Source organism: Lissotriton vulgaris, chromosome 3_1 (genome assembly GCF_964263255.1).
Source record: "Lissotriton vulgaris chromosome 3_1, aLisVul1.2, whole genome shotgun sequence".
Lineage (NCBI taxonomy): Eukaryota > Metazoa > Chordata > Amphibia > Caudata > Salamandridae > Lissotriton > Lissotriton vulgaris.
Genome location: NC_141689.1, coordinates 103,736,699 through 103,880,877, shown reverse-complemented (window position 1 = coordinate 103,880,877; position 144,179 = coordinate 103,736,699). Strand labels below are relative to the sequence as shown.

At 46.2% G+C, this 144,179-nt stretch overlaps 2 protein-coding genes across 3 annotated transcripts; both read right to left on the bottom strand.

The window, feature by feature from the left end:
* Positions 1-39,653: 39,653 nt before the first annotated feature.
* LOC147726037 (N-acetyltransferase 8B-like) lies at positions 39,654-65,308 on the bottom strand. The gene is made up of 2 exons (XM_086960151.1): positions 65,269-65,308; positions 39,654-42,293 (listed from the first exon to the last, which is right to left on the bottom strand). The coding sequence occupies exon 2, from the start codon at positions 42,274-42,276 to the stop codon at positions 41,605-41,607; it is 672 nt and encodes a 223-aa protein (XP_086816277.1). The 5' UTR covers positions 42,277-42,293; positions 65,269-65,308; the 3' UTR covers positions 39,654-41,604.
* Positions 65,309-78,114: 12,806 nt separating this feature from the next.
* LOC147726036 (putative N-acetyltransferase camello) lies at positions 78,115-115,130 on the bottom strand. Of its 2 annotated transcripts, none has more exons than XM_086960149.1 (2): positions 114,939-115,130; positions 78,115-83,386 (listed from the first exon to the last, which is right to left on the bottom strand). In XM_086960149.1, exon 2 carries the CDS (start codon positions 83,357-83,359, stop codon positions 82,688-82,690), a length of 672 nt encoding a protein of 223 aa, XP_086816275.1. In that variant the 5' UTR covers positions 83,360-83,386; positions 114,939-115,130; the 3' UTR covers positions 78,115-82,687. The 2 variants fall into 2 exon arrangements, with proteins under 2 accessions (XP_086816275.1, XP_086816276.1); XM_086960150.1 differs by lacking the exon at positions 114,939-115,130 and adding an exon at positions 114,509-114,641.
* Positions 115,131-144,179: the final 29,049 nt, after the last annotated feature.

Here is a 144,179-nt window from a genome sequence, read left to right as displayed (position 1 = left end):
AGGCCTGAGACAGAACAGGATGAAATGGAAGCACTAAACAAGTGGGGCCAAAATATATCCGAGGGTAAGCATGATAGACAGAATTGTATATCAAGCATGTACAAGAAAATAAGAAAAGCAGTAATAGAAATACACGAAAAAGAAAAAGAAAAGGCCTCCTCCGAGGAGGAGGAAGAACCTCAAGAGCCAGACAAGACTACAGATACGATAGCGTATGTAGGTAAGGGAACTTACCTTAGGAAAGGCATCCGTCCAGAAAGCAAGAGAGTTTTTCTCTCTGGCATATCAAAACCGAATTCTCCTGAACATCAGTTCCAAGATACTGATAAAATGCTTCGAGAACGAATGGGGTACCATGTACTCAATTCTATGGATGAACAAGAACTAGCCCGGTCAGCAGTACTATGGGCAGACAATCCTAATATATATAATGATGACACAGTAGCACAGACTTTTCTGAACCTATCACCAGACGAGCAGAAATTAGCAGGTACCTATATGATTCAGCACCTCCTCAGTTTATTCAGAAAACAACATTCTGATCCAGGTCCCTTACACGATACATTAGAAGCACTACTCATGGACAGATGGAGAGGTCCAAGTACCCAGTTAATACAAATAATTCTAGAACAACGACATAGATTCAACACCTTTTTAAGTTCACAATATGTTCCCGCTCCGCCCCCAGAAAGAAAAATGTACCATATGGAGCGTCTGCATGGCATTGAAAGTCAGAATCCCTTACGAGAAGTACATCCAGTTATGGGTACCGACAATAACCTGAAACGTGTGTATGTACACACACCTCTGACCAAGTTAGAACTATTGGAAATGAAAAAGTTAGTACCCTGTCACGATAAAGACCCTGCAGGTTTTCACAGAGAACTTAAAGACATGTTACTGATGGGAGATTACACGTATGAAGATATTATGAAAATGTTGAAGGTACTGCTGCCCACCGGCATCTACGAGAAACTTAAGGAACGAGAATGGGAGGTGGGAGACAAAAAGATTGTATGGACAGAAATAGAAGACGAGGAAAAACTTCGTACCCCAGGGCTAGGCCTTGGGGAGAAAACTAAAGCATTACCAGGTTTAATAGTACAGGTTCTGCCAAGATTACTGACAACTAGAAAGGAAGACTGGGATGCAATCTTAGCCTGTAAACAGAAACACGACGAAGATACTAGTGACTTCTATTCGAGATTCGAGAAATGTTTCATTATAAATAGTGGTCTTAAACCAAGTAGCGAGTCGTACCCGCATCTTTTTGTATCAAAGTTAGTAGAGAATTCCCTGATAGCAGTTAAGAACCGTGTATATAAAGTTGAAAGTACATGGCAAGCAAATACGCCATCACAGATGTTACAAATGTTACAGTATCATCAGAACAGAATCAGAGAAGAACAGGATCATGAACAGAAACGTATGAAAGACACGAAAATGAAAATGTTAGTGGCCCAGTCGGTTCCAGCCGACGGCCAGAGAAAGGGTACGGCCCAGACAGGAAATGCAGCAGCTCCCGTTAAAGGGACATGCAACTATTGCAAGCAGCCAGGTCACTACGTACATGAATGCCCAGTTCTGAAACACAATATAGCAACAGGTAAAACTAAGGAAAGACCGCATCCGCCTAGACAAGACCAGACCCAGCAACAGACTTCACAGAATATACAGCCCATGCAGAATTCACAGCCTATGCATGCTCCGCCACATACGAGACAACACGCAGCGGTATCACAGCCACAGCCACAGCCACAGCCCATTGCCGCGACTCAGCAAGTTTCACAACAGATGTACCAGTATGCCCAATCTGATTACCCCGATTACCCAAGATACACATGAAACAGCCTAGAGAGGGAGTTTGGCTTGCCTCTTATTGAGATTCCTGTAGATCAAGAGGGTCCTTATGTACACAGTCGAGTATTGGGAAAAGATAGAAAGTTTTTAATTGACACAGGGGCAAGCCGTACAACAATCAGCCATGACGAAGTCCCAGGGGCACCCCTCTCAGGCTCACAGAATGTTTCCCTTGGTTTTTCAGGACAACCTATTGTAAATGAGGTATCAGAACCAGTCCCCCTGGCTGTGGGTCCATTATCACGTGTTACAGACTTGTTACTCACGAAGTCATGTCCAGAAAACTTGTTAGGAATAAAGACACTGAAGGCTCTAGGAGCAGTGATATGTTGTTCTCCGGAAGGAGTTAGACTCTTTTTGCGAGATTTCAAGGGTCACTATGTATTACGAGAGTTTGATGTCAGATTGAAAAATGTACCGAAACACCTGTGGGCACAAGGCCCAACCGATGTAGGCTGCATGCACATTACACCATACCGTGTTACACTCAAACAAGGAGTTGTTTTACCCCGAATCAGACAATACAAGTTACCACCCGATGCTGTAGTGGCTTTACTGAAAATCATTGAAGAGCTTATTGCCCAAGGACTGGTCGTAGAGACCGACTCCAATATCTGTAATTCCCCTATCATTCCGATTCTTAAACGTACTGATCCCAATGCACCGCCAGTATATCGGCTGGTGATTGATTTACGAGAACTGAATAAATGTATCATTCCACAGTACCCTGTGGTTCCCGACATCTCTTCCCTATTGACTGCCATTGATTCAGAAGCAACGTTCTTCACTGTAATTGACCTCAAGAACGCCTTCTTCAGTGTGCCTATTGATCCAGAGAGCCAATACCTTTTCGGATTCAGTTTAAATGGACGAAGTTTCAAATTTTCACGCGCACCTCAAGGATTCACAGAAAGCCCCAGCATCTATAGTCAAGCACTGAAAAGACAACTAGATTGTATTCAAATGCCAGTTAACACCGCCTTACTGCAATACGTCGATGATCTGCTGATCACCGCACGAAGTGAGCCCGAATGTGAACAAGCATCACTGACAGTATTACATTTTCTGGCCGACAAGGGACACAAGGTGTCTCCTTCGAAGCTACAATTCTGTGTTCAGCAAGTTGTGTACTTGGGTCACTTGCTGTCCAAAGTGGGGAGACAGCTCACTCCTGACCGTATCCAGTTAATTGTAAATATGCCACAACCCCAGACACAAAAGGAAGTGCGGGCCTTTATAGGCCTCACCTCGTACTGCAGACAATGGATTCCTCAGTATGCATTTCTAGCGAAACCACTCATTCAGTTGACAACACAGGAGGCAGCGACTTCGACTGCCCTTCCTTGGACTCAGGAACATACACAGGCCTTTGAGGAATTAAAGAAAGCTTTATGTCAAGCACCAGTTTTAGCAACACCATGTTACAGTAAACCTTTTACACTTTTTGTTACAGAACGTGATGGTACAGCATTGTCTGTCCTCACTCAAGATCAAGCAGGTTCACATAAGCCTTGCGCTTATTTTTCAAGTACATTGGATTCAGTAGCCCAGGCACTACCTGCGTGCTTGAAGTCAGTAGCAGCAACCGCACTAGCAATCAGACAGAGCGACTCAATTGTTTTAGGACATTCATTAACAGTACAAGTTCCACATTCTGTAGAGGTTCTTTTAAACAGAACTCAGACTCAACACTTGACTATAGCACGACTGACAGGTTATGAATTAACACTATTTCAGCCACACATAGAAATCAGATGCTGTAACATCCTGAACCCCGCAACATTGTTACCTTCAATTATGACAGATCCAGCCCCGCATGATTGTATAGAGATCATTAATGCAGTAACAAAGCCCCGACGAGACTTAACAGATGTTCCATTGACAAATTCAGACCTGACACTTTATGTGGATGGTTCATGTATGAGAACAAGTACAGGAGAATTAGTGGCCGCGTATGCCGTGACCACTGAAACTGAAGTTGAAGAAACATATCGTATTGATACACTGTCTGCTCAAGCGGCAGAGCTCATCGCCCTGACCCGAGCCTGTATACTAGCCAAGAACAGAAATGTTAACATATACACTGATTCCCGTTATGCGTTCGGAGTCGTACACGACTTCGGAGTGTTATGGCAAGAACGAGGTTTCTTGACCTCTCACGGTGCCAAGATCCAACACGGTCCCCTCATTCAAGCACTGTTAGAAGCAATACATCTGCCTTCAGGCATATCCGTCATGAAGTGTAAAGCACATACTAAAGTTACAGATTCTGTTTCCCAGGGTAACGACCTGGCAGACCAGACAGCAAAACATACAGCATTGACTCACACTCAGACAACTGATATGACAAAGACAATAGTACCGACACATTGTATGACAGTTAGGGATCCCACACTAGATGTAATCGATATTCAGACACATGCTACTACAGATGAAATAAAGAAATGGACTGAACTAGGAGGGATCCAGACAGATCAAGGATGGATGACGAAGGGAAAATGTACATGGTTTCTCCCCGACTCTATGGTTCAAGTCATAATCAATACAGCACATAGTCCAGCACATCTAGGAGAGAAAGCTATGTTAGACAGTTTACAGAATCTCTGGTACAACAAACACGAGCAGCAGCAAAACAGAAAGTGCGTACTTGCATGATCTGTTGTCAGTTCAATCCAGGTAAAAGCGTCCCTGTAGAGCAAGGTGGATTTCATCCTCCCGATCACCCTTTTGAAGTCCTCCAGATGGATTATATCCAGATGGACCGTTGTCGAGGATTCAAATACGTCTCTATGGTTCAAGTCATAATCAATACAGCACATAGTCCAGCACATCTAGGAGAGAAAGCTATGTTAGACAGTTTACAGAATCTCTGGTACAACAAACACGAGCAGCAGCAAAACAGAAAGTGCGTACTTGCATGATCTGTTGTCAGTTCAATCCAGGTAAAAGCGTCCCTGTAGAGCAAGGTGGATTTCATCCTCCCGATCACCCTTTTGAAGTCCTCCAGATGGATTATATCCAGATGGACCGTTGTCGAGGATTCAAATACGTCCTCGTAGTTGTTTGTACACTTTCCCGTTGGACCGAAGCATATCCAGTCCCAGATTACACTGCTCCGACCACTGCCAGGCAGCTGGTTCGAGAATTCTTCCCACGATACGGTTTGCCTCGTGTCGTGTACTCAGACAACGGACAGCCATTCTCATCCGAACTCATGAAACAGGTTTCCCTGCTGCTAGGATATCAGTGGAGATTCCATTGTGTCCGACATCCCGAAGCCGCTGGCCTTGTAGAGAGGCATAACCAGACATTGAAGACCCGTCTTGCTAAAGTTTGTAAAGAGAAAGGGGTCGACTGGATAGTCGCCCTGCCCGTTGCACTGTTCTACATGAGAATGGTCGCCCATTCGAGATCAGGACTATCCCCGTATGAAGTGGTTTTTGGCAGACCACCGAATATGTGGGGGACGCCCATGCCTAAGAAAATTACCGATGTTGATTGTAATATGCTGACAGATTACCTTGCCTCCTTGATGTCTGCACTCCAATCATGTCGTTCACAGGTTGCCGCAGCCTTTCCTGACAACACTGATGTAAAGCCGCATGATGTCCGTCCCGGCGACATGGTGCTAATTAGGAACTTCGACAGGAAAAGTCCGCTGGAGCCCCGCTGGAAAGAACCGAAGACCGTCCTTCTTACAACGCGGACCGCTATCAAAGTGGAAGGACGAAAGGGGTGGATCCATACGAGTCATATAAAAAAATATAACGAACTGCTGCCAGAGACAGACTCGTCCACCCCCTCCAAAGACTTCCTTGACACTAAAGACTTTAAAGTTACGAAACAAGAGAAAACTCCCCAAGAAGAGTATCGCCTGAAACTCCGATCTAGCAAGTCAGACAGTTTAATTGTTTAAGTCCTCCCCTAGGTGAATCGGTTAAATAGTTTCTGACATGTATCCCCTAGATAGAGAGAGAGAGAGAGACAACTCAAGAAACATGCATATTGTAAATCACTACGTAGTCACTGTATAGTGACATTATTGATTATGTTTTTTCTAAGTCTTCTGATTATTGTTGCTAGTATATTGCTTCCCATATACTACCCTATTTTCAAGCGTGAACAATCTGCTTATAATGTCACTGCCGAACATTCTTTTAGTGAATTACCTCCCCACGAACTATCTTACAGACTTGCGCTGCGCAACAACACATTCATTAGTATGTTACATCACTCCCATCAGACTAACAATGCTACAAACTGCTGGATATGTGGCCGACTCCCTCCCTATCAGAAATACAAGGGAGTTCTGCCCCTCTTTCCGTACCCGTTCACTCACAATGGCTCCTGTGGTGCATGGTTTAGAATAATTAATTCCTTAGATCCTAATATTGCTGTTTTTAAAGGGAGCTGGGTTTGGGGAAACTTGAACTTAGTTCTGCTTAATGCCTGTTATCCTGACAAGAAGGGACTTCCCATTAGAATAGGAACTGATCTAGAAAATGAAGTATATGGATTAGGTAATTATATAATTAACCTTATGATTCTTACTGTCGAATCCGAAGCTGCACCAGTTCTCCCTGCTATGTCAGTATTACCAGTCACTGGTGAATTATGTGTCAGTAAAAAGGGTTCAGTACACTTAGGTCATAGTAAATGTACTGCTGTGGTCGAATTCAGTGACCAAGGCAAATCTTCCTTTAGAGCTACTCGTCATTCCTACTTTGTTTGTGGTCATACCGCATACATACGCTTACCTCCAGATTGGGATGGTACCTGTTACATTGCATTCCTTCTGCCACCTGTTTTCCTAGCCCCTCCTGACTATCACAGAAATACAAATCTAGTAAAGAATAGACTCCGAAGAGATCTCCCGATTGTCGACTATACTGAAACGGCATGGGAGCAATACACAGACTTCAATAAAGGATTCTTTTTCTTCACAGGCCCTGTCCAAAATAGTAAACTAATCCGCAGATTAACTAGAACACTTGAAGCTGTAGTGAATGAAACTGCCTCCGCCCTGGGTAACTTAACAGAGGAGCAGTCCGCCATGCGGGTTGTTGTCCTTCAGAATCGTCTTGTTATTGACGTCATCTTGGCCGACAGAGGCGGAGCTTGTAAGGTCATCGGGTCAAGTTGCTGTGTTTTCATCCCAGAAAACGCGCCAACAGTATACCAAGCTATTACACGTCTTCATAAAATTGCAAATCTGATACATCAGAATCCAGGCACCTGGACTTGGTCCGGTTGGTTCTGGACAACGTTAACCGCTTGGGGATGGAAGATCCTATCCTTCCTAGGCATTGCCCTTGTCATAGTATTCAGTTGCTGCCTGTGCCTACAGTGTGGGCCAGCGATATGTGGACTGTGTGCCACATCGTGCATTGAACATTCCAGTTTTCACTTAAAACGCGAAAAGAAGAAAGAAGAGCAAATAATGTTACAAGAACAGACTGATCGGTTCATGAGGATCGATATATCATGAAGGGTCCGTAGGGAACAAGGAGGGAATGAGGAAATATAAATTTTTTGGTCAAGAAATGTTCCCTAGCGTGTACCCCACCGTCTCCATGTGTCAGTTTAAAGTACATGTAACTTCCCTCCTGTGCCAGCTATGAAGACGCAAATACATTTGCGTCCAACGTTAACATATCCTCTTTCAAACCCACCCTGAATGGGTTGAATATTCTGTTCCTAAGTATGCCATGCCAACGTCTTTTTTGTGGTGTACTTTACACGTTTTTCAGCTCTGGCAAAGTAGGCCCTGAATTCTGCCATCGAGCCTTTTCTCTGCCTTCTGACTCTGAAAGCCTCAGCCCAGGCTGTCTCTGTACCCGTGACCTCTGCCTTACTCCCTGTGCGGCTAACGGCGCTTAGCTCAGCCTGCTGCCTGCCAAGACTGTATTCAACCTTCGAATTATCTGTTCCGCTCCTCGAAAATGCATTCCTGCCTACTAGTTTAAGTAAACATTCCCCCAGCTGCAGAGCAAAGGGCCCGGCCTCACTGTCTCCGTGCAAGTAATTCATAGCCTCTGTTACCATGGTAGGCCCATGCCCCTCACATCTCATGCAGACACTTAGACGCTTATACACGCACTCACAGTCAGTATAGAATAGCTTCTGCCCCAGAGACCTTTCCCTCTAGATAGTATGGTTCCCAAACATCAGATATCAGATATGATAGAGGTACGAGTTGATCTGACATGCCAGACTTCTGTCTCTTTCCGCCAGTGTAAATGTCAAGTCCCCTGCACCCTCCGGTTTCACGTCAATCATACGTCATGCAGCTGCGCGCGCATCTAGGCCTCAGATTTCTGCTGACATTACAAGATTCTGCTTTGTTGCCACCCACTTGTGACACCTACCTGTGACGTTTCTAGCACACACCTCTGTGTTCACGCCCAGTTCACGCCTTCTAATTACGTATTGCTAACACGTGGATGCTGTTATCATGCTGTTATCTTGTTTCTCTCAGCTGTTACGCCTCCTGTATTGGTTTCTATAATGCAACTCAAGTATATAAGCTATGTATTGTCAATAAAATATTGCTCTATCCCTTCCTGCACCCCAGTGGTGGCAGGAACAAGATATCCGGTCTTGACCATTCCTTTTTAAGGAATAAAACCCCTAAGAACTCTAACACCACGGACTCTGCCTCTTTCTTTCCGATTGAGTTATTATTGATTAAGTACTTACCTGCATAGAAATTAGGACGGTAAATCAAATATTTACCACAGTTGGATGGTAGCTGTGATGGCTATCGGAGTGGTGTCTGCTGCTAGAAGGATATCGTCTACACATTGTATCAACGCCACCCCGTCTGGCAATTGTACGGCGTCCAACTGTCTTTTGAGCGCCTGGCTATAGATGCTCGGGCTCTCTGTGTACCCCTGGGGTGCTCTACAAAATCTATATAAGCGGGATCTTAGGGTAAATCTAAAAAGGTAGCGGCTGTCTTGGTGAATAGGTATGGAGAAGAAGGCGTTTTTAAGATCGATGACAGTGAAAGTGGTAGCAGTGGACGGAATTAGGGTCAGGATGGTGGTGATGTCAGAAACTACTGGGCACTGTGGCACTACGATTTTGTTTATCTCCCGCAGGTGGATGATAAAGCTTTAGCCTTTCCCATCTCCCTCTACCTGTCTCTTTATGATCGGCAAAATAGGACTGTTACAAACATTGCTCACTACCTCTTCTACCACCCCTGCCTCTACCAGTGAGTGTATGATTTCTGTCAGTGCTTTCTCACCCTCTGGCGATATCTTGTACTGCGGTACTTTGGGTAGAGTTGCGTCTTGTCACGTGTACTGGGTCAATCATCGTTCGTCCTACGTCTGATTCAGCCTTAGCCCACAGATGTGATGGTAGTGTCTAGTAGGGATGTGTCTGTCTCAGAAATGGGATACATGTGTTGGGAAGGATTATCTCTCGGGTGTTGGTGGTTGTCATATAAGATGACCCGTACCCCGTCCGGTGAACATCTGATAGTTACATGGAAATGTTTCAACAGATCGAGACCCATAATGGCGTCTAGGGAGTTGGAGGAGAGAAGGAATGTTGTGTCTAATATTGTTTTCAAGATTAAAAGGGATCGGTCTGGACAAAGAGTTGGTGGAGGGAGTACCGTCAAATCCTATTGAAGTCACATGTGAGCCAGGCAAGGTTGCACTTGGAATCAGTCATTTGGATAGTGCACTACGTGTTGCTCCTGTGTCTACCAAAAATGGCGACTTTGTGCCCAGGACCTTTGCGGTAACATAAGGTGCTTGCTGATCAACATAGAGCTCGACTGGATCCCTCCTTTGCCCTTGGCTGTCCTACGCAAAGTCGTATGTGTTGTCGTAATCTGACTGTTGGTACTGATTCTGTCTGGGATGATCAAATGCGTTCGCTCTTCCTGGCCTTTCCTCGCTAACTTGATTCGTGTACCCTCTCCAAAGTCCTCTTCCTTTCTGTCCGCTTACTATTTCCCTCGCACCTCTGCCCCTACCGATTCCTAGCAGAATCGGGCATTGGGATTTCCAGTGTCCATGCTCCTTACAAAACATGCATTGATCCTGTCCTAAGTCTTGACGTCCTGTATATGGCGTTGATGAACTACTTCTGGGCGGCTGTGTATTCTGCTGGTATCCTCCCTTATGTTGCTCCCTTCCTGTATTCATCCCTTGACGCTGCACTATCAATACCCTTTCCTTCAAGTCCTTCTTCTTCTTTTCTGTAGCCCTATCAATTTCATTTTTCTGGTGTTCATAGTACTGGGCCATCTGGAGGATGGCCGCTGGTTTAGAGGCTGCCCAGCTGTTTTCGCTGGTCTGCAGCTTCTGCGATACTTCCGGCAGCAGTCCCTTAACATAATTCTGTACAAACAAGTGGTGTCCGGTTGCGGTGGACATGTCTTGTCCGCTGTAATCAGAGAACACTGTTTCGAATCTGGAGAAATACTCCGAGACATCCTCTTGTGGTTTCTGGCGGCACACGGTTACAATGGACCAGTCGATCTTTTTCTCTGGGATCATAGTTTTTACTTTCTGAACTATCTTGTCGGGGAGGTCTAATAAAGCTTTTACCGGTTTCTGACCAGGATTTCGCTGCTTGTCTAGAACACCGAGTTGTTCTCAGGTATGGCCGAGCAGCTCTGTGTGATCTATTTTCCTAATTTGTTTCCACACATCTGCTGGCAGACATAGCTCAAAGAATAAGTCGATGTTGGCGAGTGTCATGATGGTTGATCCCAGACCGTTACCTAATTCTGTGTAAAATGCGGTGGGATTCTTACGTAAATCAGGCAAAGATTTACAGAACGTTAGAATGTCCTGTCTGTCCCATAGCTGATATACCCAATTGTAGACTACCCTTCCTTTAGCATCCTAATGGTTTATATCATCATTATTCCCTTGTCCTCTAGGGGGGACCAAATAAGGGGCAGCCTCTTTTATTGGCATCATGTTATCTGGTTTTTCTATCGGGGGCCCTGTCATTATAGATGTCCTATCCTTAACTACCCGTCCTTGTTCTATGAGATGGCGGAATGCCTCTAGTGTGTACGAGAAGAGATCCGCCACATCACAGTCATTTTCATCTCCCGTATCTACCTTCCTATAAAGAGCCATTAGTCGTTCGGGCCCCACATTCTTGTACTTTTCTTCGTAAGCAGTGAGAGTGTGATAGCAGAGACGTATAATGAAGTGTCGCTTGTGGTTTTCGACATAGGAGTTGCATATGTCGGTTATGTACTCTTCGGTCTCTTTCCTATCTACGAGTTTTTTAAATATTTTATTGATGCCTGTTCGTTCATTTTTACTGAATTGTGGGATCCTCGGCAACCCTTTCTCTTTTGATTCAACTCCTACTGACGCGTCTTTTGATGAGGCATTAGGCACAAGAGACTCGGTTGTGCAGAGTCTATAGGGACCAAGGCAATTGTGCTGCCTTCGACTATGCTTTGGGATTCCTGACGTTGTACTACAGGATGAGTGGGGGCATAAGGAGGTGGCATGTAGATGATCGGAGGACCTAATAACAAATCGTCATCTACTTTTTGTTTAGTTGGTAACTCGGGGTAAAGATTTGAGGGCGTTCTAACGGCATTGACCTGAAATCTTTGACTCTTGTTCCTTTCTATCAGTTTCTCTTTATTTTATGTCTTCTTCTAACTTTTTACATGCTTGGTGAGCTGATGTTCGCATCTCTCTATCTAATCTAGCTTTGTTTCTTTTCTTTCATTGGGTTGCCTCTTTCTGCACAAACTGTCAAGCATGGCTGGCGTAGTTTTCTTTTTGTGAAGAGCTATTTCTAGCATTTCTATTTTATCGGGTTCGAAAGATCCAGTCAGTGGCCACTGATTTTCCCGGTCCTTCCTAGTGTGTTTATGCCATAGTTTACTATAAGCTACAGTAGCTAATCTATATTTTACGTACATGTCCTTTTTAGGGGTGCCGGATGACTGACCTGTAATAAACGGTCCGGTCCAAAACAATTACCAAACAATCTAGAGAAAACGGGCACAACGTATTAACGGTCAACGTGAATATCTCAAACAATCAATTTAGGCAAAAAGCCTGCACTACCTGTCCTTCGCTGTCTGCAAAGAGAGAGAATATTCTTATTCTCTATTGTATGCAAGCAGGGAATGTCTCAAATAACTTCAAAGAGGAATACTAGTATTCGATCAAACTATTTAATAAATCAATCAATTAAATAAATTAAAGTCGATTTTTCACGACCTTACCCGGACTGTATGAACAGTTCTTAGTCTTGACTTCCAGTGCCCGTTTGTCCTCTTCCTCCAACAATAAGTGCAGCGTTCCTGTAAGGTCTCAGTCAGGACCGCAGGTCACTCAAGAGAGGTCCGTTCGGAACCGGTGAAGTTCAGTTGATCGACAGCCAGATGTGGGTCTCTTTCAGGCAGGTGCACTCCAATTATTTAGTCGTTCACTCCTTCATTAGGACCTCTCTACCGGACCTACGTGTCGCTGATGGGCCTCGATGTTTGTGCACCAATTGTGAAAAGCAGCGAATCTCCTAAGACCACCAATGCTGCCCGGTGCAAAACACCTCTGATTCACCTTACGATTATCTATCAAAATAACAAGGCAGGCGCTGGAAACTGGAAGGCAAGAAACAGGTTTATTACTCCAGAGGAGAACACATCATTTCAGACACCGGGATGTCATCGGGAGGTGCTCCAACTGCATCTCCGTGGTTCGGTCTTTTATACACATTGCACCAGTTTATTAGCATGGTTAAACATCCTTGGACTCCCTGCCTCAGGCGGGTTCTCACACAAACCCAGCAGCAATCGTCCCCCCACCCAGATCTAACAGATGATTGTTATCTTGCAGCTGGACATTCCGACAGGATCTAAAAACACGTGGGATCGGTCAGATCTAAGGGTTCGTGTCATTGATTAAATCAGGCCCCTTTGTCAGTGGAACAAGCCCTGCAGTGTGTGGGTAATAAACCATGTCTGCAGGGGTCGGTTAGTGCCTGGGACCAGATCGAGTAGCCAGGTGCGGTGAGGGAGGTTATCAAAAAGGGCTTGCATGTGCATGGATGATGAAAGGGCAAACGGGTTTGGTGCGGGAAGTGATTCCGGGGCTTTCTCATGATGACAATGTTTTACAACCCCAGTACGTTTGTTCAAGCTTGGTGAGAGCGCTGGGGGATGATAGCGAGGTTGGGGTGACACATAGGTGACCAGCAGAGTACGAAATGGCCGCGGTGTCTAAATTGGTTGCAGCTTACGTGCACGCAGAGGCTCTCGCTAAGCAAGATGGCACAGGCAATGTTCATGTTTGTAGTTTTACTTTCCACACACTGTTTCCACGATCCTAAGGGATCAGGGTTGTCATGTTCGATAGTTGCCAGAACTATTCTGTCCTTGGTAAGAGGGGTTTCTACTGGCACTGTGAGCTGGCTGGTATACAGGCTAACATACCCAGTAGGGTTGTCTAGAATCAGTCTGACACCAATCCTACAGTGTATGTTATCTGAACACGCAAATCCTATATAGGTTTATAGCAGGGGTCTCCAACCTTTTCTGTAGTGAGAGCTAATTCTGCTCAAGGAAAGTCCTGCCGAGCTACTAGCATATTTTATCACTGTAAAATGCTGATGATATGTATTAACATTACATTATGACCACCCTAAGAAAGCTTTATCAGGAGTCACTGTAGGAGAGTAGGGTCTGCTTTCCTGTGGTCACCCCACTTTTTACTTTTTGCTTCACTGTTTTTCGACTTAATGTGGCTGTGGGCCTGCTAATCAGACCCACAGCCCAGCTGTTCTCTCTCTAAATTCACTACAATGCACTTTAGGTGCATTACCAATTGGATACTGGATCACCCTGTGAGCCCCTGTACAGTGTACCATAGGTACCCAGGGCATAGGTGCATCCAAGGCCTACCAGGGGCTGCAGCATATCTTTTGCCACCTCTGGCTGGCCATTCAAATTGACACAACTGGCTGATCACTCATCTGGGACAAGGTGGTGTAATCACCCCTTGCTTAGATATAGTATACCTATATCTAACCTTATATCTGGACACATATACACCTATAAGTCACTCCTATGGCAGGCCTTAACAATCCTGGAGGCAGAGTGCTTGATGTCCTTATAGCTGTTCTGGGATATTGCCATACCCTATACTCTTAAGTGCATTATGAACCTCGCGGTTAAATGCTAACTATGGTTTGGCTTTATCAAAACATGTCGAGTAAGGTGTCATACGATTTGGAATACTACCCTCTCGCCAGTTCTGGTGACGGGGGTAGCATTCCACCCTTCTAGAGGGAGAAGACATGTTGTTCTAACTATTCCCGGTTGAAGTTAACCAGAGCCTCAGCATCACAAAATGGATGCTGCTGCCACAGACACAAGTCTGACCTCCTGCTGCTGGGAGTCCTTCCAGCTAGGGAGGCTTGGACAATAGGTTTACTGCCTTGGGAGTTGCTAGCACCACCCTAGACAGGATTTTGTGTATTGGGACAGGGAGGGCTGAAAGGATTGAGACACTGCCTGGGGCACACAAGGTGTCCCATGCATAGGCCAGTTCAAACCGGTGCTGGGGCTTCCCTGCCCCAGCTCTGGTGCTAAACTGGACAAAGGGAAAGGGGTGTAACCACCCCCTTCCCTGGTCCCACCCATAGGAGGGACCTAGAGGTAATCCAGCCCCTAAGACTAGTATATAGTTAGGAGCTGAGTCAATAGGACTTTAGATTATCCTGACAAACTCTGAAACGAAACTCTGGACCTTCATCACTCTACTTTGGAAGAAGACGACTGAAGAATCTCCCTCGTGGTCAAGGAGTGACCACCCTGCACAAGCAGGCACCATCCAGCGATCGATGACTTGCTTTGCCGCCGCCGCCTCCCGCCAGAGCCGGAGCCAAGAGCCTAACAAGAACCAGATTCCCAGACATCCAACAACCCGATCCACAATCCCTGCAAAGCTGAGACCTGTGGAGGTGACGTGAGACGTGGGACAGGCCATCTTGAAAAGTCTGCGACCTGCTAACTGTGCAGCCCCCGAGGTCCCCTCGAAGCTGTGCGTTTGGGATTGTGAAGCCCCTGCCCCAAGCAGCATCTGCACCGAAGATCAGCCCTGCACACTCCACGAGTTCTGCGTGGGGCCCTTTTGCATTTTCCTGCTCGACGCGCCTTCCCGGTCACTTGCCCGTTGGCTAGTGGCCATCTTGGCGACGAATCTTTGATTTTCCACTGCTGGTCTGGTTCCTCCAGACTGGCCCTTGCTTCCCTTAAAAGAAGCAGCCCCTCAGACCTTGCTGGTCTGAGTAAGAAGCCGACATCGTATCCTGCGTGGGTTGCCTTTGCTAAAGCTTGTTGACTCCAATCTTGAAGCCGACACCGCCGACAGCGAGAGCCTTTGTGGGACAGTCCGTGCCTGACTCGTGGTCATCGTCGACGCCTCCTGGTCCACGTGGCTGAAGAGACAAGCTTCCAATCAGCACCTGATCGCATCCCGACATCACCTGGTTCCTTCCTGGTTCCATCCTGGTCACTGGCTAGTGACCCAGACTCTGTCCCCTCTGCTTTCAGGTCCTCTACATCTTCGATCCACCCTTGGATCCACCCGGACTCTTCTCTTCTGGCCGCCTGCAGCATTGATTCTCCACGGCTCCATAGATCTTCACGACGAAACCTGACACACTTTGGGACCTATGCATCCGCTTCCTGTGGGTTAGGTAACGCAAGTACTACGGTGCTCCTGTAAAGGTTTACACTCCTAGTGTCCTAGTTTCCAGTGGTTAAGTTCTAGTCCAGTCGGAAGACTCCTAAATCTTTAACTTTGTAACTTTTACGCACCCATTGACTTCAATGGATGCACACGTGTGACTTTAGACTCTGCACACGCATCCCATGGGCCTCCTGCTCCCTAACTGTTGTTAGTCAAGTGTAGCCCCAGTGATTCCCAAGGCCCTATGCCTTACCATTGTTCATGACGTGGTACTTATACCACTTTCTTAGTATATGGTTTAGCGGGCTACCCGGCAGATCCATATTTTGTGCAACTTTTGTCTATTCTATTTAGTAACTTGTTTTGCGCCTGTGCTTCTGTGCTCAAGAGTTCAGGGGTTTGTTTGGAAATAAAATACATATATATTTTCAATATATATCCTGTGTGGTGTCCTTTCATTGGTATTAAAGGGATTACATATGGTAAAACAGCTGGCTTCACATGCCCTCTTGAGTTTAGCCTAAGACTGCTTTGTCCATGCTACCCCCAGGATATCTGGTCTATAAGGTTGACTTTAGAACCATCACCATAAGGGTTGTTTGGACTGGTGCAAGGTGCTCACTAGAATAGTGAACATCATATACCAGGCCAACTTCTCACAGTCACCACCCAAACATTCTAGATAAAGTTATAAGCAGAATGCTAGGAAAATGTCTATCAATATTGAATGCTTATAATCAAGTGCCACAAAGGGTACTACCACAGCAGTAAGTCTCCCAAACTCAAATTGAATTATCATTCAGCTAACAACTTTAAATGTGTTTTAGAATTGTAACATTTTGTCTTCATTAGCATATTTGTTTTTTAAAAATACACATATTTTTCTATCAAAACCACTTTCCACTTATCAAACTCAATTTTCCAAAAGAAAAAGCATAATTTTTTCTTTAAAAATCAAATCAGTTTTTATTGTTAGAAAATACACAGTCCCTAAACATCAGCTTTTTGTTTTCATTGAGTACCGCCATGTAAAAATGCCAGGGATGGACAAATTCTGCTTCAAATACCCAGGAATTGAAATTATAGGCCGCGCTTGCTCACCATATCACTATTAATGCATCTGTTATGCTAATAATGCCCACCATTAAACTGGGGCTACCACTGTGCCACAGCTGGATGCCCAACATATATCAGGTATGGACATTATTATGGGAGAAGCGGTTGCCACTCTGTCAGGAATGGCTAAAAGCAAGCCAGTAATGCTCTTCATATGTCAGTGAAGGCAGCAAGTATGTAATTACTAGACGTGTATGCCCAAAATAGTCAAGGATGTAATATTATGGCAATGGCACAATTATACCATAAAAGAGCACAATTGCGTCAGAGATAATACTCTTATGATGGGACCAGCATAAATATTTGGCAGCCCTTGACACTAGAAGTAGCTTTAACCCTTTCTATGCTGATGACGGAACCGCTCCGTCACCAGCTGCGGTGGCTCTGTGCTGATGACGGAGCAGTTCCGTCATGGCTCTGCCGCGCACGCCTGCGCAGAGCTGATTTCGCGCCTGCGCGGCGCGTTCTATTGAGCGGGCGGGGCCATGACGGAACCGCTCCGTCATGAGCACAGCCCAACCACGGCTGATGACGGAGCGGTTCCGGCATCAGCATGCGGCCGCCCCGCCCACTTAGCGCTGCGGCGGAATAGCCGCCGCAGCGATGTGGTTAAGGAACCAACACTTTCTTAGGGAAGGACATACTGTCACACACCCATACACAAGCATTTGCAATGCAATGGTCTCGGCATCATTAAAGGTAGAGCTATTAGCATTGCTCATGACATTTCTTTTTTTTTCTTTAAATCATAAATAAATGGCATTGTCATTTACATTGCCAATACACAGCACTCTGCACTCAACAGCACACACCACTCTGCACCTGCACTCACTGCTCTGCACACTCACTCTGCACTCACTACTCTGCACTCACTATTCTGCATTCTGCACACTCACTCTGCACTCACTACTCTGCACTCACTACTCTGCATTCTGTACACTCAGTCTGCACTCACTACTCCTCACTTTGCACTCACTACTCTGCACTCTGCACTCACTACTCTGCACTCTGCACTCACTATTCTGCACTTTGCACACTCACTCTGCACTCACTACTCTGCACTCTGCACTCACTACTCTGCACTCTGCACTCACTACTCTGCACTCACTACTCTGCACTCACTACTCACTACTCTGCACTCACTACTCTGCACTCACTACTCTGCACTCACTTCTCTGCATTCTGCACACTCACTACTCCTCACTTTGCACTCACTACTCCTCACTTTGCACTCACTAATCTGCACTTTGCACTCACTACTCTGCACTCTGCACTCACTACTCTGCACTCTGCACTCACTATTCTGCACTTTGCACACTCACTCTGCACTCACTACTCTGCACTCTGCACTCACTACTCTGCACTCACTACTCACTACTCTGCACTTACTACTCAGCACTCACTACTCTGCACTCACTACTCTGCACTTTGCACTCACTACTCTGCACTCACTACTCTGCACTCACTATTCTGCACTTTGCACACTCACTCTGCACTCACTACTCTGCACTCACTACTCTGCACTCACTACTCTGCACTCACTACTCTGCACTCACTACTCACTACTCTGCACTCACTACTCACTACTCTGCACTCACTACTCTGCACTGACTACTCACTACTCTGCACTCACTACTCTGCACTCACTACTCTGCACTCTGCACTCACTACTCTGCACTCACTACTCTGCACTCACTACTCTGCACTCACTACTTTGCACTCACTACTCTGCACTCACTACTCTGCACTCACTACTCTGCACTCACTACTCTGCACTCACTACTCACTACTCTGCACTCACTACTCTGCACTCACTACTCACTACTCTGCACTCACTACTCTGCACTCACTACTCACTACTCTGCACTCACTACTCTGCACTCACTACTCTGCACTCACTACTCACTACTCTGCACTCACTACTCACTACTCTGCACTCACTACTCACTACTCTGCACTCACTACTCTGCACTCACTACTCTGCATTCACTACTCACTACTCTGCACTCACTATTCTGCCCTCTGCACTCACTACTCTGCACTCACTACTCTGCACTCACTACTCACTATTCTGCACTCACTACTCTGCACTCTGCACTCACTACTCTGCACTCACTACTCTGCACTCACTACTCACTACTCTGCACTCACTACTCTGCACTCACTACTCTGCACTCACTACTCACTACTCTGCACTCACTACTCTGCACTCACTACTCTGCACTCACTACTCACTACTCTGCACTCACAACTCACTACTCTGCACTCACTACTCACTACTCTGCACTCACTACTCTGCACTCACTACTCTGCACTCACTACTCACTACTCTGCACTCACTACTCTGCACTCACTACTCTGCACTCACTACTCTGCACTCACTACTCTGCACTCACTACTCACTACTCTGCACTCACTACTCTGCACTCACTACTCTGCACTCACTACTCTGCACTCACTACTCTGCACTCACTACTCTGCACTCACTACTCTGCACTCACTACTCTGCACTCACTACTCACTACTCTGCACTCACTACTCTGCACTCTGCACTCACTACTCTGCACTCACTACTCTGCACTCACTACTCACTACTCTGCACTCACTACTCACTACTCTGCACTCACTACTCACTACTCTGCACTCACTACTCTGCCCTCTGCACTCACTACTCTGCACTCACTACTCTGCACTCACTACTCTGCACTCACTACTCTGCACTCACTACTCACTACTCTGCACTCTGCACTCACTACTCTGCACTCTGCACTCACTACTCTGCACTCACTACTCTGCACTCACTACTCTGCACTCACTACTCTGCACTCACTACTCTGCACTCACTACTCTGCACTCACTACTCTGCACTCACTACTCTGCACTCACTACTCACTACTCTGCACTCTGCACTCACTACTCTGCACTCTGCACTCACTACTCTGCACTCACTACTCACTACTCTGGACTCACTACTCTGCACTCACTACTCACCACTCACTACTCTGCACTCACTACTCTGCACTCACTACTCTGCACTCACTACTCTGCACTCACTACTCACTACTCTGCACTCACTACTCTGCACTCACTACTCTGCACTCACTACTCACTACTCTGCACTCACTACTCTGCACTCACTACTCACTACTCTGCTCTCACTACTCTGCACTCACTACTCACTACTCAGCACTCACTACTCTGCACTCACTACTCTGCACTCACTACTCACTACTCTGCACTCACTACTCTGCACTCACTACTGTGCACTCACTACTCTGCACTCACTACTCACTACTCTGCACTCACTACTCACTACTCACACTCACTACTCTGCACTCACTGCTCACTACTCTGCACTCACTACTCACTACTCTGCACTCACTACTCACTACTCTGCACTCACTACTCTGCACTCTGCACACTCACTCTGCACTCACAACTCTGCACTCACAACTCTGCACTCACAACTCTGCACTCTGCACACTCACTCTGCACTCACAACTCTGCACTCACAACTCTGCACTCACACTCTGCAAAGCGCGTCCACATACCCTAAGCGGCTCGTGCAAAGGAGCAAGCCTGTAATAACCATAAACTCACCCTGCGTGCTACATTCGTGTTGCCTGTTCTATCCTGTGCAAGGGGAAATAAAGTTTGAAAATACAACAACTTGCTAACAATCACGCCCCCACCATCACGAGAAAACACACTAGAAAAATATAAAATAACTCTTACTGCCCCCGGAATTCCGCCGCGGCCGCCCCGGAAGTCAGGCAAGGTCGCCTGTGACGGGGGCGGAGCCGCGTCCGGACCGGAACACGTGTTGCGGGGCTCCCTTGACCAAGAGGGAGTCCCGGGAAAGGAGCTACCAAGAGCCGCAGCGTCAACTCTCCCTGCCCGTGCGGAGAGCGGAGTCCCCCAGATTGCCACAGTAAGTTAAAGGGGAGGGGGGAGAGGGGGGGGGGGGGCGGTGCACTTGTGTGTGTGCGCGCGTGTGTGTATGAGTGGGGGGGGGTTCTGTATGTATGTGCGTGCGTGTGCGCTTCTGTGTGTGTTTCTATGTATGCGTGTGTTGTGTGGGAGCTTCGCGCAGCGCTCGTACTTGTGCGCGTGCCACTTTAGAATCACCTGCGCGCGGCCAGGAGTGTCTCCTGGGAAGCACACTCGCCGACAAAAGTTCTCGCCGGAGACGCGCTTCCGCGCGGCTAGCCGAGACCTAAAAAATGAATATGATGCTTCTAATGTTCTCTGCTGGATGCATCCTCTCTTCCCTCAGCTCTTTGGTTGATCATGGTCCCATCTAACACATTTTCACTCTAGTTCTTGCAGTCAGTCTTTGCTGGGTCAGCCCTGGTTACTGCTCCCACTATTCTTTGATGTCACACACTGTGTGACTGATAGAGCAGGGTATATAACATGGCCAATCTCCTTCTTAGGTAGATTTAAAATGGATAAAGATGGTTCATGTGACAGACTTATAGGCCAACACCGTAGCCTTCACATGCTTCAACGCCCTCCGCATACTTTGCAAGACCTTTATATGGATCCCTCCTGAATCCAGGAAGACCATCACCCATGCCTTCATTGCCAGCAGACTGGGCTTCTGGAATGGCCTCTATGCCGGAATCAACAAATCTCTGCTCCACAAACTACAGACCGTCCAGACTGCTGCAGCTAGACTCGTCCTCCGCATCCCACGACAAGACCACATCACCCAGCACCTACAGGACCTCAACTGGCTCCCCTTAGAAAAAAGAGTGACCTTCAAGCTGCTCACACACACCTACAAAGCCCTCCACAACACCGGTCCCCAATACCTCAACAAAAGAATCTTCTATGCCTCCAAGAGAAACCTCAGCTCTGCTGACCAGGCCTTGGCCGAAATCACCCGCATCCACAGAGCCAGAACAGGAGGCAGATCCTTCTTCTACATCGCGGGCAAGACCTGGAACAAACTTCCCCTCAGCATCAGATGAAGTCCCACACTGAAAGCATTCAGGAAGAGCCTCAAGACCTGGCTTTTCGAATGACCGGAGCTGCCCAAATGCCCCCTCAGCGCTTTGAGACCCTCACGGGTAAGTAGTGCACTCTAAAAATCCCTGATTGATTGATTGATAGGCCAACAGAGTGTGTGTTTGAGTGTTATCAAGAGGTCCTGCCATTGGTTTGGCTGTCTGTAACTCTTACGGGTAATGAAAGAAGCAGTGCTGCCTTTTTTAATATACACAGAGTCCCTGAGATCAGATTGGTTTGGTTTCACCTCTGAGAGCTAATTTGAGGGTGCTGGTGAGCTACTGGTTGGAGACGCCTAGTTTATAGGAACGACACAACACTATACGTTTTCTTAAGGTTGTCACTGTTTGGTGAAGGGCTTGGTTTAGTCGAAGATCTCTTGCCCTTTAAATTCCAGACAGTCTGTCTGTCTATTGCAACCTCCCTGTCCGTCCTCCTCCCATTTCTTTTTTCTCTCCCAGCTGTTTGTTATTTGATCCTATGTTAGCGCCCCTGCTCCCTCATGACCCCACTACTCCGGGTCTCTGGCACTCTGTGGTTGGGGAGTATGATCTGTGCCCATAGCCCCCACTGGTACTACTGCACACAGAATCATTTGCACGCCTTTCGACGGCCTGGTGCAGTGACCTGTAATTTGGTTAATGCCACCCCCTCAGCAGAACAAAACAACATTGCAACACTGCATTAATTGAAATGTTTTATATCAAACGAATTTCAGAGGAAAAAGTAAGAGATATTGAATTTACCAGACCGAGCGGGTTCTTGCATTTTGTGGAATATAGGGGCATATTACCAAGCAATAGCGATGATTATCGCTATTGCTTGGTTAGAGACAAAATGTACCGCTGAGCTGCGGCGATTTTTATCGCAGATAAACCTTGGTATTACCAAGGTTTATCGCAAAAGCGATAAAAATCGGCCGCAATGCATGAATATCGCTGAAAAGTCAGCGATATTCATGCATTACCGAGCTAATGCTCTTAGCCATGTTATCCACCTCCCATTGGATAACATGGCTAAGAACTGCTCAGGGCAGGTGTTAGCTTTAGGAGATATTCGCGCTTAGCCCGAATATCTCCAAAAGTTGGTAATAGGAGATAGCGATGTTAGCGACTGTTTCCAGTCGCTAACATCTTGGCACGCCCACTTTGCATGTCATTAGTGATAAATATCACTGACATGCAAAGCGGGGCCCAAGATGGTCGCTATCTCCTACTAGCTGTTGCTAACTGGTGTTAGAGACAGCTTGGTAATAGGGAGATAATTTTATCTCCGCTTTCTTGGCTTTTAAAGCCAAAAAAGCGGCGATAAACCCCCTTGATAATATGCCCCACAGTCTTTTAAACAGCAGGCTGCCACTAGCAGCCTGAGTACATTTCTATTCTCCTTTAAAATGTCTTTACTTGCTCCGCTTAATTTACCATTGTGTTAGAGATCTTCTCTGAGGTTTTCAGCAGCTCCATAAATGGCTTGCATCTGGTCCCCGAGGGCTCATTTTCGACCTGAAAAAAGTGATGACTTGTAGCACTTTAAAAAAAAAAGTGTCGCAAAATATAACTCCTTGTAAACTTTTGGGCAACTTCGTTTGGACATTTACCAAAAGCGGTCTTCATGAATTCAACATAAGCATGGTTACCACCTGATGAATGTATCTGTACGTATTTATGAGGGATTTACCGGTGGGTGCTGCTTGCTATTCAGCCGAGGCATACTCCTGCATGGAGAGCATCTGCAAGTCGATGAGTGCACATTCCACCGGGACAAACTGGCCTTCTTTCTTACAGATCCTGTATATTAAACAACCATGAATTCCCTACGTGACATGCAGAGTAAACAAAGCTCATTATTTGCTTTTCTTGTTAACCATGACTAATGAATGTTTCACAAAATATTGACACCTCTTTTAGCCTACATCTGACCGCTGTGCTGTGAGCCAGCAACTGCAGTGCAGAATTGCACAGTATAGACACTCCCCCTCTTCATAATGTAAACAATGCAAGCCCAGCTCTTAACCTCAACAATCATGTCTCAAGTGCTAGCAACTGCAAATTCCCACAAGCAGCACTTCCAATCTCCCCCCCCTATACCCCTTCCACTTCTCCACCCGATACAGGTCTTAACCAACAATGTATCTTCACAAGCAGTCCCTCCCAGCTGTTCACGCCCAAAAAACTAAATACACATTACTCGCTCCTGGTGAATTTTAAACCAAAACGATTCTTCAAACCCAAAAAGTAAGCCCCAAACTGACAGCCTTCCTATAGAACGGAATTGTTTCCTCATCTCGACAACCAAAATTATCCCAGTTTCTCATCTAGTTTACAAGCCAAATCAGCCCTCGCTGTCAAACCATTATTGTTTTTCCAGTTTTATATAGCGAAAACTCGACCCGAAGGTGTAGTGCTTCACATGATCACCAGCTACATTACACTAGGTCATATTGGTTTCGTTTACACAGTGAATTGCACAGGATGTTAAGCCAACAATGAGACTCGAACCTGGTTTCCCAGTTCCGAAGTTGGTAACTAGCCCTAGCGCATTTCAAGTCAACAGCAATCTAAGGCCCGGAGAGATCACTGGATAATATAGCCAACTGATGCAGACTGTGCCGCACACTCAGCTGGCATATGAAAAGAAGTATTCAACTCCACATAATTCAACATAACGCCACACAATTAAGTGCCGCACAATTCTACAACACACAAATGAACACCACATAATTCAACTACACAGCACATTTGAACATCACATAATTCCACTCCACAGAATTCAACTCCACATCATTTCACTAAATGTGACATATTCACAGTCCAGCAAATTCAACTCCACAAATTTCCACTCCGCTCCATGCCACATAATTCCACTTCACATAATGCCATTCCGTGCAACATAATCCCATTAAAACTCCACGCAACACAATCCAGCTCCAGATAATTCCACTACACACAATTTATTTATTAATTTTAGGAGTTTTGTATAGCGCTGGCCAGACCCGAGGGTATCGGAGCGCTTCACAACAGATTTTAGAGCAGAAGTCATACAGAAACAAACAAGCATTTGCAATGCAATAGGTCTCGCATTAGGAAAGTGTAAGCTATTGGTATTGGAAGGGACACATTTTTTTAATAAGTGTTGACTTTGAAAATATATAAATTAATAGCATGATTATTCACAAAGCCAATAGCTTAGACTTTCCTAATGCGAATCCTATTGCCTATGGCAATGCTTGTTGGTAGCAAGCAAGGACAGTGCGGTGCTGAGTGATGATGTGGTTGGGCTTTGTGATGTGGTGGTGTCCCAGAGTGATGTGGGGGTGTCCCAGAGTGATGCGGGGGTGTCCCCGAGTGATGGGGTGGTGTCCCCGAGTGATGCGGTGGTGTCCCCGAGAGATGCAGTGGTGTCCCAGAGGGATGCGGTGGGGTCCCCGAGTGATGCGGTGGGGTACCCGAGTGATGCGGTGGTGTCCCCGAGTGACGTGGCGGTGTCCCTGAGTGACGTGGCGCTGTCCCCGAGTGATGTGGTGCTGTCCCCGAGTGATGTGGTGGTGTCCCCGAGTGATGCGGGTGTGTCCCCGAGTGATGCGGTGGTGTCCCCGAGTGATGCGGTGGTGTCCCCGAGTGATGTGGTGGTGTCCCCGAGGGATGCGGTGGGGTCCCCGAGTGATGCGGTGGGGTCCCCGAGTGATGCGGTGGGGTCCCCGAGTGATGCGGTGGGGTCCCCGAGTGATGCGGTGGGGTACCCGAGTGATGCGGCGGTGTCCCCGAGTGATGCGGCGGTGTCCCCGAGTGACGCGGCGGTGTCCCCGAGTGACGTGGCGGTGTCCCCGAGTGACGTGGTGGTGTCCCCGAGTGATGTGGTGGTGTCCTCGAGTGATGTGGTGGTGTTCCTGAGTGATGGAGGGTGGAGTTGGAGTGTGAAGTTGGAGGGTGGAGTTGGAGGTTGGAATTGGAGGTGTCCCCGAGTGATGTGGTGGTGTCCCGGATTATTGTGGTGGTGTCCCCGAGTGATGTAGTGGTGTCCCAGAGGGATGCGGTGGGGTCCCCGAGTGATGCGGTGGGGTACCCGAGTGATGCGGTGGTGTCCCCGAGTGACGTGGCGGTGTCCCTGAGTGACGTGGCGCTGTCCCCGAGTGATGTGGTGCTGTCCCCGAGTGATGTGGTGGTGTCCCCGAGTGATGCGGTGGTGTCCCCGAGTGATGTGGTGGTGTCCCCGAGAGATGCAGTGGTGTCCCCGAGGGATGCGGTGGGGTCCCCGAGTGATGCGGGTGTGTCCCCGAGTGATGCGGGTGTGTCCCCGAGTGATGCGGTGGTGTCCCCGAGTGATGCGGTGGTGTCCCCGAGTGATGTGGTGGTGTCCCCGAGGGATGCGGTGGGGTCCCCGAGTGATGCGGTGGGGTCCCCGAGTGATGCGGTGGGGTCCCCGAGTGATGCGGTGGGGTCCCCGAGTGATGCGGTGGGGTACCCGAGTGATGCGGCGGTGTCCCCGAGTGATGCGGCGGTGTCCCCGAGTGACGCGGCGGTGTCCCCGAGTGACGTGGCGGTGTCCCCGAGTGACGTGGTGGTGTCCCCGAGTGATGTGGTGGTGTCCTCGAGTGATGTGGTGGTGTTCCTGAGTGATGGAGGGTGGAGTTGGAGTGTGAAGTTGGAGGGTGGAGTTGGAGGTTGGAATTGGAGGTGTCCCCGAGTGATGTGGTGGTGTCCCGGATTATTGTGGTGGTGTCCCCGAGTGATGTAGTGGTGTCCCCGAGTGATGTGGTGGAGCCCCTGAGTGATGTGGTGGTGTTCCTGAGTGTTGGAGGGTGGAGTTGGAGGGTGGAATTGGAGTTGGAGGGTGAAGTTGGAGGGTGGAGTTGGAGTTGGAGGGTGGAGTTGGAGGGTGGAGTTGGAGGGTGGAGTAGGAGGGTGGAGGGGGGAGTTGGAGGTGTCCCCGAGTGATGTGGTGGTGTCCCCGAGTGATGTGGTGGTGTCCCTGAGTGATGTGGTGGTGTCCCTGAGTGATGTGGTGGTGTCCCCGAGTGATGTGGTGGTGTCCCCGAGTGATGTGGTGGTGTCCCTGAGTGATGTGGTGGTGTCCCTGAGTGATGTGGTGGTGTCCCCGAGTGATGTGGTGGTGTTCCTGATTCATGGAGGGTGAGGTTGGAGGGTGGAGTTGGAGGGTGGGGTTGGAGGGTGGAGTTGGTGGTGTCCCCGAGTGATGTGGTGGTGTCCCCGAGTGATGTGGTGGTGCCCCCGAGTGATGTTGTGGTGCCCCTGAGTGGTGCCCCTGAGTGATGTGGTGGTGTCCCTGAGTGATGTGGTGGTGTTCCTGAGTGTTGGAGGGTGGAGTTGGAGGGTGGAGGGTGATGTTAGAGTTGGAGGGTGACGTTCGAGTTGGAGTGTGGAGTTCAAGTTGGAGGGTGGAGTTCGAGTTGGAAGTTGGAGATGGTGGTGTCCCCGAGTGATGTAGTGGTGTCCCCGAGTGATGTGGTGGTGTCCCTGAGTGATGTGGTGGTGTTCCTGAGTGATGGAGGGGGGAGTTGGAGGGTGAGGGTGGAGCTGGAGGGTGGAGCTGGAGGGTGGAGCTGGAGGGTGGAGCTGGAGGGTGGAGTTGGAGGGTGGAGCTGGAGGGTGGAGCTGGAGGGTGGAGATAGAGGGTGGAGCTGGAGGGTGTAGCTGGAGGGTGTAGCTGGAGGGTGGAGTAGGAGGGTGGAGTAGGAGGGTGGAGCAGGAGGGTGGAGCAGGAGGGTGGAGCAGGAGGGTGGAGCAGGAGGGTGGAGCTGGAGGGTGGAGCTGGAGGGTGGAGCTGGAGGGTGGAGCTGGAGGGTGGAGTTGGAGGGTGGAGTTGGAGGGTGGAGTTGAAGTCTGGACTTGGAGTCGAGTCTGGAGTTGGAGGGTGGAGTTGGAGGGTGGAGTTGGAGGGTGGAGTTGGAGGGTGGAGTTGGAGGGTGGAGTTGCAGGGTGGAGTTGCAGGGTGGAGTTGCAGGGTGGAGTTGCAGGGTGGAGTTGCAGGGTGGAGTTGCAGGGTGGAGTTGCAGGGTGGAGTTGCAGTATGGAGTTGGAGTATGGAGTTGGAGTATGGAGTTGGAGTCTGGAGTTGGAGTCTGGAGTTGGAGTCTGGAGTTGGAGTCTGGAGTTGGAGTCTGGAGTTGGAGTCTGGAGTTGGAGTCTGGAGTTGGAGTCTGGAGTTGGAGTCTGGAGTTGGAGTCTGGAGTTGGAGTCTGGAGTTGGAGTCTGGAGTTGGAGTCTGGAGTTGGAGTCTGGAGTTGGAGTCTGGAGTTGGAGTCTGGCGTCTGGAGTTGGAGTCTGGAGTTGGAGTCTGGAGTTGGAGTCTGGAGTTGGAGTCTGGAGTTGGAGTCTGGAGTTGGAGTCTGGAGTTGGAGTCTGGAGTTGGAGGGTGGAGTTGGAGGGTGGAGTTGGAGTCTGGCGTCTGGAGTTGGAGTCTGGAGTTGGAGTCTGGAGTTGGAGTCTGGAGTTGGAGTCTGGAGTTGGAGTCTGGAGTTGGAGTCTGGAGTTGGAGTCTGGAGTTGGAGTCTGGAGTTGGAGTCTGGAGTTAGAGTTGGAGGGAGAGCAAGGAGTAACAAAGAGCATGGGTGCGAGAGCGAGAAAGAGATGTAGAGAGAGGGGTAGGAGGAGAAAAAAAATAACACGCGAGTGGTGCGCACGTAGAAAGTGAAACAAAATGAGTTAAAAACACCTGGCGACTGCTTATATTTTTCAATATTCAGCATTAAAAGGGAATGTAGGTTAGAGAGAGGGATGTTACGGGTAGAGTAAGGGAGAGCACGAGAATGAGAGAGAACTACAGGGGAGGAATGGAGATAAAGAGAGCAAAGAGTAACAGAAAGAGCGTGGGTGCGAGAGCGAGAAAGAGACTTGAGGAGAGGAGCTTGTAGTGAGGGGCAAAAGGCCCACTGGTGAGCTTTAGCTAATGCATGGCGAGTGTAGGGCTAAAAGAACAAGATAGTGGGGAGTGCATTCCTTTCAAGTCTGATGGGCGGGGAGCGGCAGCCTTTGAAGTCTGATGCGGGGGGCGGGGGAGCAAATGGTGAGGCACATGCACTGGCCATAATCCTCATTCCAAAGCCCTCTGCCATCAAAGGAAGGGTGGGAGGGAACGATAACGAAAGTAAGAGGAGGAGCAAGAAGTGAGGCCGAGCGCGCGCTGGCGAAAGCAGTCCAGATGCCAGCTTCGTGCTTGAATGCCTCACATGCACTGGCCATAAACCGCATTTTTAAAGCTCTTTGGTAGACTTTTCTTTTTCCCTTACTATAATCTCGTCAGCCAATGCGCAAGCGCATTGTCTCAGACGAGACCTAAAAAGGCAAAGGTATACATAAAAGTTCGACGGACTCCTTGAGTTTTGCATCCTTGAGGTAGAGAGGTCCTGAGATAGCATTGATGAGTGCACAATGTCCTGGGTTAAACCTCTTTCCAGGGGGAGGGAACGAGGAGGGGTTAGGGGAGCATGGATGAGCTAGATAGTGGGGGAACATTGTCAAGGGGTTTTAAAGTGCAGTAAGAGGTAGGATGTGGTGGAACATTGTCAGGTGCCAGCGGACTTCAGGTTTGTGCTTACACTCCACAACGCATAATTACACTACACATAAATCTACTCCATGCCACATAGCAACACTCCACATACATACACTTCACACCATGCCACATAATTCTGCTACCATAATTTCACTCAATGCCACACAACACAATTCAACTCCACACAGTTTCATTCCACGGCATAAAATTCAACACCTCGCCAAATAATTCCACTCCATGACACATAAGACCACTACACTTAATACCACTTACTTACTATCCACATAAATCCAATGCACACGCATGCATTGATCCATCATTTCTCATATTGGTTCACCTCAGGTCTTCCAGCACAGTTTCTTTACCATAACTTTTCTGAAAATACAAACTGTAGGAAGGGGGAGTCTCTAGTTGGCGCAGTGTAGCACTAGCGACAAGCAGGGACTCTCTCTTCCTCGTCAGGGCTGAGGGTTACCTTCGAGATAACCTCTGCTTACCCTCTAGGTAGTGTGGCTTAAGCAGTCTTAGGCTAATCTTTGGGGCACATAGGGTTAAACACTTGCAATATTACACCATCACAGCCAACCCACCACACAATGACACCAAACTGTATTCTGTAAAAATATATATCTTTATATAGATTTCAAGCAGGCTTGTAAATACAGTTGTCAAACTTTCGATAGCGGTTCCAGGTTACTTAAGTTTTGGGTTGCCACAGTTCTTTCCAGCAATAAGCGTTCTTTAGGGCCTTCTGCCCAATTCAACAAAGTTCTTGTGGAGCAGGCGGCTTTCAGGGGAGCTGTCCCACGTCGCGTTGCCTTCCCGGGGTCGCTGTTCGTTGCGGCTCTCAGCCGAGCAGTTCACGGGTCATCCGGGGCAGCGGTGTTCGGTGGCGGCAGGGTCCTTCCTTCGGCGTTCTCTCCAACCCGGGAGGCGGCGGCTGTTGTGGTGGCGGCCAGTGGCAGTACGGTCCCCAAGTGCAGGACGTACCCAGCCAAGGGCCGGTTGCAGCTGCGCGCTCACAGCTGGGCTGTCGGGCAGGATACCGACCAGAGGGGGTTTCTCACAGGGCGGTTGTCCGTCTTTGCAGATGGGCTGACGGCTCGAAGCACAGTCAGCTCGGGAGCTTGGACTGGACGGGTCCTCCTTCGCTTTGCTCTCGGTTCCCGGTGCAGGTGCGGTCACGGTGTTCAGGCCAGCGGCGGCTGGACCTCACTTTGCTCTCGCTGTTGCCTTGGGTCCCGGTCACGGTGTTCGGGAGGATATCGATGCCTTGGATTACGGGGAGCGTGGCAGGCTTGCCCAGCGCTCCCAGACCCCTCTGTCAGTACTGCAGCGATAAGCAGCACACACAGTCGCTTTCTTCAGGGTGTAGCGCCCACTAGTCCTGGGGCGCTGGTCAGGGGGCAAGTTCAGCAGCAAGCCCTTGGAGATCGTTTCAGCAGAGTTTGGCACAAAGTCTTGTCAAGCAAAAGTCTTCTCGCAGTCTTTCCTTTTTCCTCTCCTTCGGCAGCAAGCCACCAGACACAGGCAAGAGACAGCACTCTTCCTTGTCCTCCACGGTCCTTCTCGTCGGGCAGAGTTCCTTCTGTAGCCCAAACAGGATCTAACTTTCAAGGAGCAGGGCTCCTTCTTTTATACGGTATTTCTTTTGTTCTCGCAGGCCAGGGGGGCCTTTGCATAGCCACTTTCAGTCCTTGAGTACCCTGGTGGGCGTACTCCGGCTTCTGTTTTCAGTGTGAGGGGCAGGCGCATCAGACGCCCCACAGGAGGTGGAGCCAGCATTGTGCGGACAGGGGCAGCCAGAAGTACCTTGTTGATGGGGCTTCGCCCGTCCTGGGCCAGGTGTCGGCTGAGTCATCAGTCGCTCTCCAGGAGGGTGGAGCCAGCATTGTGGTGGCAGAGCACAGCTAGAGTTCGAGTCAAGAGGCACTCCTACCTCCCACTAAGGTGTAATCTGCGCATTCACCACCTGTCATCCCCCCCAGCCCTGTCACTCACACATCCCAGACAGTCAGATACACATACCAGCAGAGGCGGGCTGAAATGGTTAGGCAAGCAAATGCTAACTTTCTAAAAGTAGCTTTTGCAAACACAGGATACTAAAATAAACTTGACTACAAGAAATACTTTATCATCCTGAGTTCAGGCATACTAAACACGACTCTCTACCATGCTCCCTGAGCCTGCTGGGATTATAGGGTGTAATAATTCCAGCAGCTCAGTCTGGCCTAACGGAAGCAGGTAGCCTTCAATAGTGAAATACGATTTTGGTTGTAAGTCACTACTAGGACATGCCACACACATCAGGGCTTGTCCTACCTTACACCTACAATGCACCCTGCCCGCAGGCCTACCAGAGGGGTGACTAATATGCAGTCAAGGGAAGGTTCAGGGGCTGGCAAGTGGTTGCACTTGCCCAGCCGGCATGACAGTACGAGACTGCACGCGGGTTCTGCGGTGGCAGTCCCCAGACACATCTTACGGCTGCTTCTGTGGGGGGCGCAACCAGCGCTGCAGGCCCACTAGCAGTATTGGCATCTACAAGCCCTGGCACTCCTAGTGCACTTTACTAGGGACTAACAGTAAATCCAATGAACCAATCATGGACATCAATCGCATGTATATTTTACAGTAGGGAGCACTTGCACTGCGGCACGGGTCAGCCGTGGCGCAGTGCCCTGAGTATCGGAAAACCAGCAAAACATCGGAGGCACATCAGCAAAAAGTGGAAGGGAAACTCACGCCAAGGTGCCAGGTCTAACATGTGTCCCCTCCAGCTGAAATGTGGGGGGAACTACCCTTCCCCAGGGAGTTCCACATCACTAAGGCGGAAAAATCTGGACAGACCGTCAGCGTTGGCGTGATCTGTACCAGGGCGGTGTTCCACCGTAAAGTCCATACTCTGTAGAGAAATGGACCACCTCAACAGTTTCGGGTTCTCACCCCTCATTTGCATCAACCATCTGAGGGGCCTGTGGTCCGTCTGAACTCGGAAGTGAGACCCAAACAAGTAGGGTCTTAGCTTCTTCAGCGCCCAGACCACAGCAAATGCTTCACGCTCTATTGCACTCCACCTACTTTCCCGTGGAAGTAACCTCCTACTTATGAAGGCTACGGGTTGGTCAAAGCCCTCCTCAGTCATATGTGAAAGAACAGCCCCTACACCATGCTCTGAAGCGTCTGTTTGCACTATGAATTCCTTGGAGAAATCAGGAGCCAGGAGCACGGGCGCCGTGCACATGGCAGTCTTCAGGGTGTCAAAAGCCTTCTGACAGGTGTCAGTCCAAATCACATTCCTGGGCTGCTTCTTCGAAGTCAGCTCTGTCAAGGGGGTCACGATCGTGCCATAGCCCTTGACAAACCTCCTGTAATACCCAGTGAGCCCCAGGAAGGCTCTCACTGCAGTCTGGGTCTTGGGGGGTTCCCAAGCCAGGATGGTCTCAATTTTGGGTTGCAAGGGTGCTACCTTGCCACTCCCCACTTGGTGTCCCAAGTACACCACTGAACCCTGCCCAATCTGGCACTTGCTTGCCTTGATTGTGAGGCCTGCTCGGCGCAGGGCCATCAACACTTCCCAGAGGTGTCGCAGGTGTTCTGGCCAGGTGCCACTGAACACCGCGATGTCATCCAGGTAGGCGTCACTGAACTCATCCAGCCCAGCCAACACCTGGTTGACCAATCTCTGAAAGGTGGCAGGGGCATTCTTCATTCCAAATGGCATAACCCGGAACTGGAAATGCCCATCTGGTGTCGAGAATGCCGACCTCTCCTTTGCCCCATCGGTCAAGGCGATCTGCCAGTACCCAGACGTTAAATCAAACGTGCTGAGGAACCGGGCAGCCCCTAGCCGATCAATGAGCTCATCAGCTCTGGGGATGGGGTGCGCATCAGTCTTCGTGACTGAATTGAGTCCTCTGTAGTCCACACAGAACCGGAGTTCGGGTGTGGCTCCCGGCGCAGCAGCCTTCGGGACCAAGACCACGGGGCTGGACCAAGGACTGCTGGAAGACTCAATCACCCCAAGGGCAAGCATCTTGGAGACCTCCTCCTTGATGCAGGCCCGGACCCTGTCAGTCACTCTGTAAGCCTTATGCTTCACAGGTAAGCTGTCTCCAGTGTCCACATCATGGACGCACCAATCTGTGACACTCGGAACCAGGGAGAACAGATCTGGAAACTGCCCCAGCAACTGGCGACAGTCTTCCTGTTGTTCGGTGGTCAGGGTGGGTGAGAGGTTAACTCCATCCACTGACCCATCTTTTTCACAGGCCACCAAGAGGTCAGGAAGAGGCTCCGACTCCTCCTCCATTCCGTCATCGGTTGCCAACAACATGCCCACTTCGGACCTTCGTAAGTGGGGCTTGAGGCGGTTGACATGTAGGACCCTCAAAGGGTTCCTGGGCGTCTTCATGTCCACCAAGTATGTCACTGGGCTCTTGCGCTCCACAACCTCAAATGGGCCTGTCCACTTATCCTGAAGGGCACAGGGCTCCACTGGGGCCAGGACATACACCTCTTGTCCAGGCTGAAGCTCGACCAGAGTGGCATTATGGTCGTACCACCGCTTCATCTCCTCCTGGCTCGCTTCCAGATTTGCCTCGGCAAGTTGTCTGAAGCGCCTGGTTTGGTTTCTGAAGGCCAGCATGTAGCTATATACATTCTGGGGAGGTTTCCTGGGAGATTGCTCCCAGCCTTCCTTTACCAAACTCAGTGGTCCTCTCACGGGGTGACCGTACAGTAGCTCAAAGGGGCTGAACCCCAGGGACTTCTGTGGTACCTCGCGATATGCAAAGAGCAGGCATGGTAAGAGGACGTCCCACTTACGCCTCATCGGACCTTCTAGGCCCATGATCATGCCTTTCAGGGTTCGGTTGAATCTCTCAACCAACCCGTTACCTTGGGGATGGTAAGGCGTGGTGAACTTGTAAGTTACACCACACTCTTGCCAAAGGGACTTCATATACTTGGATATGAAGTTGGTCCCCCTGTCGCTCACCACCTCTAGAGGGAATCCTACTCGTGAGAAAATTCCCATCAGTACACGTCCCACCACGGGGGCCGTCACTGTCCTCAGAGGGATGGCTTCAGGGTACCGGGTGGCATGATCCACCAAGACCAGGATGAACCTGTTGCCCATGGCTGTCTTGGGGTCCAGAGGCCCAACGATGTCAATACCCACTCGCTGGAATGGCGTACCAACTACAGGGAAGGGTTGGAGGGGAGCCTTGTTCTTCCCTCCGGTCTTCCCACTTGCCTGGCAAGTCGGACAGGTTCTACAATGAGCATCTGAACTCTTGTGCATTTGGGGCCAGTAAAAGTGGGTGACAAGCCTGTCATAGGTCTTGTCCATCCCCAAATGTCCTGCTAAAGGCACATCGTGAGCCAGACCCAGTAGGAAGGCTCTGAACTTCTGGGGTACCACCAGCACACGGGCTGACCCAGGTTCAGCAGCCTTAGGCTCTGAATACAGGAGGTCGTTCTCCCAGTACACATAATGTGTTTTGGCCTGAACACCATTGGCCTGGTCTGCAGCCTGCTGCCGCATACCCATGAGAGAAGGGCATTCTTTCTGCTCCTTGCAGAATTCCTCCCTGGAGGGTCCTCCTTCTTGCTGCCAATGGGTCAGCTCAGGCAGGTCCCCCAGTTCAGCAATCTGTTCCCCTGTAGGCTCCAGGGCATCCCCCTCAGGGTCTGCTTCCTCCTGGACCGTGGGAACTTCAGGGGCCGGTTTCCCGCGCCCCCTGCGCCTTCTCCCTAAGGCCGGTTCCTGGGCCTCTCCTTCAGGCCCCAGGACCTCTTGATCACCCCTACTGGCTGCCATTGACCGGGTGGTCACGCACGCCCAGTCAGGCAGACCCACCATCCGTAGGTGAGTCGTCTTCTCCACCTTTTCCCAAGGGGAGTGCTCCAAGTCATTCCCTAGCAAACAGTCAACAGGCATGGTTTTCCTTACACAGACCTGCAGAGTACCAGAGACCCCCCCCCCACTCGAAGGGAACTTGAGCCATCGGACACTGACTCTCTGAATTATCAGCGTTGATAACCCTACAGTAGGCATGGGGTACAACCTGCTCTTGAGACACCAGGTGCTGCCTCACTGCAGTCACACTGGCTCCTGTGTCTCTAAGAGCCTCAGCTTCCTTACCATTGATGATCACTACCTGCCCATATTTCTTAGTGTTAGAGGGCAGGTAGTTTGTAGGGATCATCTCACTGTCTCCTAGCGAGACTAGGGTCATGTGAACGGGATCTCCACCCCCCGGGACCATCACTTCTTCTCCTAAGTGAACACTAGTCACTTGACGGGGCGGAGCACCAGTGAGTGCGGGTTTTCCAAACAGGCGACACTTGGGGTCACTGGATATGTGCCCAGGCTCGCCACATTTGAAACAATTGAAGGGCCCCTTTGGAACAGGCTTACCTGTCGGGCCCCATTCTGCTTTGGGGGTGGGGGAGGCTGAGAACCTTTCTGCTGGTCCCCTTGGGGATTACTTTGGGGGCCTTTTTGGAACCCTTTCTGTTTTCCCTTGTCCCCCCCACTCTTCTGCTGGGGACCCTGCCCACTCTTGGCGGAGTCTCCCACTGGACCCTTGTGGACCCTGGTGCTGAGCCAGCGGTCCGCCTCCTCAGCAAGCTTCCTTGGGTTGGACAGCTTGCTATCGATCAGGTGTTGGCGTAACTCAGGAAAACAGTGATCAGACAAGTGCTCCCATGCAATTAAATCAAAGAGACCTTGAAAATCATTCACTTGGCTACCCTTCACCCAACCATCCAGTGCTCTGCAAAAATAAGTCACATACTCCACATACGTATTCCCAGGCCGCTTAGTACATCCCCTAAACTTCTGTCTATACATTTTAGGGGTAAGCCCGTACCTGTTCATTAAAGCTTCTTTCATGTGGGAATAGGATCTCTGATTTTCAACGGGCAAATCTAGCAAGGTATCTCGCCCTTCGCTAAGGAACCTTCCCCACAACCCCGCTCCCCAATCCTTGTCAGGGACCCGGTGGGAGGACATGGCTACCTCGTATGCCCTAAACCATTGTCCTATGTCATCCCCCTTAAAGAACTCTTTAACTACATCTTTTGGAATGTGCACTCTTGACTCTACCTGCACTGGCGATGTGCTGCCACCAGAGGGAGGATGATCCAAGTTTCTCTCCTTTAGACTCATCTCCCTCATTTTCAATTCGTAATCCATTTGGTGCTTTCGCTCTTCCAGCGCCATTCTTTTGGTTTCAAGCTCCAGTTGGATTTTTAATTCTGCCAGCTTTCTTTCGTGATTCCTTGTTTCTTTCCTGTCTGCCAGCTCCTCTGGCGACAGGCCTTTACCAAAGCTGTGCACGCTGTCTTCCCTTTCGAGATCCACCAGATCCACAGGTGCATTCTGCTCCTCCGTTGTGTCTTGCTCCGCGAGGGCATCTTGATCCTCCGGGGCCTTTCTGGACTCTATCCAGGCTTTCAGGGCCTTGTAGAGCTGTGGCTTGTTCTTGCAACCAGTGTGTGGAACCTTGAGTTTCTTGCAAAAAAACTTCAGTTCCGTTCTGGAGTATTTATCCAGCTTTGTGGCGTCCCACTCCACCTCCAACATCTCAGAGGTCGTGGACTCCGCTCCATCCAGGCTCTTCGTGCCCGGCATGGTTTCCACACTCGGAATCTTCTTTCGGCAAGATTTCAAAAGCAAAGTCTGTGGCTAAGTAACTGGACTGTAATCACTGTGCAATGGTCAGCAGTTAAGGTATAGATACTGCAAGTGTAAATTCGAAAATCCTCACCGCTGCGTCCAATGTAGGAAGGGGGAGTCTCTAGTTGGCGCAGTGTAGCACTAGCGACAAGCAGGGACTCTCTCTTCCTCGTCAGGGCTGAGGGTTACCTTCCAGACAACCTCTGCTTACCCTCTAGGTAGTGTGGCTTAAGCAGTCTTAGGCTAATCTTTGGGGCACATAGGGTTAAACACTTGCAATATTACACCATCACAACCAACCCACCACACAATGACACCAAACTGTATTCTGTAAAAATATATATCTTTATATAGATTTCAAGCAGGCTTGTAAATACAGTTGTCAAACTTTCGATAGCGGTTCCAGGTTACTTAAGTTTTGGGTTGCCACAGTTCTTTCCAGCAATAAGCGTTCTTTAGGGCCTTCTGCCCAATTCAACAAAGTTCTTGTGGAGCAGGCGGCTTTCAGGGGAGCTGTCCCACGTCGCGTTGCCTTCCCGGGGTCGCTGTTCGTTGCGGCTCTCAGCCGAGCAGTTCACTGGTCATCCGGGGCAGCGGTGTTCGGTGGCGGCAGGGTCCTTCCTTCGGCGTTCTCTCCAACCCGGGAGGCGGCGGCTGTTGTGGTGGCGGCCAGTGGCAGTACGGTCCCCAAGTGCAGGACGTACCCAGCCAAGGGCCGGTTGCAGCTGCGCGCTCACAGCTGGGCTGTCGAGCAGGATACCGACCAGAGGGGGTTTCTCACAGGGCGGTTGTCCGTCTTTGCAGATGGGCTGACGGCTCGAAGCACAGTCAGCTCGGGAGCTTGGACCGGACGGGTCCTCCTTCGCTTTGCTCTCGGTTCCCGGTGCAGGTGCGGTCACGGTGTTCAGGCCAGCGGCGGCTGGACCTCACTTTGCTCTCGCTGTTGCCTTGGGTCCCGGTCACGGTGTTCGGGAGGATATCGATGCCTTGGATTACGGGGAGCGTGGCAGGATTGCCCAGTGCTCCCAGACCCCTCTGTCAGTACTGCAGCGATAAGCAGCACACACAGTCGCTTTCTTCAGGGTGTAGCGCCCACTAGTCCTGGGGCGCTGGTCAGGGGGCAAGTTCAGCAGCAAGCCCTTGGAGATCGTTTCAGCAGAGTTTGGCACAAAGTCTTGTCAAGCAAAAGTCTTCTCGCAGTCTTTCCTTTTTCCTCTCCTTCGGCAGCAAGGCACCAGACACAGGCAAGAGACAGCACTCTTCCTTGTCCTCCACGGTCCTTCTCGTCGGGCAGAGTTCCTTCTGTAGCCCAAACAGGATCTAACTTTCAAGGAGCAGGGCTCCTTCTTTTATACGGTATTTCTTTTGTTCTCGCAGGCCAGGGGGGCCTTTGCATAGCCACTTTCAGTCCTTGAGTACCCTGGTGGGCGTACTCCGGCTTCTGTTTTCAGTGTGAGGGGCAGGCGCATCAGACGCCCCACAGGAGGTGGAGCCAGCATTGTGCGGACAGGGGCAGCCAGAAGTACCTTGTTGATGGGGCTTCGCCCGTCCTGGGCCAGGTGTCGGCTGAGTCATCAGTCGCTCCCCAGGAGGGTGGAGCCAGCATTGTGGTGGCAGAGCACAGCTAGAGTTCGAGTCAAGAGGCACTCCTACCTCCCACTAAGGTGTAATCTGCGCATTCACCACCTGTCATCCCCCCAGCCCTGTCACTCACACATCCCAGACAGTCAGATACACATACCAGCAGAGGCGGGCTGAAATGGTTAGGCAAGCAAATGCTAACTTTCTAAAAGTAGCTTTTGCAAACACAGGTTACTAAAATAAACTTGACTACAAGAAATACTTTATCATCCTGAGTTCAGGCATACTAAACACGACTCTCTACCATGCTCCCTGAGCCTGCTGGGATTATAGGGTGTAATAATTCCAGCAGCTCAGTCTGGCCTAACGGAAGCAGGTAGCCTTCAATAGTGAAATACGATTTTGGTTGTAAGTCACTACTAGGACATGCCACACACATCAGGGCTTGTCTTACCTTACACCTACAATGCACCCTGCCCGCAGGCCTACCAGAGGGGTGACTAATATGCAGTCAAGGGAAGGTTCAGGGGCTGGCAAGTGGTTGCACTTGCCCAGCCGGCATGACAGTACGAGACTGCACGCAGGTTCTGCGGTGGCAGTCCCCAGACACATCTTACGGCTGCTTCTGTGGGGGGCGCAACCAGCGCTGCAGGCCCACTAGCAGTATTGGCATCTACAAGCCCTGGCACTCCTAGTGCACTTTACTAGGGACTAACAGTAAATCCAATGAACCAATCATGGACATCAATCGCATGTATATATTACAGTAGGGAGCCGTGGCGCAGTGCCCTGAGTATCGGAAAACCAGCAAAACATCGGAGGCACATCAGCAAAAAGTGGAAGGGAAACTCACGCCAAGGTGCCAGGTCTAACACAAACCGTAAACACACTCTCCACCTCTTCTTTCGATGTCTTCTGCGTACACAAGTGCAGCCTCTCTATGCTTCTATAACGTTTTCTCCCCGTCATTCTCTCTTTCTACTAGTCTATCTAGAGTTCATTCACCACTTCATACACAAACTACCCATCACTCTCAATCTTACTTTCTCTCTATTTTATAAAGCTTTCAGCCCTATCTATTACCGTACAACATATTTCTAATACACAAATACACTACACATCACACAATTGCACCCCACACAATTCCACAAATAACAATTTCAATTCAAACCACATAATTCCACTACAATCAACATACATTTACTCCACTACAAACAAAAAACATGAATAAAAATAATATAATTTACAATGCCAATAGCTCTAAAGTTCATACATGTGAGACCGATTGCATTGCAATTACTTGTTCTAATATGCAGTCTATAGCTCATATACAAACTCTTAGATTTTGTGAGTTAGTGTACATGCTGTAGGAAGGTCAGTTTCCGAAGACAGCACATGGACATGTACGTTGTTGCTGGCAATGTTCATAATAGGGTCCTTGTCATTGTTTCAGGGGGGTCTTCTATAGGCATGCTTTCCAGACCATCATCATGTACTACTAAGAACAGGAATGTTAGTACAGTGCTTTCCCAAAGGACATTGATTCTAGAGGTGTTCATATACACAGTGATCTTTGTTGCCACCTGAATTTTCCAAAATCAAAGCTCTGTCAGCTCTCAGTGAAGGAGGATGGCATCACGGTACTGCCTCTTGCTCTGGACTAAGACCCTGCTCATAGTTCAGCTGTGAACCTCCTGGCCAGTACACAGGAATATGCAATTGGCTGAATCCACATGACGCGATCCATGCTCCCAGAATGGGCATGGAAGAAACTCCAGGGACCTTGTGGAAGGTCAAACAGCCATACTGAGTAGCTTACCATGGCTCAAGAGGGTCATATCAGGAGCATCCAACGCAGAAAAGTACTTCAAGGTAGAACCTGCACTTTTTACTCCTGTGATACCAGAGGGCACCACAGCAGCACCTGTGCAGCAAAATCTAGTCATTTACGGTTTCTACTGAAAACAAATATTCCCTTCTGAAGCATTTTATCAGTTACAATTGGTTAGTACCTGGAAACCAAAAATCCTAAATAGCTTAGGTTAATTATTTTTCTAAAGCGCTCGATTATCTGCGGGTGTCTTGGCGCTAGCTTTAATTGCCGTGCAGAAGAACATGGGGAGAGGAAAGTAAGAGACTATATAGTATTGAAGAACCAGGTTTTCAGAGCTTTTCTGAACACTAAAAGTTTGGGGGTTTCCTTGATGTACAATGGCAGAGCATTCCAAGCTATAGTTTCCCCCAGCACATAACGTCTGCCTCCTCAAGCATCCTGCCTGAACCTGGGGACAACTGCAAATTTGGCTGAAGCCAAGCGTAAGGGTTGGCCTGAAGTGTACCATTTAAAACACTGTTGTAGAAAATCTGTGCCTAAGTCATGTAGTGCTTCTCTGTCTAATGAGGAGCCAATGCAGTTTATTTTTTTTTATAAATTAGGACGCAGAATGATATTTTGGAAACTTTAGTAGAAGTCAGACTACTGCGTTTTACAGTTTGTTCAGTAGATATTGGTGTGCGGTGAGAAACAGTCCAAGTGGAAGAGGTCACCGGATTGACTTGGTCGACATGGCTCAGTCTATAAATCGATTAAAACTCAGAGATTAAAGGTTTTACCAACCGGTATGGAAAGAGAGCCCATTTCCTGTGGCCACCAAGTTGGTGTCCAAAAAGAGGTTTGGGTCTCTAAACAGTTAAAGTTTGGCCATGCCAGAATTGAGTGTTAAGCCGTTCTTATTCATCCATGTATGTGTTGACTGCCTGTATGCGGTCACAAAATTTAGGCCCTGCACCAGTGTTGTTGGCCAGGGAGAGGACAATGTGGGTGTCGTCTGCGTAGGATGTAAGGGAGAAACCAAAGGATTTTATTAGGTCAGCCAGAGGTGTGAGATACACATTAAATAGCGTTTATAATGGCCACCTTACAAACATTTCCCTCAATTATTCTAAAATGTTATTAACTTCTATAACTGATGTTTTTATTCTCATGCTGCAAAAACTAGTTGAGAAGATGAGAATTTTAGCATGACTGGAAGGTGGTACAATCTACACAGTATAGTTATTCAATTAAATATATTTTAGACAATTTCAGTCCCTGAAATGAAAATGTTTTAGGACTCTTATTTTGTTGCTTTCAATTTACACATGCACATCATATCTATATTGTAACATTACAAAGTTAGTTAACCTTCCAAACAATGTTAAACGTTTATGCTCACTGACTTTGTGGAACCGGAGACCCTCAAACAGCTTGTGAGCTGCATGATACACCATGGCACTGTTCAGTATTATCTCTTTATACTCCTGCTTGCTGGCAAAGTCGATGACTGCCCTACACAAAGCTTTGCCAATTCCACACCCTCTGTAGATCTTCAGCACTGCCAGGCGCTTGAGAACTAGCCGTGACCGGCCATCTGAGGTCTCCGTCGGATATGCTCCAATCATACCACAGACTTTTCCACCTACCTCAGCGACCCAAAAACAGGCTCCTTTAGTCTGAATATAAGAAGCATGAATGTCTAACAGGTCCTCTTGCAATGACTGCTGGATGTACTGACGGATCAGAAAATTTAATAAGAGACGGTATGAGTACAGTGTAAGAACAACAAGACTGGCAGAAACAAGAATGGATTTGGACGATATGAAGAGCAGGGAGAAAAGACCAAACAGTTTTAGATGGGTCTGTGGACGCTTGAGAACATGGATGAAGGTAGCCGGAACCACTTCAGGTCTCACAAGGGTGAAAACATGACGCACTGCCTCATAGTCTCGGTGTTCATATTTGCGAATGCAGAAGTTGACCATGGTCATCTTCTCATATTATGATCCTAAAAAAAAAAAGAAAAAGAAAAGTAGCCTATAAATGACAATATATTAAATTCTCAAATAAATTTTAGAGTAAATTACATTTTATGTATTAAGCACAAAATTGCTATGATCTGCTGATATGCGAACTCTACCTTGGCAAGGTAACGTTTAGGAATTTGGTGCATAATATATAATGCAATGCAAGTTACTTTGTCAGTGTATTTAGTAACAGAAGTTTTCTTTCCGTCTCAAACTCCAACAAGACTGAAAGATAACTGCTGCTACTATGGACACTGAGCGAAAGCAAGTTGAATTACAATATGCACCAACTTGTAGGAACACTTATTTTTTGCCTTGCAAAAGTTCATTGGCCCACTAGTACGCAGAGAAACACGTGTCAGTGATTCCTAAAAACCTGTACTCATCAAGACTGAGTCAAGGTCATAAGTTGTGGTTCTTTGTTTTTTAACAATAAAGTAGCAAAATTAACATTATTTCTTTTGAAAGAGATTTAAAGCAGAATGCCATTTATGTTAACTCTAATCCACAATGTTTTCTTATACTCTGGAATTATGGGTCAAGTTCAGAAGTGTATTTTGCACCAGACACCACAAATACAAGACCAACAATTTATAAATATGGATAATTCCCATTTAATCGCCAACAAACTGGTGAGTCAAAAGTGTTAGATGACCTTAAGGTCCTCATGCTCCATTTCCTGGGAAACATCTTGGACCCTGATTCTGAAGTTCATTTGGAGCAGTGTGCGGCATCGAAGATACCAACCAACAGACCTGGAGCCATAACCCAGGCGCTGGTACCGTCATTGTAGACATTAGAGAATACTCACATAGAGAGGTGGTGATGAGAGCTGAGGCAACAATCTCATCCTTTTTCATGATTTGTGCTGAATGACCCAGAGGGGATACTGCATATGAAGTGACAGGTGAGACATATTTTCACACAGCCCCAGTCTGTTCAGGACTTCCTGGACAGCAAATAGGCAGCGGTTGGAGCCAGAGGTCTCCACATAGATGGAGCTTTTTGTGTCTTAATTTGGTTAATGAACTGTGTGATGAAAATGCTGTATTTAGCCAACAACATATGAGTGTTTGCATTTGATAATCTGTTGCATAGTATATTTGTTTTGGTCCACTCCATAACCCCAATCACCTCTCCCATTTATCTCCAAACTTCTCGAGTAGGGTTTGTGCCTCTGATTCAGTGCGGTTGTTCAGTTGATACAGTTTCAAATTATATTTGGGTAGAAACATGTTTTTATGCTTTTGTTTTATGTTGTGGTAAGTGTGCCGTATCTACCCAGTGCTATCCCTTTTCAAGTACCCCACTGCTCAACGTACACATGTATGTATGAGGTGTTCAATTCCATGGGTTGGTATCCCAATTCGCATGTTAGATAGTGGGATCACTGCCTCTACCGCCAGGCATTCGGGGAAGGACTAGAATATTCTACAATCACATAAACATAGGATTTCAGTTTTACATCTGCACTAGGTCATCTATTGTGTATTTTCACACCCTATGACACCAGACAGCATTACCATTACCGAAAGTCTAGTGTTGCTTGAGAGTCCTCCTGATATATTGGCTACATGTAGTTTAGAAGGCTACAGTCTGGGTTTTCCAGACCATAAGACATTTCTAATGTTAGTCAGGATATCATTCATCAATGTGGCATGGATCGGTTTGGGCTGCATTCCTTTAATAAGGTTGTATCTTGGTGCCTCAACCAAGAATTGGTATGCAGTTCCTGAGTGGGTCAAAAGGGATAGTGGTGAGAGAGGTGCCTATAGGATAATGTCAACCTATATCATGGAGTGGGTTTGGGGAACTAGGGCCCTCAGGCAGCCATTAGGTGTCATGCTTCATCATTGGGTCCGCTCCTCGTTGGGTCGGAGCTGCAATACCCGACGGGCACCCAATGAGGGACTCTTAAACTGAGATCTTTTGTTCCTGCCATTTGATGAGGTGTGGGTAAGGGGCCTAGGAAAGTGTAGATGTAGTGTAATGAATGTGTGAGCTAAAAACAGGTTGGGTAGTCCAAAGGCAATTTTAATAAGATGGCGCCCACCTGATTAAAAGAAGGAAGAGTGGTGGCTTATCTGAATGTAATGTTTCCAGATCATAGTGCTCTACTCTAATAGGATCAACATGTTTCTTGCCTAAATCGTCCTTTGGATCAAGCAGCAATTCATCAGACCATGTGTAAACTATCTACACACCGTGGTAGTAGTGGACCAACCTACCTACCTACCACGTGTAAAGGTTAAGTACCTAAAGCAATATCGAGGACAATCTAAAAGACAAAAAAACATACATTAACAAGGACATATTTAGTCAAGTATACTTTATAGCCATGCAGCTCTCTCTAGATAAAACTAAAAGTGGTGACCCAAAGGATGTGCACACGTGATCAAGTGACACCCGTGATGTCGTACACATGATTATAAAATAAATCGCTGTCGCTTCACAGAGGACAATTTGACTCACCAACAAGCTCTAATAGCCAGGCCTCAACAGTGTCCAGCGGAGCTGTGACACCTCTAGTTGCAATGTCCTAGAGGAAAGCATCATTAAGGTTGGCAACGTTAAATATCTGTAGGTATCCCCTGTAGCTCATATGCCCATAGCGGGTGGATATAGGAAGGATCCGGTACAGTTCTCAAATGCCTAGAGGGCCGCAATGTGATCATTAATGCAAAGTCCCGTTTGTCTTCAGCGCTGTGGTGTCATCTCCCACTAGTTGTGTCGTCCCGCCATCGCAAGTTCGTGATGTGGCATATAAGACGAGCACTATGGAGAAATGCCAATGCGCTTCACTGTGGCCGAACAGTCAAGATTGCATAACATGAAACCAGCGTGCTTCCAAAGCCGTAGGGAACTGTCGCGTTGGTCCCAGTAACATTACCAGCATGGTAATTCTGAAATTAAACGGATCTCCAACTTCCTCAGAAGGCAACTGCACTCACCTAGACTATCTGAGTTTTGACCTTGTAAGTCTTCGTAAGAATCACACCAATCAAAATCAAATAAATGTACACAAGACAATATTCAAACTCAAAACAATAAAGGTTTATTCAAACACAGAAGGTAAAAAGCAATTAGTTATGCAATTAGCAATAGATCTTTCAATAATACATCTAAATAATGTAAAAGGATCAACATAAAGTATCTCCAAAGAAGCTAAACAGCCAGAACCAAATATATTTAAGCAAAAGGACTGACAGTATGCTATATAAGCAAGTAAGCAACTGTCTGGCAATTACAAGGTCAGTAAAGAGTGCAGAGTCTGCACAGTGTCTAAATATAAATCAAATGACAGACTAGCAAAGTCTGGTAAATCTCCCGAAAACATCACATTTAATAGGGTTATAGACAGAAACGCCACAGACATCTAGTATCTTCTAGTAGTCTTTCAAGGTTGGACTAGCAAGATTACATGATACAGACCAATAAACATTCAAACAAATTAGATACATTTAGTAAGATGCAATTAGAAACACCTACTCTACTGCATATTAATGAATGAGGTGTGCATTGGATATAAAGGAAATGACATGACATACAGGGGCGGATTGGCAAGACGGACATTCGGGCATTGGCCGAAGGGCCGGTGCCTCAGTGCCCTCTGTGGGCCGTTTTTTTCCTCCCCTGTCCCAGTCTACAGAGAGTGGAGTAGGAAAGGGGCCTCTCCTTCACCCCTACCCTGCCAAGCAATCAAGCTGAGGCTGGGCTCGGGAGGGGTGATTGTTGGCAATAATCGGCCTCCCTGGGGGCCAGGTGTTTCTCAGGCCTTTGAGCCATTTTCACCTCGGCCCCCTGGCGCCCATGCAGCCCAGAAACTGTGTTAGTCTTAACACCTCGCCCACAGCCCTTCACATTCAGGGCATAGTGGGCGAGGAAGAATGGGTCTTGCTGTGGGGGCCTGGTGATGTTTGGATTTTATTTTGTTTTATTTATTTATTTATGCGATTTTATATAGCACAGACTTTACCCGAAGGTGTCAGAGCGCTTCACACTAGGAACAGCAATAATACATGAGGAGAAAATTATAAGTGGACAAATTACAAAAGCAAACGTTAAGTTACATGAATCAAAAGTGACGATAGTGAGCAACCAAAATACAAGAGGAGCAAACGATACATTACAGGAGGAAAAAGTGATATGTGTGCAGGTTACAAAAGCGTACAAAATACAAGTAGAGGTATAATACTGCAATTAATGGCAGACACTCCAGCACAAGAACAAACGTTACGTAGGCAATGGTAGCACTTGTGCAAGTATCTAAAGCAAACAAAAGTGAGAGGTAGCAAACAGTGTGTTACAAGAGAAAAGTGACGTGTGCAAGTTACAAAAGGGTACCATACACAGGTACAAGGGTAATACTACAGTAAATGGCAAATACTCAAACTGCCAGAACACACTGGGAAGGCACTTCCCATGCACCAGCTTCACCTCAGCCTCCCCCCTGGCTACCTGGCTACCTGGGATGACCCAGAAAGCTGTGTTTTGTGCTCCCCTGCCAAGACATTTTCCCAAGGCCTGGAGGGTTGATTAATTTACTAATTGCAGGGGCCTTGCCTCTGTTCATGTGCTCCTGAGCTGAAGGTCTGGGGAGGGCTAAGTAGGTTAGTAATAGCAGGGGCTTTGCTGCTTTTCAGGTGCTCCTGTGCTGGAGGGCTGGAATAATTTTGTGACAAAAAGGGGCCTTGCTATTTTTTTAAGTTGCTCAGCATGTAGGCCATTGTCACCTTGGCCCTGTGTCCTGTGCAAGAACAGTATCCTCCCACTTTCATTCCTTGTCTGTGCAAATGGTGTTTCATGAAAGGGCACGCCCCTTGAATGTGGGCCACGCCCCTTAAATATGGGCCACGCCTCTTGAATGTGGGCCACTTTTTTCATCAGTGCCCGGGCCGAATTGTAATCCCAATCGACCCTGATGACATATATATAATTCAAAAATACAATAGACAGTTCAGCTAATGATTAGTCCCAAAAATAGACTCAAGCAGAGGACATTGAAAGTTACAAAGACAAGAACATCCGGAGCATGGCTTCCTCAAGCGAACACACATTAGTACAATTTATTAATACACGACCTTCGGCTTAAGCTTCTATTTCACGGACATAGAAAAGCACACATCCATGTGGAATATTCTGTTCATATAATATAATAGAGCAATTTTCTAAAACTATGAATAGATATCAATGCAAGCTGTATTAGGCATAGTCATGCTAACTAAATCACGTCTAAATGAAGCATTATTTTCTAATTACTAAAAACGCACCTACAATTCCACACCTTTTCAAGTGTTCGCATCCAATCAATAGTTTACGACTGCTGGTTTGCAACAGCAATGGCTGTCACAAACCATTTTAGCTCTTTCCTACACAACGCATGTGAGACGTATTGTTTGCAATCCAGTGAGCTTACAACCCACCCACAGGATACAATTAGTTGTTTTAATTGTCACTCATTTGCTATCTTTTGATTGGTTTGTTTCCATAGGCTTCCCTTTGTTTTTTGTGTTAGCTTCTACCTGGAGCGTGGACCAACTACATTTGTTCTTCCTCCTCTTTTTGCAACACATTTTTTTGGAAGTGTTTCAGTATTATTTCTGGACATGCAATTTGCTTTCCAACTTTTAACACAGGCATACGACTTCCCAAGTATGTTGCTTTCACCTTATCTGCCGTCTCTCAAAACTCTACTAAGTAGGGTGGCCACCTTTCCCAGAGAAAAATACTAGCCATTTGATCACATTTAAATTTTCTGCAAATGCCCGGACCTGATACATAAATACAACTGTTTTTATTTCGAACACGGCTTTTCTGTCTTTGTTTACGTTTTATCAGTCAGGGGTTATTAACCCCTTCCACGAGGGGCTAATTCCCCCGCGGTGCTGGGGGATTGGGGCCGCGCTTGGCGCTCGTGACAAACTCAGCTCGTCATGCTGCACAGTGGAGCTGTGCTCATGACGAGCTCAGCTCGTCACGACTCCGCCCACTCAGTGGAACGCCCCGCACAGGAGGGGAATTAGCTAGGCCTGGGCGTTCCGCTGCGGTTATGACGAGCTCAGCTCGTCATGAGCACAGCTCCACTGTGCCTCATGACGAGCTCAGCTCGTCATGAGCGTCGAATGGGTTAAGACATCTCTACACAGAGTTCTGCCAAGTACCATGCATCAGACGTTAGATTAACGCATTTCAGTGTGGTGCTCCGCATCACCTCACTGAAATGCATTGTCACACATTATGGCCGTATTGCTTTATCTGTCACTCAAGCCGTTAGAGCTGCCTAAAACTGTTAAATAACCTGGAGTGGCAGCTGGCAGTGTTCCGTGGCGTGTGTGCACTGCTCCCGCAGACTTGAAGCCCGCCTGCCTTAGCCAGTAAGCTCAGCTGGCAGGTTGCTCCAATGTCTCATGAGAACTCAGATTGATTCCCACTGCATCGCTGCTCTCAGACTGACGTCACGTTGAGGTAATGTCCAATGGCTACTACTGACACTTGACAGCCCAGTCAGATTGTGTGATACAACAGTCTGGCGCAGTGGAGATGTCACATCATGCTGCCGGAGTTTGTTGGGGGGGGGTTGACTACAAGTTTTCAGCAATAATGGTGCTCACAGCTCTGCCTGCTCGCCCGGCTCTCGCCTCATGGCTCAGCTGTCAGCTGCTGTTTAAAAACAAGCATTTGCAATGCAATAGGTCTCGCATTTGTGAGAGTTTAAGCTATTGGTATTGTAAATGGCAACACCTTTTATGTATCTGTTTTGATAAGATATCAGCTACAGGTAAATCTGTAGTGGCCTTATTAACTGCTGTAATATTATGGAGTATTTATTAGGAATAATGCCCTCAATCTTCTTAGAGGGACAGCACTGGAAATAAATGGGACAGCATTCAAAGACGTATGAAGGCCTTAGTGTGTGTAACATTAAGCTTTCAATGCTCTACAGAACTGAAAGTGGCTGTCTAGCACTTGTACCTGGAGTGTTACACTTCCTCACTACAAAGCCGCTTGTACCCGGAAGAAAGTTCTGTCAAAATAAGCTAAAGAAAACAATCAGATTTTGAAATGAAGGTTGGGGGAAGGCTTGAAGCGACAGCGGCGTGGAAGAGGAGTAACGCTCAGCTTTCTGCTAGACTTTTGCAAGCAAAAGTACCGGCGAATTAAGTATGGCGACTTCACTAAATTAGTATTTGACGCCGACTGCAGTGACAGGGATCTTCTTTTGCTTGACGGCTGTGAGCAACAGTATCAGCCAATCTTTGAAAGTTACTACACTAGAGCCTCATAATTTGTTTGGAAGTATACCAAATCCACAAGTTCTTCAATAGCTTCTTCTTTTTTCTGGCAAATGACCAGGAAGATTTTACTTATCATCAGATTCAATCAGGACTAGACATTCCTTATGGAATGTTCATAAGGGTCACACAACAGTCTGTTCAGTTCAGTTCAAATTTCTTTATTCGGCACTTAGAAAGATACCATAAAAGTACATACAAAATTTCATTTAAAAAACATTTTAAAAAAACATTAAAATTTTTTTTTTAAAAGAGCTAAAGGACATTGCATTCATATCAAGAGATTTCTAATAATAGATTCTGGTTACGGGGCATTTCAGTTATTTGCTTCTCTTGTATTCCTTAGCCTCATCGCCACTTTAATAAAACTTATTGTACAAAGCAATGTATATGGATCTGAGGCTTCTTGTAAAAATAGTAAAGCTGCTTTCGCCTGTCTGATTTTGGTTCTTTTGAGGATCCCTACTAGAAATTTTCGTCTGGGGGCTGAATAAAAAGAACATAACAGAACAAAGTGAAGGGTACCCTGCGGAGACATACTGTCGCAGCCGCAGGTACCCTTCGACTCCACTAGTAGAGTAAATCCAGAGGGGACTGAGAGTAGGTGATGTAACATATTCAGTCTGAAACGGGTCATATAAAATCTGTCCTGTGCATTGTACATCACGGCAAGGTACGGTTCCATTTCAAAAGACTTTTTCAGCAGGCTGTACATATGGACTGTAGTTTTATTTTTTTCTGTGACAGCCCTATTTGTGGATCTCCATTCACCGTATAGTTTTTTGACCAGCGACTTGTTCTGGGCATTTAGGGTTTCCGGTGCGGTGAAAAAGTTTTTGCAACCGATTGCTTCCCGGGAGTCTTTTACGTACTTTATCCAGGGTGTATGGCCCCTTCTGCCCCAGTTCAGACACTCTTTGATGATTTGCCTGCTGAGGCCAGCCTCTGGGTTGGTCCAGATTTTAATCCAGGCTAAAAGCGGCCTGATCTTTATTCGGTCTTCTATATAGGGCTCTCCCAGTTCTTCATGTGTGATGTAGGATGGAGTACTTTGTGGCACTTTCAATAACCTTTTAAAAAACTTATTTTCCTCCATCTGAATCTGGTGCGAATGCTTGTTTATAAAACCCCACACTTCTGACCCATAGGTTGCTTTAGCACAGCATATGGACCTATACAGATTAAGTACTTGTTTCGGCGACCATCTGCCCAGTCTTCTTCCGTAGCCCATTATGGCCTCTGTTGATACCACCAGTTTTGCTGCTTGTTTTTCCAGCAGGGATCTAAAGTCTAATTGTTCATGAAATAGGAAGCCTAAATATGAAAAGGACTGGACCTGGCCGATTTTATGAGAGCCTATCTTATATACAAATTTCCTTTTAGCACTTGCTCCAACTGTCATCACGTAGGATTTTTCCAAATTGGCTGACAAGTCAAGTGTGGCCATAAAATCAACAAATCCATCTATCAACTTCTGGAGGCCCCGCGGTGTTCTAGCTAACAACACTGCGTCGTCCGCATAAAGTCAGACAGGCACTGGGCGATGACCTATTTGGGGAGAATCCACTCTCAGTTTGGATAATTCTTTGTCCGGATTGTTGATATATAAAGAGAATAAAAAAGGCGCTAAAATGCAGCCTTGCCGCACTCCACTTGTACATGAGAATGGTTCTGTCTTACTCCCATCTTGGTTGTCTCGGACCGTTGCTGATGTGTTCCAGTGTAAGGCCTTCAGGGTGTCCACTAGCCCTTGTTCCACCCCCAAGCTTATCATCAATGACCACAGTTTTTCTCGGTTTACGCGGTCGAAGGCCGCTGAAAGGTCCATAAACCCTAGATGAATTGCCCCCTTACTGGCGATGGTGTACTTAGCCGTCAAAAGGTATAAGTTCAGGCACTGATCGGTAGTTGATCTTCCCTCCCTGAACCCATATTGAACATCTGTGAGTATTTGGTTGTCCCCTGCCCAGTCTTGAAGGTGGTTTAAGATAGCACGACCCAACACCTTCGCTGTCACGTCAATAAGGGATATAGGACGATAACATTGGGGGTCATCCGATTCCCTTTTTTATAGATTGGCACAATTGTCGCGGAGGACCAAGAGCGGGGCAACCCTGCCACAGTTGCCTCGTTCAAGACCCTCGTGAGAATGGGAGCCCACAAAGCTATATTACTCAGATAGAGATCAGGGGGTATACCATCAGGTCCTAGTGCTTTATTTTTAGTTAGCCCTAGGATAGCCAGTTTTACTTCTGCCAGGGAAAAATCTAGTTGTGTGGTCAGATTTGACCTCTGTCCTTCATCCTGAGTTATTTTCCCTGTATGATTATACAGGCTCTGGAAATGGTTATGCCATTGTTCAGGTAAAATGGTATTCAGTATTTGTGGTCCACTAGGGTCCTGAAAGCATGGTTTATTTATAACTTTCCAGAACCCAGCCATGTCTCCTCTTTCTGCCGCGTCCCTTAAGTCCTCCCAAGCTTGTGTTTGAAGGTTTTCCTTGCGGGATTTCAGGGCCTTTTTATATTTCAGTCTACAATGAGCTATTCTCGAGTTATCCCTAGGGCGCTGTTTAAGGCTATGTTTAAGATCTTTATGTGCCTTTATACAGTCGTGATCAAACCAGCGGGATGTGGCGTCTATTTTACCTCTTTTTCGGGTCTTTAATAGGCCATCTACCAAATGTGCTATTTCTTCAAATGCACTGACCACCACCACTCCCTCATTGCTTTGATCAAGGCATATGTTTCAGGGCCTTTTTATATTTCAGTCTACAATGAGCTATTCTCGAGTTATCCCTAGGGCGCTGTTTAAGGCTATGTTTAAGATCTTTATGTGCCTTTATACAGTCGTGATCAAACCAGCGGGATGTGGCGTCTATTTTACCTCTTTTTCGGGTCTTTAATAGGCCATCTACCAAATGTGCTATTTCTTCAAATGCACTGACCACCACCACTCCCTCATTGCTTTGATCAAGGCATATGTTTATGGCATTTTGCCCTGCTGTTACGAGGTTCCTGTAGAATTTATCACCATCTATCTTAGCCCACCTGAGCCTCCTCCCCTGGTCTACCGCCTTTTCTATTACATCTGCTCTGCTTAATTGTTTCTTGCAGTCTAGGCATTTTAGTTTCATAATCAAGGGGTTATGGTCACTAAAGATGCTGGTCTCGATTGCCATGCTACCAATCCCATCCTTAAGTGCCGTGGACACCATTTTAAAATCTATATATGAATGGCAACCTCTGCCCTTAAAAGTTGGGTTGGGTTCCCCACTATTGCCCAGTTCTATCAGGTCCATTGTATGCACCAAGTTATGCTTTTGCATGATTTTATCCATTTCCCACCCGACTGTAGAGTGTATAAAGTGTGGTCCTTTTGCCACAGTGCACCCTGACCAGTCCTTGTTTAATGGTCTCAAATTCTCACATAGGTGACAATTGAAATCTCCTGTAAGGATGATGCACGAAGAACCTGTTACTTTATTTAATGTTAAGTGCGCGTCTAGGCAGGAATCTAGTTCTTTTATCACGCTTCCCCTACTAGTTGTACCCACTGCATTATACCAGTTTATCACTGTGATGTTGGTCCCTTTAGTATGGGAGCATATCGCCTGGATATTTTTTGAATCCCAGTTATAATTAGACCATACCCCTTGTATGCGGAGGTCTAAATATATTAATAGTCCTCCGGTTGCTCTCCCTGATACAGATCTTACAGCAGGGACTGAAAAACATTTAAAGCCCTCTATGGCATACTGATTGGGATCAACCACCCAGGATTCCTGCGGGCATATAATTTGGAATCCAGTAATATACTGTCTCCACTCCTGGCAATTAAATTTAGTTGCTAAGCCTGCTATATTCCAGGATATCATTCTGAGACCATCCTGAGTGACTGAGATATTTGCTCCATCCACTAATGAGCATGTTTTCCCTCCTTCCCGACTATTATATTGTCAATTGGTGCAATTGTATCTCGTGTCACACAACAGTCTATGTCATCGTCCTGAAGATGGTCTAATGGAGCATACACCAACAAGACCGAAACGTTGACAACCTCGTCTATTTCCTTATTGTTTGGTTTCTCTTTATGAAGAGTTTTTTGTTTTGTTCAGATTCACTGTTCTGTTTATGTATTTTTGTTTGGAATAGATGCTTGCATTAATGACTGAGGTATCAATAGCACAGAATATTTTTGTAAACCTGGTCATTTCTGTATTGCTTTAATCTTTTGTACCCTCTATATTTTTCAATATAAATTTGATTTATGAAGAAGTCAGACCAGTTTCATTTGTATCTTTAATAGATCTTTTGGGAAGAAATTGAAAACTGGATTGTAGATTGTTTAACTATGTTACCGGCTATAACCTTGATACATCATTGGATGAATGGTTCAACTGAGTCCGTCTAAATGAATCCCTTGTAGGCACATTTACCTGTAAATATTTTACCTTCCCAAGCCTCCAAGAGTCGATTGGGTTGCCCACTTTCTTTTCCTGGCTAAAAAACAACATCAACAGATTTCTTTTGTAGACCGGCAACCAGTGGACTTGAAAATGTGGCAGGTTTTCTACAGTTTTGACAAAATCCAGGCAGCAGTCAGCAAAACTGGGAAGCCAAAGGTAAACACTATCTCCACTTTCCAGGCAAACAGAAATAAAGAATCTTTCTTAGATGTCCCATGTTGAGGAAATATGTCATATGCACTATAAAGACACAAGAAGTCAGAGTAAGAACTGAGTTTAATACAAACCCATTGTTTCTTTTCAACAAATGGGGAAGCAGCACTTCTCTACAGTGTACCGTTACAACCCAAGATGCTCATAAATGGATTTCTTTTTGGAGCAATAATGCTAAATGTCACTTGCAGACTGAACATCTGCAGGATAGAATTGCCAAGCATACTGTCAGTTGATGAACTCTGCCATGAGGAAGGGCGGATCACCTGCAGTATTAGGCGAATAAAGAGTAACAAATATTGGCACCCATTTTATCCAGAGGGCGTCAATGGCACTGTATCAATCGAGTTGATGTGATGCCTCCCATATCACCTAATAGGCGCCAGTAGCAGTAACTTCATGTAAGATGCGTCAGTAAAAGCCGTTTCACATCTGGGAGAAACCAGAAGCTCTTGTGGAGTGCTCATGCTAAGTGGGTCACCTCCGAGGGTGTCGTGGCCATCACACCACTTAAAGGGTGTCCGTGCAAACCTTGACACCCACCTCATCTGATGGGTGTCAACGGCAGCTACTTTTATGTAATAATGCTCATGACAGCCACATCACCCAAGGACATAAACAAGTATGTAAGGAAGGCACTTACCCCTTTATCAAGTAAAATGTTGTCAGTGTCCTTCATAATGAATGGCGGCAACATCTGTAGAAGGTACCAGTGGTAACAGTGTAAAGTTGCCAATGGACAGGGTCGGATTGGTAAGGCGGGCACTCGGACAATGGCCGAGGGGCCAGTATGGAAGTTCCAGCTGTGGGCTGCTTTTTTGGCAGCCTGGGGAGCCGATTTAGGCTGTGTCTGGTGTGTTCAGATGTCACCATTGGCCCAGTGGGTGCCTGAGTGGCCTTTCTGGAGGCAGATGGGCGTCCATTACCTCCCTTTTATCAACAGGTAGAGGTGTCACTCCCTTTCTCTCACCTGGCCGGCCAATTAATGTGTGCCTACTGAGCATGGGCAGAGGGGGCCTGAGCAGAAGTGGACTCACTTGTTTTCAGGCGTTTATAAAACTTCGCCGAAGCAGTGTTTTGAGGAAAGGCAATATGCAAATGTTAGCCACTTTTTTATAGCGTGCACGGGCCGATTTCTAATTCAATTCAATTTCAATTCAGTGATTTATATAGCGCGCTACATACCCAGAGGGTCTCAAGGCGCTTGGAGAAAGGTGGGGAGTTACTTGTCGAATATCCAGGTTTTAAGTTGCTTTCTGAAAGCTAGGTGGTTCTGTGTGAGGCGAAGGTGAGTGGGAAGTGAGTTCCAGGTTTTAGCCGCCAGGTAGGAGAAGGATCTTCCTCCCATGGTGGATTTGTTGATGCGAGGTACAGCAGCAAGGGCTTGGTGGGAGGAGCGTAGCTGGCGGGGGGGGGGGGGGGGGGGAGGTGTAGAAGGAAAGTCGTGTGTTGAGTCATTCGGGTCCAAGTTCGTAAAGTGCTTTGTGTGCGCGGGTTAGAAGGCGGAATGTTATCCTCTTATTGATGGGGAGCCAGTGGAGGTTTTTCAGGTGACCAGAGATGTGATCTTTACGCGGAATGTCTAGAATGAGTCTGGCTGATGCGTTCTGGATGCGTTGGAGTTTTTTCTGAAGTTTTGCGGTGGTACCGGCGTATAGGGTGTTTCCGTAGTCCAGGCGGCTTGTAACTAGTGCGTGGGTGACCGTTTTTCTGGTTTCAGTGGGGATCCAACAAAATGTTTTTTTGAGCATGCGAAGAATGTTGAAGCAAGATGATGAAACGGCGTTGACTTGTCGAGTCATCGAGAGTGAGGAATCCAGGATGACGCCCAGGTTCCATGCGTGGTCCGTCGGGATGGGTGCTTTTCCAAGGGCCTCTGGCCACCAAGAGTCGTCCCAGGCGGAGGGGGAGGTACCTAAGATAAGGACTTCTGTTTTGTCTGAATTCAGTTTCAGACGGCTGTGCTTCATCCACTCGGCTACTTCTTTCATTCCTTCATGTAGGTTGGTTTTGGCGGTGTTAGGGTCTTTGGTGAGTGAGAGGATCAGTTGAGTGTCATCAGCGTAGGAGATGATGTTGAGGTTGTGTTGGCGTGCGATGGCCGCGAGGGTGCTCATGTATACGTTGAAGAGGGTGGGGCTGAGTGAAGATCCTTGTGGCACGCCACAAATGACTTCAGTGGCCTCTGACTTGAATGGTGGGAGGCGGACTCTCTGAGTTCTTCCGGTAAGGAACGAGGTGATCCATTCCAGTACTTTTCCCTGGATTCCGATGTTTTTGAGGCGTTGTATCAGGGTGTTATGACAGACTGTGTCGAAGGCTGCGGAGAGGTCGAGGAGGATGAGGGCGACTGTGTCTCTGTTGTCCAGTAGAGTTCGAATGTCGTCTGTTGCTGCGATGAGTGCTGTCTCAGTGCTGTGTTTGGCTCGGAAGCCGGACTGTGAGGAGTCGAGGGATTTGTTGGTTTCAAGGAAGGCAGCGAGCTGGTTGTTGACAGCTTTCTCGATGACTTTGGCCGGGAATGGAAGGAGTGATATGGGGCGGTAGTTTTTTAGTTCGGTGGGGTCAGCTGTGGGTTTTTTCAGAAGGGGGCTGAGTTCGGCGTGTTTCCAGCTATCTGGGAAGGTGGCGGAGGTGAGGGAGCAGTTGATGACATCTCGGAGGTGGGGTGCGATGATGGAATCTGCTTTGTTGAAGATGTGGTGAGGGCATGGGTCTGAGGGGGATCCTGAGTGGATGGAGTTCATCAGGCGGATGGTATCATCCGTGGAGATTGGGTTCCAGTCATTAAGGATGTTCAGGGGGGGTGAGGGTGTGTCAGAAGGAAGGGTGGGTTGGTCTCCGGGTTGGTTGTCGAAGCTGTTGTGGATGTCTGCGATTTTGTCATGGAAGAATGAAGCTAGGGAGTCGCAGAGGTCTTGAGAGGGAGTGATGTCGTTGGAGTTGGCCGTGGGGTTGGTGAATTCTTTGACGATGTTGAATAATTCTTTGCTGTTGTGGGCGTTGTTGTCAAGTCGGTCTTTGAAAGCGGCTTTCTTGGCAGTACGGATCAGTTGGTGGTGTATGCGGGTGGCGTCTTTGAAGGCGTCTCTGGTGCTGGTGTTTGGGTCTTTTTTCCAGGCCTTCTCAAGGGAGCGACATAGTTTCTTGGATTTCTTAAGATCATCGTTGAAGCAGGGGGCGTTTTTGTTGCCTTGTTTGATAAGACGTTTTTTCAGCGGTGCTAGGATGTCGGCGCTGTTGGTTAGCCATTGAGTGAGGCTAATGGCTGCTTGGTTGGCGTTCGATGAGTGGGCAGGGAGGTTTTGAAGAAGCGATGAGGAGATCTGGTCGAGGGTGATTTTGTTCCAGTTTCTTCGCAGAGTAGGTTGAGGATGGTTGTGGGTTGTGGTCTTTTTGTAGATAAAGTGAACGCAGCTGTGGTCCGTCCACTGGAGAGCTGTGGTGTGACTGAAGGAGATATGTTTGCTGGAGGTGAAGATAGGGTTGAGTGTGTGACCTGCGAGGTGAGTGGGGGTATTAACAAGTTGTTTGAGTCCGAGGTTGGCAAGATTTTCAAGAAGGGCGGTGGTGTTGCTGTCGTTACTTTTTTCCAGATGATAATTGAGGTCTCCCAATAGAATGTAGTCCTTGGAGGGGAGGGCGTGTGGGGTGATAAAGTCAGTGATGTCTTCACTGAATTGTGCTCGGGGTCCTGGTGGCCTGTAGAGGAGGGTGCCTCTGAGTGTGGTCTTGGGGTCAGTGTGGATCTGGAAGTGAAGGTGTTCGGCGCTAGCGAGGTTGACGTCTGAGCTGGTTGAGATTCGGATGGAATTCTTGTGAACAATAGCGATGCCTCCTCCTGTTTGCTTGATGCGGCCTTACGGATGATCTTGTAGCCGTCCGGGATGGCGATGGTGATGTCTGGGGCTGATGAGGCGTTCATCCATGTTTCTGTTAGGAAGGCGTCGTCCTAATCCAAATCCAACCCTGCCAATGGAGGCTTCTTTCCTAAAAAGTGGCAGCCATTCACTTGAGGGTTAGCGTTGGCAGCATCACCACTTGGGGCTGTCAGCATCACCCACTTCACCTGCGTGATGTTAGTTAGCTTCACTAAGAGAAGAAGGGTCAAGAACAAGCAACGCTTCACTTGTGAGATGCCACTAGTACCCATCACATCGGAGGTGGGTTAGTGGTAATTTAAAGAACTGAGTGGCCACCAGTGTTGGCAGTGACACAGATGTGTCACCCTAGGGTAGGGTAGTCAGTGGCATTCAAGCCACTAAAGGACGGACATATTTGGAATTAAACACTTGTTTTACATAACAGCTGAAATCGCAACAGCCTCACCTGAGGCAAATGCAGCTCCTAGCGCGTCAGAAGAACCTAAGCCCTCAATGGATGCCAGTGGCTCCCGTACTTGCCAGAGAGATGCAGATCGATCAAGGTCATCGAGGGTTGTAGGGATACCAACAATGCAGCACTGGAGGTCAGGGCAAAACACCAAAAGCCCTCATAATGCGCATCCCCACCAAAGTAACACAGGGCATACTGCCGACTATCCATTCCTTCCCCAGTCACAGTGACATGAAGAGGTCAACGCCCACCTTCCTTCTTTCTGTCTCCTGTCCTGCCACATCTCAACACAAAATGTCTTAAAGGATCACTTTGCTCGACAGGCCACACCAAATTGCTTAAGACTCACCCACGCCGCCATCTTCCCCTCCCAACCTGACCGCTTCTGATTCTGTGACTGCACTGACAGAGCGCATTCTTGAATCAGCCGCGCGCCCGTATCGGCGCACAACAAACCGGGCCGCAGACTGCGCATTGGGGTGTGATTAGTACAATCCATTCATTGCCATCTTGCAGTCAGGCAAACGTCACTGTGTAGAAAAACAAGCATTTGCAATGCAATAGGACTCGCATTTTCGTGGGACCTATTGCATTGAAAACAGTAGTTATCACAGACAATGGGAGGGGGAGGCATGGACAATGGTAGGAAGGGCGAGGATAGGAACGGACAACAGGAGTGCGGGTGGGGGGAAGGGAGAAGAAGGCACAGACAACGGGAGGGGGTGACAAGGCAGGACAACGGGAGGGGGTGAGAAGGCAGGACAACGGGAGGGTGGGAGTAGAGAAGGTAGGAGAACCGTATTAAAGAAAATTGTTCTCACAGTCTAAATAACACGTACTATGTAACACTCGAAATAAAGGGGCCAGTAGCCATGGGAGGATACAAATGACGACATGGCGGTAATAAGGTGGGACTAACAAGCCTATAAACCAAACTGAAGGCAGCATTTACTAAAGACAAAGGCACAAGCCAATGAAAAATATGGGCGGGCCTTCCATCACGTACTGAGCTACCACAGATCTTCCCTAGAGCAGCGCTTGCACGCTGATTCTAGGCTCAACTAAATCAATGACCCCGGTGCCATGGCGAATTCAGTTGCTGAGGGAGACGGAGTGACCGTTGCAGTGGCCAGATCACTGAATTGCTGCAGTGGCTCACAACCTGAGCCTGCCTCACAGACACTGACCACATGTTTCTTCAATGGGTCAGCCTTTAATATGTGGGTCAGCCTTTGATATGTGACTCAAGTCTGTCAGCCAGCAGGTCTGACCTGGACTGTTACCGGATAGGAGTAAGTGTCAGTACTATTTATTTATTTGCGGGTTTATAACGCGCTAGGATCACCTCCCGAAGGAGTATCTCCGCGCCTTTGGCATCCTTCCTACACACATACAGTGGGTGAAATCCTATCTAATAATTTTGGAATAGAAAGGTTTTTAATTGTTTCCTAAAAGGAAGAAATTCCTTACAGAGTCTTAAAGAAACTGGGAGGCTGTTCCACAGCGTTGGGCCCGCAATTGAGAGGGCTCTGCCGCCCTGTCTGGTCTTTTTTGCTCTTGGGACCTGCAACAGAGCTTGTTCACTGGATCTTAAAGAACATAAAGGTTTATAGGGGAGAAATTTATTCCTCAAATACCCAGGGCCTTTCTCCTGAAGACACTTGTGTATTATGCAGCAAGTCTTATACTTCACCCTTTGCTTGACAGGAAGCCAATGCAGGGTATTCAAGAGGGGTTTGGAGGGAGTACGGGGGGGCCGGTTTAGCACAAGGCGGGCCACAGTATTTTGGACTACCTGTAACCTGGCAATTACTCCCTCATTAGTTGATAGAAGCAGCCCATTACAGTAGTCCAAACGACTCAATACCAAGGCCTGCACTAACGTCCTTCTGGTAGAGTCAGGGAGTAAGGGGAATACTTTAACATTCCGATGACATGGAAACAGGAGCTCACCACTTGATTACTGTGTTGCTTCAGGGACAGCTCCTGATCCATACGCACACCGAGATTTTTTACCACCTGTTTAGGCTCAGGGACTGGTCCCAAATCTTGTGGCCACCAATCAGGGGACCACAGGAGTTTGGCCTCACCGAACAGCATCACTTCCGTTTTGGCAACATTACATTGCAGGAAGTTAGATGCCATCCAGTGGGCCACTGCCTTCATCCCCTGGGAGAAGGAGTTCCTGACCTCATCAGTAAAGTGTGTAAAAGGGAAGAGGAGTTGGGTGTCATCTGCATAAGACACAGGGATGAACCCATGGGACCTCATGATGTTCGCTAGGGGGGCCACGTAGATATTAAACAAGGTAGGGCTCAAACAAGAGCCCTGTGGCACCCCCTTCGAGATCTCCAACTCCTCTGACCGATAGGCACCCAGGGTGACAGTTTGGGTGCGGTCTGTCAGGAAACTCCTCAGCCACACTAGGGCCTCACCTTCCAGGCCGGTGGTAATAAGTCTGGTGGTCAAGATGTCGTGTGACACGGTGTCAAATGCCGCGGACAGATCCAACAGAACCAGGATAACAGAGTGACCTTTATCCTGGAACATGTGCAGATCGTCCGCGACTGACAACAAGGTGGTCTCGGTGCTGTGTCTCGGCCTGAAGCCTGACTGGGATGGATCCAGTCCATCTGTCTCCTCAACATAATTGGACAGGTGTCTATTAACAAATTTCTCAATCACTTTACCCATAAAGGGAAGAAGAGAAATGGGTCTCAGGTTAGTGAGTTCCGTCCAAGGAATGGTGGTATTTTTCCTCAGCGGTCTCACAAGTGTCCTTTTCCAGTCCCTCGGGACCTCTCCCGTACTTAATGACAAGTTAATTAACTGTTGTATTTCTGGGCCCAGAACTTCCGCCAACATGGGCATGATGCGTGCAGGGATGAGGTCCTCAGGGCTGCCACTTTTAATCTCAGTTATTAGAGCAGTGACTTCCTCTATGGAGATAGGGGGAAAATTCTTTAAATACCTAGCCTGTGGCTTGTGTTGTTTATTATTATGGGAAAGACTATTGGGATCGGCCGCCTCAGTATTCTTTGAGGTCATTATTTTAGCATAGATATCATCTATCTTCCTCTTAAAGAATTGAGAGATCCCGTCGCATAGGTCTTGAGATGCAACCTCAACCGTTTCACATGCCCCAGGCTTGGTAAAAGTTTGTAAGATCTTAAATAAAACTTTTGAATCTTTCCCTGCCTTGGTGAGCTGCATCGCGATGTGGTTTTTCCGAGCTGCCCTTATGGCCTTGTGATAAGACCTAAGGGCGGTTATGTGGTGTTGTTTATCCTCCAGTCTCCGAGACTGTCTCCAAACTTTTTCTAACTTTCTGGTTTTTTGTTTCATCAGTCTCAGATCCTCGGAATACCAAATTTCTTGTTTGACTGCCTGGCGGGGTTTATAAGTTTTCAGTGGGATAGTGTGGTTAATTGCTTTGCTAACTGCCTTTTCAAACCGATCGAGTTCATAGTTTATAGTTCCTCTATGATCATTGATCAAGGGGGCTTGATAGGCTTCACGAAAATTATCCGTTGTTAGTTTGTGCCAGGGTCTTCTTTTAGTGGGCAGGGGCAGCTGTGTGCGTGGCTTATCCATCGCGTCAGTATAAAATTTTAAGATAAAATGGTCAGTCCATTCGACCTGGGTGGGGGGCATACACGTGGTTCGGGGGAAGTTGGAAAAAACTAAGTCCAGAGTATGGCCAGCCTCATGTGTGGGTCCCTGATTAATCTTTTTAAGACCTAAATGTTCCATATCCATTAGGAGGGTTGTAGCTTCTGAGCATTTCTCTGAGTCGCTATGCATATTAAAATCTCCTACTAATAGGAAGTTCTGCTTATCTTCTATAAATGGCGCAAGAGCCTCCATGAGGAGAATGGAAAAATTTCCACTAGGACCTGGGGGTCGATACAGTACTGCACCCCTTCTAATTTCCCTAGATGCGGCGGTAAGTTTAAAAATCAGTAATTCCATCCGTGGGGTACTGATTTCCTCCAGAATGGTGATGTTTAGCTCCTCCTTATATACAATTGCTACTCCCCCTCATACTTTGATAGGGCGATCCATTCTAATTATCTTATATCCCATAGGGATCCCTAATGTAATGGCAGGAACTGAATGCGGCTTAAGCCACGTCTCTGTTAGGAAACATAAATCCGGTTGCTCTGTAGAAATCATGCCCCATACCTGTATAGCATGCTTCACCAGCGAGCGCACATTGCAAAGCAGATTTTTGCTCCCCAGAGGGGGATTAGTGCTCTTAACTGGGACATTACTATGTGAATCACATCGTCTTGTGGCGGGGTCCCGCTGATGACAATTGACCACTGCTTCAAGGCAGAACTGTGTATGACAGAAATAGCATGAAAAGGGTCCCTCCGGGTCGATTTGAGGGGCACCATCGCATATCTTGAATGAATGGTCCCTGATCCCTAATAATACCTGTGAGGAGTAGGTTAGGCGCCTATTACAGATATTCATCTTGTTGATAGGAGTAAAAAGACAATTAGTCTCCTGCCCCTGGCCCCGTCCTGTCGCGGATGGGCGCAGACGGGCTGGTCTTTGGCTCGTCTTAGGCGCAGGAGTAGGCGCCACCCTGCGCGCCAACGCTGCACGCTGGGGCCGACGAGGGGCTAAATAGCCTTTCAAAACCGGAGGTCTAGAGCGCTAACCGCTCGACTCTCTGTGTGGTCAGTCTCTGCCCCGCCCTCCACACACCGCGATTGGCTGCAGTGCTGCAGTGCCGGTTCAGGGGTCAGGAAGTAGAACACAATTCCTCAATGTGTGCAAGTAAGTGAGTTTTAAACAGAACGTGCCTCTAATTGTCTACCAAGGAGCAATATACATTTTAAAACAGTCAATAGGGGTTTGTGACAAAATATTACAAGTGCAAGGTAATTTTTTTAAAAAACGATTTTTTAAAAAATCTATGCATCATTTCTCAGCTCCAGGGGGCTGGGGTAGCTTACAGCCTCAGGGATGCGGGTTGGTGGTATCATGCATGGTGTACAGAACTAGTTCTAATGTCTCATACATAACTGCCGCCTTTTATGCGAGACTTCTTTTGTCATACGTGGGGTCTGACTGCTGCAGTTTTACTCGGTCTGATTCTGTTGTCAGTCACTGATATACCTGAACGGCAGCCGTCAGGCATGGACTGGTCTTGTTATCGTGCACATCACTGGAGCTTTAAAACTCCGAGCTCTTATTTTAATATGAAGAGTGGGCGTGCCACAGCTGGCCTGCTTCTGTTGTTCAGCTTGTTAGTGGCGCCTATGCATTGCATCTGTACCGCGACTGCTACTATTGCACTCACGGATTCGGTCATGCATGTTACTACTGTTACTAATGCGAAAACCTGAGCTTCCATTCTCATGCCTGGACTGGGCACGCCAATGCTAAATGTTGCTATATATAGACATCTTCACTGAGTCAGCCCGTAGGTGAATTTCCTTATTTTTGTACTGGCTGGAACATTAGAATGTCGTTAAGTAACCTGACTGCCAGGACCTACCTGTGGACGGACAGCTCTTAAAGCTCAAAAAAAGGACATTCCATAAAGAAATGGATACAACTGAAAATAACTCATCACAAAATAAAATGTGCGAATGTAGACACTCAGAGTTAGAGGTGACTAATCATATCGCCACCTGTGTGAAACAACTCACCTATGAACATGCTAAGGCTCAACAAGTAAAGTTCGCTGCAGCCCAGGCTCAACCGACCAACAATGAGGCTGGGGACCAGAATCACGTGACCCAGCACCATGTGTTACTGTTAATAATCGGTAACAAGTTACAGCCCAGAATACATTTTCAGCAAATACCGGAACTCTCAAGGATTGCGAGGCGCATGCATGAGTACTTGGCCCAGTATTGGTTTATTTCATTGTTAAATCAGAACTACTAGTCCCAGAATGCAAAGAAAAACCCGGATCGGATTACCTACTCGAACAGGGTGCTGCAAAAACGTGAGCAATAAACGTTCACTGAAGGGCGTAAATACATGCAATCTGGATTATGCAATATTTCATTTAATAAAACTGCAGAAGCACTCAGGTTGTCCAGAAATCTACGGACAAAGTAGTAAGAGAACACGCGTTTCCCCTTGCCAGCAAATATCGATGTAAGTGCAAAATACGGCTACACAGCATCTTCCTTGAAAATGACTTGAGGTATTACTAGATCACAATGGCAACGCGCTTGATGCATTTCTTTATCCCTTCTTAAATAAGACTACATTTACCAGAATGCATTAAAGAGCAGATGTAACAAAACAAAGTGTAGAGAGTTTTGCTGTTGAAACCATCGCCACTAACCTTGGGCTCTGTAGTAGCGTGCTATCCACCGCAAAGTATTTTACCACTTTCCGAGAAAGTCTGGCTGGCTCAAATTCAAATTGTTGCATTTCTAAAATACTACGCGCCGAGACATGTCACGCGACCTGCCCATCATGTGACCTGCCCAGGCGCTTACGATACAAAGTTGAAAATGATGCGTTGACGGCAGAATACTGGGGGGGGGGCGCTTTACATTAATAAAAAAATACTGAGCGCTATAAATTCTCGTGGCCTTAACTGCCTATTTATATTATTAGGCTGGGGCTGAGGCGGGGGCTTCCCCTTAGACTGCGAACGCCGCGCGCGTTTACCTCTCCGGAGTCTCCGCAGCAACTAAGGAAGTAGTGGAGGTCGGCCCCCTCAAGAAGGGGGGGGGGGGGGCGGGCTGGCCAGCGGAAGTGGAAACACAGTCACATCTGTCTCACTCGCGGTTCCGGCTGAGGGGATGCTAATCTTCCCTTGATGGAGCATTAACTCCCAAATGTCTGGGACACCAAGGAAAATGTAAACTTCTCTCAGCATGCCACTATATGAACGACCTTCAACCTAATGTGTTTTTAGTGTGACTGCCATCTATTGTTTTATTTTACCTTTTCTTCTTTCTCGTTTGTATGTGTAACGTGTAAATATGTAACATTCTCCTCGTGTAACGCACCAGCCCCTTCTCTTTCCCTCTGGGAATTGAGGGATTGCAGAAATGTGAAGTCTGGGCTCGAAGCCACACCTGGGAGGAGAGCAGTGAATCTCCCCGTGCATGACTCCCAGGCAGCGCCTGCTTTGCTACCTTGCATCCGCGTGCCCTGCAAAGAGAGGGCGCATTACTTAATGCACTATTTCCCAATGTAGCGGTAGAAACACTTTCAACTTCGCATTTCAGTCACTTCTAGATGTGAACAAAGGGCTCCGTTTCAGCAGTATAATAAAAAAAAAATGCCAACTGATGGCATGTGATTAAAAGCTCTGCAAAGCACCAGGCTCTCCTCAGCAGAAATACACACACAGCAGCAGGTTGTGACTGATGAGAAACAATGACAGCTCGTGCTTGAATGGCACGAAGATAAAACTATTTTGAGTAAAATAACGTACTTGCTCTGCTTTAGTCGGGATCACATCGATTTTTGTGCAGCCCTTCCTTGTGCGACTGCCACTTTTCATGTCCATGAGGAAGCACCGGCCTGAACCAGCCCCTTCCTGTTCCTCTGCTATTTGCTGCTAACATGCCCTAGGCTACATTCCAAGCACTGCCCTGCTGCGCGTTCGCAGAGTGTCAACCCTAGACTGCGGCAAGCCAACCAGTCTAAATTATGCAATCTGAAAACCAATTTGCGTGACACTTGAGCAATGGATATGGCTAATAATCGCTGGCATTACCATGTGTAGTAAAGAGCCACTACATATATGGGTTTCAAAGTACGACTTTATTCAGTCAAGTACAACAGGTGCTCCCAGCTGGGCGGCAGTCATGACTCATGAACATTCTAACACACACTCCGGGAAGCAGAGTGGGCTGTACCAAGAGGGGAGAGGAAAGAGGGGTGGATGGGGGAAGAGAGGGAGAGGTCACAACACACCTTCCCCCCTAAGGAAAACAGAAGAGAGAGAAAGGAGAGGCTCCGGACAGGAGAGGAAGAATACCAACGAAGGAAAGCATAGAGGGGTGGTGGGGGTGAAGGGAGGAGTGGATGAAGAGTGGGGAGGAGGCAGGTGGGAGAGAAGAGGAGGGAGGAGGAAAAAGAAAACCGGGGTAAATTACAGCAATCCCATAAACAACAAACTGTGAAACCAACACGAAAACTTCGGAGAGGAACTGCCAGGAAAAGTCTAGAACATTAGGTTCCTTTGGTCCACTTGGACCCGGGACGTGTCCTGACCTTTCTACCTAAGGGCGAACACCTTGATACAACAATAGGTGTAGCTGGTAGGGCCGATCCCTGGAAGTCCGCTTCTGCCACCCCGCCACCGCGCCTCTGTCAACAGCGGGATCAGTCTCCAGGCAGGGGTGGAAAGCAGGGAAAAGTGCAACTTACTTTTGTTTCCCTTGGTTCCTCTGAGTATGAACAAGCTGTACGGTTTCTTCCAACCTGTAATTAGGTGCTCCTCTACGAGACTTCATGTACCCCTCAGGTAGGTTGTCTAGGCAGTGACGCTGTTTTATTCCTTGGCAATAACTGGGGTCCAGACACACCCCACCTGATCCCTCTGACATGGTGGGACTCACTCTCAACGTCATCCTCGTAGGCTGGTCTGGTCCCTCTCCTACCCTCCTTGCCTTTGCCGTGGGCGGAGTCCAGACCTTTACGAACTCCGTTTCAAAACACTCCAGATCATTGTAATCCGTCTCGGCTGACCTCAGTCTGTCATCCTGCTCTCTTCCTTTACTCCCCTGGAAGGACTCCGTTGTATTTCCTGGGCCCCAGCATTCCCGCTTGCTAAGATAATTATCAAGTGGACCCTTCTTCCCTGACATGCCTCTTAGTGAGATACCTTTTATCATTTTCTGCATTTCCCCACTCTCACTTTCCATCTCTCCGCTGTGATGCCATAGAGAGTGTTTGGCTTCATCCTCATCCTTTTCCTCCAGCAAACTTAAATCCATTACTCTTTCTTGTCCTCCATAGTCCACAATTTCTTCCCTTGTTTCAGTACTGAACTCAACCAATGTGGTATTTCGCTTCCTCTCACTGCAACTAAAGTGGTTAATCCTACATTTCATTTTCCCTTGCTCCATGGTTGCATTTTCTATGCACTCTCCTTTACTCTCGAATTCACCGTTTTTCGCAACCTCACTTCCTCCACCTTTCCTCTCACATTTCTTTCGTATTTCTCTTTCGTCCACCCAGCTTTGGTACGTCTTTATTTTTATTTTTAGCTTGTCCTTTGCTACTTCTTTTCTACATCCTTTATTGCTTGCCGTGTGAGCGATCCATGTTTCACCCTCGGTTGTAACCATGTTGATCATTCTCCATATAACTGTTTTCTCTCGCCCCAGTCTGTGGAGATCAATATCTATTTCTAGTTCATATTTGTCTTCATTTTCCTTCATCATTTTGTTCCTGGACTCAGACGATGTGGTTCTTAGCCACGTCCCTTTGTGATTGAATTGGTTATCCTTGCATTCTATTCTTTGCCGTTCATTAGTTATAGTAATAATGCATTCTCCTTTTCTTTCGGATTCTTCTTTTTCCCCACCTATTCCTTCTCTGCCATTTCTCTCATGTTTCTCTACTTCTTTTCCATACTCTTTATTACCTGTTGCTTCTTCCATAACACACGTACCTTTTGATGTCGGCGCATGAGTCTTCAGTGCTTCACTATTAGATCCCTGCACGCTTTGGATAAGCGCCCGTTCACCCTCGTGTTCTTTTCTTCTTCCATCACCTTTTATTTTCAAACTCTTTAGAACACCCTTGTGCATTAAATCCATTATTTCGTTACCTACTACGTTGAAGTTCTCCCCGGTGTATGTTTTTTGGGATAAGTTGGCACCTTTAAATTCATCCCCACTTTTTTTGCTAGTTCTATATTCCATTCCCTCTTGTTTACCCACTTATAATGCCTTCCTGAAACCAAGACATTATCTGTCTTTACTCCTCCTAGGAAGATGGCACACTCCGGGTTTATTTTCCTAGTATTAACTTCCTCTTGGCTATCCATTATATCCTTGATCACTTCAACCCTTCGAGCCTTTACCCACGAGACTTGTTTTCCGTATTCATTCCATGCACCCAAGATGTCTTTATGTACATTTCTGTCTGACCCTTTCGTGAGTGTATTTCTCGTTTTGTGGTACTTTTCCCGTTCTTCAGTTCCTAGACTGTGAAATGCTGTTTCGGCCTTTTCCTCTGGTATGAGAGCTACATCCTCTTCCTTAACAACTGATATGTGCATCTCAACATATGTTTTCCTCTCACCCCCTTCTGCCGTGTTTCTTTTATACTCCTCCATAAACGGCACTGGTGGCGGAGAATTATACCTTAGGGCTCTCTCCATGTTATTTTTAAAACTCTATCTAGGAATTCACGTGAAGATATAATGTCCACCTCGAGCAGACAGGTAGCGGTGGGTGTGCACTATTGTAGAGTTCTCTGTCGCCCTGTTCAGATTGAAAGTAATGCACAGGCTGTGGGCGCTGGGGTTTTGAATATGAAAGACACGTTACCTACTTCACCTACTGTTGTCCTTCTAGATTTCCCCCCCTTGAAATCACAGAATATGTATTGCTTGCGCCGTCTGTAGGTTTTTGGCCCTTGTAAATTCTCTGTCACAGGACGTGCTGCCTCAAATCAGTATTGAATCTGCCACCGGGGTTCCTTGCACTATCCTCACACCTCTCAATGCACTGCTGCCGTCGGCTTCATATGAATACCACACACTGTGTTACGTGCCTCACTCCTCACAATGTTTCAAAGGCCAAACGCGACTGTGAGGTCCAACTAGAGTCCAGTGTCGATCCCTTCCCCCAAGGTTCCACACACGGTTGCTCTCCACGTTATACAGTTAATTACTAGAATGCCTTCGTAATCTTGTATTTCCAGTAAGGGTGGGGGGAAGAGACTAACTCACTCAGATTTTTTCTTCATAACACCTTTCTTTTCTCATCTCAATTTTTTCCACAAAGTCATACCTCAACTCTTTCAAGTGTGAGCGATCCAACCGACAGGCTCACTACTTGGAACAGATTCTTTCTGGGAACGCTTCTCGGAGGAGCGCCGTGCACACCGTCTCCTCAGCACAGCTCACGGCAGGGACCAGGTTTCAACCTTTCATCATTCCTCTTTTGAAATCCCTTGCCTTCTCTTCACCCAGAATCTCAGTTAGCCCTACGTGCCCACTCGGCTAGGAACTGCCACAGCTTGACCTACATGCCTCTACGCATGTCACCTCTCACCTCGTAATAGAGCCTTCTCCCACGACGGCTTGCCTCCTTCGTAAGTGGTACGGTAACCCACCGGATACTCCGCCACCTTCCACAGCTTAGACTACGTCTGCTACACACTCAGGGGCGTTTACAGTTGTCCTCTTTCTTTGTCCATGTCCTGCTTCGTGCTGCATGGGAGTGACGCAATGCCAGGAAGAATGGCGGCGATGTATCGGGCCAGTGTCTTTCCTCAGGTAAGGACTTTCGCGTTTTCCCGTGCTCACCATTCTTCTATGCCACTTACACCAATTTTGTCCTCCGCTCAGCCCAGCTCTTCTCATGCGCTTCAACAGCTCGCTTCACGAGCTTTCGCCGCGTACTTGGGTCACACTCCTTCCCGTTTTTTTTTTCACAGACTTTCACCATAACCTGAACCCCGCTCAGTTTCTATATTTAGTTTAAGCTGCTCTCCTCACGATATCTCGTCAATTACAATGCTCTTCCACGTACTCCTCTTCACCACCTCAATTTCAATGGGACGCCATATAGATCCTCACTTCCTATGCCTCCGTTTCTCATTTAACCGTCTTTCACCTACAGAGCTCTTTCGTCGACTCCATCACCAAGGCTTCTGTTTACACTTCAAAACGCGGTGGGAACGATTTACAGCAATTTCGTCTCCCGCTCCGCTCAGCTTTCCACATTAACTTCGGCTGCTCACCTGACAAACTTTCTCTCCGTTCACAGTTCATCCACTCGGGTCTTACTCCTCTTCAACTTCTCAAAATCCTTGGGACGCCCGACGCAGCTTATCAACTCATTTCATCCTCTTTTCTTTTTCCAGTCACTGGTTACACAAACCACATCTCCTGCAGACCTCAAGTCAGGAAGAAACGTTTTTCTTCTCCACACGGCACCAGTTCTTTCACTGAAAATTCACACCCGACTTCCAGAGGGTTTCCGGAATCGAGAATTTTACGTCCCCAGCAGAGAACACATCGGTGAGTACAGCCTGGTTTACCGGTCTGCTTTCCAGTGAACTTCCAATTCAATTGATGAGTCCATCACTTCAATTAACAACTCCGCCCAAGCCTCAAATTATCCAGGGGGGAGAAACACCAAGCTGACCCTGGCTCAGCTCCTCGTCCTCGTCGCCAGAAATGTAGTAAAGAGCCACTACATATATGGGTTTCAAAGTACGACTTTATTCAGTCAAGTACAACAGGTGCTCCCAGCTGGGCGGCAGTCATGACTCATGAACATTCTAACACACACTCCAGGAAGCAGAGTGGGCTGTACCAAGAGGGGAGAGGAAAGAGGGGTGGATGGGGGAAGAGAGGGAGAGGTCACAACACCATGCTTACCCTTACTGCCAAGGCTGACGACTTTTTACCGGGAGAACCGAGTTTGGGTCCCGGCGTCAGCCCATCAGCCTGTGATAGTGGGCACATCACTTCATCTCCCAGTGCCTGAAAAAAACAGAAGCAGCAGAGGTTGGCCTGAACCCTGCGCACACAAGGGCAGTCTGCAACTAGTTTATGCAGGAGTCCGCTCTGCTCTCTACCATTCCTATGTGACTCTTAGAGTATATACATGTGTATCCCCTCCCTAAGTAGATAGAGATTTCACTAGTATATGCCTAGAGTTTATCGATTTGTATCTCCTCCTTGTATGACTTTATCTCTTGTACATTTGCAATTTTTTTCTGTTTGTACCTTTCCACAACGCATGTAATCCTAAGTCCGTATGTTTTCAACTGGTTCTTATGTAAGTCAAAAATTTGCTAATTCTTTTTGTACCGTCAGTCCTTATGTTTGAAACTGGGTCCTATGTAAAGCGCTCTGACACCTTCGGGTAAAGTTCGCGCTATATAAAATCGCATAAATAAATAAATCGGGGCAGGGTGGGGAGCTACGGTGGTCCGGAGCATCAGGAGAGAGGAACTGAGCAATGAGCCGCAGGAGATGATGAGGAGACCAGCGACTTCAGAGATGGAGTACTAAAACGGAGGGGCCCAAGTTCCACAAGTGTTATAGCCCTGTTTACAGAAACTGCAGTCGAAGCAGTTGAAAAGACTGAGGGGCAGATCTGCAAGCCCCATGCACCACAGAGGCATCACGTTGCGTGACGCACCAGTGGCGCAGCCTGCTAAAGGATATTTACAAGCACAGGTAAAGTCACCCAGCGTGACTTAACCTGTGCTTGTAAATATCGCCCCTGTTCACACAACACTTTGCGTGTTAGGGGCGGGACATGGGTGTTGCTGTGGGTGTTCCCACGCAACACCCATGTCCACTGATGTATTTCCAGATTTACATGAAATCATAAACGTGGAAATGCGTCAGTTTGCTGCACCACCATATGGGTGGCGTAGCCAAGCGAAACGAGGAGAATTGTTTTCATTTCTCCTCGTTTTTTTCCTCTTTCAATGCGTGCTGCATTATACAGCACACATTGAAAGAGAAAAATGCCTGAAGTGATTGCTTTTGTGCAGGAAGGGGCCCCTTTCTTCACAAAAGCAATCTCCCCATGGCGCAGGCATCCTTGCCGACGCATGGCAGCTGTTTCTGCGCCAGCGCAGGGGAGAGCTCAGGAATGCAGCATATCATTGTAGATATGCCGCATTCCTGTGCTCTGAAAGTGCCGCAGCATGGTGCAGCCAAAGGGCTTGCGGTGCGGCACTGAGGCACTTTCTTGTAGATTTGCCCCTGAATGCTCATGTGGGGTGCACTTACACAAAGGGAAAAGCAAAGAAGCAATAAAATATGGGCGCCAACGCTGAACACCGACCCACAATGTAGCACGAGCAGGAAAGAAATTAAAAAGTAGTCCCCCAGACAACAGATAAACAACCAAAGCATAAATAAACAGTACTTGTTCCCTGCTCAGTGGGAGTAAACAAAATACAACAAGCATTTGCAATGCAATAGGTCTCGCATTAAACTATTGGCATTGTAAATGACAATGCCTTTTATTTGTCTGTTTTGATAATTAACACATAAATAAAAGGCACTGTCATTTACAATGCCAGTAGCTCAAATTCTTGTAAATGGGAGACCTATTTAATTTCCAAGAAGCAGCCTCCATTGTCTCAGGCTGCATCGAAAGTGAAAGTGCGCATGGGCACTGAATGTTGCAGGTAACCATGTCGTGCCTGCAGTAGGAGAAACTCATTAAAGAAAACACTGCTGTACCGAAATTACAATTGAAAAATAGAAAACGAATAATCACTTGATACAGATAGCGCAAATTCTTATTTCACGGACACTAAGCGATCTGGCGTTGCTTTTAGTTTATTAATGTTACAGCATTTTATTACATTCAAAGCTCTGCATTTGGTGCCGCGGATGATCACGGTCTCTCTAAAGCGCCTTGATTTTTAGAAAACACAATGATGTCTTTTTGAGGGTCCGCCCTTTGGCAGAATCAGAAATATAGAGCATGGCATGCCCCACTCCAGAGACGGCAGATGGACGCATTTAACCCACAACTACTGCACTCACAAATAGAAACAGATCTGCAAGGTCTGAGCAATCACCGAAGGAAACAGTGGCATGTGGAAAAAGGTAGGGCCGATGTCGACCTAGAACCTTTAAATATTGCCCGGGGTTAGCCGCCTCTCATACCATTCAAGATAATCAATCAAAGAGGCAGGCGCTGGAGACTGGAAGGCAGGAAACAGGAGTTTATTCCGACGGAGCAGAACACGTCAAATCAGACAACAGGGTATCTTCTCGAGGTGCTCTAGCCGCATCTCTGAGGCCTGGCCTCTTATACACTGGTTTATGATCTTTATTACAGTAACACATTCCTGTAAACACTTTGAAGTACGGAAAAGACATCCTCGGAATCCCCGCTTAACGCCCGTTCCCACACACATTTACAGTAGAAGTCCCCACCCCGGTCTCAACATGTGATGACTATCGCGCAGCTGGATATTCCGCCAGTTCCCGGAATGTGTGTGGCTGATCGGATCTCATGGGGTGGGGGCTTTGATCAGTTGTGGATCCTTTGATGAGAGAAGCTTCCTACTGTATGGGGGCAATAAACTACACCCGCAGGGCCAGGTGGTGGCCTAGGAACGAGTAGGACAATCGGGCACAGAGGAAAGGGGGGTTTATCAAAGGATACGAGATCATGAAAGGGATGGAGGGAGGTGTCTAGCTGGGAACGGGATGTGGCTCTGAGGCAGGGTTGCGCTGAAGGGAAGGTTTTGGCCCAAGCATGTGAGAGCGGGGGCTGTCAGCGTGCGGGGGATGCTTACGAGGTCAGGGGGAGAGACGCGCTGGCTAGCGGCAGTGGGCAGAGAGGCCATGGCATTTCAAAATGGCTGGCGCATACGAGCCTAAAAGGGACAAGATGGCGCCGATAATGTTGATGTCGCAAACTAGATTTTAACAGTTCTCCCTTTTCAACATATCTAGCCAGCTTGTTAGTCGATATCTATCCCCATTATATTCCTAACCTCGACATTGTACAATGCTTTCATGCGTTCCTTTTCAAAGTCCAGAGTCTTAGGGCAGATACAGTTTGCACATAGTGAACATAGAGGTGGCAAGCATTGGATACCCAGGCAGAATCCACATATTACGACAATCGGTATCCGTATGATCATAAATAACCTCCACCCCCAGCTCTTCACGGTAATCCAGAACCAACCCCCAAGCGACCATTCTTCTTGTTCCTGGTGAACGTCTGAGGAAAGTCTGTGGAGGTGCTCAATGGCTTTGTACACTGAGGGTGAATTGTCTGGTATATAGGTGCAACAGCTGGACCCAATGATGCGGCATGCTCCTCCGTGATCCGCTAGAACCACATCTAGGACAAGGAGGTTCTGAAGAGCCACCAAGCGGACCGCCTGAAGCTCGGCTGTATTGTTCGTGAGGATGCCAGCTGTAATGTTCATTGTTGTTTCAACTGCCTGGGTCAAATGCCGGATGGCACGGCTGTTCGCCATCGGGCCCCAGAGTGGAACAAGTCCCTTCATGGCGTCTAGGTTCTCCGGTAGAGTCAGCTTGCTCAATGTCCTTTGCTCGTTTTTGTCGGTGGTGGTTTGCTGGAGCCACATAGGTCGGAGGAAGAATGAAGGCTATGTAACAGGTAACCCCCCCCCAGCCTTTGGGGAGCCAGGTGTAAGCTTTTGTACCACACACAAAGAACATATTTGGAGAAGTGACAAAAGAGGGTGGATCAGTTGAGTCCAAAGTTCTGGTGATTCGGCAAGTGCTGTGGCCTACCAGCTGTGTCCCAAGGCCTTCGATGCATACAAGGCCCGAGACATTGACAACATATAGGGCCACAGTCAGGGTGGCAGCTGTTCGTTTCCAGAGCTAGGAGAAGGTGGGTCTGGCGGGGTTATTGAACACCTGCATTTCAATCCGTTCTTTGGCAGGGATGTCCAGATGAATAGAGTCGTTCGATGTCAGAGGGCAAAAGGGGGCAGCAGTTCTCCTTGTTTTGTTCTGCCAGACCCCATGATAGAAGTGTGCCATAGTTCTGCTGGTAGTGGTATGGTCCTTGTAGCTCTCTTGCAGGAGGATCAGCCAAGCAAGGCAGGAACCATGAACAGAGAAAGGCGAAGGAATGAAGGGGATAGAATGCCCAGTGGCGTGGGGTAGCAACCCGCAGATCCAGCAGTTGGTGGCATTGGCGGCAAGGTTGTGTTGGTGCAGCAACTGCACGAAGGAGTTGTTCCAAAACTCCTTACGTCTTTCTCGGAGTTGTGGTGAAAGAGAGACCAGGTAGTGTTCTTTCATTGTGATAGGCTGTGCGGTGGTTAGAAAAGTCTCGGGAGCTGGAGCGCTCTCTTCCATGATCCAGAGGGTGGTCAGGAGGAAGAGGCAAAAGAGAAGGGCAATAAATAGAGCAATAGTCTTTGAGCTGTGGATTCTGTCAGCCTTTGGGTTTCTGTAGCGGGTCTTCGGATGTCCGGTTGCTTCCATCATCTTCGTGTCGGGTACTTCCATCATCTTCATATCGGGCGCTTCCATCATCTTCAAGGGGCTCGGTAGCGGGCAGAACCACAGACTTCGTTTGGCTTTTCTCCTGGCAGCCTTTGTAGTGTTAGGCCACCGCTCTGAGAATTGTAACTTAGTCAGTGGTCTGCTTAGCCGAAGCTCCCTCCTTTCTTCGCAGGTTGTACCCTTCTCTGGATGGCACAGTGGGGTCGGGGAATTCTGTCAGTTCAAGTGTCTCTTTATCAGGGTAACAGCTCAGGGATGGTCGATCCTTGTTCAGGAGCTCTTCTTGGGTGGCTACGTCTTCGGTCATCGTCAGGGCTGAGGAGATCTTCTTACAGTGGTGTGCGTGCAGCCAATTTTTCTTCCCTTCCACTCGAAGAGCTGTTCGAATCCTAGTTCTCGCGGCAATACTGGTCTATTGATCTGTAAACATCACTGGTTAAGCATTAATCACCCCAGGAAATCTCTTGGTCTAGAGATTATCAAGATATCTCTGAGATATTTAATTCCAAACTAGAGCATAAACGTAACCACCTCTGGCAACCAGCCAGTGCCCCTGCTGTACAAGGTCTTTGCTCATACACAGTGGGGGCTTTGCCGCAGGGTTTGATATCCGGCCCGGCACTGTTCTTAACTCCTCTTCAGATGACCAAACCCAACCCACTTGCAAGAAGCCCAACTTCTGCTGCACACTGCCCATGGACATGTGCAAAGAGCACTGGCTGCAGAGCCATGCCCTACATTCAACCTTGCAGCCACCCAATCCTTTGGCTATGCACATTGGGAAGCTGGCTGCAGGACCATGCCTCCAGCCAGGCCTTGTGCGCAACTCCCCATGGCACGCAACCTTCAGCATTGTGCAGCAGTGAATTAGTCCTGCTCCCAACTCGTCGTAGGCAGACAAACCCCACTGTGCCCACCTTACCTCCCTTTTTTGCCTTTTCATTTTATTTCATCATTGGGGTTCCCGACTTCTGGGGAATGCAACATTATGTTCAGAGTTGCAGCCAGTCAATCAATCAGATGATTTGGTACCGCAGTACTGGCACCAGTACCATGGTACTGAAATGGCTGATGGGAGTAAAATCTCCCTCAGCCAATTAGAGGGTTTTAAAAAAACAAATATTCAATAATGATGAACACCCACAGGAGTCCTACGGAACCATCTGTTCGGATATACCTACGTTTTTGTGAGTGTTAACCCCTTCATACCTAAACTGAGCTGCTCTTTAAATGATCATTTTTCAAACAGCTGACCAATGTATACAAAATCACAAAAAGCTCACTGAGTTAATTTCACATTTTTTGCAAAAATGGTTTCATTCTGTTCAGCCGTTTGGAGAGCAAAGTATTGTCCGGGAGATAACATGGGAAATTCAACTATTGGGACCTGCTTCTCCTGCCTTCCCTTTTTCTAAAAACACCCACTTGACAAAACAGTGCAAAACTTTTTGGGAAAGTTCTGGTCAGATTAGTTAAATAGTGCAAAAGTTACCAGCAAAACAAAGAGCTCTCTTCCTATAGACACCCTGCCCTAAAAAAATTGTATTGGCTGGCTGCAACATGAAGAGAAAGTTACAGCCGCCATTTTAGGACGCGGGGACTTGGCCCCTGTGCCATACAAGACTATAAAAAATAGGTAATAAGGGCCACTGCAGTCAAAATATATATATGCTTTCTCAGAACTGTGGTACTAATAAAAAGAATCAGCATGATCACTCTAAGTTCATTTGAAGAACTGTGAACAGAGGGGGCAGAGCATTGGGGGGCTGCAAGACCATGGGGTTTGGCCAGCAAGTGGATCTCAGATGGATTAGGAGGGTTAGGAACAGGACGTGCCCACACTTTTAAAGAAACTAGAAATTCACTTGAAAAAACAATGGTTACAGTGATGTTCTAGTTAGGTAGGGTTATTATATCTTTTTAAAGAAAGACTGGGCTCCAGAACGGTACACAGTGGATGTACACGTACCCAGCATCGCCGGCCTGGATCTCGCGGAATTGAATGCCGCTTTGTCTAGGTAAGAGCGTGGGGGCTTGTTGATTAGTGAGGTTCTACTACAGTTTCTAGCAGCCTGATTAAATAATTAGGTATTTTCTTCATTTGCAGATGGTGGAAAATGGTTGCTGTTAAACTTTTCGTGAATTATACTGGATGCTTTATTTGGGAGGTAAGCCTTGCAGTCTTCACTGAATGTTGACAAGTCAAGGGGAAATCCCTGGAGTGCACTAATGAACTTCACACAACCGTGTGGACATGCATTTACAAAAACACGGGGAAGGACCTATAGTCCACTATATTCTAGGGAATATATACTGATTTCCACAAAGAAATAAAATCGTTCACAATCTAATTTTATTATAAAAAAGCATATATCTGAGCAATTAAAATACAAGACAATTAAAATCAAAGTGAATCCCTTGAAAAATCACAACCACTCACAAACAATGCTTTTCAAACACAATTAAAAAATACACAGAACCAATACTTTTCAGTCACAGTTAAAAATGCACAAAACCAATAGAGACATATGTGTAACATTTCAGCAGTTCATAGACAGTCAACATGGGACAAAACATACACCATAAAGAACCCCTAGTATTGCTATGGCTCCTGGATATCTCTGCCACTCTATATCAATAGATCCACAGGCCTATGTAGTTTTAACTTATGTAAACATTAGTAACAATATTGCATGTCTATCCAGTGTTTACCAGGCCCTGATTGGATTCTCTATAACAGAAAACATGCGTCGACGCGTTTCGGTGCAGTACATTTGATTCTGTGGCACCTTCTTCAGGACTTCTTTTGTTGGGGTTTCAAAGAGCGGTTATTTGCACCTTTTCCCCATTTTATGTGGAAGACGATCCAGAATGGGGTCTGCGTAGCGTTGCACTGTGAGTCTGCAAACTTTACTGGCTACGTCCTCTCTCCTTGTGCAGGAGCTCCTTGTATTGGGATTTCTTTCTTTCGTCTGTGCGATCTACTGGGCAATTTTGATTCTGTCTCTTATAGTTTTTAAAACTTTCATAGAACGGGCATAGGGTAACTCGATTCTTCCCCAGAACTGGATGTGTTCTTCGTGTCGACGGAGCCGCGTCTCTGCCTCGTTCACACTCTCAAGGTAAGCCTTGCAGTCTTCACTGAATGTTGGACTGAGGTTGATGACTTTGGAACAAAATACATTGGATATATGATTGGTGACTCATTTTTTCAGATCTAAATTTGAAAATTACACTAGTCACTTCATCCAGGCCTTAATAGAATAAGAAGTCGTTATTGTGGGTATTTGGTTACGATTCTTTGCAGTTCCTATGATTGATCGTCAGGTTTAGGTCACTCTGCATATTAGATGAAATAGACATTTTGGACGTAGTTAATATCTTCAGACTCTGATGCAGTGACCATTCGTGAAAGACATATAATGTGTTATCTCTGATCTAAAATAGATGTATTGTGCTTGGGATTTATATCCTGTTATTTCACATTTGTTTACGCTTTAGCACAAAACTACCAGAGAATTTATCAGTTGAATTTTGTTGGGTATCGCGGCAAGGATCAGATGTACTGGATCTAGGCACTGAGTAGAGGCCACCGCACCCCTGATTGATTATTGTTGTTGTGAGGTAGGCTACTGCAATGTTTTAGTTATCTCCTTTTTTGGTGACCGTAAGCTCTATTATTGAATGAACTTTTTAAATTTGGCAATGATACTTAAATGATTGTATTTTTGTACCTAATTGATTAATGTTATGACTAGAATAGTATACAGGCAGGCACAATGAGAATTTGGAGTAATCTGTTATAGGTTTGTTTTTATTCTGCATGTTTATTTTGTACAAGATTGGTGCAATACCTAATGTATTTTTCTATTTCTTTAAAAACGTATTCACAGCCCTGATGATGTCCATACTGAACGAAACACACTGGCTGTTTTAAATTATCTATACAACATTGATTTGGATGAAATTAGATTACTGAATCCACATTTAATTGGACATTTGTGCTGTTGGAATAAATCTTCAGTTGCTGATAGATGAATTTTGCAAAAATGAAACTTTGGAATACAGCATTGAACTGAAGACTTTTTTTGAATACAACGCTCCTTCCTTCAAATCTTTATAGGTTATTGTACCTTACTTTACATTAAAAAAAGATGAATAATTCACTTAAATTCCAAGCGTGATGTTGTGATGTTCTAGTTAGATGAAACGGTCTGTAATAATGTTTCATTTCAAGTCCAAAAGTACACAGAAATTCACCAGTTACAGTTAACTGAAGTAACTATAAACCACACCCTTGTCATGCACTGCTTATTATCTCACATGTTACATCATTCATGCCACCTTAAACAAACAACATCAATGTGACATCTGAAATGACATAATTGATGAGAAGACTGCTTGGCAGGGGCACAGGTTATACTTACTTCAGTTAACTATAAATCGAAACCAGTGAAATTACTGTAGGCTGGGAGTGGTGTGGGCCTGTCTCAACAGAAGAGTCTTGAAATAAAATGTTACATTATTTTGCATTTTTGAAATGCTTTTTTGGGACACTAATGTTGAGATTATTACAATTGTCCTATAGAAACACCACCAGACCTGTTGTAAAGTTCAGTTCTGTGGTTTAGTTGTAATAACTCAGGATGCTGAGGAAGGTTCTACTTCTGTATAACAAGAAATAGAACCCTTCTCAGCATCAAGAGATGGAAGTTGTTGTTCACCACTACATTAATGTGCTCCCTGCCTGAATAAGACCTCAGAGGCCAACCACCGTCTCTGGTATGTTATGTTCATGCAGGTTTTGGAGCAATGTTTTCAACCTGTTTCATCTCAAGCAGGGTCAATTGTGCCATCTGTGATTCTAAATTTCATTTCCAGACTGTTCTGCTTCAAGAGTGCTCACTCATCCAGCAGCCAGTTCTTGCTAGTAAGACAAATGCACTTCACAAGCTGAAGCTTTAGATAGTTCATTTAATGTGGAAAAAATAAAACTGCCCACAGAGCAGAATGCTACTGGCTAAAACGCCTGTTCTGGTTGAAGGGGCTTGTTTTTTTAATACTTTTTTTGTTAATCACTGCTTCCAGCATATCCATGACTAGGACATACATGTACATTTTCCAACATATATGGTCATCGTACACCCAAAACTGGTTGAAGGTGTTAGTAAGGACAAGGGGCAGCAAGGCAGCACTACAGTCACATGTCAGGGTCATCTCTGAAAGAGGGGTAGACCTGGAGCACATCCAATCAGATGTCAGCATTACTTCTAAAAGACTGGAAGGACTGACCATAAGCCTGGATCAACTGTAAAAAAGGTCAAAGTCTGTAACATCACAAATGTGTCTCTTACATAGTCAAGTTGACTCAGATTCACATCTCGGGCTGGTTGCCATAGAATATAGTTCATAAAGCAAGGAAGGTTGTGGAGGGCTGGTCTTTGGTGACTGCCACTGGAGGATTTTCCCTGATGAAGGGCATGGTAAGAGGCTTCCAGGTAATGAGTTGTAGCAGGGCCTTATGAGCAGTCCACTCCCTTTGGAGAGGTGTCTGGCAACCTTTTCATGTTTTATTGGCTCCTTGACTTTCGTTCAGTTTGTTCACTGTTGGTGTGTCCTGCACCTTTGCTTTTCGGTTTCCTTGCCTTCTTTCCTGAATTCTGACCTGCTATCTGGATTACAAGTGGTGTCGCTTGCTTACCGGTTGCCTGAAGCATTGACTCTTGGATTACCATTTGGTTGTGTTTGCTGAATGGTTGCCTGAGCTCTCTCTTGCCTCTAGAATATGTATTAATATTAGATGCTCTGCTTGGTTTTCACTCATTCTCGCTTAATTCTATGTTTGCTTTTGATTCGGGATTCCATTCGTTGCTGCTATCAGCTTTCTTCGTTTGTGGTTAGGTGAACCGTGGTACATCATAAGAAGCTGGTGAGCATACTCTCCAATTCCTCTCTTTCTCAGAGTAGTTTAGTATTCATACAACGTAGTAAAACATTATTCATGGGTTTAGCCATGTATGAAGAGACACAATCCGCCTCTCATACAATAACAATTTTATGAACAATGCCTAATTACAATAAACAATCCAAAATAGAGCAACACTAAAGAGCACAGGTTTATGCCATGTACACAGAACAAATGCTCTAGGCAACACACACCATGTGGGACATCCTGGATTAGGTACCAAGTATCAGGTTAGAACCACATCACAAAGAAAGTCTACCTTCAAAAGGTAGATAAAGTTAGACACGTGTGCACAAAATGCTTGTGGTCCTGTGGGATTTAGGAAACAGTCTGCTTGGGACAGCTCTGAGACTGCTGGTGGATAGTGAATTAAGGTCGCCTGCATGCACCTACTGTAATCTGCACCCCAATAAAGAATCCAACACAAGCACAATTAGTGCTTCAAGGCTTTGATGGGAAGCCCCCAGTAGTGCAGTCTTCAGTTCAGCCTCCTTGCAAAAAGTGTCCTCAGCTCATATCACAGCCCCCCTGAACCTTCTGTTGGCCATGATTTGGTTGGAATGTTGGCGACATAGAAGCATCAGTACCCTAAGTGGACTGATGGAAAAGGGATTGAGGACCAGTGTCAGACTGAAAATGACAGATGTTCTTGTGGCCAAGACCTCTTAAAGGATTTTTGATGACAGCAGGAAGCCATAACAAAAAATAAATCAAATCCCCAGAGCAAAAGGCACATTGTGGTACAGTATCTCTCCAAGTTACACCATATCAAAGCAACAATTCTGTCCGATTCAGTGAGATGAAAAAGGAAAACACAGTGAACATCTCACGTCTCAAGTCTTAAAGATGGGCATGCAGTAGTCAGTGAAGCAAGTTACCAAAAGCATAACTGTTTGTTAAACATTGGGTACCATTAATTTATTAAAGTACTTCCCAGCAATGCTTCACGTTGACGCTGGGATGTCATATCTGAAACGAATGATACCAAAGTCTGCCACTTTTCCCATAAATGATGGATATATTTGGCTGTTGCCTTTCTGAAATCCCACGCTCTCATACAGCTTATGAGCTGCATACTGCACCACAGATGTATCCAAGATCACCGCTGTGCAGCCACGTTCCCGCGCAAACCCAATGACTGTTCTGCAGAGAGCTTTGCCAATTCCTTGTCCTCGACACCTGCTCCCCACTGACATGCGTCTTAGCTCCAGTGTGTTTTCACCATTGGGTATTTGGGGTGGCTGGGCACCAACCATCCCAACAATTTCCCCTTCAGATTCCGCCACCCAAAAGCAGGCCCCTTCCCTTTTCATGTAAGACTCCTGTACGTCTAGCAGGTCTTCTTTGCAACACTGCTGGACGTATCCTTGAAATTCAAAGTCTAGGTAAAGACGGCCAGCTACAATGGAGAGGACTAGAGCTGTGATGGCTAGGAGGTAAGATTGAAATAGAACAAAGAAAGCCAGGAGCACTCCAAGCAGGAACATTTGGATCTTTGGGCGCTTCAGGATAAAGCTGCGAGTGGCTGGAGAATGTTCAAGCATTCCAGCAGCAAACATGGCGCGCACCGCCTCATGGTCAGTGTCCTTGTATTCCCGAATAATGTAGCCAGCCATGGTACAGCAGTCCAAATCTGAGAGTTCCTAAAAAGTAAAATATAAAGTAGTAGATGAGTGTTTGAAAACTGTACCAAAGGCATAATTTTGCCAAAATTATAGTGATCACATGAACAAAGCATCATAGTTCTTTAACCTCTTGAGGACATTCCAGAAAGTTACCTTAAATGACCCTTGACCTCCATCAATAAATAGAAAGAGACCACTCAGTCCCGTTCATTAGCAGGAAAGGGGAGGGGTGCAGGAAGGGTTGCAGATGGGGTCACTGAATGTGTTAGAGAAGTTTGGGGCGGTGTCGAACTTTTGTACTCACCAAAGTAAGTCCTAACTGTCCCTCCTGGGTCACTGGAGCGTATGTGAACAGGAAAACCCTGATGGAAAGGGACTAGAATGGAAAAAATAGTTTTTGGTGTCTGGACAATGACCCAGAAACCCAATATACTCTTAATGTGGGCAGAGAGATTGAGGGATTGAGCAAATTGGTCGAGATTTGAAGAGCGCAGACCTTCTCGATTATGGGTAGGATTTCTGTTGCACAGATGATTTAACTGCCCCGATGCCTGTATATGTCTCAGAATACACTTTTCCCCATTCCTGCTGACACATTTTGATGGCTGAAAAGCATTTGTGTGTGCTAGAAAGAGGAGCTACATAAAACTGGATTCACAGAATCTCCCATGTGCGGAGGGGGGGATTGGGCGTCCCGGGACTTTTCTATACTACACGGCATCACTGCTACACCATATAGTACACTGGAACAATGAAGGCCCCAAATGTGAAAAGATACTGGGCCCGATTTAGATCTTGGCGGACGGGTTAATCTATCACAACGGTGATGGACATCCTGTCTGCCAACCTATAAATCCCATAGGATATAATGGGATTTAAATTTCAGCGGATGGTATATCTATCACCGTTGTGATGGACTAACGCATCCGCCAAGATCTAAATTAGGCCCACTGTTAGCAGGCAGATATGATGAACTGCTTATATAGGAATGGGGGTCTGGAGGGGCTGCATAACAGTGGCATAGGGTGATAAGGGTTCTTTAGAGGCCACTGTTCACAATGGAAATGCCTCTATAGTACCTGAAGCTGGGGCAGGGCATTTAATATACATTTCTATAGTTGGTTAGAGGGGAGATGCCTCAAAGTTGGGGACTTATTCCTGAATAAGAAATTTCTGATATTGAGACAGGCATAGGAGGAATTATGAGATGGGAAGTGTAAGAACTCAGGTTCTCAGTTGAGAGGGGTGGAAGCCTCACTCACAGCAACCACAATCCTTGTTAGGGTGAACTAAAAAAAATCACTAAATTAACCTGTGCTTAACCCTCTGGTAGCCAAGCACAAAGCAGTCAGGTTTACATTAGAGGCAATGAAGCAAACAAACAATAAGAAAGTGACAACACTACACAAGAAAAATGCCAAACCAATTTAGACAAATAGAGTAAATCTGAATATTTAAATGATACTAGAAATATTCATTTTCAAAGTTTTAAGGCAATATAGAGTCTACAAGCACATAGCACCACTCCCAATCATCTGGTCCTGCTAGAGGGTGGAGTACAGGCCAATTGTGATGGAGCACAGGCTGGATACAGGGACCAGGTTAATTGTGCTGAAAACGTGATCTTCTCAAAGTCTTGCACAAAGAGTTCTGTTTGTTGTGAAGAAGGCCACGAAAAGCAGGGAGAGCATCGTGGATGGTCATTGATGCAGCTAGAACGGCAAGCCAGGGGCACCAGCTGTCATCGCTGTAGCAGAAAGAGCTGGTAAAGCATAGCGGATTGTTATTGCTGAAGCTTTGTGTTTGCGATCACTGCAGGCTGTTGTTGCTGTAACACGAAGTGCAGATCTCGAGTTACAGGACGTTGTTGGCAGTCAATGTAATGGACCTTCGCATTGGAGGTCATCGTGGGTGTCAAAGACTCGGCTTAAAATGTCAGGATTTCACTTTCTTTCACAGAAGTTCAACCAATGCCAGCCAAGGGTCTAGGACCTTGGGAAACACAGAAAGGTGGTTAGGAACACACTCCAGCAAAGGGTGCCAGGGCTCAGGCATGTCCTGTTGTAGATCCAGAACAGCATATCAGCTGGGCAGTTGGAGGGAGGCCTCTGAAACTTATTGTGGCCTTTAAAATCACTCCGGTAACTCGCAATGCAAAGAGCACGTCCAGACTTCCTTCTCAGAGCGCAGGGCAGGCCCCAAGCATCAGGGCAGTCCCCTGGGAAACAAGGCAGGCCTCAAGCAGTGTTCTCTGGTGAACAAGACAGACCTCGAGATGCAGGGAGGACCTCGGGGAGGAATGCGGGGGGGGGCAAGGAAATCCTTTCTCTGTTATGTCAACAAGTCTATGAGTGTAGTTGATAAGTGGCTTAAGAGGTCCAATATGTATACCTGGTGCCAGTCTTTGAAGAATACTACTCCTTCATCTGGTTCTGGAAAGTTCTACTCTTACCCTGTCAAGACTCCTAGAAGCCAGGGGTGACAAATCGCTAGTGCCAGGTTCCTTTGTGTATGCAGGAGGCCACTTCCGTTTGAAAAGTAAGTTGAACTGGGTCCAGCTCGATCTCCAGCCATCCTATCCACGCCTAATCCCACTTTGTGTCACTGCCTGGAAGGAATACACAAACCCCATCAGCAGACCTATTCACAGTCATGTGACACAAGATACTCTCAGAAGGGAAAAGTGGTTAGAACAAGAAAATGACAACTATATAAAATTAGCATTTTCATAAAATGTGACTCAAAATCTAACTTTATTGTTAAAGAGGATTTTAAATTACAATTCATTTAAGTCTAAACTGCACATTTCTACCTGCTCCCAATCAAATATTTTTTCCCATAGTAAACGTAATAAGATAACCCAGGGTTAGTCAATGGGAGAGATAAACCTTAAACTAGTGAAAAAAAGGCTTAAGGAGTTTTTGACTGCCAGGACATGTAAAACTTAAACACACATTCTACTTTCTAAATACAATGAACTCTGCCCTATAAGCCTTTATAGCCTACCTTAGCGGTGACTTATATGTATTAAAAAGGAAAGTTTAGGCCTGGAAAAAGGTTTATTTTGCCAGGTTGAAAAGTTCATTTATAATTGCACTCAAGGCTGCAGTGACAGGCCTGAGACTTTTTTAAAAGGCGACTTTAGAGAGTGGCAGAATGATTGCTCTAGGCCCACTAGTTAGCATTTAAGTTACAGTCTTGAGTACATGTGGTATCTTTTATTAGGAACTTACAAGTAAATTAAATGTGGGAATTCGGTGTCTGCATATTGTACCATGTTTTAGGGAGCCGGCACAAACACTTTGTAGTGTCCTGCTTGCAATGTGGTTCATGCTCTGCCAGTGAGATTCCCTCTGTATGATGTAATATGGAATGTTGAGCGTGGTAGGTTACAGTTGGAGAAGGGCTGAGCAGCATGCTGGCTGCTCCTCGTGGGGCTGTATTACTGATCTTGTAACTAACCTGAATAAATCCTCTTCAAACACATCTACATGCGTGGACCAGATTACCACAATTTTCTGGCGACGAGGATGGGCAGAACAATTACCTTGATTGCAGACACTGTAGGAACAGCTTGAACAGAGCTTTTGAGACCCTGCACGCAGAAACAGACGCTGTAGGGACAGCAGGCAGAGACTTGAGTTGCGTAGAGAGTGGAACTGGCACTTTTGCGTATAGGGCGACCGGTGGGAGGTCACTGGTGGGGCTGATGTGTGCCAGTAGTTGAGTAAGTGCAGCTGGAGGCAGTGGAGTTGCTTTAGCTTGGGAGTAGGTACTCCAGACTTGAATTTGAAGGTCTTGAAAAGTAAACAAGCGTGGTTCTTAGAAGACCTCGTCGCCATAAAATTGAAGTAATCACTCCACGCAGGTAGATGTGGTTCAAGAGGATTTATTCAAGATCAGTAATACCACCCCACCAGGAGCAGCCAGCAAGGCGCTCAGCACTTCTCCAACTGTGGATTTCATACACCAAAATTCTATGTTACATTATAGCTAGAGGGTTCCACTGGTGGAGCAGTGGATGACATGAAAAGCATAAAACAAAGATACTACACACTATACCATTGGTTAGAAGGGAAAACATGTTGTAATGCAAAAATAGGTTCAGCAACAGAAGGCAAAAATCTGGGGGGGACCCTGCAAAAAGGGCCAGGTCCAACAGGAAGGGACAGTTCCTCCATTATGCTAGATTAGTCCTCACAACAATTAACATATGCCCGTTGCTCCCTGAAGCCCCTGCAGAATATGCTGTTGTGCAGCAATTATTGAACTAGGAAGGTTTAAATAATAAATATTATTAAAGAAATAAATAATTTATTCCCCTCCCCCTTTATTTGGGGTGAACTTTTGCCCACCTGGGACACCCACATCTTTATTTTTTAGTGGGGGTCCAGGGGCGCCCTAAGACCCCTAGTTCCATGCCAGATCCCTGGAAGTAGCCCCATGAGCTGCGCAGCAGCAGGCAACACGCTTGTTTTTTTTTTTTTTAATCCAACTGCGGTGCCATGGAGCCCATCTGGGGCACCCTACAGCATAATTTATGATGGGGACCTCAGGGTAAGGTCCTGGGCCCCCTTGGGTCCGTCTGCTCCCAGCAAGCGGTGCCATAAACCACTCAGATGGTGACAATGCTAGCAATTCTTTTTATTATTTTTAAAAGTGAAGGTGGCATGGTGGCCACATGGGGAAACCCACAGTATGTTTAACATTAGGGGTAGCAGAGGGAGCCCTCAGTCGTCCTTCAGGCTTGCCGGCCTCCCAGTCTGTACCCATTCCAGGTATCAAACAAATGGGGTTGTGTGGCACTCTGTTTGTGATCCTTTGAAGTATGTAATCCAATTGTCGTTTGCAATGTTTGATACTTGGGTGCTGGTGGGTTTGCTCCCTCCGACCTATGGGGAGTTATCGTATAATATCCTGTGTCTGTACTGTCAAACTTGAGAGTAGACCCAACTGCACTCCTTTGGGAGATAAAGAAATCTTCACTTTTTTGATTCAAAGTAAACAAATGTATATCCAGAAAGGATTAAGTTTCAAATTTGTTTATTCATATTTCACAAATGTTATGTGTTTCTCGCTGTTACATCAAAGCTCAATTTTCAATTCTTTTTTTCATGATAAATCATTCATCTTCATAATGACTTTTTTACAATCTAAACAGATATTCACGAGTGTATTTCATAAACCCTATGCATTTCGTGCGAACAGCACCACTGCGGATTCGCAGATCCACCACAAATTAATGGTAAAATTACAAAAATTAAATGCCTGCCATCACATCATTGTTAATGCGTTCGATTAGTTTTCTTTTAGAGGACGTGCATGTATATGCTGTTGAGTGTTGCCCGGCAGTGGTAACCTGCTTTTTATTATTCTAAAACTATTTTAAAACTTGGGACTCACTTAGTTGGCTGCTGGGGGGTCATTCTACGTATCCCGCTCTCCTTGATTGGCCGGGCCGTCCGTGTGAGCGAGCCCGCCATCTTGGATTTGGCGGTCTAGTTGTTGGGGGCTGGACCCGATTTAAAAATTGCATTGGGCGTGCCGACGGCGTGCCAAAGGCAAGCCCGTATGCGCCCGTCCACACCAAGGACGCACCCAGCGCCAGCCATGCTTCTCCTGCCTTCGGGGATGTGGGCATTGACATTGGGCACCGTCTGCTTTGTTATTCTAGTGCTGAACTTCGCCACATTGATGTAGTGGGTTATGGTAAGGGGGCCTTTTGCTTTGATGAGTCGGCCTTGCCTTTGTCTGATTTTCTGGCTAAGGGCATTCTTTCCTGTGGGCTCCTAAATGTTAGATCGCTACCGAAGAATAAGGTGGACATTCAATTGCTGCTGGAAGCTCATGAACTTGAAGTGCGGTTCATGACAGAGACCTGGACCTGCTCTGATTGGAAGGTTGATCCTGGCCTGGCGCGCCCCCCTGGCTACAAGATTTTCCATAAACCAAGACTTAGGGGGAGAGGTGGGGGGGTTCGGCTGATTCATAGGGACACCTTAAAAGTGGCTACTATAGACATTGATATGGTCCCGGGATTTGAACTTTTAGGTTTTGTCATTAAAGATATTTTTGGCCAGGCTCTAACGGGGATCATTTGCTATAGACCCCCGGGGGCCTTTAGTATACAGCAGCAGCAGCTGCTGCTGGAGACCTTTACTAATATGGCCGCTACTCACCGTAGATTGGTGATCTTAGGTGATTTTAATCTGTGGCTAAATGGCCCCCTGGATGGGGGTTATGCTAACATCCTTCAGTCTTGTGAAGGTCTTGGTTTCTTTCGGCAAGTGTCTAAAGTCACTCATAGTGGTGGGCATATCTTGGACTTAATATTTTCAGAGGTTAATCATTTGTTCATTGGGGAAGTTTTACCTTTGGTTTGGACAGATCACTTCCTGATTAAATTCTATGTGAACTTTGCTATGCAAGTGCCTCGGGCAGCTGACCCCCGGTGTGAAAATATGAGCAGAGACTGGAAGGCTCTTTTACATAAAAGGGGACTAGACCCGTTGTTCCTGGTTGAAGATTGGTTCACCTCTGATCTTCAAGTTGAGGAGAATTATTCTGCTCCCTGTTCAAAAATCACGTTGGCCCTGGATTCTCTAGTCCATTTAAAGAAACATGGTATAAGAGGGGCAGACCCTCGGCCCCGTGGTTTAATGAGAGTTTGAAAAATCTGAAACTTAATTTTAAACATGCTGAGAGGAGATGGAGACATGGCTATCATGAGGAGGATAAGCGCACCTGGAAAATTAAGATGGGGGGCTATAAGAAGACGATCGATAAGGCTAAGGCAGAACATTTTTCCACACTGATCCTCAATGCTCCTAATAGTTCTAGAAGCATTTTCAACATCTTGAACAGCTTGACTAACCCTGAATGTGCCAAGAATGTGACACCCCCCTCCCAAGAACTATGCGAGAACCTGGCTAGGTTCTTTCATGATAAAATAAAAATGATCATTGATGATTTGGGTGGGGTCCTTCCTCAATCTGAGGCGGGAGATGCCATGATGGTGGGCACTATGGGAACAGGTGTGGAGGCGGCGGGGGTTAATTTAGAAGGTGGTCCAGTTAGCCACTTATCTGAATTTCTGCCCCTTGAAGCAGAGAATTTGTATGGACTAGCGTGTGGGATTCCTTCTGGATCTCCCTTAGACCCGCTGCCCTATAAAATCTGGAAAGAGTTTAAGGCCGAGCTATTTCCCACACTCCATCAGATTTGTAATCAGTTGCTTACTGATGGAGTGGTTCCATCTCAATGGAAGCAAGCTGTGGTGACACTCTTGCTAAAAAAGCCTTCCCTTGACCCAGACTGCCCTAAAAATTAAAGGCCCATCTCTCTCTTGCCCTTTCCTGCACAAATTTTGGAACGTGTAGTTAGCAGCACTCTCTCCAAATTTGGAACAACATAACTTATTGGAGGAGGTCCATTTTGGTTTTTGGCTGTCCCATGGTACCGAGACAGCCTTGGTGACCGTGATGGACGAACTTAGGAGGCGGTCTGACAGAGGTCAGTTAGCAGTACTCATTCTGCTTGACCTGTCAGCCGCCTTCGACACGGTCAACCATGGAATCCTGCTGAGAAGCATTGTCTCTCTCCCCCCATCAATCTGCATTTACCAAAATCACGCATAGTGTACCGCTGGGCTTCGCCATCAGTCTCATTTTATTTAATATCTACATGAAACCACTAATGATGGTCATCAAAAAGCATAATGTTAACATCATAAATTATGCTGATGACACACAGCTGATTCTCTCTCTGGAGGGAGATCAGTCAACTTAATTGGAAGTGTTTCATAGCTGTTTGCGGGACACGGCATTGTGGTTGATGGAAAACTCGTTGCAATTTGATGCGGATAAGACGGAGGTGCTCTACTGTACTACGGAAAGGCTTCCCTCCAGGCTTCCTAGTAATTTCTGGCCCATATACACTCCAACTCCCATTCAGCCTGTAAAGACTGTCCGCAACCTGGGCGTGATCTTGGACAGTAAACTAACTTTGGAAGCGCAGGTGACGTAAACAGTCGGCTGCCATCTGGCCATTATTAGATCGCTGAGGAAATTTTTCCTCTGCTCCCCCCTTTGGCTTGCACATTAATAGCACGCAGTACTATTCTCAGTAGATTAGATTACTGCAATGCCTTGTTGCTTGAGTCTCCTAACTTTCTACTTGATAGGCTGTAGAGGATCCAGTCAACGGCAGCCAAATTAGTGCTTGGCTGGCCCAGAAGGTCTTCTTCCTCTTTGGCTTTGGCTGAATTGCAGTGGCTTCCACTGAGACAAGAGTCCAGTTTAAATTTCTCTGCCTAGTGTTCAAAGCCCTGAATGGGTTCAGGCCCGTGTCCTTCCAAAATAAATTTGAATGGTATGTCCCCGTTAGAACTCCTCTGGGCAAAGTTAGTAAAGGTACCTAGATTCAGGAAAGTGGGATCAGGTGGCAGATCCTCTGAGGTGTCAGCTGCAAAGCTCTGGAGTGCTTTGCCTCTGGAACTTAGACAAGTTAGTGATCTCCTCCTTTTTAGAAAGAGGGTAAAAACATGGCTGTTTCCGAAGATTTAGGTGGCTGTCTGCAGTGTTGGCCCTATACTTGGTATGTCTCTGAAAGTGCTAGCGCCAGGATGCCTGCCAGGTGACAGTGTGCTCTAGAAATATAATAAATAAATAAATGTGGTAGCAGCCATCCAGATGTTATCTACAGATCGCTCATCTCCTCAGGTCTTTCACTTTGTGAAATATACAATGTTTTTGAGCCTAGATTTCGCAAAACTAAAGTGTGTATATATATATCTCCATCCATCCCCCGGCCAGTAGTATATTGTTTTGAAGGATTTCGTTTTGATAGCATTTCTTATCTGTGACAGGCCTGTGAAACGCTCCAATTCATAGTGCACTGCTGATGCACTTAAGAGTGCGCGTTCAGTAGTGTGTGAACTCGAGTTTCCCTACTTTATTTTTCCTTGTAATATTATATAGTGCGAACTCGACAACATGGCATGAGCACAATTTACATTACAGAACACATTCATTTGTGGTAGGCACGGGGAGACAAAGGGCCTCATTTATGAGGCCTTGCGGCAGTTTTGCGCTTCCGATGCGTCACTTTTTGTGACGCATCAGTGGCGTAAAACATGCCTCCTGTTGCGCACTATTTACAAAGTGACGCATATAAGCAGATGCGTCACTTTGTAAACCCCTTCGCTACATTATACCTGCGTCAGGTATAATGTATGCAGGGGGGGGGGGCGTTCCCCCGCAAAAAGCCTCTTAGAAGTGACACAGTGAAATCTATGAGATTTCACTGCGTCACTTTGAGGACGCTGTTGCGTCAAAATCTTGCGCCTGCCTCACAGCAGGCGTAAGACTGACGCAAGCCCTTTCACATGGGGCTGGCCCCATGTGAAAGGACGCATTGCTGGAGTTGCGTCACTTTTGTGACACACTCCAGCAATGCGTCACTTTTGCGCTTACAGATACGTCAGAAATACTGACGTATCTGTAACTCCTTGCGACATGATGCGTCATACATTAAATATGACGCATCAGGTATGTCGCAAGGAGTGCGCAGTGAAAAGTGACGCATCGCTGTTTTCACGCAGCGATGCGTCACTTTTCAAAAATGAGGCCCAAAGTGATTTGCCTGGAATCACAGGATGTTGAGCTGATGCCGAGATTCGAACGTAGCTCCCCAGCTCAAAAGTTCGCAATTCTAGAACTTGTGGCTGGAGGTGTGCCTAAAAGTGTATGTGGGTTCTGGCCATCAATGAGTAAGACCTGTACATTTTTTAAATGGGTGGTGAAAAAATATGAGTATGTTGCTGGAGAAGTGGGCCGCCGTGCCACCAATGTACTTACCGGGGAGGGTAAATACCCATTATTCCGCAACTTTCTTTCCGCATACCATGACTCCGCATACTTTCATTACGAAAGTACCATGACTCCGCAAAGCCATTATAACGCATGGCATTACATTTTATATGCTTTAACCGCGCATACATTTACAACAAAATTCGTTGAAAATGCATGAATGGTAAAAGCATGTTTTTTAAATGTTTGGATAAGGTAAGTATGGGTAAAGGGGTATATGTTTTGGGGTACTGAGGTATATGTTTTGGGGTGTTTGGGTATTTTTAGGGTTCAGGGCTAGGTTTGGGTTTTGGGGTATAGGGGTATTTTTAGGGTTCAGGGGTAGGTTTGGGTTTTGGGTTACAGGGGTATTTTTTTGTGTTCAGGGCTAGGTTTGGGTTTTGGGGTACAGGGGTATTTTCGGGTTCAGGGGTAGGTTTTGGTTTTGGGGTACAGGGTTATTTTTAGGGTTCAGGGCTAGGTTTGGGTTTTGGGGTACAGGGTATTTTTAGGGTTCAGGGGTAGGTTTGGGGGTACAGGGGTATTTTTAGGGTTCAGGGCTAGGTTTTGGGGTATTTTTAGGGTTCAGGGGTAGGTTTGGGTTTTGGGGTACAGGGGTATTTTAAGGGTTCAGGGCTAGGTTTGGGTTTTGGGGTACAGGGGTATTTTTAGGGCTCAGTGGTAGGTTTGGATTTTGGGGTACAGGGGTATTTTAGGGTTCAGGGGTAGGTTTGGGTTTTGGGGTACAGTGGTATTTTTAGGGTTCAGGGCTAGGTTAGGGTTTTGGGATACAGGGGTATTTTTAGGGTTCAGGGGTAAGTTTGGGTTTTGAGGTACAGGGGTGTTTATAGGGTTCAGGGCTAGGTTTGGGTTTTGGGGTACAGGGGTATTTTTAGGGTTAGGGGTGGGTTTTGGGGTACAGGGTATATTTATAGGGTTAAGATGGGTTACTGTTTAAGGGTGTTGGAGTATTTTAAGGAGTAACGGTGGGTCATGACTATGGGGTGCAGGGGTATTTAAAGGGAGCAGGGTGGGATTAGCACACAATATGAGACATGACATGAAGGGCGGAACGTACCACACACCCCCCGCGTTTGTCACGCCCCCAGCACACGCCCACAGCACAACGCAGACACGCCCACAAGGGACTACTTTGCTGGCACGGTTCTTTTACCTTTTAAGTGTATATGGTGGGCGTCTGTACAGCCTATGTCCTTCTCCTGCAACTGCCCTTTCCAACGCTGTATTGGGTGTTGTGATTGGTGCTGTGGTTCCTGAGATTACCCGCCTCAAAGGTTTGGACTCTCTCTTTATTATATTAGTATGGATAGATATATATATCTATATTATATATATATATATACATATATATTACGCTCAAACTTTTCTTGTCTTTACAGAAAAGGCACAGCACTCAAGGAGGACTGTAGAAACCACAAAAAGGTTTATTCAGGGAAACTGCACAGACGCGTTTCGGCGTGCTGCCTTTGTCAGTGTTTCAATTACACCAAACAATCAGCATGTTAATAAAGTTTAACTTAATCATGGACACAGACATAGGACTAACCCCTCAAACAGCACCATGAGCGCCATATTGGAATGTGTTTCCAAAGCCATATTGCATATATTAAAGACTTACTACGTCCACTGATGGATTACGTGTTCATGGTTGGAGGGTCTATTCATTGCATATGTCTAAAGATATCGACAGAAAATAAAACTGTGGATCGGCTAATGTCCTATGTCAAGATTGTCCCATCATGATTATAGTACACTTTAAACATACCGAGAAAGATACACTAATTCATCAAATTCAACATATGAGCTGATCAAGTTGCACGGGCAGTTGCAAAATACAATGATGATACATGTAATAAATTGGTTCTATCAATAAATACAATCTACTCATTTTAAAGATTTCATTCATGAGATCCAATTCGGATAACAGTAACTACATGGCTTGTGTGATGTTTTCGCCAACCTAATAACTAGATAAATAAGTAAATGCAAATCAGATCAAAGAAAAGACCAAAAAATTGTCTGTATATGTAAACACATCATTCCATATATGATTCCATGTACGATTCTCAGGCGAAGCTATGAGATTCACTGGTCACAGGGTTAACAGATTGATAGTAGGCCATCACTATATGTTTGGGTGGTCCCTTCAGAGATGGTGCATGTACGTGAAAGATGTAACATCACTTTCCTAAATGAAACGCCATCTCTTCCCCACTATTGAGCCCTCCGGGATGTTTAGTGGAGAGATCTAAGATGTACCTCGACTCCAGCCTACGGAGTCTTCTCAGGCGATCACCTCCCCTGGCATTAGGTGGGACGGTGTGCAAACCAAAAAATTGAAGTTTGTCTCGATCCCTACCGTGTGCCTCGGCGAAGTGCCGGGCCACTGGGTAGGCAGGATCCACCTTTTCGATTACCCGCAAATGCTCTAGTATCCTCAATTTTAGTTCCTTGATTGTACTGCCGATGTAGCGAAAGCCACAAGGGCAGAGCAAGCAATATACTGCAAATTGTGAACTGCAGGTTGTTAACTTTTTGATGGCCATTGTTCTCCCTGTATCTGGTATTGTGTAGGACAGGACTCTTTTGCTGCCGGCACAAGCCTTGCAGCGCCCACAGGGAAAGAACCCTTTCATCTCTTTAAGAGTCTTCGCTTTGGATATGGGTTTCTCTAAGCGACTGGTGACTAGCATGTCTCCTAAAGACCTCGCTTTACTGAAGGTCAACAGTGGATATGCCGGTAGATCTTCCTTCAGTACACTATCGGTTTGCAAAATATGCCAGTTCATTTTTTTAACCTGGCTCTGAGATCGTTAGCACCTGATGAGTAGGGAGTGATCAACCTAAATTTCCCCTTGTTGGTAGCTGCATTCTTCTCACGGCCACCTCCATGGGTTTTGGCGGTGAGTAGAGTCCCCCTCGGAATCTTTCTCTCCTTCCTCAGTGTGTTTTGTAACAGTTCCTCACCATAGCCCCTAATTGCAAAGCGCGCTAAGCATTCCGAGGCAGCCGCCTCGAAATCTGAGTCCCTCAAGCAATTCCTTCATAGCCTCAAGAGTTCGCCGTAAGGAATGCTCCTCACAAGTTGGGGAGGGTGGCTGCTGCTGGCAAAGAGTGTTGAATTGCCAGCAATCTCCTTTCTGTAGAGTGCAGTGTGAAGATGGTCTCCTTCGACAAACACCCTCAGGTCCAAGTATTCCGCTGCCACCGGACTAATTGAACCCGAGAAATGCAGGTTACGGTCATTGTTAAGTAAAGTAACCTGATGTCTTCCTCTGCTGCGTTTGTCCCACCGTGCCATACGATAAATAAATCGTCAATGTAATGGTGCCAACACACTGTCTCCCCCCTGTCTTGTCCAACCACACAGCTCCTGGGCACCCGCTCCTCCCACCATCCCACGAACACGTTCGCGTAGCTGGGAGCAAAGCAGGTGCCCATCGCCATACCTGACCTTTGTATATACAACTGGTCTTCAAATAAGAAAATATTGTGGGTTAGAAAAATTCAGCAAATTCAAGAATCATTTCATTGTGGTTGGTGACAGTGTGCTCTAGAAATATAATAAATAAATAAATGTGGTAGCAGCCATCCAGATGTTATCTACAGATTGCTCATCTCCTTAGATCTTTCACTTTGTGAAATATACAAAGTTTTTGAGCCTAGATTTCGCAAAACTACTCAATGGAAATACACCAGCTCAAAAGGGCATGCTTTCTGGACCAAGAGCTCACTTTCTGGCAAATTTAGTGTAACTCCAATCAGCCAGTGACTGGGTCTAATTTTCTTATGGCAAAATGAAATATATCTATCTATACTAATATAATAAAGAGAGAGCCCAAACCTTTGAGGCGGGTAATCTCAGGAACCACAGCACCAATCACAACACCCAACGCAGCGTTGGAAAGGGCAGTTGCAGCAGAAAGACATAGGTTATACAGACGCCCACCATATACATTTAAAAGGTAAAAGAACCGTGCCAGCAAAGTAGTCCCTTGTGGGCGTGTCTGCGTTGTGCTGTGGGCATGTGCTGGGGGTGTGACACACGCTGGGGGCGTGTGGTATGTTCCGCCCTTCATGCCATGTCTCATATCATGTGCAAATCCCACCCTGCTCCCTTTAAATACCCCTGCACCCCATAATCATAACCCACCCTTACTCCTTAAAATACCCCAACACCCTTAAACACTAACCCATCTTAACCCTATAAATATACCCTGTACCCCAAAACCCAAACCTATCCCTAAACCCTAAAAAATACCCCTGTACCCCAAAAACCAAACCTAGCCCTGAACCCTAAAAATACCCCTGTACCCCAAAAACCAAACCTAGCCCTGAACCCTAAAAATACCACTGTACCCCAAAACCCAAATCAACCCTTGAACCCTAAAATACCCCTGTACCCCAATACCCAAACTCAGCCCTGAACCCTTAAAATATCCCTGTACCCCAAAACCCAAACCTACCCCTGAACCCTAAAAATACCCCTGTACCCCAAAACCCAAACCTAGCCCTGAACCCTAAAAATACCCCTGTACCCCAAAACCCAAACCTAGTCCTGAACCCTAAAAATACCCCTGTACACCAAAACCCAAACCTACTCCTGAACCCTAAAACCCAAACCTAGCCCTGAACCCTAAAAATACCCCTGTACCCCAAAACCCAAACCTAACCCTAAAAATACCCCAACACCCCAAAACCCAAACCCAGACCTGAACCCTTAAAATACCCCTGTACCCCAAAACTCATACCTATCCCTAAAACTACCCCTGTACCCCATAACCCAAAACTATATCTGAACCCTTAAAATACCCAAATGCCCCAAAACATATACCTCAGTACCCCAAAACATATACCCCTATACCCATACTTACCTTATCCAATGATTTTTTTTAAAAACATGATTTTACCATTCATGCAATTATAACTAATTTCATTGTAAATGTATGCATGGTAAAAACATAAAATGTAATGCCATGCGTTATAATAGCATTACGGAGTCATGGTACTTTCGTAATGAAAGTATGCGGAGTGATGGTATGCAGAAAGAAAGTTGCGGAATAATGGGTGTTTACCCTCCCCGGTAAGTACATCGGTGGCATGGAGGCCCACATCTCCAGCAACATACTCATATTTTTTCACCCCCCCATTTGAAAAATGCACAGGTCTCTCTCATTGATGGCCAGCACCGACATACACTTTTAGACACACCTCCCGCCACAAGTTCTAGAATAGCGAACTTTAGAGCTGGGGAGCTACGTTCGAATCTCGGCATCAGCTCAACATCCTGTGATTCCAGGCAAATCGCTTTGTCTCCCCTTACCTACCACAAATTAATGTGTTCTTCTGTAATATAAATTGTGCTCATGCCATGTTGTCGAGTTCGCGCTATATAATATTGCAAGGAAAAATAATGTAGGGAAACTCGAGTTCACACACTACTGAACGGGTACTCTTAAGTGCATCAGCAGTGCACTGTGAATCGGAGCATTTCACAGGCCTGTCACAGATAAGAAATGCTATCAAAACAAAATCCTACAAAACAATATACTTCTGGCCGACAGCAATTCATACCCGGACAACGTCTAAGATAGATAGACAGAGAGACAGACAGACAGACAGACAGACAGATTGGGGGTTGCCAGTAGGTAGTTATACCCTAGCTTCCATAGGAAAAGCGTTTTTGGTTTTGCCAATTCCTTTGGCGCCGTTTGACGAATCTTCACGAAATTTTCAAAACTAATTGTTTATTCAGGTCGGCTCCTGCCTTCAAATTTTGGGGGGTGATTCGTGAAGGGGGAAACTTTAGACACGGCTACAGCCCGAACTGCTGAACGGAATTACACCAAATTTGGCAGAGATAGCTCTTGGTCCATAATGCATGCTTTTGTTTTAATAGTATAAATCCATTCAGTAGTTTCTGAGATATTTAAAGTTTTACAGATATCGATATTTGAAAATTGTGAGATCGGATTGGCTGAGGCTTTCCGAGCACGAGCTTGCCTGGGATTGGCTGCCAACACTTCAAACTAGGAAGCGTTGGCAGCCATTTTGTGAGTCGTTGAAATGAGTAGGGGGAAAAGGGGGAAAGAACAGGGAGGCAGAACATAAAGAAACATTTTTATATGTTTTCGGCGGGATTCGCATTGGGGCTGGAAATCACGGCGGGAAAAAGAAAAACTAAGAGCGATGTCGAGTGCTACATTTAATTAAGACCCCGAGTGGGCCAGTTCCCGGGAGCAATGTTTAGTTATGATGCTGGGTTTACTTCTGTCACAAGGACCAGCACTTACTTGGAGCAAATATGGGGATATGGGGGGAGGGGGCGCGTCTTACCTCCCGCTCTGCTCCGAGGAACTGCACATAAATATGTTTTTGGCGGGATTCGCGTAGGGACTGGAAATCACATCGGGGAAAAAGAAAAACAAAGCGTGGTGTTGAGGGCTTTGTTTAATTAAGCCACCGGGTGGGACAGTTCCCGGGAGCAATGTTTAATTATGATGCAGGGTTTACTTCTGTCACAGGGACCGCCACTTCCTTGGAACAATTATAATGATATGGGGGAGGCACGTGTCTTCTCTCCCTCTCCGCTCCGAGGAGCAGCATCTGTTTGGAGGTATACGTAAAATTTAAGGGTGATCTCTGGGGTATGCAGACACAGATTTATTGACATTCTTCCTAGCTTTCTCAATCTGAGGACAGAATTTATTTGACCATTTCCACTTCTATCTTTGGCCTATATTGGAGTATACAAAGACAGTTTGAGGCAAAAGCAACATGAATTGTCCAAAGGTATCCTTCATGAGCATTTCCAGACCTACCCAAGTCAATGTGCCTAGGTCATTGCCAACAAAGTACACAATTGTGAGGTCAGGGGGTTGGAGATGCAAAGAGATTTTAACCAAAGGTAGCAATTGGTGCCACTTTAATCCTCTCTGTGTAAACCATTTAATGTCCATATTTTGTAAACCTAGGTCTTTGTTAATGCGTCTGTGTTCAGCATACCTTTTGCAACAGAAAACATAGCGGTGTCCTACGATCCCTAGTAGCATTTTGAAGGTAATCAATCAATCAATCAGGAGTTTGTTAAAGCGCAACTACTCACCCGTAGGGGTCTCAAGGCGCTAGGGGTGGGGGGGGGGGGGGGGGGGTGCAGGTTCCATTCCATCAAGGAGGGGGTCTGTCGAAGAGCCAGGTTTTGAGGTTTCTTGCGAAGATGGGGAGCGATATTGTCTGTCTGAGGTGGAGCGGAAGGGCGTTCCATGCTTTGGCCGCGAGGAAGGAGAAGGACGGCCTCCCGATCTGGTCTTTCTGGTGCGGGGGACCTCGGCGTAGGAGAGCTGGGCTGATCGTAGGGTCCTTTGGGGTGCGTGGAATTTGAGTCGCCTGTTCAGGTATGCTGGTCCGGTGCCGTGGAGGGCCTTGTGTGCGTGGGTGAGCATCTTAAAGGTGATTCTCGCCTCGACGGGGAGCCAGTGGAGTGTGCGCCGGTGCTGGGAGATGTGGCAGTGTTTTGGCAGGTTGAGGACCAGTCTTGCGGCGGCGTTCTGGATGTTCTGTAGCTTGCGGATGAGGTTTTTGTTTATTCCGGCGTAGAGTGCGTTGCCGTAGTCGAGTCTGCTGGTGACCAGGGCGTGAGTGACTGTCTTTCGTTGTTCGAGGGGGATCCATTTGAAGGTCTTACGAAGGAGGCGGAGGATGTGGAAGCAGGAAGATGAGACAGAGTTGATCTGGCGGTCCATTTTGAGCTCGGAGTCCAGGATGATTCCCAGGTTGCGAGCGTGGTCTGTGGGGGTTGGCGGGTTTCCGAGGGCGGTGGGCCACCAGGTGTCGTTTCAGGCGTCGGGGTTTGGGCCCATGATGAGTACTTCTGTTTTGTTGGTGTTTAGTTGTAGGCAGCTGTTTTTCATCCATTTGGCGACGGCTTCCATGCCTTCTCGAAAGTTGCGTCTGGCGGTGTTGGGCTCGTTGGATAGGGAGAGGATGAGCTGGGTGTCGTCTGCGTATGACACGATGTTGAGTCCGTAGGTTCTGACGATGGGGGTAAGTGGAGCCATGTAGACGTTGAAGAGCGTCGGGCTGAGGGAGGAGCCCTGGGGGACTCTGCAGGTGGTAGGTGTGGGGTCTGAGAGGAAAGAGGGGAGTCTGACCCGTTGCGTCCTGCCGGAGAGGAAGGAGCAGATCCAGTCGAGGGCCTTGTCCTGGATTCCTGCGTCGTAGAGTCTGTGTATTAGGGTGCGGTGGGAGACTGTGTCGAACGCCGCTGATAGGTCTAGGAGGATGAGGGCTACTGTTTCTCCTTTGTCCAGTAGGGTGCGGATGTCATCTGTTGCGGCGATGAGGGCGGTTTCCGTACTGTGGTTTTTTCTGAAGCCGGATTGGGAGGAGTCGAGGATGTTGTGTTCTTCAATGAATGTGGCGAGTTGGCTGTTGATGGCTTTCTCGATGACTTTTGCTGGGAAAGGGAGCAGGGAGATGGGTCTGTAGTTTTTGAGGTCGGTGGGGTCCGCTGAGGGTTCCTTCAGGAGGGGGTTGACCTCGGCGTGTTTCCAGTCATCGGGGAACAAGGTGGTCGCCAAGGAGAGGGTGGTGGTGTGGCAGAGCATGGGTGCGATGGTGTCAGTGGCTCTGTTGAAGATGTGGTGGGGGCAGGGGTCCGTGGGGGCCCCCGAGTGGATTGACTTCATTGTCTTCAGTGTGTCTTTGGTGGTGAGGGCTGTCCAGTCATCAATCGCTGGTTTCCGGGTGTCGGGGGTGGTTGGTGAGGGTTCAGTGTGTTGGTTGTCTTCGTCGAAGTTGTCGTAGATGCTCTTGATTTTGTGGTGGAAAAAGGTGCTGAGTTTATCGCAGAGGTCTTGTGAGGGAGGGATGTCGGTAGACTCGCTGGTGGGTTGGGCGAACTCCTTGATGATGCTGAAGAGTTCCTTGCTGTTGTGTGCGTGGGTGGAGATTCTGTCTTCAATCGCTTTTTTCCTCGTTTCTCTGATGAGTTGATGGTGAGCGTTGGTGGCGGCTCTGAAGTTGTTGTGTGCTTCTGTGGATTTGGTGTTTCTCCAGGCCTTTGAGGCGGCGGCATGTGCGCCTGGACTCTCGAAGTTCGGTGGTAAACCATCTGGCTTTCTTGGCATGGGTATTGTTGTTTTTCTTGAGGGGGGCTATGGTGTTGGTGCTGTCCGAGATCCATCTATGCAGGGTTTGGGCTGCGGTGTTGGGGTCGTCGTTTTCCGCGATGGGTGGAGTTGTTGAGTGAGGAGATGAGTTGGTCGTCTGTGATTTTGGTCCAGTTTCTTTGTGAAAGCAGGTGCTGGTGTCTGTGGATGGTGGGTGTTCTGAAGGTGAAGTGGACGCAACGATGGTCGGTCCATGGGAGTTCGGTGGTGTGGTTGAAGGTGATGGAGTTTCCTGTAGTGAAGAGGGGGTCGAGGGTGTGTCCTGCTGAGTGCGTGGGCTCAGTCATGATCTGGCAGAGTCCAATGTTGTGGAGGTTGTCCAGGAGGCATGTGGTGTTGGGGTCCAGTTGATTGTCGAGGTGGAAGTTGAGGTCTCCCAGCAGGGTGTAGTTGGTGGATGCGATGGCCTGCGGGGAGATAATGTCTGTGATGGAGTTGGCGAAGGGTCCGCGGGGTGTCCAGGGGGCAGGGTTCCTCGGAGGGCGGCAGTGGGGCTGGCCAGTATCTTGAAGTGAAGGTGTTACATCAGTTCTGTGGAGTGTGCTCAGGCAGAGCTGGATTTGTGGACGATGGCAATTCCTCCTCCTGGGTGGGGCGGTCCTTCCTGTAGATCTTGTATCCTTGGGGGATGGCGATGGCGATGTCCGGTCCTGAGGTGGCGTTGGTCCAGGTTTCGGTGAAGAATGCTATGCCCGGGGTGGTGCTGTCAAGGAGGTCCCAGATTTCTGTGGCGTGTTTGTGGCAGGATCGGACGTTGAGGAGGATGCATTGCAGGGTCTTCGGTTCGGTTGTGTTCTTGTGGGCGGGTTGTGCTGGACCCGTGTTCTTGGCGGTGCTGCAGGTGTGCCGGCAGCGGTGACAGCTGAAGGGTCCATGGGTGTCGGCTGGTGATGCTAGCTTGCAGTTGTTGTTGCAGCCTGGGTTGAGTGCGTGGAGTGCTGCTGGGTCCTAGTGTTGGTGGGGCGGAGGTCCAGGGTTCCTGGTGCTGGTCGCGGACGGCAGAGACATGCTTTCCTTTGACGCGCCTTCGGTGCACCAGCAGTGGCCGCCATTAAGTAGGGGTCGGGAGGGCTGGACAGCTGGGAGGCGGGAGCGGGGAGAGGAGCTGGATTGGGCTGGTCGCGCTGGGGGGGGGGTGCCGCGGGGGCAGCAGCAGCGGGGAAAGGTAAAGGGAGAAAAGAAGGGATAAAGAAAAAATGGAAAATAAGCAGAAATAAGGCCGAAAGAGCAGAGATGCAAAAAAGGGCAGAAAGGTGAAAGGTGGAAAGGGTAGAAAAACTAGTGAAAACGAGTGAAGGAGCAGAGGGAGAGAAAGGGAAAATGGGCAGAAAGGTATGGCTGAAAGGAATCAAAAGAGGTTTGTAGCTAATGTAGTCCATTGGTAAAATGAGAGATGTTGAAAGGTGGAGAAGAAGCTTTTTTTTAGAAAACGATAACGGATTGGATGATGAAGAACATTGTGTAGTGAAAACTAGGATGCATGTTACTTTCGTGAAAAAGTATGTTTCTGATTGGTTAATAAATAATGTTTGAGACGTACACTACATAGGATACGATCAGACGTACGGAGCGCAACCACATCTGCTACTCGCATTTGGAAGGTACTGTTCTGAACTTTAAACAATAGTGAACTTGTGACCTGCACTTGCTTTTGAATGTTCCAGAAACTGTTAGGATGAAGTATGGTGAACCTATGACCTCAACATGGCGTTGAATGTTGCAGAAACTGTTGGGATGAAATTTGGTGAACTTGTGACCTGCAGCCTTCCGTTGAATGTTGCAGAAACTGTTGGTTTGGAAATTGGTGAAAAGGTGGCGTGCAGACATGTGCTTTGACTTTTGAGACTGGTGAGCTATATTTGTATATAAGTGAAGGCAACTGTCGCAGTTCCTGGCCGTGCAGAATGTGCAGACATTAGAAGGCCGGCAGATCGAGAGACTAAGAATGACAAGTCCCTTTCTATATGTATTTTTACACGTGTTATGCATCAGAAGATTTGATAACTATATAACAGTGGTATATATCTATTTGTATGTTTCTTTTAAGTATGTGCTACTAGGAAAAAGATACAGCTCCATGTCAAGTCAAGTCAAGTCAGAAAATTTATATAGCGCACTACATACCCAGAGGGTCTCAAGGCGCTTGAGGGAGGGTGGGGAATTAATTGTCGAAGATCCAGGTTTTAAGTTGCTTTCTGAAGGCTGGGTGGTTTTGAGTGAGGCGGAGGTGAATGGGGAGGGAGTTCCATGTTTTAGCTGCTAGGTAGGAGAAGGATCTTCCTCCCATGGTGGATTTGTTGATGCATGGAACCGCGGCGAAGGCTTGGTTGGAGGAACGTAGCTGGCGGGAGGGGGAGTAGAAGGATAATCGCGTGTTGAGGCATTCTGGTCCAAGTTCGTAGAGTGCTTTGTGTGCGTGGGTGAGGAGGCGGAACGTTATCCTCTTATTAACAGGGAGCCAGTGGAGGTCTTTTAGGTGACCTGAAATGTGGTCTTTACGCGGGATGTCTAGTATGAGTCTGGCTGATGCGTTTTGGATGCGTTGGAGTTTTCTCTGAAGTTTAGCGGTGGTACCGGCGTATAGGGTGTTTCCGTAGTCCAGGCGGCTTGTAACTAGTGCATGGGTGACCGTTTTTCTAGTTTCGGTGGGGATCCAGCGAAATGTTTTTTTGAGCATGCGGAGGATGTTGAAGCAAGATGATGAAACTGCGTTGACTTGTCTGGTCATCGAGAGAGAGGAGTCAAGGATGATGCCTAGGTTCCGTGCGTGATCCGTTGGAGTGGGTGCTTTTCCTAGGGCCGCTGGCCACCAGGAGTCGTCCCAGGCGGAGGGGGAAGTGCCTAAGATGAGGACTTCTGTTTTATCTGAGTTAAGTTTAAGACGGCTGTGCTTCATCCACTCGGCTACTTCTTTCATTCCTTCATGTAGGTTGGTTTTAGCGGTGTCTGGATCTTTGGTGAGGGAGAGGATCAGCTGAGTGTCATCAGCGTAGGAGATGATGTTGAGGTTGTGTTGACGTGCGATGTCCGCGAGGGGGCTCATGTATACGTTGAAGAGGGTGGGGCTGAGTGAAGAGCCTTGTGGCACGCCGCAGATGACTTCGGTGGACTCCGACTTGAACGGTGGGAGGCGGACTCTCTGAGTTCTTCCAGCGAGGAACGAGGTGATCCAGTCCAGAGCTTTTCCTTGTATTCCGACGTTGTTGAGGCGTTGTATGAGGGTGCTGTGGCAGACTGTGTCGAAGGCTGCGGAGAGGTCAAGGAGGATGAGGGCGACTGTGTCTCCATTGTCCAGTAGTGTTCGAATGTCATCTGTTGCTGCGATGAGGGCGGTCTCCGTGCTGTGTTTGGCTCGGAAGCCGGATTGTGATGGATCGAGGGATTTGTTGGCTTCGAGGAAGGCGGCGAGCTGGTTGTTGACAGCTTTCTCGATGACTTTGGCCGGGAATGGTAGGAGCAAAATGGGGCGGTAGTTTTTGAGTTCGGTGAGATCAGCTGTGGGTTTTTTCAGGAGGGCGCTGAGTTCGGCGTGTTTCCAGCTTTCCGGGAAGGTGGCGGAGTTGAGGGAGCAGTTGATGACGTCTCGGAGGTGTGGTGCTATGATGGAATCTGCTTTGTTGAAGATGTGGTGAGGACATGGGTCTGTGGGGGATCCTGAGTGGATGGAGTTCATCAGTCGAATGGTGTCCTCAGTGGAGATAGGGTTCCAGTCATTAAGGATGTTCAAGGGGGGTGAAGGTGCGGCGGAAGGTTGGGTGTGTTGGTCTTCGGGATGGTTGTCGAAACTGTTGTGGATGTCTGCGATTTTGTCGTGGAAGAACGAAGATAGGGAGTCGCAAAGAGTTTGAGAGGGAGTGATGTCGTTGGAGTTGGCAGTGGGGTTGGTAAATTCTTTGACGATGTTGAATAGTTCCTTGCTGTTGTGGGCGTTGTTGTCAAGTCGGTCTTTGAATGCCGCTTTCTTGGCGGTTCGGATCAATTGGTGGTGAAGGCGGGTGGCGTTTTTGAAGGCGTCCTTGGTGCTGGTGTTTGGGTCTTTTTTCCAGGCCTTCTCAAGGGAGCGACAGAGTTTCTTGGATTTCTTAAGCTCATCGTTGAACCAGGGGGCCTTTTTGCTGCCTAGTTTGGATTGACGTTTTTTCAGAGGTGCTAGGTTGTCTGCGCTGTTGGTTAGCCATTGAGTGAGGTTAATGGCTGCTTGATTGGCGTTCGATGAGTGGGCGGGGGGGTTTTGAAGAAGCGATGAGGAGATCTGGTCGATGGTGATTTTATTCCAGTTTCTTTGTAGAGTGGGATGAGGGTGATTGTGGGTTGTGGTCTTATTGTAGACAAAGTGAACGCATCTGTGGTCCGTCCAATGGAGAACTGAAGTGTGATTGAAGGAGATGTGTTTGCTGGAGGTGAAGATAGGGTCGAGTGTGTGTCCTGCGTTGTGGGTGGGGGTGTTAACTAGTTGTTTGAGTCTGAGGTTGTCGAGGTTGTCCATAAGGGTGATGGTGTTGCTGTCGTTGCTCTTGTCCAGGTGGAAATTGAAGTCTCCCAGTAGAATGTAGTCCTCGGAGGGGAGGGCGTGTGGGGTGATGAAGTCAGTGATGTCTTCACTGAATTGTGTACGGGGGCCTGGTGGCCTGTAGAGGAGTGTGCCTCTGAGTGTGGTCTTGGGGTCGGTGTGGATCTGGAAGTGAAGGTGTTCGGCGTTAGCGAGGTTGTCGTCGGAGCTGGTTGAGATGCGGATGGAATTCTTATGGACGATAGCGATGCCTCCTCCTGTTTGCTTGATGCGGTCTTTTCGGATGATCTTGTAGCCTTCCGGGATGGCGATGGTGATGTCCGGAGCTGAAGAGGCGTTCATCCAGGTTTCTGTTAAGAAGGCGACGTCCGGAGAGATGGTGTCTAGGAGATTCCAAAGGTCGATGGCGTGACTGTGGACTGAGCGGGTGTTGAGCAGGATGCATTGTAGGTGGTTGGTGTCGGATCTCTGTTTGGTGTTAGTGGATGGGGAGTTGGTCTTGGTGCTGTCATACTTGCAGGAGTTGCATGTGAAGGGTCCATGGGTGTGTCCAGGAGCGGCTTGGGCGCAGTTGGGGAGTCGGCCGGGGTTTAGGGCTAAGAGGGTGGAGGCGTCGTAAGTAATGAGGGTGGGGTGGGTGGTACGGGGGCCAGGGGGTATGGCGCTGGGCGCGGTCCAGGCACGGACGGGCGTAGACGGGCTTACCTTTGGCGCACCTTCGGCGCGGCCGTAGCGCGTGGACGCTGCGCGTGGGTTCATCTTTCTTAAATGGATAGTGGGGGGGCGGAGCGTGGGAGGGTCAGCTGGGAGGCGGTAGCGGGGAGGCGGGCCAGGGGAAAGCACAACAACAAAATGGTGGGAGGGATTCAAAGCGAAACCCAGCGCAATGCCCTCAATGAAGGAGGGCTTCCCAAAAATCAATACTGCACATGCTTTCAGTGATATTGTGACACTCAACTGTGATATGAAAAGGGTTTCTGCTTTGCATTTGGATAGAGTCGACACTGTTACTAGTTGCTGAGCTGGGAAGAATGAAAAGACAGATGAGGTGAAATACATGGTGGTAATGGGGTTAGTGATTATGGTACTTGTTATAAGTGTTTGGGGAAGGTATTGTTGAAGTGCACCGTAAATATTAAAGTGCTTTCGTGAAATGAGGATTCATTCCTCATTTCGCGAAAACACTTAAAAGACTGCATGTCTCTTATGTTGAAATGTCTGCATGGTGTTGCGAGTAAGGTACGGGGTTGAATTAATTTCGAAAATCGGCCCGGTCAATGTAAGAGAAATAGGGAAGTTTGTAGATTGTGCCTTGTCGGAAAATACAGGGGGGGACTTTGTTTACAAGAAAAATGTTTTATGCAGTCATTCATCATTTTTCAGCACCATTATACAGACACTATTCAATAACACACATGCTCCTGAGCAAAGGGTGTACTGATAGAGGGGACCAACACAAACGTCTCTGGAACCCACATTGACACCCGCAGGGGGGTAGCGCTACCCTGGCGCCATCACGCTTGCGAGTATGCCCAGAGTCAAGCCAGCGACGTGCACAAGTGACCCACGGGGATTTTGTGCCTGTGCATGGCTGTGCGTGTGATGGTGTGGACATGTACTCGGGTGTTTTTGTACTAGAGCATATGATTCTATGAGTGCCAGTGTTGGTGCGCTCAGATGTTTCTGTATGTGTGCTTATGTCTGTGCGTGTGATGGTGTGTGCATGTACTTGAGTGTTTTTGTACTAGACCATGGGATTGTATGTGTGCTTGTGCGTGTGGATGCTTCTGTATGCATGCTTGTGTGCGCCCTGTGTTCGTGTATGAGTGTGCGTGCACATTTGTGTGTGCTTGTGCATGTATGTGCGTGTGATGGTGTGTGTGTGTGTGCATGTACCTGTGTGTACGTCCTTCGGTATTTTTGTTCTGGAGCTTGTGATTGTATGTGTGCTTGTGTTTTTAGTAGTTTCTGTATGTGTGCTTCTGTGTGTGTATAAGTATGTGAGTGCATTTGTGTGTGCTTGTGCATGTCTGTGCATGTGATGGGGTTTGCGTGTGCATGTACTTGGGGGTGTTTTTGTACTAGAACATGGGATTGTATGAGTGCTTGTGCGTGTGGATGCTTCTGTATGCGTGCTTGTGTGCACCCTCTGTTCGTGTATGAGTGTCCGTGCACATTTGTGTGTGCATGTGCATGTATGTGCGTGTGATGGTGTGTGTGTGTGCATGTACCTGTGTGTACGTCCTTGGGTATTTTTGTTCTGGAGCTTGTGATTGTATGTGTGCTTGTGTTTTTAGTAGTTTCTGTATGTGTGCTTCTGTGTGTGTATAAGAGTGTGAGTGCATTTGTGTGTGCTTGTGCATGTCTGTGCATGTGATGGGGTTTGCGTGTGCATGTACCTGGGTGTTTTTGTATTAGAGCATGGGATTGTATGAGTGCTTGTGCGTGTGGATGCTTCTGTATGCGTGCTTGTGTGCACCCTCTGTTCATGTATGAGTGTCCGTGCACATTTGTGTGTGCTTGTGCATGTATGTGCGTGTGATGGTGTGTGTGTGCAAGTACCTGTGTGTACGTCGTTGGGTATTTCTGTTCTGGAGCTTGTGATTGTTTGTGTGCATGTGTTTTTAGTAGTTTCTGTATGTGTGCTTCTGTGTGTGTATGAGAGTGTGAGCGCATTTGTGTGTGCTTGTGCATGTCTGTGCATGTGATGGGGTTTGCGTGTGCATGTACTTGGGTGTTTTTGTACTAGAGCATGGGATTTTATGTGTACTTGTGTTTTTGGATGTCTCCGTCTACGTGCTTGTGTATGTGTGTATATGAGAGTGTGTGCCAACATTTGTATGTGCTTGTGCATGTCTGTGCGTATGATGGTGTGTGCACGCTGGATTTGTTATTCTCTGGCAGCCATTGTCCTGGAAATGGACTCTAACTGCCAAATGCCTGACCTTAAGATGGCCACCAGTGTACAGTACAATCCCCTGCCTGACCCCAAGATCGCTTCCATAGTGGTCCCCTCCACGTTGTTTTACTTCCCTGGGACAACAATTGGACATTGATCAGACCTTGAACCTATCCTCTAACCTGCTTACACATCAGGACTTGTAACCTGTGTAACTTACCCCAGACTGTAGAGACCAAGTGATTTGGCTGATTCCCGGTGGAGCTACCATATTGCTAAAGAGGAGATGGGTTGTGGACCCCCCTCTGCCATCACCTACCCAGCTGGTCCTTGGGCAGATTTTCCCCTTGTCTGTACGTCCTATCTTCCTCCTACCCCTTTACCCTATCCCCTTACCCTTCCTTGCGCCATTCATCTTGTCCCCTATGTTCTTTAAATGCTTTTCTTGATACTTATGTCATTTTTAACTGATGTAAATTGCAACATTATTGTTCCTCATGTAAAGTGCTCTGTTTCCTTCGGGTCTAGCCAACGCTTTATAATAACTCATTAATTTAAATGTGTTCCCATTTAGTACTCTTTCTCTCTTTGTCTACTTCCCTAGCTCCTATCCCTTCTCCCCTGAATCTCTCACCTTTCCTGCTAGTCTGCCTACCCCCCTGTCCTTTGTGCCCTTTGACTAAGCACTCCTTCTCCCCTCTTTGGGGAAAGATCCAATCTTTATACTCTGAAGTCTCCGCGTACCCGCTGAGAGAGTCCACTGCACCAAGGGAGCCACTCACAGCTGAGGTATGGTATGGCACCCCTTGCCAAAGCACTTCCTCTCCCCTTTTTGAAGAAGGATCCAGTATGTAGGCCTTGGGAGTCTCAGAGACCCCTCTGAGAGAGTCCACCGCGTAAAGGGACCTCCCGCAACAGAGATAGAGAAGTGATACCACTTCCCCTGGGATCAGAGCTTACTGGACTTTGGACGTTGCTTTGACTCATCTACCAGTTTGTGTCCCCGTCACCCTTCCCCTCCTCTTTCCATGCTGTCTCAGTCACCCTCCTCTTCGCTCCCCCCCTCATTACCTCTCCCCTAAATCTTTCCCCTTGCCTGCTTTTCCCCTTACGTATTCGTACTTATTGTTTTATCTCGACCTTAAAAGTAACTATGTCGCCATGCTCTAATAACTGTGTAACCTTTGTAACGATGTAACCTGTAACTATGATCTGATGCTCATGTAAAGCACTCAGATACCTCCGGGTCTAGCCGGAGCTATATAAAACCTTTAAAATAAACAAATAAATAAAATCAATGTGTGAGACATAAAAAAAGAAATGGAAATGTTCCAAGCATATTTTGTGTATGAATTTCTTCACACTGGTGAATACAGAGTCAAACGTGCAACAAATTCAAGCAAGAGGAAACTGCAGTGCCCCTATGTGGCACTGGAGCAAACCATGGTGTCCGAAGACGTGCTCACTTTAGTAGGAAATAAACAGGAAAAATATAGTACGTCCGTCTCACGCCACGAGTAAAGCATCCAGTCCCTGTGTGCACATCTTCTGTCCGTCCGCGTGCACATCTGGAATCCGTATCGATTCCAAAAGGCCCTCGCATGGCGAGAGCAGCGCACGTGCGCTGCTAACGCCAGGCGAGACCTTAAAAGGAACTCACACCAGATATGAGACAACTTGAGCTCACATATACTTAAACAGGAACTGACACGACAAGAAGAGTCCATTCATCTTGAACTGGGAGCCTCTGCTAGATTTCTCTGGACAGACCTCCATCTTGGAAAAGGACAGTTTAGACGGATTAGCCAAGCCCATTTCTGAAACTCATGGTGTCAGTTTGGCTCACAAAGAAGAAGCCCAGGTGTAGCATCCTTTGCCCATCGCTGAACCCCTCTTGCCAGACACCCCTTGCAGCTTGGGGGCACCTCCGCTGATTAACATGAGTGCAGAAACACCACTTAGGTCTTGGTGGCGAAGAAGCTTGCCAAGGTGTTGGACGCAGCGTCCAGCAACATGATGCTTGACAGCGTGTGGATCGCACCATTCTTCTCGAAACATCTACAATCTCTTCCAAGCTCTCAGCACATGTGGAACAGCTGCAAATGAGCTGCTTAATTTGTGTGACATTTATTTAAGTGCCGTGATAGTGACAAATGTGTGTTTCTCCGACTCCCGATGATTGACATTTGGAAGGGCTGCAACATGTTCAAGTCCAGGGCTTCCAAAAGCAAACAGACCAAAATTTAGAAAGCCCAGTTGGTGGAGGCTAATTTTCCCATTATATTGACTGTCCACACTCTAGGTATGTTAACATATTTGTAGCTTCAAAAGATGGGTATAGTAGTGTGGAGTTTCAATTGCTTACTTCTGCTTGATTACTTTGTAAACTGCTTTTTTGGTTGGTCTAGTAAGACGTTACTCCATTTGTTGTGCACTATCATAAAGGCTGTTGATTGCAGTGCCACGTATAAGCAGTATGTTTTGGCACCATGCATAAGGTCAGGAGGATGTGCTCTACAATTAGTAGAGTGGAATAGAACAGCACCTTGAGGATTTGTAGGAAGTGTGACGGACACCTTACAAACCAGGGAGACCTGTAGTTTGAGTTAGTGGAGTCATTTGGGAACAAACAGGTCACCACTGCACTTCCGATAGCTAGATGGCCATAGATGACCTGATTCTCTTTAGGAGCATGCGACAGGACACTTGCGTAGTAGCCGAGTGCTCTACAAATCCCTTCATTCATTCATTTATTTCAAGACCTGCATGTCTAAGGAGAATGGGGACATCCCACCATTGTGCATTTTGTTGGGCTGGCCTGGATAGCAGTCCTAGAAAAATTAACAAACCAGCCCCAGACTGCAGGAGGGTGCAATTAGAGTGGTTCCAAGGTGGCACAGGCGGCTGTGGGCAGCCCGTCCTGCAGCCCCACTGGAAAAAAATTAGAATGGCCATTAAGGTCCTGGGGTATGGGTGGGAAGTTCTTCTGAAAACAACAGAAGCCCTATCACTTTTGACACAGTAAAGCCATCAGTAAGACATGAAACCATTACTCGCCCACCAAATGTAATGCTTTTGACCTCACAATAGGTATCCTAATAGGAAACAGCACCTAAAAACAAGGCATTATTAAACGAACAATTAATGCTACATTCATAGCGGTCTTTAGTGATAAGCATAATATCATATATAATCTCATCTGTAAGACCATTTGTAATTGCATCTGCCACATCTAGGGTGAGGTCAATAGCATAGCAGGTCATGTGTGAGTTTCCCATTGAGGTCCTAACCATAGCGTGCAAATGTCAGTGTTTTTTTCAGTTATATCCATAACTTACTTTAACTGTGGTTTCTCCAGATTTTTTTTTAAATATGTTAATTTCTTATAACCAACGCTAACCATAACTTTAATTTGACATATTTTTTAGTAAACAAATGTTTGCAGATAGATATGTCACTGAAAAAACAAAGGTTAAAGTGATGTTATAGGTAGGTGTTGAAATAACACAAAAAGTAAATGTTAAAAACAAAAAATACTGAAATTCAACAGCTATAATTGACTGAACTAACTATAATATGCGCCACCTCCGTGCCCTGTTTCTGACTTCATATATTACATCACTCGTGACATGTTAAATTACATTGTTGATTACATCACTGATGACATCATTGATGTTGAAGATACCCATCTCCGTTAACATGAAGTCCTTCAAAGGCCTGAGATATAGCTTCACTGATGACATGTGTGATGCTAGAGAACATGATGCCATCTAAAGACCTCACATATTACGTCATTGTTGAGGCAGCGTGCTACTTGAGCTTCAAAACCCCATTAGGGGTAGCAAGCACTATGTAAATACAAACCTCTTTCCCTCTTTTATCCCGCCACCTACCCTTCTCTATCAAAATAACTGAATAACATATCCACAACTCAAATTACTTCATATTTTACTATCCTAATTTTCAACACTAATCCTTTATGGGTTCCAGAATGGCGTGCTACTCGCCAGAAAAGCGCTTCAACACCGTGCTATATGAATGCAAACCTTTCTTCTCCTTTTGTCCCTCCACTATCCTTATCACTCCAAATAACTGACTAAATATCCAACACTGAAATTACTTCAAATTTCACCATATTAATTCACCAATAATCCTGTATGGGCTTCCTGAATAGCGTGCGTCAACAAGCACTATATAAATACAAACCTTTATCCTTCTGCTATCATTCCAATTCCAATCAACTGACTAACCTATCCGCCACTTAAAATGTACTTGCATGTTTCACTAAACTAATTCAACACTAATCCTCTATGGGTCCCGGAGTAGCGTGCTACTCGCCGAAAAAGCGATTCGACGTCTCGTCAGGGGTAGTAAGCGCTATATAATTACAATACAATACAATACATCACTGGTGTCACAGATGTGCATCACCGGCAACATGACACGTGGGGTGACCGTATTCATGGAAACTTAAGGTTGCAACAGAGGCCACTCTGGGCAGGACCAATGTTTTTAAACCCACAAAAAGAAATGATTCACATTTAGCTCACGGCCCACCACATCTCATGCAAACAGTTTTTTTTTACCCGATGGCCCGTAGCTGTGATTTTTTTTAATGTTTAAAAGAGTGCTGTAAAACTTCCGATTAAAGTCCATTGCCATGTAGAATGACGCCATGTCTCTAGAACTGACCTGGTCACTCACGCTGCCCAGGAGCAAGCTGCATTATGGGATGTGTGAGCTTCTGTTTACACCTATACACGACCAGCTCCACACTCAGCGAGGCTCCAGAGACTGGCTGCCTGAGAGTGTCACACACCTGCCTGCCTGACCTGAAGAAATGCTCAGAGGGTGACCACAGGAAATGGCTTGTCGAGACTATCCAAGCGAGAGTCACGTGACAAGTAAAATGAACAGATGAGAAACGACAACGGAGGAAACTGCAGGGCATGTAAGATTTGTGAGTGAATGCAGGGACTGAGAGAGTTCAACGCAGCCCTCGACATGTTCTGGGAATGCGTGTTAACATTTAAATTACGATACATAAAGACAGAAGTGAAAGTGGCAGTTTTCGGTGCAAACCTAAATAAATGATTATTTCGCGATGGATGGAACGCCTTACCTGCAGAGGATGCTTTCACTAAGTGGCTCTGCCCTTCGCTGCAGCGTTTCCAGACCGTCGGCTCCCCCCAGGGCCCCTGCACTGAGCCGTCTTCCTGAAACACCAGCCGCCTCCGGAAACACTAGCCGCCCGCCTCTAAGCGCTGGTCACATGATTGGGCAGATGCGCTGCAGCCGGGAACGGACTCCGAGCCCTGCCGGGATGGGGCGCTCCCAGAATGCAGCAGGTCTGTGCCTAAAACACAGCAGTGATGAAAGCACCCGCGTGGAATCTATGACTCCCGATCGAAACCCTGCCCCGCCCTCTCACCGGACAGGCCGCATTCTTGGCGTGACAGACAGATGGCCTCGCGTGCCCTGCTGCCGCCCCTGGGGCTGGTACAGATGCAATAGAGGGGTGTCGGACAGTCGCGGCCGCTCTGGATGCCGGTCAATGAGTGTGTGAGCAGGGAATGGACAGGCGTGGGGTTTTTAGGTGCAGGAGACACAACCGCAGCTTTTTAGACCGTTTTTTATTCAGAAAAAAAACCTGCAATAAAGAGGGAGCACACAGTGCTGCTTTCAGGTCTGGCTCGAACATGCTTCAGATATAACAGACTAAACAAAACGACAGGTCCCAGAATTCAAATGAATAAACTGGAGTTGGAGCAGGGCAACCCACTTGGAACTGGAAACCTCCAAGGGCAGAAGTGAAATGCTAGACTCTGCCTTTCTGTCTGCAGAGCTCGAGCGCTTTTAATCTACAAATCCCTCCTTTATTAAGCTGTTTGCAGATGGAAAGGCCGAGCAACCACCTTCACGACCTACAGGCTTCAGCTCACTGCGAGACACAGGACTTCGAAGCGCTTCTGAGTGCAAACTGAATCCCCCCCCCCCCACCCCCGGGAGTTATCTCCCTCGGCAAATTTAAACCCACAACAAAAAACAAAGATTAAAGTGATATAGTTAGGTGTTGAAATAACACAAAAGTAACGTTTAAAAACAAAAAATACTGAAATGCAACAGCTATAATTCTGAGCTAACTATAACATGCTGCTTCTGAATGCACATATTACATCCCTCATGAAATGTTAAATGACATTGTTGATTACATCACAAATGACATCACAGTTGTGTAATACTATAACATGACGTCATTTAAAAACCTTGCATCACTGATGACATCTCAAATAACAGTTAAATTCATACCTATTGTGGATATACTATAAGATTGACAGTGGTAAGAGACATGTTGTAAATAGGATGGTGATAGATGACAAGATACTTTTAGTTGATTACATGTAGATTTATTGTAGGACACAGCTGAGTACAAAACCTCGCCAGCTGACCAGACCATCAACTGACACTGGTAGAACCCTCTGGTACAGATTAGAACACACAAACCACACAGGAGCTAAAAGGGAAAATGGAAAGGGTCGCCCTCCACTCATAAACTATATTTCAAAATAACCGATGATGAGACAGGGGCCTGTCTGGAAATTTCATACCAGTTACCCCGATGGTGGTGTTTCCGTGAGGGGTCATTTGCTTCTCGCACATATTTTCTCTCTATTATGAGGAACGTCTAATGTCTGTGGTGGACGTGTGTGACCAATTCTGGGTTGGCCCATTGTGAGTGGGTGTTCTGTGGTGTTACCCGAGAGAACAGGTGGTTTAATATGAGCGGAGCACAGTGCATTACCTCCTTATAATGTTTATAAGAGTATAGCGGGGAGAAGGTTTCCAAAAATACTCCCCTGTTTGTCACTGTTATAGCAGCACGCGATTGGACTGGGTCTTTATTTTGAAATACAGATTAGAACACACACAGGTATTCTGGGAAGCTGAGAAGGTGAAAACACTGAGGAAGGGCTAATGACTACTGTCAGCCATATTACAAGAAGAATCAATATACAACACATCTTCCTTCTTTACAACAAGAAATGAAACAAACATAAAAATAAAGCTTAAAGTATGGGAGACAGCAACAATAAAATTAAAGACAGAAAGAAGGTCTAAGACGACTTGAACTAATTTAAAATCATGAAGGCAAAAGAGCATTTTGGGGCAAAAGTGTAAAAGTGAAGTGTGAGGTGAAACACAACACTCAAAACAACTAATAGGCATCACCACTACCTACTCCCCTTAGATTGACCAAACAAGAAAGGTAGTGCACTCTCCCCAACCCGCCCTTGACCAGCAAGACAGGAAGAGACAGTCAACTCCCTCAAATCTGTTTCCGTCCACCAACACTTTACGCTCTGAGTTGAAGATAGACAGTTCAACATACGCCTTCATGCTTTGTAGATACCACATTCTTAGATAAACTTTGAAGATTCCCAACATAGGTACTCCTGAAGATTACTGAGTGCAGTATAACATGACTACTGTCAGCCATATTACAAGAAGAATCAATATACAACAGGACACATTTTGGACATGTTACCCTGTAGCAGTGTTGTCAGACAGTCAGCATAACAATGTATATATCTACATGCCGGCATGGATTTACATTTTATATAGCAACTAGTAAACAACGTGGAGCTAATAATATAGTTAATAAAACGAGAAGCACAAAAAACACACAATGTTGGCCCTAATGCACTGAGAAATGATGCTTACTCAATAAACATAAACATTATGTAAGTCACTAATGTAAAGTAGCAAAGCAGGCAACGAAGAATGTATAAGGTTATTTATTCTCCAACCTTATGCAACCTTAAGTCGGAGTTACTGACTAAAGAATTCTCTCTAAGGGTTTAGTCAGCACCGTACCTCTGGAATAGAATGTAGGAGGTCTGGTATCTCCTTCTTAGGACCCGATATCCCAGTCACCGGCAAGGGTAGTCTGGAAACGCCGGAGCTGGATTTTCTCGGCAGGAGAAAAGACAGCGTCTTTCTCAGCGCGTCAAGGAGGAGGGGCAGCGTCCGTGGGCTTCTCGCATCTGCTGGGCTCTCTGCAAGAGGACAGCTGTTCTGCTCCAGTATTCACCACCACGGGAATGGATTTACATTTTATATAGCAACTAGTAAACAACGTGGAGCTAATAATATAGTTAATAAAACGAGAAGCACAAAAAAACACACAATGTTGGCCCTAATGCACTGAGAAATGATGCTTACTCAATAAACATAAACATTATGTAAGTCACTAATGTAAAGTAGCAAAGCAGGCAACGAAGAATTTATAAGGTTATTTATTCTCCAACCTTATGCAACCTTAAGTCGGAGTTACTGACTAAATAGTCGTCCTGTGCTTAACATTCCAGCACAGAATGTACCACGTGGAAAGGGAATGGAATACAGGAAAGGGCATACCAAAGGGGAAACTATACAAATGATAAAAAACAATTAAGGAATATATTCATAGTATGAATACAAAGAACTGTGGTGTAGTTCCTATTTTCCCTATAGGCCCTGCGCATTGGAATAACATAAACAGCAGTACAGACGTAGGACTGCGGTCTTCTAGGTCTATACTGACTATGTTCGACTTAATTTAGGTTTGCGCCAGCTAGCTCAGAGGTCACTGGAAACTTTCCTGACTGAATAGGAAGTGATCAGCTTCCCTGGCTCAGAAAAGAAGGGATTCAGCTTCCGACAACCGCATAAACATGACAACTTTGCTCCTCAGAATAAGAGTCAATCTCTAGAGTCGTGTGAAACAATAGACAGCTATTTCACTCAGTCAGTTGTGCAGATTTACTTTCACCAGGGTGCAGAGAATAGAGAGACAGGCGTTTTCAATAAAAGATATTATTTATTGAGCAGTCTTCCTTCTCATGCAAGAGAAATGAATTGCCACAATTGCAAGACTTGTTATTATAAAAAGTGCGTACAGTAAAAGGAGTATTACGAAATAATACTGTAAAAGCATTGATATGGTTTCTTAGCCATAAGATGGTTAAAATGAATAAAATATATACATTCATATATACATTGGCTAACGACCTCAACTGGTGCTTCTAACTACGCCTACCCCGGTGTACCTGACCTAAGCCTAATACATGGGAGGGAGTAAGTAAGTAGCAGTTTAAGTTAAGTTGGTTTTGCCAAGAGTTTGATTCAAGAATTCTCTCTAAGGGTTTAGTCAGCACCGTACCTCTGGAATAGAATGTAGGAGGTCTGGTATCTCCTTCTTAGGACCCGATATCCCAGTCACCGGCAAGGGTAGTCTGGAAACGCCGGAGCTGGATTTTCTCGGCAGGAGAAAAGACAGCGTCTTTCTCAGCGCGTCAAGGAGGAGGGGCAGCGTCCGTGGGCTTCTCGCATCTGCTGGGCTCTCTGCAAGAGGACAGCTGTTCTGCTCCAGTATTCACCACCACGGGAATGGATTTACATTTTATATAGCAACTAGTAAACAACGTGGAGCTAATAATATAGTTAATAAAACGAGAAGCACAAAAAAACACACAATGTTGGCCCTAATGCACTGAGAAATGATGCTTACTCAATAAACATAAACATTATGTAAGTCACTAATGTAAAGTAGCAAAGCAGGCAACGAAGAATTTATAAGGTTATTTATTCTCCAACCTTATGCAACCTTAAGTCGGAGTTACTGACTAAATAGTCGTCCTGTGCTTAACATTCCAGCACAGAATGTACCACGTGGAAAGGGAATGGAATACAGGAAAGGGCATACCAAAGGGGAAACTATACAAATGATAAGAAACAATTAAGGAATATATTCATAGTATGAATACAAAGAACTGTAGTGTAGTTCCTATTTTCCCTATAGGCCCTGCACATTGGAATAACATAAACAGCAGTGTAGACGTAGGACTGCGGTCTTCTAGGTCTAAACTGATTATGTTCGACTTAATTTAGGTTTGCGCCAGCTAGCTCAGAGGTCACTGGAAACTTTCTTGACTGAATAGGAAGTGATCAGCTTCCCTGGCCCAGACAAGAAGGGATTCAGCTTCCGACAACCGCATAAACATGACAACTTTGCTCCTCAGAATAAGAGTCAATCTCTAGAGTCGTGTGAAACAATAGACAGCTATTTCACTCAGTCAGTTGTGCAGATTTACTTTCACCAGGGTGCAGAGAATAGAGAGACAGGCGTTTTCAATAAAATATATTATTTATTGAGCAGTCTTCCTTCTCATGCAAGAGAAATGAATTGCCACAATTGCAAGATTTGTTATTATAAAAAGTGCGTACAGTAAAATGAGTATTACGAAATAATACTGTAAAAGCATTGATATGGTTTCTTAGCCATAAGATGGTTAAAATGAATAAAATATATACATTCATATATACATTGGTTAACGACCTCAACTGGTGCTTCTAACTACGCCTACCCCTGACCTAAGCCTAATACATGGGAGGGAGTAAGTAAGTAGCAGTTTAAGTTAAGTTGGTTTTGCCAAGAGTTTGATTCAAGAATTCTCTCTAAGGGTTTAGTCAGCACCGTACCTCTGGAATAGAATGTAGGAGGTCTGTTATCTCCTTCTTAGGACCCGATATCCCAGTCACCCGCAAGGGTAGGCTGGAAACGCCGGAGCTGGATTTTCTCGGCAGGAGAAAAGACAGCGTCTTTTTCAGCGTGTTAAGGAGGAGGGGCAGCGTCCGTGGGCTTCTCGCATCTGCTGGGCTCTCTGCAAGGGGACAGCTGTTCTGCTCCAGTATTCACCACCACCGTGCGTTTGCTTAAGGCAACGTTGGTATATTTATACCTGAAAGGTGCAGAGTTTGACGTAAGTTTCTGGACATAAGACGTCAATAAAGATGTCACTAAGAACTGGTCGTTTTTACAGTGCTCGCAGGAGTTCTATTACTAATCAAAACCAAGCAAGCGGGGCTTTCCCAGGTTCAGTTGAACGATTTTGCGAAGAATTACACATGAAATGTCTCTTAATACAGAAAAGAAGGGCAAGACTATTTCATCACATATAAATACAATTGCTGTAAAATGTGCTAGAGGCTGTAAGAAGGCCCAAATTCCTTTTTCACCGCTATTTTCCTCCGACCAGATCCCTAATCTTTGGAATCCAGACAGGTCTTGCTGGGACAGGTGGTGTGTCTTCAGTGGTGGTTGGCTGTTGCTTTAACTTTATGTTGCTCAGGGCTTTTCTTGTTTCATTTAAGTCCTGTAAAACAGCCAAACGATCTTTGATGTCAAAGTCTTTTTTCTTATCTTCTACCACTGAAGCAAGACTATCTAAGTCCTGAACATACATTCTAGTTCCGAACAATAGTTCGTACGGGCTGAAACCTTTTAGAGAATTTCTTGGCAAGTTGTTAAGCCTACGTTGGACACTTGTTAAATGTTAGACCCACCCATCACCCGAACCTAATACCTTTGCCGTTATAGATTGCTTTATGTCTCGGTTTTTTCTTTCCACTACCCCGTTTCCCTCAGGATGGAAGGGACAAGAGAATCGCAATCCAATGCCCATACTGGTCATGGCCTCCTTATAAGCTCGAGAGCTAAAAACAGTACCCTGATCGGAATGAAGCATGGCTATTGCGTATGTGCCGATAAAGGCTCGCAAATCTTTTATAACAGTTCTGGCGTCAGCCGAGCACTGGGGCCACATTTTTTAAGTGAATGTAGTCTTAAATAATTAATAGGACGCTGGATTTCATGTGTAGATAGCCCTATGCTACCTTAAGAAATGTCCATTGCATTACTCCGCTTGACTTGTTACTGCGATTTCTATCGCAGTCTGGGCAGCTCTTTACAAGTTTATAATGGTGCAGGCTCATCCCCGGCCACCAGTATTCTGATTGTAATTCAGTCAGAGATTCCTTCATCTGTTTGTGCCTTGGACCTTCCCCCATGTGTGCGTCTGCTATTAATAAGATTCTCCGATTCGTGTTTGGAATTACCCTATCCCCCACTCCAGGGATTCGAGCAAAAGGAACGGAGTTTACATCAATTACATATGTATAATTGAGTGGATAGTTCACAGGTAGTGCTGCACAGTTGCCTTTTGAAGACGCTTTTACTGCCAGCATGGTACCCCGTCTATGTATTTTTCTGAACGCTTTTTTGTGGCTACGTATGCCGGTTTAGTTGCTTCCGCTGTGGCTGAAGTAGCCAATGAATTCCCTGCAACGTGGACGCCATCAGGTTGATGACTCAGAGTGTGCATCACGTGAGTCTTTTGTAGTTCTTTCTGTGAAAGAACTACTTGTTTCCAAAGCATTTTATGCTTGATTGTGGCACCTGTGTCGTCTTTGTAATCATTTTGAACCCAGCTCTGCAAATCATTATTGTAAGAATTGACGCAAAAATGCGAATCGCACACGATTAGTGTTGGGAATTCACGTTCGGCATTTTCAAGCGCCATCTTTAAAGATCTGATTTCAGCTCGCTGAGCCGAACATTGTCTCAGTGATTCAGTTTTTGTTATTTTCGGTCTGAATTTACCGCAGAGCCAGCGACCTTTAACAATCGCGCAGGCTGCATCGTAGGATTTATCATTTACATTGTAATGCTGTACAAATCTATCTGTATAAGATTATACAGGAGTACTGTTCAAGGGGCAGAATCTCGATTGGCAGAGGATATTCTTTTTCATATTTTAAATCATTCCGTTTTTTCATGTTCGGGGCAAAATAGTATTTGACGTCTTCTGCTGCAAGAGAATTTTCCCACTGTATCCATTTTGGATCTAGTGCCACTGTTTTTAGATTTACTGGGCTGAATAGTGGCTCGAAGGCTGATTCTGCGTGAAAACAGTTATTCTTTTGCCTTTCGCTAGTGCTCGTTCTCTCGTTATAGCAGTTTGAACTGCCTTTACAGTATTTTCTGTGAGACTGAATGTTTTTTCTGCTTGTGCGTACAAATGTGATTTGTAAGCTATTGGTACCGTTTCTCCCTCATTAGAGGTCAGGTACGTGAATCCGTGTCTTCCTGGGATGATCCGGATTACAAAGTTGCGTGTATTGTCACGTGTTTCTAATTTTGTTTTAGCTAACATGTCTGTTTGCAGTGATCTCAAAATTTCTGTGTGTTTTTGAGTCCAGTTGATTGGTTTAAAATCAGGTTTTAGTAATTCGTAGAGAGGTTTAATCCTCTCTGCATAGTTTAGAATGTAAGTTCTTCTGAAATTCAGGAAGCCTACAATCGATTGTAAATTCTTCAGCGTTTTTGGTGCTTGGAGTACAGCGCACTTCTCTAAGAAGTTGTCCGCTAGGCATTTTCCTTCACTTGATAACTTGTATCCTAAAAATAAGACTGTTAGATGGGCAATTCTTGATTTTTTAAAGTTGAATTTGTAACCCTCTGCTGCGAACCCAAGTATTATGGTGTTCACTCTTTTCAAGTGAGTATCCAAGTCTTCGTCTGTGAGATAGATGTCATCGACATAAGATAATGCCTCATCATCATACATTTGTAGTAACTCTGTTACTCTGGCTGAGAATAGTCCTGGGCTGTTCTTGAATCCCTGTGGGAGCCTACAGAAATTTTTCTGTGACCCCATTATTGAGAAAGCGGTCAAGTACCTGCTTTCTGGTGCAATATTTTGACAAAAGAACTCATTAGATATGTCTAATGTTGTTTTGTATTTTTTGCGAACTATGTTATTCATTAGTGCAGCACTATGCGAATTTTGTACTGCAAATGTTTTGCAACATGAGTTAAGGTGTCTGTAGTCCAAGACTAGACGATACGAATCGTCCGGTTTGGAAACAGTAAACAAAGGATTGTTCATTTGAGAGGTACATGTTTCAATTACCCCTTGGTATTCAAGTACTTATCTGCCGCCTTCGACACGGTACCCCATGCCCAGCTGTTGTCTAGGCTGGCAGAGGTGGGGTTGTCGGGTGCGGTTCTGGCCTGGCTGTCTTCGTTTCTGTCTGAACGGACGCAGCAAGTTTGGCTACCCCCATTTGCCTCATCACCTAAGAAGCTCACCACCGGGGTACCACAGGGCTCGACGCTAAGCCCACTGCTGTTCAACGTTTATATGACCCCGTTGATCTATCTGGCTGAGCAGTGGGGAGCCAAAATAATGTCATACGCTGATGACACGCAGCTGTTGTTTACCTGGCCTAAGGACTGCTTAGACGCTCAGGCTGTCTGTTCTTGTTTGACCCATGTTTTCCGATGGCTTGTCTCAGCCCAGCTCAAATGCAACGAGGACAAGTCAGAGCTACTATTTTATGGCAATTTTCCAGCCAATTTTAGGGAGCTTATTTGGCCGACCGATTCTGCATGTCCTAGCTATCACGGAGGCCCGGCCAAAAATCTGGGGGTCTGGTTTGGACAGGATCTTAAGTTTGAAGCTCATCTAAAAAAACTTACTGCGACCTGTTTCGCGACCCTCAAGTCACTCAAGAGATTCCTTCCCCTTCTCCACAGGGAGGCGAAGGAGACTGTTCTGCGTGCTTTGATCCTATCAAGGCTCGATTATGCCAATGCTCTCTACAGTGGTCTCCCTAAATACCTTATAAAGCGGCTGCAGATCAATCAGAACGCGGCTGTGCGACTTCTGTTCCATCTTCCACGAAGAACTAGTGCACGTGCCCATCTTCGAGAGCTCCACTGGCTCCCAGTGGCACATCGCATTATGTTCAAATCATTGGTTCTGGCCTTTCGGGCCGTGCATCAGCAAGGCCCACAATACTTGCACAAAAGGTTTACCTTGTACACTCCTCATCGTGCTCTTCGATCGGCCAATCTCCGTCTGATGTCTATGCCTAAAGTCAGATATGCGAGACTGGGTGGTCAGGCAATTTCTGTCCAAACAGCACGGGCCTGGAATGCCTTGCCGTTCTTTCTGAGATCTTCAACTACATTAGCAGGATTTAAGAAAGGTCTAAAAACCCATCTTTTTAATCTCAGTATTTAGTTCCCTGTTTCTTTCTTTTCTTGGATTGGGTCAGTTTAGTGCTCACATATCGCGCCAGGATACTTTGTAGTAGCAGAGCGCGCAATAAAATGTTTTATAACATAACATAACATAACAAGTTGATCTAAAATCTCCCTGACCTGTTTTGTAGCTTCTTGCTTAATTGGGTACTGCCTTTGTGCAGTTGGTTGACATTTTAACTGGATTTTGTGAGGAGGAGAGTCTTCATCCCATCCTACATGATTTTTATATAATGCTGGTACCTGGGCTACTGCCCATTTCCTTGCATATATATATATATATTTAGTGTGAATTGGAATGTGATTTGAGAAGACTGGCATAATCATTTCTTCGCCAGTAGGGCACTCCCTGACAAACTCTGGGGGCCAATCTTTCTCGGCTAACAGGATGTCATAGCCTTTTGAGAGGTTATCCCAAAATAGACCCCTTATTTTCCTAGTCTTGTCTCCCTCTATACGCAGTGTTATTTCGTATATCTTATGAGGTTCGCTAACTCTGGTGTCTGCAGTTTCTACTTGAATGTATTTATTTGTGTCCACTGTCTCCAGATGACTCATCAGGATCTTGCGAGCTATGCTGATTTCTGCTGCACTGTCTAGCATTGTCTGTGCCCACTCTCCGTTTTTCAGCTGTGTCCTCAGTATTCTCGGCATGTTCGATTACTCTAATACTGGTTACCTTCTTTCTTGGAAATTGTAATTTTTTACTTTGAGCAGGTTCCTTGTCTTTGGACTTGGTGTGCTCTTCCCTTGGATCTGACCGTCCTCTTCTTTCCGATTTCTGCGAAAAAGATCGAGAGGGACGTGTATCAATACTTTGATATCTATCAGGCTTTTTCAAGTTATCCCTATTTCTAAGGTTATATCTTTTCTCAGAGTGCTTCCTCTGGGGGGACTGGTGTTCTCGATTCGGAGTTCTTTCCCTCCGCCGAGGAGACCTTCCTCTGGACTGGAAAACTTTTTCTTTGGGAGTGGATTGTTTATTTCCACCCCAGCTCTTTTTAGGAGTGTTTAGATTATTTTTAATAAATAATTTTTCAGGATTTTCGAGTAGTTGGGGTTTTACTGGTTTCCCATCCAAACTATCTCTACCTAATTCTTCATAGCATTTTTCTATTATTCTGGCAAGCTCAATTGGTTGATCTGTTATATCTGTTTCTTTCAATTTCTGGCGGATCGCCACAGATACTGCTTCTCCTTTTATGTTGGCTAGTAATATAGCCGAGACCTGCTTGAAGTCTTTCAGTAATTTCATACCAAGAGTTAAAGCAGGTTCTGGACCGTATTCATTCTGAATTTGTTTTAGCACATCTGGTATTACCGCCATGGACAGAAGACCATGTGTTTTTGTGTAAATGGAAGCAAAGACTGTACCCCAAGTGTCACAGTCCTCCACATGTGGTGCGACCCCCATTGGAAGGCAGATAGTCAGAATTCAGTGTTTCTCAATAGGGGTAGTATTCGGGAATACTGCCTCTATTTGAGTAATTTTCTGTGCTGACCAGAAAGGAATCTGTTCCCGTTTTGTGGGAGTTTTTCCAAGACATGATTGTATGTTTTGTGGTGTAATTTTATTTGTGTTCCCCTGATGTGGGGTTAGCTGTGGAATATTAACAGCTGTTTGGACTGTTGCAGTCCGCATTACATATTGGACTAACTGTCTGTGTATTTTAATTAATAATTTTAGCTGTGCTAAAAGTTCTTCTTTTGACACTTTTTCAATGTCTGGATGTGGTGTGTAGCTGGCTAGAACCGGCCACGTTGCTCCTGGTCTACCTAGTGGACCGAGCCTGGTGATGTGATCATTATGTTTTAGGGCGCCTTTAAACCAGAGCAGGTGCTCTTGGTATTTTAATGGGATTTCAATCTCCTCAAAAGGAGTATATTTATCAGGTGGTTCCTCTATTTTGTAATAGTGGAACTCATGTGTTGTAGCGTTTGCCGCTGGAAAGTTTATCCATGAATAGAATACCTTTGTCTGCCGATATTCTTGTGCCTCTATCACGAAAATGACTGTACCACCTCGTGATGTCAGTCCGTTTTCTATAAGTTTTAACGTTATAGTTTTTCTTATGTTTGCCGGGATGATAATCGCACCCGGTTCATTAATCCCTGTAACATCGGGACCCAGTTGATTCGCGTCTACTGCGACTTCATTGGTTCTGTTGTTATTGCCATTTTCTGACATTGTATTAATGAAGGTTTGCAGAGCAGGTTTCGAAGGAAACAAAGATTAGGTGCACAATATTTTGGAACACTGTATCCTTCAACGTTGACTAAACCAGACACTCTACATAGGAATCTTTTCCTTCTAAGTTCCGGCGGATTTTAACCTTTCACCCACTCCAGACGTCTATTGGAGTATTTACGGGAGAAAGGGTCTGTGTGAAAAAGCACGACTGAGTTACTCTAACGTCTTGCGTTAGTTTTATCGCCTTACCAAACGTTGGGCACCATGTAGTGTAGTTCCTATTTTCCCTATAGGCCCTGCGCATTGGAATAACATAAACAGCAGTGTAGACGTAGGACTGCGGTCTTCTAGGTCTCTACTGACAATGTTAGACTTAATTTAGGTTTGCGCCAGCTAGCTCAGAGGTCACTGGAAACTTTCTTGACTGAATAGGAAGTGATCAGCTTCCCTGGCTCAGACAAGAAGGGATTCAGCTTCCGACAACCGCATAAAGATGACAACTTTGCTCCTCAGAATAAGTCAATCTCTAGAGTCGTGTGAAACAATAGACCGGTATTTCACTCAGTCAGTTGTGCAGATTTACTTTCACCAGGGTGCAGAGAATGGAGAGATGGGCGTTTTCAATAAAAGATATTATTTATTGAGCAGTCTTCCTTCTCAGGCAAGAGAAATGAATTGCCACAATTGCAAGACTAGTTATTATAAAAAGTGCGTACAGTAAAAGGAGTATTACGAAATAATACTGTAAAAGCATTGATATGGTTTCTTAGCCATAAGATGATTAAAATGAATAAAATATATACATTCATATATACATTGGCTAACGACCTCAACTGGTGCTTCTAACTACGCCTACCCCGGTGTACCTGACCTAAGCCTAATACATGGGAGGGAGTAAGTAAGTAGCAGTTTAAGTTAAGTTGGTTTTGCCAAGAGTTTGATTCAAGAATTCTCTCTAAGGGTTTAGTCAGCACCGTACCTCTGGAATAGAATGTAGGAGGTCTGGTATCTCCTTCTTAGGACCCGATATCCAAGTCACCCGCAAGGGTAGGCGGGAAACCGCGGAGCTGGATTTTCTCGGCAGGAGAAAAGACAGCGTCTTTCTCAGAGCGTCAAGGAGGAGGGGCAGCGTCCATGGGCTTCTCGCATCTGCTGGGCTCTCTGCAAGGGGACAGCTTTTCTGCTCCAGTATTCACCACCGCCGTGCGTTTGCTTAAGGCAACGTTGGTATATTTATACCTGAAAGGTGCTGAGTTTGACGTAAGTTTTTGGACATAAGAGGCTAATAAAGATGTCACTAAGAGCTGGTCGTTCTTACAGTGCTCGCAGGAGTTCTATTACTAATCAAAACAAAGCAAGCAGGGCTTTTCCAGGTTCAGTTGAACGATTTTGCGAAGAATTACACATGAAATGTCTCTTAATACAGAAAAGAAGGGCGAGACTATTTCATCACATATAAATACAATTGCTGTAAAATGTGCTAGAGGCTGTAAGATGGCCCAAATTCCTTCATCAACGCTATTTTCTCTCTGACCAGATCCCCAATCTTTGGAATCCAGACAGGTCTTGCTGGGACAGGTGGTGTGTCTTCAGTGGTGGTTGGCTGTTGCTTTAACTTTATGTTGCTCAGGGCTTTTCTTATTTCATTTAAGTCCTGTAAAACAGCCAAACGATCATTGATGTCAAAGTCTTTTTTCTTATCTTCTACCACTGAAGCAAGACTATCTAAGTCCTGGACATACATTCTAGTTCCAAACAATAGTTCGTACGGGCTGAAACCTTTTAGAGAATTTCTTGGCAAGTTGTTAAGACTACATTGGACACTTGTTAAATGTTCGACCCACCCATCACCCGAACCTAATACCTTTGCCATTATAGATTGCTTTATGTCTCGGTTTTTTCTTTCCACTACCCCGTTTCCCTCAGGATGGAAGGGACAAGAGAATCGCAATCCAATGCCCATACTGGTCATGGCCTCCTTATAAGCTCGAGAGCTAAAAGCAGGACCCTGATCAGAATGAAGCATGGCAATTGCGTATGTGCAGATAAAGACTCGCAAATCTTTTATAACAGTTCTGGCGTCAGCCGAGCGCTGGGGCCACATTTTTTAAGTGAATGTAGTCTTAAATAATTAATAGGACGCTGGATTTCATGTGTAGATAGCCCTATGCTACCTTCAGAAATATCCATGGCATTACTCTGCTTGACTCGTTACTGCGATCTCTGTCGCAGTCTGGGCAGCTCTTTACAAATTTATAATGGTGCAGGCTCATCCCCGGCCACCAATATTCTGATTGTAATTCAGTCAGAGATTCCTTCACCTGTTTGTGCCTTGGACCTTCACCCATGTGTGCGTCTGCTATTAATAAGATTCTCCGATTCGTGTTTGGAATTACCCTATCCCCCACTCCAGGGATTCGAGCAAAAGGAACGGAGTTTGCATCAATTACGTATGTATAATTGAGTGGATAGTTCACAGGTAGTGCTGCACAGTTGCCTTTTGAAGACGTTTTTACTGCCAGCATGGTTTTCCCGTCTATGTATTTTTCTGAACGCTTTTTATGGCTACGGATGCCGGTTTAGTTGCTTCCGCTGTGGCTGAATTAGCCAATGAATTCCCTGCAACGTGAACGCCATCAGGTTGATGACTCAGAGTGTTTATCACGTGAGTCTTTTGTAGTTTTTTCTGTAAAAGAACTACTTGTATCCAAAGCATTTTATGCTTGATTGTGGCACCTGTGTCATCTTTGTAATCATTTTGAACCCAGCTCTGCAAATCATTATTGTAAGAATTGACGCAAAAATGCGAATCGGACACGATTAGTGTCGGGAATTCACATTCGGCATTTTCAAGCGCCATCTTTAAAGATCTGATTTCAGCTCGCTGAGCCAAACATTTTCTCAGTGATTCAGTTTTTGTTATTTTCGGTCTGAATTTACCGCAGAGCCAGCGACCTTTAACAATCGCGCAGGCTGCATCGTAGGATTTATCATCTACATTGTAATGCTGTACAAATCTATCTGTATAGATTATACAGGAGTACTGTTCAAGGGGCAGAATTCTGATTGGCAGAGGAAACAAAGATTAGGTGCACAATATTTTGGAACACTGTATCCTTCAACGTTGACTAAACCTTAAATTCTACATAGGAATCTTTTCCTTCTACGTTCCGGCGGATTTTAACCTTTCACCCACTCCAGACGTTTATTGGAGTATTTACGGGAGAAAGGGTCTGTGTGAAAAAGCACGACTGAGTTACTCTAACGTCTTGCGTTAGTTTTATCGCCTTACCAAACGTTGGGCGCCATGTAGTGTAGTTCCTATTTTCCCTATAGGCCCTGCGCATTGGAATAACATAAACAGCAGTGTAGACGTAGGACTGCGGTCTTCTAGGTCTCTACTGACTATGTTAGACTTAATTTAGGTTTGTGCCAGCTAGCTCAGAGGTCACTGGAAACTTTCTTGACTGAATAGGAAGTGATCAGCTTCCCTGGCTCAGATAAGAAGGGATTCTGCTTCCGACAACCGCATAAAGATGACAACTTTGCTCCTCAGAATAAGAGTCAATCTCTAGAGTCGTGAGAATCAATAGACAGCTATTTCACTCAGTCAGTTGTGCAGATTTACTTTCACCAGGGTGCAGAGAATGGAGAGACAGGCGTTTTCAATAAAAGATATTATTTATTAAGCAGTCTTCCTTCTCATGCAAGAGAAATGAATTGCCACAATTGCAAGACTTGTTATTATAAAAAAGTGCGTACAGTAAAAGGAGTATTACGAAATAATACTGTAAAAGCATTAATATGGTTTCTTAGCCATAAGATGGTTAAAATGAATAAAATATATACATTCATATATACATTGGCTAACGACCTCAACTGGTGCTTCTAACTACGCCTACCCCGGTGTACCTGACCTAAGCCTAATACATGGGAGGGAGTAAGTAAGTAGCAGTTTAAGTTAAGTTGGTTTTGCCAAGAGTTTGATTTAAGAATTCTCTCTAAGGGTTTAGTCAGCACCGTACCTCTGGAATAGAATGTAGGAGGTCTGGTATCTCCTTCTTAGGACCCGATATCCCAGTCACCCGCAAGGGTAGGCTGGAAACGCCGGAGCTGGATTTTCTCGGCAGGAGAAAAGACAGCGTCTTTCTCAGCGCGTCAAGGCGGAGGGGCAGCGTCCATGGACTTCTCGCATCTGCTGGGCTCTCTGCAAGGGGCCAGCTGTTCTGCTCCAGTATTCACCACCGCCGTGCGTTTGCTTAAGGCAACGTTGGTATATTTATACCTGAAAGGTGCTGAGTTTGACGTAAGTTTTTGGACATAAGACGTCAATAAAGATGTCACTAAGAACTGGTCGTTCTTACAGTGCTCGCATGAGTTCTATTACTAATCAAAACAAAGCAAGCGGGGCTTTCCCAGGTTGCTGGGGGTTTGGTATGTCGAAAGAACTCGTGTGCTATCCTGGAATCTAAGGAAGTGGCTTCTGCTGTGTCATGGACTGCAGAGGCGAGTTGCTGAAATATGGCTCTGAATATTATGCCACTACAGGGATATGTATTGATTATAGCCGTATAGGGGCATGAGGTCACAATATTGATCGGGGTCCTAGATAAAACACATCAGAACACAGTGCATGAAAAACCTCAATTACACATACAAGCCATTACAACACATCTCATTCCTATGGAGGATTACTTACTCCTGGTGACACCCAGGTGGGCGTTGTCAATGGGAATCATAGCTCTTCTCAAACTGGTCCTGACTGGGAGGAGAAGTTTCACCAGTATTGTGAACCCTCTCTATGGAAGAGCTATTACACTTGGATATACTTTCCATGCTCCACACTAGGCCATCTTCAAGCAAGACCACATTAGTGCTGACTTTAGCTACACGCACTGGTTTGGACAACTTGGCGACTCCACCTAATTTGTAATTTGTTCACTAGTAATTTTCTCTTTATGTATCATTACTGTTCCTATAGTGAAGCGCTCTGACATCTTTGGGTAAAGTCAGTGCTATATAAAAACGCATAAATAAATAAATAAATAAATAAACCTTTGGAGGTATCAGGCGTTCTGAAAACCACCCAGTCACCCTCTTTCTACTTACCACCAACCACTCAATGTTTAATGTCATATCTTCTTTTATACGCATTTTGATGGTTCCTGACACATTCCTCCACACTCTCTTGATGAACCCATCTAGTTTCCCCATCTCCCATCCTACTGGGGAACAATTTAGTACCAGTTAGACGACCTTTAAGCATCAAAAAAAGAGAGACCTCTATAACACCACATTGGCAGTGTTGTAAGACTACAACAACTTCTTTATAGCCCTCCGTACAGGGTCCCCTGCTACTTGTCCTGACTGAATACACTCCTTAACATGCAGTTTACCCTTTCCACCAGTCCATTAGCTTTTGGGCAATACAAGGCAGTTTTAAGGTGTACAATTGACAATTCCGTTAGATATTCTCAAATTTTTTCTGAGGTAAACTGAACACCATTATCAGTCACAATGGAACTGGGTATTCCTTCGGTCATAAAAGTATCAGATAAGAAGTCAATCATGTTCTGTCTAGCGATGCGATTAACTGCTTTCACCACTATCCAATGTGGAAAGTAGTCCACCAAAACAATGATAAACTTCCCATCCCACGCCAAACTGTTAAGAGCACCCACTGTATCTAGATCAAGTTTGTCCCACGGTTTAGTGGCAACCATTACAAGGGACAAAGGTGCTTTCCTTAAGTTCTTACTCTTCCCAATCATGGAACATGTGACACATTCCTTGACTTTTTCTTCTGCGAGACTATCCAGAACAGGGAACCAGTAGGTCGCTCTCACTTAGGATTTGGTAATGATACGCCTTAAGTGTCTCTCATGTGCCAAATCTACAATTCTCTTCCACAACTTCTCAGGAGGAACAATTTTCTCCTCTCCCATGATCATGTCCTCATAAATACTTCCCAAAAACCACGGAAGCCATTAGGTTTGGAGACCATACTTTGACAATTTTGTCTCTTGAGGCAACAAGAATGGAATCATTAGTGGAACATGCAACCCACTCTTCTTTGGAAATACCAGGAACATTTATCAGTAAAACAAGATCCTTGGACTTCCCTTCGTCTCCCACCACACTCCCTTTCCATGGTAATCGCGAGAGACAATCAGCCACAGAATTCCTGTTCCCTTGAAAGAAGTCAATTTAAAAATTATATCTCTCTAGACCGAACATCCACTTGGCTATATGGGGAGTGGTGTTCCCTCCCATTGGTAGGGAAAATGTATGTCAAGGGTTTATGGTCTGTCCTTAACGTAAAAAGAAGACCCCACAAAAACAATTTGAAATGAGTAATGGCCAAAAAACGTGCTAATGCTTCCCTTTCAATGGTTAAATAGTTAGATTCCACATCCTCCCACATTCTTGATGAGAACGCCACTGACAGAGAAAATCCCAGTAAGTAACCAATCCCGGTTTTACCTTACGTCTTTGAATCATTCAAGAGACACAGTCCTTGACGATAACCCACCGTTCGTTTTTGTCAGTCACAATGAATACTTTATTGATCATGAACGCATGACATTTATTTAACTCTGGTACCATTACCAATGAGCTTTCTTGTAAACTCATGGGCACTTTGACTCTCATTAAGTTCATAGTTCCATCGAACACCTACCCAGTGATTCACTGAATTATACTTAAGTGCATAGTTTGCACGTTCCGTGTAAGACTTACCTAGTTAGTTCACATAATCTTGTGCACTCTTTTCACGGTCCGCACATAGTAGGACCCGACCCGACATTTCACCACACATTAAATTCACATTTAATAGGTCACAGTTCACTATTTCTACATAATGGTCTCCTTGTGCCCTCAAACACACATATCTGTGCACCGATACATATTCCCTGATGAAGGGTATTACTACCCGAAATACATTGGATTGATTTTTAACATGTTGGGAGTGAAGATTAACTCGGTTTGAGCAACATGCATACCAATGGTTTTTGAACTAATAAAATGAAGATGTAAATACCACCAACAACATTGGAGTCAAAACTTTTATTGAAAATAGATTAACCCTGTTTAGGGACACTGTAGTGCTAAGGGGACGTTCCCCGAGTTGGGGCACACATATACTTACCATTTTTTCACTGCCATCCGCCATCTGCACTAAAGACACACCTAACCCTTTGGCACTGGGATATGTGTAGTATAATAATTGCCCAAAGACGATGCATTCACAATGGCTAGTTTATTACTCTCAAAGGCTACTTTACATTTCTATTTCTATTTCTATTTCAACTTATATAGCGCATTATCACCCCAAGGTCTCTAAGCGCTTGTACAGGAGAAAGAGAAACCGCCTCTACAGAAACAGCTGGTGACTTTACAGCCCTCCCCATGCTTCCCGGAAAAGAATGGTTTTTAGCATTCGACGGAAAGACAATAGGTTGGGCTCCTTGCGAAGATCCGTTGGTAATTTATTCCACGCTGCAGGAAGTAAAGTGGAAAAAGCACGCCCTCCCACAGTGGATAGGCGAAAGCGAGGATTGTTCAAGAGGGTGGCATCAGAGGACCGCAGCGCTCTACTCGGGACATAACTAGATAATCTAGTTTTAATGTAACTGGGCGCATTCCCGTAGAGTGCCTTATGTGTGATACACAGTCCCTTAAACAGTGCCCTCTGTTTAACGGGAAGCCAATGCAACTGACGCAGGAGAGGTGAAGCATGCGTTTTCCTAGACTTCTTAAAGACCAGTCTTGCTGCATCGTTCATGACTATCTGAAGCCTCTTAAGTTGTTGCTTGGGCAACCCTATGTACAGCGCATTGCCGTAGTCCAGTCTTCCCAAGATTATGGCTGACACCGCAGTCCTTAAAGTGGAAAACGACAATAGTTGGGCAATCTTGCGGAGCTGTTTCAATAGGCCAACACATGTGCCTACCACACCCGACACCTGTTTTTTCATGGACAGAGTGCTATCAATGTGGATACCCAGGCTTTTCACCACAGTTGCTGGCTCCGGTGTCCTGCCCAACTCCGTTGGCCAGAACCTGTCATTCCAGGGGCTGCCAGAGATGGCTATTGGCAGTACCTCTGTTTTTGCCGGGTTAATCTTTAGGGAGTTTGCAGACATCCAGTTCACTGTGAACCTTAGAATATTCTGCAGCCTAGCTTGTGCACCTGGGGAATCCTCTATTTGAATAACAATCTGTGTGTCATCGGCATAATTAAAAATTTGACACTCCATCTGATTGAGAGCTGAGATCAGTGGCTGCAGGTAGATGTTAAAGAGGAGCGGTGAAAGGGCCGAACCTTGTGGTACTCCACATTTGATGGCCGCTGATGTAGGTACTAGGTCGGACAGCTGCACCCTCTGCGATCTATCTTGCAGAAAGGAGGTAAGCCAACCTAGTACCGGGCCCCCGATGCCCAAGTCTCTCACACGCAGCAGCAATTGACTATGACACACCGTGTCAAAAGCCGCGGAGAGATCAAGTAGCACCAGGGCCCCCGGGATCTTCTTATCAGCTCTACACCTCAGTTCGTCCAGAATGGATACCATCACCAGCTCAGTGCTGTGGTATGCCCTGAAGCCTGCCTGATTATGCTCTAACAAATCATTGGCCTCCAGGTGTCTAGAAAGGTGTGTCAGCACATGCTGCTCCAAAACCTTTGCTAAGAAAGGTAATTGGGAAATTAGCCTGAAATTCGTTAAGACCTTTGGGTCCGCCCCTGGCTTCTTGAGCAGTGGGATCAGCCGGGCTTCCTTAAGCATAACCGGTACTTGTCCCGTTTCCAAAGATTTATTTAAAAGGTAGAGAACGTCTTCTTCTAACCCTGGCATAGCTAGCTTAAAAACCCTCGGGGGGCAGGGATCCACCTGAGAGCCGGATTTTACCCTCCCTACAAGGCTAGCTAGCATCTCCATTGTAATCAAGGGAAAAGTTTCTAAAGGATTATCAACTTTTGGAGGACGTGGAGTAACTTGTAGTGAACAATTTAATACCGGGGCATGAGAGATCTCTAACAGGAGATCTTCAATTTTACTAATGAAAAAATCCTGGAATCTTTGACAATCCTCCAAGGAGGCGTCAGGCCTCTATTCCTTATTTTTCCTTAGTTCCAAGAGCACCTTAAAGACTTCTTTCTGCGGGTTATCCGATTCCTCAACTCTAGTCTCAAAGTATTCAGATTTTCGGGCCAGGATAGCCTTTTTATAAGTGGCCAGCTCTTGCTGACATAGGCTCTGTGCCGACAAGTTATAATCCCTCCTCCATGCTCTCTCTGCCTTCCTAAGTGCTCGTTTCTTAAGTCTCAACGAATCATTAAACCAGGGCGCTCCCCCTACTTTGTCCCCCACTTTCACCTTTCTAGCTGGTGCCACTAGATCGATGGTATCAGTTAGTTTGTCCACCACCTTCTTACAAGTGACCTCTATATTATCATCCCCAATGGTTGGTGCCGTATAATTGCGCAAACTTCCAACCAATGCTTCCTCATTTATGGAGTTCCATCGTCTCACGGTTTCCCATGTTGGTCTGGATTTCCCTCCATCTTTTGATACCTCCTTCTGTCCTCTAAGCAGAAAATGGTCGGACCATATACATGGAGTACATACCACCTGCTTAGCCCCGGGGTCAGTCGACCACAGCAAATCCAGCGTGTGGCCCTTATCGTGCGTAGGACCTACTACAAGTTGTATCAGTCCCAGCGCTATTAATGCTTCTTCTAAATGGCCAGCCTGCCCCTCTTTGGGAGAGATCTCCCAATGGAAGTTAAAATCTCCCATGATTAGCAGGTCCTTATAACGAGACCTGAGGTCATGAACAAGCTCTATGAAGTCATCCACGAAGTTGGGGGTGGCCCGAGGGGGACGGTAAACCAAAAGGATCACCAGTCAGTCTATACCCACCTCGAATTTGACCCCAAGCAAATCTGCATCACCCAGGCTTTCAGCACAGACTATTTCAGCCTTCCAACCGCTTTTATACAGGAGAGCGACCCCCCCTCCTCTCTTACCATTGGCACGATTCTGACAAATAGCCCTAAAGTTAGGGGGAAGGGAGGCCACCACGTCTGGCGTGGATGAGTCTTCCAACCAAGTCTCTGTGACACCTAAAATGTCGAACTCTCCATCTTGTAATAATGAGAAAAGTTCGAGATTATGTTTCTGGAGCGATCTTGTATTTAAAAGACCGTACGTCAGGACCTTAGCCGCTTTCTTGCGCTTCGCACATTTCAACTCAGACACAGATTTAAGTAGTCCTTCCCTCCATAACATTGTAATGCATTCCTCGCTAAGCCCTGGCTTGCCTTGCTGTAGGAACATTAGGTCTAACCTACTATACCTGACGGATAGACCAGGGTTTGTGGCCCCTGGTCCCGGTAGGTCCCGGTAGGTCGCGGATGGGCGCAGATGGGCGCAGATGGGCTCGCCTCTGGCGAGCCTCCGGCGCGCCCACGGCGCTCCCGCTGCGCGCAGACGCTGCGCGCTGGCATGGGGCAGGTTTAAATAGGCTTCTTAGGTGACCGCCTAACAGCCTGCCGATTCGATACTTCCCTCAAAATGACGCCCACCGGCGTCCAAGCTCTCCCCAATCCAAGATGGCGCCCACTAATTTCGTGGTAGTGACTATGACCCGCTTAGCAGCGGTGCGGACACAATTATGGTGCAAGTAAGTGGCCCCTCTGATAAAAAGTATATTCTACAATTAAAAAACAATTTCCCCTTCGTTGATGCAGAGAAACCCCCGATTAGCGCAAATGCACTGCGCGAGCTGCGTGACGCGCGTTTAAAAACACAGCTTCCTCGTAGCTTCGATAAAATCTATCTCCTTGTACATGCATTATCCCACACAAATTGAGCTCCATTTTTTAGCAGATGCCTTACCGCTGCAGTCTAATCAGCAAAGTTCCTTACAAATTTGGCCATGTTTTCGACCACCCCATGAACAATTTAAGTTCCTCTTTAGAGGCAGGTTGGGGAGCTTCTTTGACCCCTGTACCCGATAACTCTTGGCACACCAGCACAGCATTGCGAAATGAACAGCGGTGAGGTTGTGCTGCTGTCCCCTGAACCGCAAGCTCCGTTGTTCAAAATTGTCACCACTGATGTTAAGTAACGAAGGACACGATGAAGAATGTACAAGGTTATATATTCTCCAACCTTAAACAACCTCAAGTCGCGGTAACTGACTTAACATTCCAGCACAGAATGTACCAAGTGGGAAGGGAACATGGAATAAAGGAAAGGGAATACCAAAGGGGAAACTATACAAATGTTAAAAAGCAATTAAGGAATATATTCATAGTATTTATACAAAATACACAGTACATGAAAAACCTCAATTACACATACAAGCCATTGCAACAGTGACATTCCTCCAGTGGCTAATAATATTACCACAGATGTACAGCGCTGAAAAAACCTAAAGAGTTCATCACAAAAATCTACTGTCATGTGGCTACCATCAAAAGGTCTCCGTTCTTTACGTCTACATTTTTCAAAACTATATGCAAAGTCACCAAAGGGATTACAGTGGTCATGTCACCTTGAAACAGTTTTAATTTTTGCTGTATTGAGTCACAAAAGAGAAAATGTAAAAACTGACAGTTGCTATGTCATTTTGTATATATTGAAAGAAAGGACCTCCCTCACTGCATTATATTTTGGAAAAAAATGCTTTTTGATATATTAGTTGCCATGAAATTCCATGGGCCTGAAATGACTAAAGGAATGATCATGACATATGTAGATATATGCCTGCAAGAACGTTCTAGAAACTCACAGAAGATTCCAGGGGTACAGCCGGGAGCCAGAGACAATCACATGATTCCCAGGATGAGTTTTGAGATTCTTTTGTGAATTTCAGTTTTCTCAAAAGAAAAGGTATTTTCACTTGTGCAGCTATGCATCGTGTGCATTTACAGGTGTGCACAGACGTCATGATGGTACAACTTCAGTTCAAATCTGTTTGTCTCCAGAGGAAAATATGTTTACCCAGGGAGAAACTGCCCCCTCATGCTCGTGTTATTCTCGCCTCACTTCCTCTGTAGCTAAGACAGTACTGCTGCTATAGCCAGAAGTACATTTCTTACCCTATTCAGAGTAGGAATAGACCTTGAACAGATGTTTCTGAATTCCCCCAGAAATGCACATTTGTTGTGTTTACAAACATGTTTTCTGGAGCTCCCACTGCCTACACTTGAGAATGACCGTGTGCGAGTAAGTCTTTGATGTGAGTATAAATGCATGCCTTGTGAAACCCAAACATGGATTACACAAGTAACATGGCTTTTGGGAACCAGCTCTGTGATCTTATTAATCAGATGAAGTACATCTTCCCAGAAACAAAATGCCAGATATTTTTATGCAAAGGCAATAAAAAGTGTTATTAATGTTGTGCTTGTTTTAACTTGATTAATGCACCTCGGGACTATGGTTTGAAGAACAAAGTATAAACTTTTGACCTTTTGAGATAGGATGGTTGTTGCACGACAGTAGATAAAACTACATTGACCTCAAGATTATGTATTATGAAGAACAAAGGTTACCCTTATGACCTTGGAAGTTAAGATACAATGACACTGACTTCTAGTAAAATGACACTGCAGTCTGAAATAAGTCAGGATTTCGCAATAAACCAGATATGAAATGTTGTAATCCTTCTACATATCAGATTGAATTCACCATTAGAGCTATGGGGCATATTTCCTAGAAAGTGGCAAAGCGTTAAGCCAAGAAGGCTAACAACACGCTCCGTCAGTTTAGAAACGCAGGGCTGCACCATATTTACTAGAATATGGTGCAGCCCTGCGTTTCCCCCTGAGCTGACGCTAACTTTAGCTGCCAAGCGCCAATGCAGGCACTCTTGCACCATAGTGCAAGGGTGTCTGTGTTGCAGGTGTCCCTTCCTGCACATAAACAATCTTTAATTGGCTTTTCGGAACTTCTATGCATGTTGCTTAATACAGCACACATAGAAGTTGCAAAACATAATTTTGTTTTAAATAATTGTTTATGAGCAGGAAGGGGCACCTTCCTGCACAAAAACATTCAATGGCCTTTTGGTGTTTCCATTTGTGTTGCGAAACGCAGCACATATAGAAACAGCAAAAACAGTTGCGCCTGTTTAAGACCAGGTTTTCCTTGGTCTTAATTTTGCTATTTATGCTGCCCTTGTAAATAGCGGGCAGCGTCAATATCAATGGGTGTTACGGTGGAACGCCCACCATAACACCCGTTGCCTGACCCTTTCACGCTAAATAGAGCGTGAAAGGCTGCCTTATTTACAAGGCAGTGTTGAGCCACATTAAGTGGATTACCGCTGCTTTGTAAATAAGGCGAGGCCCATATCCACATAGGAACAGCCCTAAAAGGGACGTTCCTGTGGCAATAGGGGCTTGTAAAAAAGCCCCGAAATGCAGCCCCTTTCCGACACAAACTCTTGCACCTCACACCTCCTGCAGCCCCCAGCATACAGGAAGCACTGGCACAGTCATCTCTACTATCCATAATCAGGGTATACAGGAGCAATTCCAGCCCTGTTAGGAAACCATGTTTTCAAAACAAGTATCTTTTTTCTGTCCACCGACAGAATTCGGTTATACACAGTAGAAACTCTCACTTGGCTTACACCACAATGTTTTGAACTTGCAGGGCTCTGCCGCTCCCATCAGACATTTTCGAGTGCTCTGTATCTTTACAAGGTGAGTCATTGTCCTGACTACAGCCACCTCTTCGTCCCATTTTCTTTAGTTATTGAACCATTCTCCTTATCTTCATAGAGGCAAATTATTCACATTGCCCCGTACACAACAGCAATAGGAGCCGCCTTCATGAAATAGGTCTTACAGTCATTCGGTCACCCAGAGCTCCTGCCCTGTGGATCTCCACACTACCAGCCAGTAGGTATCACTTCTCTCCTCCAGTACTTACCTCAGATTTATTCTCACGTCTCCTAGCCATCCTTTTCATCTCCTTCTCAGACCCTAGGTTATTACAGTCCTGATGAGACCCCTTTATTTTTCTAAGGGTCGAAACGCCGTTGACATGTTTACAAAGCAGAGAGAGTTTAGCGTCAGAAAATGGAGCACCCTTCGACCAGGCGCTATGAATGGGAAATGCTTTTTTTCTTTTTTCTTTTGTGGCTTCCAGTGTGTGCTGCACTCTATAGCACACATACAACATGGGAAAAGGTTTAAAATCAATACTGGTGCATTAAAAACTGCCTTAGCCCTGGCTCTGCCGGCTGTCTCTAATGGCCTTGACTTGCCAGCCAACTCCTATCATCAATGGATCAACCTTGCTCTCAATCAGCTAACACCATTTAAGCCCCACAACATTCCAAGGCCAGCACCTTCTGAACCTTGGTTCACCAAAAATCCAAGACTCCAGAAACAGGCCTGTCTCAGGCTGCAAAGGAAAGAGTTTTAAAGATGGCCCAACCATAAAAGAGACGTATAAACGCTTTTTAGCAATATACAAAGACATGATCTTCATGGAGAAAGCGAACTATTACACCCACAAGATTGACTCTCTTAAAACCCCTTTGAAAGAACTCTTTGCCACTGTTAAAAAAGTAACCAAGCCCCCAGAAATCAACAATTGCAATATTACCCAAGCTTTTTGCAATTCAATAGCCTTTTTCCTTCAAGATAATGTGAATACAGTTATCAACCTTTTTTCAATCGATCAAGGGCATACCGAGGTCTCCGCTGTGGAGGTCCCACCAGTCGACCTAGGACTACACCTCACCCTTAGACCATCAGGACTCTTTGCCATTTCTACAGATAATACAATTGGCCTCCAGCCCTCTGTGGACGATGACCAGGCCACTCTATCCACCCTCTCCTCACTCTCTCCAGCACATCACAACCTTACTCACCTAAATTAAACCAGGCTCCCCTCTCGACTCCTACCCTCCACTAAAATCTTTCATCTTGTACCCGAGATTATCTCTGTGATTCTCGCATACATTTCAATCAGGTGCTCAGCAAAGGATACACCCAATGTAGTGGAATCTAGTATCCACCCTGCTTCGAATCCTAATAGCTACTGCCCCATCTTATGCCTCCCATTCCCTGCAAAAATTATTGAGAAAGCCAATAATTCTCAACTGTTGTCCTTTATTGAGGAGCAGAGTCACCTTGACACCTCTCATTTTGTGTTTAGAAGCCATCGCAGCACGGAGCTGTCTCTAATAACAGCGTCACAGTAAATTAGACAGACTATCGATGCAGGAGGCAGCACGGCCTTGATCCTTTTAGACCTCTCGGCGGCATTTGACAAGTCAATCACAACATATTTCTTTGTGTCCGTCATCTATAGGCATCTAGGGTCAATCAGTCACCCTTCTTACATTTTTTCTAATTGAACCAAAACAATTTGTCGCTCTTGAACTTTTAACTTATTCCCTTTCACTCTGCCTTGTGATGTTCCCCAGGCTCATCGTTAAGCCAGACACTTTTTAATATTTATGTTACCCCACTGGCCAAACTGATCAGGCCGTTTGGGTTTGAGGCAGTATTTTAAGGTGATGATCCCCAAATTGTGATCTCAATGACCAGTAACCCTGTAGACACGGCCATGCGTTTCCACAACTGCATGCTTCAGTTTGGGAAATGGATGCCCCACAATTGTCTGAAGCAACACAGAGGTTCTGCTTTGCTGGAGGAACACCTCCTTTTGGTTCCCAATGTGGTGGCCGCCGGAACTCAGCACACTCCCCACCCCAGTCAACAAGGTCACAAATCTTGAAGATGTCTATGACAATAAACTCTCCTTTGAGTGCCACATCCTTTCCACCACCTCAGCCTAATTTTTCACAAATAATCTTCTCAGGAAAATCTTTCCCTTTATCCCAAGGGAATTACAGACAACAGTGATATCATCCATTATCCTTTCCAGAATTGATTACTGCAATGCCCTATTTGTCAACATTCAGAAGAAATGCCTCAATAAATTAGATTCTGCAAAATGTGGCTGCCCGACTTCTTAGGGCATTTCTAAATTTGCATCTTCTCCCTCCGCCCTTACTCACCCCCACTGGCTTTCCATCAAGAAGCGCGTTGATTTTAAGGTCCTCTGATGTGCCTCAGAAATAGACCAGTTTTCTTCAAGCAAAGATTTTGCTTTTACAACCCGCTGAGATCACACCGCTTTGCTGAGGCTCAAAATCTCAAAAGCTCAAAATCTGATTGTTCCTAACTATAAGAAAGCTCATTGGGGTGGAAGGGGCTTTGTTAGACAGCACTTCATGCCTCTGAAACTCCCTAACCGTTGAACTGAACAAGAAAACCTATCTGCTATCTTTCAGGAAAGCCCTCAAGACCTGGCTTTGTAAGCAGAAGCTTCCTCTCTCGCAACCTGCTTCAGTTCAGTCGGCTTCTTGACTATATGTCTGTTAGAGATATTCGGGTCAGGAAAATTGCCTTTAGTGTGAGTGAGATTAGAGCATGATCAATCACTGGTATTTTCGCGTAAAAAGGTTTCCAGTTTGGAGACTGTGGGGTCTTGATTATCTCCCTAGTGGGTATTGAGGTCTCCTAGGAAAATAGGGGATGCATTGGAGCGCTTGTTTTCCAGGATGAATTCTCTCCTTCGTTCTACAAACAGAGTATTTTGCCTGGTGGATGGTAGATGGCGAGAAGTAATCATGGTTTTCAGATTAGTTTTCAGTTTTTATAGTCTTTATTTCGACGTTTTCCTTCATAAAAGACATAACATACATAAAAATTCACAGAAAAAAGAAGAGAATGATATTAGTCAAAAGCAAAAATTTAAAAAGGATAAACCTTAATATAAGCAAATAACCACTTAATACATTTTTTTCCTTTAGCAGTTATCAACAAAAAGCCATACCAACAATATCTGGAACAGTTTCCATTATACACAATGTTAGAACCAACGAATATAACAGGCAATATGTCCCAGATCATAATCAGTCAATTTCAGTTTCGAAATAATCTAGTTAATTAATAATGGACGCTATTTGCTAGCTTCTTTGATATACCTTGCTCGGATTACCCAAGCCCATCCAAGATATTTTGCCAAACCAATAGACACCCACTCAGCTGTATTAGTTCTTAGAATGTGTATTGCTTCTTTGCACACCCGTATTTTTGTTCGTCGACAAACTGGTTTGAGCCACTTCAGGCGGGGTGCGCGATAGGCATGACATTCGAATAAGAAATGGCTCTCAGTTTCGTTAACTTCTAAACAAAAGGGGCAA

Excerpts from the sequence above, each read along its gene's own strand:
- LOC147726037 (XM_086960151.1), bottom strand. The coding sequence starts at position 42,276 with ATGACCATGGTCAACTTCTGCATTCGCAAATATGAACACCGAGACTAT.
- LOC147726036 (XM_086960149.1), bottom strand. The coding sequence starts at position 83,359 with ATGGCTGGCTACATTATTCGGGAATACAAGGACACTGACCATGAGGCG.